The sequence below is a fragment of the Apium graveolens genome, chromosome 2 (genome assembly GCF_009905375.1).
Source record: "Apium graveolens cultivar Ventura chromosome 2, ASM990537v1, whole genome shotgun sequence".
NCBI classification, from domain to species: Eukaryota; Viridiplantae; Streptophyta; class Magnoliopsida; order Apiales; family Apiaceae; genus Apium; species Apium graveolens.
Window position 1 is genome coordinate 3,294,401 of NC_133648.1, and position 140,642 is coordinate 3,435,042.

At 34.3% G+C, this 140,642-nt stretch overlaps 19 protein-coding genes and 1 long non-coding RNA gene across 38 annotated transcripts in view; 9 read left to right on the forward strand and 11 right to left on the reverse strand.

Annotated features, from left to right (window-relative positions):
- The first annotated feature begins 3,807 nt into the window (after positions 1-3,807).
- On the forward strand, positions 3,808-6,226 carry LOC141706715 (methyl-CpG-binding domain-containing protein 2-like). 6 transcript variants are annotated; one of them, XM_074509521.1, is made up of 7 exons: positions 3,808-4,034; positions 4,254-4,307; positions 4,437-5,073; positions 5,176-5,229; positions 5,447-5,604; positions 5,777-5,832; positions 5,902-6,131. In XM_074509521.1, the coding sequence occupies exons 3-7, from the start codon at positions 4,457-4,459 to the stop codon at positions 5,977-5,979; spliced, it is 963 nt and encodes a 320-aa protein (XP_074365622.1). In that variant the 5' UTR covers positions 3,808-4,034; positions 4,254-4,307; positions 4,437-4,456; the 3' UTR covers positions 5,980-6,131. The 6 variants fall into 6 exon arrangements, with proteins under 6 accessions (XP_074365622.1, XP_074365621.1, XP_074365619.1 ...); XM_074509518.1 differs by having other exon boundaries at positions 3,814-4,034; positions 5,777-6,226; XM_074509517.1 differs by having other exon boundaries at positions 3,814-4,034; positions 4,251-4,307; positions 5,777-6,131.
- Positions 6,227-7,281: 1,055 nt separating this feature from the next.
- Positions 7,282-17,302, forward strand: LOC141706714 (uncharacterized). Of its 2 annotated transcripts, XM_074509514.1 has the most exons (8): positions 7,284-7,417; positions 8,059-8,165; positions 9,200-9,328; positions 10,146-10,244; positions 14,589-14,855; positions 15,619-16,199; positions 16,296-16,349; positions 16,818-17,302. In XM_074509514.1, exons 4-8 carry the CDS (start codon positions 10,146-10,148, stop codon positions 17,044-17,046), a joined length of 1,230 nt encoding a protein of 409 aa, XP_074365615.1. In that variant the 5' UTR covers positions 7,284-7,417; positions 8,059-8,165; positions 9,200-9,328; the 3' UTR covers positions 17,047-17,302. The 2 variants fall into 2 exon arrangements, with proteins under 2 accessions (XP_074365616.1, XP_074365615.1); XM_074509515.1 differs by lacking the exon at positions 8,059-8,165 and having other exon boundaries at positions 7,282-7,417.
- Positions 17,303-17,674: 372 nt separating this feature from the next.
- LOC141706713 (glucan endo-1,3-beta-glucosidase-like) lies at positions 17,675-19,370 on the reverse strand. Its single transcript, XM_074509513.1, has one exon. It carries the CDS (start codon positions 19,333-19,335, stop codon positions 17,932-17,934), a length of 1,404 nt encoding a protein of 467 aa, XP_074365614.1. The 5' UTR covers positions 19,336-19,370; the 3' UTR covers positions 17,675-17,931.
- Positions 19,371-26,286: 6,916 nt separating this feature from the next.
- Positions 26,287-29,635, forward strand: LOC141706716 (FT-interacting protein 1). Its single transcript, XM_074509522.1, has one exon. The coding sequence runs from the start codon at positions 27,025-27,027 to the stop codon at positions 29,395-29,397; it is 2,373 nt and encodes a 790-aa protein (XP_074365623.1). The 5' UTR covers positions 26,287-27,024; the 3' UTR covers positions 29,398-29,635.
- A 166-nt stretch (positions 29,636-29,801) lies between these two features.
- Positions 29,802-32,391, reverse strand: LOC141706717 (large ribosomal subunit protein eL6z-like). Its single transcript, XM_074509523.1, has 4 exons — positions 32,084-32,391; positions 31,556-31,662; positions 30,244-30,425; positions 29,802-30,152 (listed from the first exon to the last, which is right to left on the reverse strand). The coding sequence occupies exons 1-4, from the start codon at positions 32,329-32,331 to the stop codon at positions 29,997-29,999; spliced, it is 693 nt and encodes a 230-aa protein (XP_074365624.1). The 5' UTR covers positions 32,332-32,391; the 3' UTR covers positions 29,802-29,996.
- A 2,061-nt stretch (positions 32,392-34,452) lies between these two features.
- On the reverse strand, positions 34,453-36,465 carry LOC141706718 (pentatricopeptide repeat-containing protein At5g61370, mitochondrial). The gene has a single exon (XM_074509524.1). It carries the CDS (start codon positions 36,198-36,200, stop codon positions 34,695-34,697), a length of 1,506 nt encoding a protein of 501 aa, XP_074365625.1. The 5' UTR covers positions 36,201-36,465; the 3' UTR covers positions 34,453-34,694.
- Positions 36,466-38,260: 1,795 nt separating this feature from the next.
- LOC141706719 (bZIP transcription factor TGA10-like) lies at positions 38,261-42,428 on the reverse strand. Of its 4 annotated transcripts, none has more exons than XM_074509528.1 (11): positions 41,942-42,428; positions 41,638-41,750; positions 40,902-40,981; positions 40,573-40,722; positions 40,411-40,479; positions 40,234-40,293; positions 40,054-40,134; positions 39,879-39,954; positions 39,512-39,789; positions 39,051-39,290; positions 38,261-38,516 (listed from the first exon to the last, which is right to left on the reverse strand). In XM_074509528.1, exons 1-11 carry the CDS (start codon positions 42,118-42,120, stop codon positions 38,367-38,369), a joined length of 1,476 nt encoding a protein of 491 aa, XP_074365629.1. In that variant the 5' UTR covers positions 42,121-42,428; the 3' UTR covers positions 38,261-38,366. The 4 variants fall into 4 exon arrangements, with proteins under 4 accessions (XP_074365629.1, XP_074365628.1, XP_074365626.1 ...); XM_074509527.1 differs by having other exon boundaries at positions 39,512-39,777; positions 41,879-42,428; XM_074509525.1 differs by having other exon boundaries at positions 41,879-42,428.
- A 2,560-nt stretch (positions 42,429-44,988) lies between these two features.
- On the reverse strand, positions 44,989-48,436 carry LOC141706720 (FT-interacting protein 3-like). Its single transcript, XM_074509529.1, has 2 exons — positions 48,244-48,436; positions 44,989-47,706 (listed from the first exon to the last, which is right to left on the reverse strand). Exon 2 carries the CDS (start codon positions 47,571-47,573, stop codon positions 45,246-45,248), a length of 2,328 nt encoding a protein of 775 aa, XP_074365630.1. The 5' UTR covers positions 47,574-47,706; positions 48,244-48,436; the 3' UTR covers positions 44,989-45,245.
- Positions 48,437-60,838: 12,402 nt separating this feature from the next.
- On the reverse strand, positions 60,839-63,520 carry LOC141705581 (FT-interacting protein 3-like). The gene has a single exon (XM_074508482.1). It carries the CDS (start codon positions 63,417-63,419, stop codon positions 61,089-61,091), a length of 2,331 nt encoding a protein of 776 aa, XP_074364583.1. The 5' UTR covers positions 63,420-63,520; the 3' UTR covers positions 60,839-61,088.
- Positions 63,521-65,073: 1,553 nt separating this feature from the next.
- LOC141706722 (rhodanese-like domain-containing protein 9, chloroplastic) lies at positions 65,074-67,490 on the reverse strand. The gene is made up of 6 exons (XM_074509531.1): positions 67,309-67,490; positions 66,504-66,751; positions 66,245-66,395; positions 65,628-65,713; positions 65,413-65,517; positions 65,074-65,325 (listed from the first exon to the last, which is right to left on the reverse strand). Exons 1-6 carry the CDS (start codon positions 67,473-67,475, stop codon positions 65,255-65,257), a joined length of 828 nt encoding a protein of 275 aa, XP_074365632.1. The 5' UTR covers positions 67,476-67,490; the 3' UTR covers positions 65,074-65,254.
- Positions 67,491-67,576: 86 nt separating this feature from the next.
- Positions 67,577-71,653, forward strand: LOC141706721 (CDK5RAP3 protein homolog). Its single transcript, XM_074509530.1, has 10 exons — positions 67,577-67,735; positions 67,850-67,984; positions 68,685-68,779; positions 68,870-68,964; positions 69,072-69,207; positions 69,314-69,466; positions 69,587-70,138; positions 70,324-70,532; positions 70,955-71,087; positions 71,339-71,653. The coding sequence occupies exons 1-10, from the start codon at positions 67,663-67,665 to the stop codon at positions 71,468-71,470; spliced, it is 1,713 nt and encodes a 570-aa protein (XP_074365631.1). The 5' UTR covers positions 67,577-67,662; the 3' UTR covers positions 71,471-71,653.
- Positions 71,654-73,383: 1,730 nt separating this feature from the next.
- On the reverse strand, positions 73,384-75,026 carry LOC141706723 (uncharacterized). Its single transcript, XR_012568880.1, has 2 exons — positions 74,685-75,026; positions 73,384-73,976 (listed from the first exon to the last, which is right to left on the reverse strand). It is a non-coding gene; the product is annotated as an uncharacterized LOC141706723 (long non-coding RNA).
- Positions 75,027-77,654: 2,628 nt separating this feature from the next.
- LOC141706724 (pumilio homolog 5-like) lies at positions 77,655-86,333 on the reverse strand. The gene is made up of 10 exons (XM_074509532.1): positions 86,163-86,333; positions 84,274-85,013; positions 82,358-83,709; positions 82,134-82,275; positions 81,929-82,036; positions 81,444-81,656; positions 81,235-81,345; positions 79,557-79,751; positions 78,395-78,566; positions 77,655-78,043 (listed from the first exon to the last, which is right to left on the reverse strand). Exons 2-10 carry the CDS (start codon positions 84,904-84,906, stop codon positions 78,006-78,008), a joined length of 2,964 nt encoding a protein of 987 aa, XP_074365633.1. The 5' UTR covers positions 84,907-85,013; positions 86,163-86,333; the 3' UTR covers positions 77,655-78,005.
- Positions 86,334-93,045: 6,712 nt separating this feature from the next.
- On the forward strand, positions 93,046-100,610 carry LOC141706725 (uncharacterized). The gene is made up of 15 exons (XM_074509533.1): positions 93,046-93,382; positions 93,593-93,720; positions 94,174-94,245; positions 94,319-94,432; positions 94,901-94,969; positions 95,045-95,101; positions 95,669-95,722; positions 95,801-95,863; positions 95,994-96,056; positions 96,332-96,496; positions 96,581-96,736; positions 98,752-98,832; positions 98,966-99,027; positions 99,268-99,389; positions 100,215-100,610. The coding sequence occupies exons 1-14, from the start codon at positions 93,208-93,210 to the stop codon at positions 99,347-99,349; spliced, it is 1,341 nt and encodes a 446-aa protein (XP_074365634.1). The 5' UTR covers positions 93,046-93,207; the 3' UTR covers positions 99,350-99,389; positions 100,215-100,610.
- A 1,318-nt stretch (positions 100,611-101,928) lies between these two features.
- LOC141706726 (glycosyltransferase BC10-like) lies at positions 101,929-109,007 on the forward strand. Its single transcript, XM_074509534.1, has 11 exons — positions 101,929-102,141; positions 102,777-103,305; positions 105,190-105,288; positions 106,164-106,264; positions 106,351-106,422; positions 106,606-106,696; positions 106,979-107,059; positions 108,057-108,119; positions 108,211-108,333; positions 108,448-108,486; positions 108,563-109,007. The coding sequence occupies exons 2-11, from the start codon at positions 102,922-102,924 to the stop codon at positions 108,698-108,700; spliced, it is 1,191 nt and encodes a 396-aa protein (XP_074365635.1). The 5' UTR covers positions 101,929-102,141; positions 102,777-102,921; the 3' UTR covers positions 108,701-109,007.
- Positions 109,008-111,979: 2,972 nt separating this feature from the next.
- LOC141706727 (subtilisin-like protease SBT2.5) lies at positions 111,980-125,641 on the reverse strand. Of its 8 annotated transcripts, none has more exons than XM_074509537.1 (13): positions 125,624-125,641; positions 125,346-125,418; positions 124,866-124,922; positions 124,439-124,618; positions 123,956-124,100; positions 123,309-123,703; positions 123,062-123,157; positions 122,897-122,969; positions 120,943-121,228; positions 119,830-120,155; positions 119,053-119,320; positions 113,369-113,650; positions 111,980-112,624 (listed from the first exon to the last, which is right to left on the reverse strand). In XM_074509537.1, the coding sequence occupies exons 4-13, from the start codon at positions 124,612-124,614 to the stop codon at positions 112,218-112,220; spliced, it is 2,454 nt and encodes an 817-aa protein (XP_074365638.1). In that variant the 5' UTR covers positions 124,615-124,618; positions 124,866-124,922; positions 125,346-125,418; positions 125,624-125,641; the 3' UTR covers positions 111,980-112,217. The 8 variants fall into 8 exon arrangements, with proteins under 8 accessions (XP_074365638.1, XP_074365637.1, XP_074365640.1 ...); XM_074509536.1 differs by having other exon boundaries at positions 125,614-125,632; XM_074509539.1 differs by having other exon boundaries at positions 124,866-125,008; positions 125,614-125,628.
- A 1,668-nt stretch (positions 125,642-127,309) lies between these two features.
- LOC141684263 (uncharacterized) lies at positions 127,310-127,858 on the forward strand. The gene has a single exon (XM_074489149.1). It carries the CDS (start codon positions 127,310-127,312, stop codon positions 127,856-127,858), a length of 549 nt encoding a protein of 182 aa, XP_074345250.1.
- Positions 127,859-130,800: 2,942 nt separating this feature from the next.
- On the forward strand, positions 130,801-131,349 carry LOC141684272 (uncharacterized). Its single transcript, XM_074489181.1, has one exon. It carries the CDS (start codon positions 130,801-130,803, stop codon positions 131,347-131,349), a length of 549 nt encoding a protein of 182 aa, XP_074345282.1.
- A 1,157-nt stretch (positions 131,350-132,506) lies between these two features.
- Positions 132,507-137,797, forward strand: LOC141706728 (uncharacterized). Its single transcript, XM_074509543.1, has 5 exons — positions 132,507-132,912; positions 133,236-133,339; positions 133,959-134,135; positions 134,405-136,365; positions 137,453-137,797. Exons 1-5 carry the CDS (start codon positions 132,767-132,769, stop codon positions 137,600-137,602), a joined length of 2,538 nt encoding a protein of 845 aa, XP_074365644.1. The 5' UTR covers positions 132,507-132,766; the 3' UTR covers positions 137,603-137,797.
- Positions 137,798-138,587: 790 nt separating this feature from the next.
- The window catches only part of LOC141706729 (uncharacterized), a 4,814-nt gene continuing 2,759 nt past the window's right edge, over positions 138,588-140,642 (reverse strand). For 2 of the 3 annotated variants that reach the window (XM_074509546.1, XM_074509544.1), the window contains exons 2-3: positions 139,528-139,657; positions 138,588-138,859 (exon numbers count right to left, since the gene is read on the reverse strand). In XM_074509546.1, the coding sequence (XP_074365647.1) occupies positions 139,560-139,657 (98 nt within the window). In that variant the 3' untranslated portion in view covers positions 138,588-138,859; positions 139,528-139,559. The remainder of the gene's footprint in view (positions 138,860-139,527; positions 139,658-140,642) is intronic. The other variant, XM_074509545.1, reaches the window with a different exon arrangement.

The window sequence follows — 140,642 nt, forward strand, 5'->3', positions numbered from 1 at the left end:
GCCACCTGAACTGCATAATTCTATTGTGCAAAATTTGATTGATGTAAAGACCAACATGTGGGATTATGACATTCCCAATTATGTTTGGAATGAGAGATACATGAAACTTATAAAACAAGTTTCCCTTCCGATTCAGGGAAGAAAAATTCATAATTTTTACTTTTGGATGATCAAGGTAAACTTACGGTTAGAAGTAAGCTTGCAGTTAGAAGTGTGTATTGCTTATTGCAAGAAGATTATGATATGAGTTATAAAGCGTTCGGGAATAAACCGTGGTTGTTAAAAAATTCAGGAAAATTCACTATTTTTTTGTGGCGACTGCGCAGAGATTTGTATCCTTATTCCTTAACAGGTGAATGTAAGTAGTACATGCGTGTGGTGTCATTCATAAGTGGAAAGTGATATGCATGTATTGTTTGAGTGTGAATTTTCAAGAGTTGTGTAAGCAAAAGATGAACTGTAAAATCATGTCATATTACTTTCACACGAGTCTTGCTTTTGATGTTCTTGTTCGTGTTTTTCATACATGTACACTAGATTAATGTGTTATGTTTGGAATGTTGTGATGAAGCCTATGGAATCGAAGGAATAAATATGTATAGGATCGTGTGACAAGGACGATATTTGATGCCAGGGCCGCAACCATAAACATATTACAAGACTGAAGAAAACCTGATTAAATGATACTCGAGTTACGGGACATGCCGAAACGAGTGTTAGGAAATGGAATAAACCACATGTAGGCTAAAAGAAATCCAATGTTTATGCATCTATATTTTCTAATGGTTGTATTGGTTTGGGACTGTTATTCACGACTTTTATGGCACTTTATTGCGATTTAAATGTGGAAGAGTTGAAGGACGATGGTAACCCCGAGAGGCTGAGGCGTTGAGTTTGAAGGAAGCATTATTTTGGGTTGTGAATCTAGCTCTTGATCACTGCATTTTTTAATCTGACTTTAAGGTATTAGTTAAAGCTTGTAAAGGGAGTCAAGTGAAGAGTTATTTCCATAACATTATATTGAATTGTCTTCAGTTGTGTAAATATTTTAATCAAGTGCAAGTTATCTTTGCTGATAAGTCTATGAATAAGGTGACACATATGTTAGCTATTAATTTCATGCCTGGTATTAGGAAATGGGTGCAATATCCACCTGATATCCTTGATCACGTACATAATTCTGATTTGAACTAGTAATGCAAGTACGATTGTTTTAAAAAACAAAATACATTTGTAAGTTAGAAAGGTACTATTTTATGCAACCAGATTATTCATGGCATATTAACCAATTGAAATTCATATAAACATTTCATTCAAAATATAAAAAATACATTTATAAATTAAGTTATAAATAAGCAATTATATTAGTAATATATTGACAAATATTTTTTTAAATATAGTTTTACAGGTTATGCGGGTTGGGTTTCGGTTAAACAGGTTGACTCGTAACCCGTCTTTTTAATTCAGATCAATTTCGGGTCCGCCCTATTTTTGACCCGACCTATATAAAGTCAATTATAACCTTTAAAATTCGTGTCGTGTTCGTGTTGGGTTGTCGGATCATATCCAATCTTGACAAGGCTAGCTCTAAAGTATATTAATTTTTTCAAAAATTACATTTATACCATCATTACCTAAATTTAGAGGTACTCAAATCAATCGAAGATGAATTTGTAACACATTAAATTAAATTTTAACGAACATAATAATATACAGTAACTTGATCAAAAATTATTTGTTATTCGAATTCGAGTTCGATAATATTCAAACAAAATATGAACGATTCACAAGCTCAGTGAACCCATTAAACACATCCGTGAACATTAAGACTCCGTTTGGTATTGCTGTTGCAGACAGTTACATCAGTTTTTTGCTAAAAAGCTGTCAGACAGGTGTTTGGTAAATTCTAAAAGATGTTGTCTGGAAAAGCGCTTTTGGTCTAAAAATTGTTGTTAGCAAAAACATGTCCACCGTGCTTTTGGAAAAAGCTGTTTGCAGCTTTTGCAAGAAGTAGCTATTAGTTTCACCATCAAACTTTCTCAAAAATATTATTCATATATATCATATCTCAAAATATGCATAAATTAAAAAAAAATTACCAAACGTTCATCTAATTTTCCTGACAACACTTTTCCACCAACATTTTTTCTCACAGCACGACACTTTTCAAAAGCACTCCTAAACGGAACCTAAATAAGATCATATGTTAACTCATTGTTGGTTCGGATCATGCAATCTAACATAAACCACTTAAATATAAAGTATGAATAAATGATTTGTATTTTTTATATAAATCTTGCGCTTAGATACCAATATTAAACTAAAAATATGTGATACATTTTTGTAACAATTATGACAAATTAATGAAGTTTTTAAACAACTAATTTCATTAGTATTTATTAAATTAAATTGTTATTGATTAATTAATTTGATTAATAAGAAATAATTCAATTCAACAAAACATCTTTCTTGTGGTTTCGTTATTTAATCGAACAATCTATATATATGTGTGGATCATTTTAATATAGATATAAGTGCACGTTATCTGTTGTTAACAGATACAGATAAGTACGGGTCAAATTCATAAAAAATATGTTTCAAGAATTTTAATCTAACAGTTATATATTGTTTCCGAGAAAAAACCTAATATTGAAGATATTTACTAATTATTAATGTAAATTAAATGTTCATAAAATTAATTAACTAAAAGTACAGGACCATGTAGGTTCATCATGTTTACACCAAAATAATCACAAAATTATAGTCATTTAATAGGTAAAGTAATTAAAATAACAGTTAATCTTTTATGAAAATTAATACTTTCAGAAATTAAAATAACTATATTTTATATGTTACTTAAAATGTATGTCAAACACTTTGTCATAAACAATTGTGAAGGAATGAAATAATAATAATTATACATATATAAATATATCTCCATAATTAAATAAAACTTTGATATAAAATTCACATCTATTTTTTCGCTACTCAGATTATAAACTCTTCTAATTCAGACTTTGATATATTCTAAACTCTTCTAGTTCGGACTTTGATTACCAGATCATTTCAGAATTATAGAAAATCTTACAAAATTCGTGTGGACCATAAAATCTTACAAATCCAACTTCCGGGACTCGAAATTCAACCCAAATAGTTTATGTAGCTTGTATATCCCAATTATACGAATATTTATATTTTTTTTTACTGAAAAATAGGTTTTTTTACTCCAAATTATTCAAATCATATATATTTTTTTATCCAATCGACAAAACAAAAATATATCAAATCAAATAAATATCAATATCAATACAAAATACAATAAATGTGATGATTAAATTATCTCATATATATAAAGTATATTTTATCGATGCATCAGAGAGTATTTATTTAAAAAAAGTTTTTTTATTTTTGAGCAACGCTACATACTCAAAAAATTCTCAAAAACATTTATAAAATAGTACGTGTTATCTTTTTATTTGAGAATTCATATTAATACACAAGGGTCCATTTCATTTACGAGTTAACATCCAATAGCACATTTACAACTCATTATTCCACATCGATTTCAGAAACGGTCTCTAGCATTACTCTTTATTTTTTATTCCTCCGTCCCTAGATGCATGTCCATTTATCTCTTTACCAATCAACCTAGCTAAAATTTGACTGAAATTTATAAATACATATCATTGAAAATAAAAGTAAAAATATCATTAAAAATTATATATAATCTACTGTAAAATATAACTTTCAGATTTTAAAAATAATTAGTCAGTAAAATAATGTAATTAGGGAGGGTGGCCAATTTTGGGAAAGGATGAGCCAAGACTAAAGTCAGTTACTCACATATGTAGGGTAAAATGGTAAAGAAATTGATAAGATTAGACCAAATTTTAGTAACAATCAATTGTTTAACAACACTTAAGATGAACAAAGGACTCCTCTAATTATAGAACTAATCACTTCTCAGTTTATACCAAATATATATTTGCACTTTCTTCTTCACCCACCTTAATTTCCTTGTCTGATCAGATCTTGTAAGTTTTTCTTACTTTCTTGACTCAGATTATGTTTGGTTTTGTCAATTTAATGTTGCATGCTCATGTAATTATATGTAATTTGCGCAAAGGTTGTACCTTTTCATATCTTATGCTATCTTTATTATGTGGGTTGTGTTAAATATGTTGTTTTTTAGATTTGATGCTTTTTTTTGCCTAAAGTAAGTTTTAAGAGTATTAATGTTGTTTGGTTAGTAGTATCTAGCAGGCAGAGCTTCTGGATTAGGTTTTGATTTGAGTGTTTCGAAAAAGGTAACTTTTTTTGTTCTAGAATTTGTGACCACATTTTAGTAGTACCAATTCATGCCTTTTGTTCGATTGTCAGTGGTCAGAGTGTTTTCGAGAGTAAATGCCTAATTTGCTGATTATGTTTTGTTGCAGTTTTGATTAAGTTTCTTGAGATGCAGCAAAGTGTTCCGAAATTTACCATCAAGCTAAAAAGAGACCAAAATGACGTTAAGGCCAAAACGAACCAAGATTGCAAGATAAGGGAACGGATTGACATCAATGCTTCGAGTTTTGAAGGTGAGCGGGAGAGAAATCTTGATAAACCTGCACAAGGTACTTCATATGGAGAAAAAAGGGATAATTGCTCGGATGAAGATCATCAAGATTGCAGTAATGCTCAAAATCAGCTTGTTGTCTATAATCCTACTGATGCTGCTTCTGATGACTTTGGATCTCAATCTTCTCCAACATACTCCTTACACAAGCAGGCTTACAAAATTTTGCCAACCATTGGAGCTTTTACTGCCCAATGTTCAATCTGTTTTAAATGGAGGCTTCTTCCGTCAAAGAAGAAATATGAAGAAATCCGTGAACACATTTTGGAGCAGCCTTTTGTATGTGAAGCAGCTCGTGAGTGGCGTCCTGATATATCATGTGATGATGAGCCTGATATTAGACAAGATGGAAGCAGGCTTTGGGCTATTGACAGGCCTAATATTGCTCAGCCCCCTCTTGGATGGGAGCGACTTTTAAGGATTAGGGGTCTTGGAGGATGCAGATTTGCGGATGTGTATGTGTAACTCTACATTCTCTTTCATTTATGGTTTAGGTCTTGGCACCTGCCTCTTTGTTTAAGTTTCAGTCAGAAGTTGAGCTTTGCCATATTGTTCAGGTATTATGTTACACCATCAGGCAAGAAACTTCGGTCCACAATTGAAATTCAAAGGTACTTCTGTTTGCTACTTTTTAAGCTCAATATCAAGTAATAATATCTTTTATAAGGGGCATGCCATTTTTTTTATATTAGTAGAGTACTGCAAAATTTTGTGAAAAACTTTCAATACCATTACTTGAAGCAAATCAATATTGGTGCTTCCTTGAGTTGTTAAGTCAGTACTGATAAGTCCTATCAACAATAATCCATATGGGGTTTTGATTGACAGGTACTTGCTTGAACATCCCGATGAGGCGGAAGGAGTTGACTTATCTCGATTTTCATTCCAAACCCCAAAGCCTTTACGGAAAAACTTTGTGAAGAAAGGTACTGACCATGTAGCCTCTCCTGATGGGAGTGCTAATGGGACACTCAAATCTTCTCAAGGTGTGTGAGAAACATGTGCAGACAATTTGTCTATTATCCTCGGTATCAGTTAAACATCTAAATGATGGACTTTAGATTGTACAAATATGGTTTTAATTGAAAAAGTAGGTATGCAATAGTAGAAATATACATACTCTTTGATCAAGGACTGAGTTTACACCACTTATTGGAGCAAGTCCTTTGTCATGGACGAGTCCAGAAGCAAATGCAGAGTTGCAGCTCGGAATGGTAAATTACATTGCTCCGTATGATTTTCCTGTTGTTGAACCGACATATTGTCCGGCTGTTTCTTGTCAGGCCCCTTTGTTTAAAGCCATAGATCGACCGACCAAGAGATCAAAGCAACCAAGTGGACAGATGTACAATGGTGGTTGAACATAGGAACTTTCAAAAAGACGAAGGTAGAAGAACCTAGACAGGGATTCAACTGTGTATGTCAACTGTTGACAGGGCAGTATGTTTATACAGTTGCTCTTCTGTCGAAACTTGTACTGCAAGACTTGTTTATGCCAGTTCTTTATATTGCAGTATGTTCTAAATTCTAATACAGTTATTGGCTTATTGTTCTAAACTGAAGATCTTTTGTTTGAACAAATATAAATGTTCGCTTGCTTGCTTATGAGTAAAATTAGCATAATTATGATTTATTCATGAATACAAATTTGTGAACAAACTCATGAGCTATGTTCACAGCTGTTTGTGAACCGTTCGTGAACGACACATATCCTTAACGAACTGAGTTCAAACACATTTTTTTTGGCTAGATTCAAACTTGAGTTCTAGTTCGGTACTTTTTCAGTGAAAGATACATGATCATCCTAGAGTTCGGCTCAACTTGACTCATTTACAGCTCTCAGAGTAATTGCACTCATAGTAGTTTAGGCTTACTGACTAATTTGAAGTTGTTTAATTTAAAAATATTGTTGTTTTATCTGTGTTCAATTAGGATTATATATATATAATGAACACCTTATTGTAAATTTTCAGGGAGACTCCTATCTTAACAAATATGCAAAAGTTTAGGGTATTAGATTTAAAATTTCTTGAAATGATACTTGTTATGTTCTTTAGTTTCTGTGAAGGAATGGCTTTGATTTTTTTTTCATTTCAATATGCAACAAATAATTATATACGAGTAAAATAAGATAAAAGGTGGCCTAGAAACTTTTATTAGCACGTATATTACAAAATTCTTTTTACGGAATTAATCTGTTTTTTTTTTCTGCTTTTGTCCCTAGTCTTTAACTAATTGGTTCTAGCCTGAACTAAGAACTTGATATACAGGATCAATCTTATTACCAGCTATTCAATATTATCCTTCTGTATCTTGGCTTTGTGGGTTTATTTGTTTTAGCCATTGTTTGTAACATATATTTGAATAAGATATCTGCTAAAACGTCATCTGGGTTTCTTTTAGTTTAAAAAACTTATTATACAAATTTTAATAGAATTTATTGGTGGGTTTTATTTTAAATTGGTGAGCATAAATTGGAATGCTCCATTATGTATTGGACCATGTATATGGTGTTTTGTGCATAGGTCAAAGTTAACTCCAACTTTTTCTTAAGAATATGGGGTGGTATGAAGCTTGATTTAGTGAGAGGATGATCAAACAGCTTTTCCTTCTCAGAATTGGCTGCCATTGTTGGTTCTACCCAATTGGAAACCTAAGGCAGCTTGTTCAAGGGAAGGAGTTTACAAAACTCCTTGTAAGTGGCGCTTGTAGGCCATTGCCTCTGGGAAGTTACAGTGCAAGGGTTTCATTTCTTACACCCAGAAACATGCAGCCACATCTATGGCTAGAGTTTTTCAGGTATACTACTAATTCTGGATTTTATATTTGGTTTTTTATGTTGGAGTATAGTTTTAATTACCCTTTTGTTGGTCATAGTAAGTTATCTTGTTCTGGAGGATCAGCACAAGTAATATGTTCCGTCTAACAGTCACAACATCTCATCCCAGTTGCATCATTAAAGCAGGCATCTGTCGAAGTGACAATGCCTCCACCAAGAAAATGTATAACAGGAAACCTCCCCCATTTGCCTAGTCTGAGCTACTACGTCATAAATAAGAATCTTTAAATTTCTTAAAAAATGTGAAAGCTTCTACTTCATCCATAGTAGATAAAACCAATGTTACATGGACTCATGGACGGAATGTACCGAGTGTCTGATGTGACACATGCCTGAGTGCCGGGCTTGGAAAATCTGAATATCGGTGACATTTAAGTATATTAAAAATTGGACACTGGTATGGGGACACCGCAAAAATATATCAATAAACAAGTATATAAAAAATATATCTTAGCATCTTATAACGAAAATGTTGAGTAACCAGCTCATCTAAAACCTTAAGGTGTTAGAGAATTTTCAGATTAGGCATGTTAAGCTTTTCTCCTTTCTTCTCATCTTTTCCTTTTTGCATTCTAAGCTGATCTCATGTGTTGTCTATCAGTTGGTATAAGTGTCCAAATTTCAGTCAAAGGATCCGACATGCAATAAGTGTCCAGTCTGAGTTGCTGTCTCTTACGGCGGCCAAGACCAAATTGTTAAGAGTAACATGTAAATCTTTATCTCTATTACTTTTCTCACATTACTAGCTGTTGTAGAAATGTCTTCTGGTTTATGTCAATCTCCTTGAATCCTAATCATAGCTTCTCCTTCTCTCTCTCTCTCTCTGCTTAAAGCTTCACCAAGAAATTTACCCCTGCAACCAAACAGAACATGATAATCATGCTTATTTATTAAGTGAGCTACATTAGTAAGAGCAAGGTTGACACTATTCTTTTATGCGGTCATCAAACAGAAAACGATAAATGTAGTAAGCCTGATTTTTTTTCCAATCCTAAGTATATTGATTTGTCATACAACTTGTAGTAAAATCATATAACACCTAAACGGCATAATCTAATCATAAAAATAATGATTCCTATCTATAAAAGATACCATTCAAGCCTGCAGTCTGCCGAATTAAGAGAAGTTAATTTTTCGTGTTTAAATGATGGTATTTTTATAATCTGGTAGAAAAAGACTGAAGATATACATTTTACAAATTGATAATCTAGTGCAAGCAATGAAATCTATCACACTTCGATGAATAAACACTTTGATATTAGTATTAGTGTAGCATGTTTAGTTTAGCTTACTGGAAAAAGCAAGCACAGAAAATTACCTAAATGTGTTGTGTGTATGAGCCTTTAATGGTTTTTCTTATTTGGAAAATGTAAGCACTTATTTTCATTTGTGTATAAGTGTGCTGTAAATTAACTAAACCAAACACATATTATACATGTATGTTTGCAGAGTACAAATAAATGTTTCATTGCATCTCATCTGGGCTAAATGTCATTTTGTCCTGAAATCACTGTACTCACTTTTCCACACTTGTTAACATGGTCTCAACTCTCATCTAAACCACTTTATAAATAAATAAATATATAAATAATTATCATTCTGCTAACACCGTCTATTTGGATTCTGGTCGAGCAAACAATGATTTGACGCGTGGCATGTGACATGGCATTTGACTTGGCTAAAAATTAGGCCATATAAGCATTTTTATTAGTCTCATTTAATTCACAGAAGAACTTATGCAGGAGAGTTCCAAAACCCCAGAATTATCAATCAAGAGAGTTTAAAAATCCCAAATCAAGCCCCGATCTGAAAGAATCAACCGGAGCATCAACGATCTGTGAGCGAGGTGACAAATATCAGATCTTACCCAGGTATTACCCATTCTATTCTCTCAGAAATTGATGAAATTGCAGCATCCTTTTATTTTTAAGGATAAAATTGAAAATTGAAAAAAAGATGTCCAGATAGGGGTGTTCACCCCACCACTCAACTCGTCCCCACCTCAACACGATATATGTTTTTATTCTTTTGTGTTAGTGTGGTTGCGGGGTGAATATTTTCCAAACCAAATGGTGCGGTGCGAGTTGCGGTTTTAAATTTCAGTATTGTGGTTCAGACTGCATTGCACCGCAACATTTTATGTATTTTATGTATAAATATTAGTCATCAATATGCTTGTCTAATCCCATGTCAAATTATTGTTTAATCTAACGTTTCAGCCCATTAAAATTTAAAGTCCGGCGCAAAACTTGTAATAAGTGAGTGGCCGCAAACAACACCAACCCTACCTCTCCATCTCGATTCTCAACTTCTTTCCTCTCCATCTTGATTCTCTACTCGTTTCCATAAAGGAATACACCTTCTCATTTACCCATTGTTGTTAGATTGAAAAATTAGTTTTCCCATCTTGTTCTTTAACCAATCAATTGTGCATTTTTTAGTTCAACGTTTTTTTTTCAGGTAATTATTTGTTATCTATGTATGGTATATGAACTTCTTGGATTTATATACTATTATATATGGATTTTGTATACTCAAGTTGTTTAATTTTGCTTACTCTTTTTTCTTAATATAGCTATAATATTCAGTTTTTAGATTTGCCTAATTTGTTATATTCATTATATAGTTCCTGCATCATCTTACGATATTTTTCACTCATTACTTGTTTGTTTCTTGATTTTTTTGAAGATGGAGCAATACTCGGAACGTGTTAACACTCCACCAACCTCCAAGGGCCAAAATCAAGCACAAAATGTGGAGTCCAAATTTTCATCACAAACAACAAAGGTAACTTCTAAAATATTAAGTAGACATTTCTCTAATGTCTGGGACCATTTACAAGAAATGAATCTAATCCAAATAATACCCGTGTTATGTGTAATTATTGTGATAAGGACTATGTTGGTGGTACTTGGTGATATGGAACCTGTGTATCCTTAGGAATTATCTTACTAGGTTTGTGGTACAAAAAGGTTTTAAGCTGCTTTGTAGTATTTCTTAGTTGTGTTATGTATGGACGGACATTGTCTCTGCCCTATCCCACTGTGATCAGATCCCCGCCCTGTTCCCCTAACAGGTCAGAGATTTGTACGAGGTGGGAAAAGTGTAATTTTTTTAAAGGAATTGGTACTTGGTGGAGATTAGCGTCCTCCCCCTAATTCTTGTTCCCCCTTCCCCGATCCCTGTATAATATTACATTTTTATATGTCTTTCAATAAAGTAGTAAAGATAAATATAATTTATACGTGTTCTTATAATTTCTAATTTTCGCATTACAATATATTGTAATTATGATTATTTTGTTTTTGTCTTTCATATATTTCATAAATTAATGTTATTCGATTAAGCTCAAATATGATATTAAATTAAAAACCAATATTTTAAATCATGATTTATTAAATAAATTTTTACCAGAAACTGTGTTTTAGAATCTATTATATATTATTTCTTTGACTAAATTGCACCGTAATGGCCCCTAGTCTAATTTTTTGCATGTTGGTCGCTAAAATAAGAGTCATGCCAATGTAATGCCTAATTATTCAATTTTCATGCATTTTGAGGACATCTGCCGTCTGCTGATAGTTTCTCCATTAAATACTAACGTTGCTAAGGGTATATTGGGTTATTTTAATACTCCATTAATTCAGAACCTCTGCTTCACCATATGTCACAAATACATTTTATCAAAACCCCAATCTCCATTTTGAGTGTAGAAATTTTATTGAATACATTCTATTTATTTAGCCATTCCCTGCATTAAGACCAGATAATGGCCTTTGATTATTATATCCCTGAAGTGAAGAAGGGAATACGAATTCTTAGTTCAACTCATAAACATCAAAATGATACTTGAAATATGAACACAAAAGCAACTCAAAACTGGGGTAACTTGGCTTGATAAATTTGACGCACAAGACTTGATTTAAAATGAAAAAGTATTTACCATAAATATGCACTTATTAAACCTCCAACAGTGCATAAACACAATCCCAAATTACATTAACTAACATGTTTATCTTTCAACTCTAAACACGATCCCAAACCTACTCAAATCACCACAGATTATCGAAATACCAGTCAAAGAAACATAAAATTCAAGGTCATAACAAAACCCCTTATGCTTACCAGAAGAACAAAAGAATCTAAAAGTAATGTCACATTGTCCTTTCAGCTTTTCGGAACATAACACAAACGCGATGCAGCTAGGAGACAATTTAATCTAAGACTTTCAACATGATAGCATTAAGAATTGTGCTTCACGTTTGATGAATTGTCTAAAAGATTGAAAGTTTTGGTGAATTCAACGAGAGTGTTGGATACTGTTAGGTTTATGCGATGAGATCAAGGAGGTTGGTGAAGGGTTTTTATCCATTCTGGCGCTGGGACTTGGAAGTGAAGTAGAAAAAGATCAGGGAGATTCCAGATTAATGGAGGATTTAGATTACTCAATATGCCCTTATGCACGTTAGCATTTGATGGACGAACTAACCGAAAACTTCTGGAGCCCTTAAAGTGCATGAAAATTGAACAATCAGACACCATATTGGCACGATTTAAAGTTTAACCATTAATGTGCCAAAATATTACACTACAGGCCATCACGGTGCAATTTAGTCTATTTGTTTTAAAAAAATAGAAGAATTCTTCGTGGGGATCCTATTTGGTGCGGGATGGGGACCGAGGAAGGAAAAAAACCCCCTCGAGGTTTGGGTTCAGATTCGGGAATCGGGGGCAGGGATTCACACCCAACCCCAGAGTGATCTGATGACCATCTCTGCTTGCCTGCCCTAGGTTTGTTAGTCCTTTACGCATCGCAGTTGATAGAGGCATACTGAAGCTGTATAAAGATGGGATGAAAAAATTGAGAGATTATTTTGTTAAAAATTCATAAACGAGTCCCTTTAACCACCGACACTTGGACCTTCGCAAAATGTTTGCTATATGGTCTTGACATTGCACTTTATTGAGAGTGGATGAGAAATGTCAAAGAATTTAAAATTGCCAAATTTAAAAAGATTAAAAGGTTGGAAATACAATAATTAGGCCACCAAATTCAAAAGATTTGCAAAATTGTTGTATTCCTTTGTAGATTTTAAAGAGTGAAACTGAAGGTACCCAAAAGTTAATTGCATCTTCATTTGTTACTTCAGATTTTTACTTTCATGAAATGTGTGTATTTGAAGTGTGCGCGGTAAACTTATCAAATTGTGTGCAAGTGACAAACCAATGTTGAAAAGGCTTTGCCATAGAAACCTCTATCAAATCTGTGATAATTGGGGTAGTCGTTGCTAGCTATCAAGTCACTAGGTTCTTCCCTTCTTTTAATTGGTGTAGAGTAGCATGTCTACTGTAGAATTTAAAAGCATTGAAATTTATACTTGGCCAATATTCATACGCAGATTTAAAAAAAAATAAAAAATAAAATAATGATTGAAGTAATGCTTGATCAATTGGTATTTGTTGGTCTTTAAGATTTTATAATTTGTGGTTAAACTTTTTCCTTGATCTGTTTATGTTGAAAATAATTTAGTACTGTGTATTCTTTTTACATCTGATTAGTCTGATTAAGGTGAACTATGAAAATTAGGACTGGTCAATATTTTGTGTTTTGATTCAACTCTTATACTTCAAGTTACCGATATATACCAGATTTACTTGATAATTGGACACTGACCAATGTCCATAATTTCATTTCCTCTTGCATCATTTGTATTTTGATGTTGTGTTCCCACTAAATTATTGTATCTTAACTTTCTATTACTAATTGTAGGAATTTGCTAATCTTTTTAAATTAAATATGTAATTGCGGTGTTACTTAAAAGTTATTGATGGATATACTTTAATAATAAATGTTTATAGTATGTGTAAACAGCACAAACTGCACCGAGTTTTTGTGGTATGGTTTGTGTGGTTTTAGCTCTTCCTACTGCGTGTGTGGTTTGAGATTTTTAAAAGCCACATAGGCAGCTTGGTTTATAGTTTTATCCAATAACCACACCGCCTGGACCAGGAATGCCCCCATGTTCAGACACGACAAAAAAATGTTATCTATTAGACCCGATAGACGGTGTTAAATATCTTCACTTAGGTGTTTAAGTAAAACCCCCCCTTACTCAGATCTTGTGCGTTATTAGCATCTCATATAGGCTAGAATTTGTTTTAGATATGATTTAACTGTGTTTTTACTTTTATACAAATTTCGGTGCTTTTTAATAGTTTTATTATTATATTTACCCTCAAAGTGGTGAAGATAGCAGGCAAAGCTTCTGGAACATCTGTTATATTTTAGAACCTTCAAAAGGAACCTTTTCTTTGATCCTGTCACGTGTTTTTTATTGCATCAGATAGCTAAGTGTACGAGGAGAGGAAGCTATTATTGGAAACCGCGAATTTTGTTCATGAGGCTTGCCACTAGGCTATCAACAGACCTTGAAAGTGCAAATTTTCTTATTCTAACAAACCTAATAAAACCAATCATGTTTTTAATTGTTTTATTATTATATTTACCTCAAGATGGTGAAGATATGCATGTTTGCTACTTGCGCAATTTTTTCCAGATTTGGTATTTGATTTCGATGACCTTTTGTCTCTGCAAGGTACAAAGTATTATTAACTGGACATAAATCCAGGTTTAAGCTATCAATTTTCTTTGATTACTTTCTAGCCGGCAGAGCTTCGGGATCAGCATCCGTTATATATTAGTACCTTCAAAAGGAACCTTTTCTTTGGTTCTGTCACATATTTTCTTATTGCATCAGATAACTAAGTGTACGAGGAGGGGAAACTAGTATTGGAACACGACCTTTGTTCATGAGGGCCACTAGGCTATCAACAAACCTTGAATATGCAAATTTTCTTATTTCAACTAACCTAATAAAAACAATCATGTTCTGTGCTGATACCATTACCTTTCTCAACCTTGAATGTGGTGACCGTTGCTTGGTTTTGACTTTGTTTCTTTTATCTAATTGCACTCTGTTACTTTTTGTTCCTTTTATTAATTTATTATTTTACTTAAAATACTGCCCCATTTGCAGAGTTAATCATCACATTATTGTAGATCAATATGCTTTTTGTTTGATTGGCTGTTTTAGGGCAAGTGCATGATTAGCTTGTCATGTCCTGTTACAGGTGATGAAGAATCTTAAGGCGGTTATTGAGACAGTTCTTATGATGAAGGATCTTGAGACGGATCCTCAAAGCATTCCCTTGATAAAAAATTGTATCGTGCTTAAAAAGATAAGTGATCTTGAGATGGATCTGAAATGCATTCCCATAAAGAAGAGATATCTGATCGTGCGTGACAGAATAATTGGTCCTAATGTCAGGGGTTCTGCAACATGTTCTCACCACGATTGCGAGATAGGCGAACAGATAAAGATCAATTACTCAGATCTTGTGAGTAATTTGCATTTCATGTGGTAGATATCGTTTTATATACGATTTTACTGCATCTTTAATTATATACAAATTTTGGTGTTTTATTTGCTTAATAGAACAAGAAATTTCGGTGTTTTTTGATAGTTTTATTTTTATATTTACCTCAAGGTAGTGAAGGTATGCATGTATGCTACTTGCACACCTGATTTGGTATTTGATTTTGATGACCTTTTGTCCCTGCAAGGTACTAGTATTATTACTTGACATAACTCGAGGTTTAAGCTATCTATTTTCTCTGACTACTTTCTAGCAGGCAGAGCTTTTGGATCAACATCTGTTATATTTTAGTACCTTCAGAAGGAACCTTTTCTTTGGCTATGTTACATATTCTTTTATTGCATTTAATAACTAGGTGTACAAGGAGGGGAAGCGATTTTGGAAGCCATGACTTTTATTGATGAGGCTTGCCATTAGGCTGTTAACAAGCTTTGAAAATGCAAAATTTTCCTATTCCAACTAATCTAATAAAACCAATCATGTTAAATGCTGAACCATTACCTCGCTCGACCTTGAATGCGGTGACCACTGCTTGGATTTGACTTTGCTTTTGTTTATCTAATTGCACTTTGTTACTTTTTTTCCATTTAATAATTTATTATTTACTTAAAAATACTGCCCCATTTGCAGAATTATTCATCACATTATCGTATAGCAATATAACTTTTGTTTGATTGGCAGTTTTTGGATAAGTGCATGATTAGCTTGTCACGTCCTGTTACAGGTGATGAAGAACCTTGAGGCGGTTTTTGAGACGATCATTATGATGAAGGATCTTGAAACAGATCCTCAAAGCATGAACTTCATAAAAAGATGTATGATCGTGCTTGAAAGAATTACTGATCTTGAGATGGATCTAAAATTGCTCCCCATAACTAAAAGAGCTATGATCGTGCGTACCAGAATAATTGGTCCGAGTGTCAGTGGTTCCGCAACATGTTCTCACCATGATTGCAGGATAGGGGAACAGATTAATATTAATGCTCCAATTTCTCTTGACCAGCAGAACCGGGCCTGCCCATTTGTGGCAGCTTTTACTGCCCGGTGTTCAATTTGTTCCAAGTGGAGACGTCTTCCTTCAATGGAGAAGTTTGAGGAGATCAATGAACAGATTCTAGAGCTACCTTTTGTATGCGAATATGCTCGTAAATGGGATCCAGAGAAATCTTGTTCAGATGACCCTGATCTTACACAAGATGGCAGCATGTTATGGGCAATTGTAAGGCCCAACATTGCTCGACCCCCTTCTGGTTGGCAGCGCGTTTTGAAGTTTAGGAGTTCTAGAAATACCAGATTGGCAGATGTGTACGTGTTACTCTACGTTTTGTTTAAATTATGGTTTAGGTCTTGCCGTCTGCTTCTTCGTTTTACTTTTAAAGTTAAACTTCTCTGTACTTTCAGGTATTATTTTTCACCATCACACAAGAGATTTCGGTCCAGAGTTGAAGTTCAAAGGTATTTTTTTTATGTTAGTAGAGTAGCGCAAAACTGTTAAAAGTTTAGTTACCATTACTTTAATTATAAGAAATAGATTACTATATTGACAAGATAGATCGAATATTTTTGCAAGTGGAAACTCTGTAATGCACAGTCAGCGTACCATGGTTACCTTTCTCTTTAGTGTTTTCAATATCTTTCCCAAGTTTATGTAGCATCTCTTTGTTTTTTTGAGTCCTCGAGAGTTTTGACATTGTCTGAAGGATTGAGTCTTTATTTCGAAATACTGTGCAAATGAATTACTGATTACATGACCTCCTCGACGCCTCCTATATATCGTGTACTTGTCTCCATTGTAGTTGGTTTGCTTCCCTTTATTTAATTGTAAAATGTGTTGAAACAAATCAGTATTGGTGCTTCCTTGTTTGTTTAGTCCAGGACTGACAAGGCTACCTACAATATTTCATACGGGTTTTTCATTGACAGGTACTTGCTTGAACATCCCAATGAGGCAGAAGGAGTTGACTTATCTCTGTTTTCATTCCAGTCCCCAGAGCCTTTTTGTACACACTTTGTGAAAAAAGGTACTGACCATGTAGCTTCTCCTGATGGGAATGTTGATGGGACGCTCAAATCTTCTCAAGGTGCATGTGAAATATGTGCAGAAAGTTTGTCTGTTATCCTTGCTATCAGTGTAGAACGTATGGGAGAATAGTGCAGTATGTTTAATGTAGTTGCTCCTGTCAAACTTGTACTGCAAGACTTGTTTATGCCAGTTCTTTACATTGCAGTGTGTTCTAATACAGTTGTTTTTATCGTCAAGAACAGAAGATGTGTTGTTTGAACAAAATTTACATGTTCGTTATGATTTGTTCGTGAGCACAAGCTTGTGTAGTTGTGTGAAAGCTTGTGCTATGTTTGGGGACCATTTGTGAACGACACTTATCCTTGCCGAATGGAGTTTAAACATATTTTTTTGGCTCGACTCAAACTCGAGTGATTATTGGCTTTTTTTTCTGCTTTTAGCTCATACTTTACTGAAAAATATAGGTTGGGAAAAACAATATCCAACTGTGTTTGTCAGGTGTTCATAGTGCAGTATGTTTAATGCAGACTGTACTGCAAGACTTGTTTAAGCCTGTTCTTTATATTGCAGTATGTTCTAATACAGTTGTTGGCTTATTGTTATGTACTGAAGATCTGTTGTTTGAACAAATTTGCCATCATAATTTCAGTGAAAAATACATATTTTCATAGTTTGGGCAGTTGAAGCATTGTAGTGTTAATCTTGTACACAAGCTATAAGTTTTGCAAAAGTGGCCTGAATGAGATTGTGAAACTTGAAACATTACATTGTAGAAAAACAAACAAATAGATCTGTGTTAAATTCAAGTAGAAATACAATAAATGGGTGGAGATATATATCTCCTACAAAAGAATGCCTAACAATCTATAAATTCCTAAACATATCAATTGCAACACCTTTTCATCCTCTTGTGGTTGGATACTTGCAGTTACTGAACTCTGCAACACAAAAACAAACAAACAGATCCAGTTAATTGTTATGCAATCATACAATACACTAATGTGCAAGAGGAAGTTATATGCACAGAAGCTTACTAGGAACTTGAGTAACCACATAGGCAGCTCCACCAAAATAACAACTCCCCCCAGCGCGAGACATTCTCTGATAATAGCTGTTGAACGCGTATGAAGCATGGGCCTCGAGAGTATCCGGGTGAAAACATGATTCGCCTGACTGGATTGGCTTACAATCAGCTCCGCCTTCACCACAAGCATAATCAAGCGCTCTTTGTAGTTTCTCCTGCCCTGCATTCGCATTAGCTACACACCAGGTCTGTCCGTTTGTGCTTGGAGCCTTGTTCACTGGCGGTGATGCTACTGGCACCTTTGCTTTACTTCTGTTTGTCGGATTTGATATTGTGACGTTCAATGTATCTACTGACAATGGAATGTCGTAAACTTTCTGCGTGTTTGGGTAAAAGAGGCCATAGTTCCTTTCGGAAACAGGTCCTCCTTTTTGATTTTCGTTGAACAGGGCAAATAGAAAGACGTTGAGTTTATCGTTAGGCCTCAAGGGAGTGCCACCGCCCGTGAGGACTCTGTGCACGAGATTCCCGTTATAAGCTGCTGCATTGTCAGCTCCAGCACCATATTCCGTATCACCACCTGCAGAAGGCCAGCCAGTCTCGGAAACAACAACTTTAACATCACTAAAATTCAAGGCATCAAGAGCTGCAAAAACAGCGTCGAGTTGGGCTTCAAAGAGGCTCATATAAACATTCCCATTACCAGAGTCTTTCACGCCTTCATTGGGACGAAGCAAAGCATAGTCCAAAGAGATCGTGTCAGTATTGGCTTCATAAGCAAAAAACGGGTAGGAATTTACCATAAGATATGACCCTGTTCGTTGCAGGAAAGTAAGCATAGGCTTGATAAAAGGCTCGATCAATTCAGACTTAAACGATCCAGATGATGGCGGGTAAGAACTTTGCAGTGCACTAAGAGCAACAGGAGAGGAGACCTTAATATCACCACTAAAATTAAGTTTTCTAAGAGAACCATACATATTTTTCATCGCAGGCACGAGAAAACGACTGCTCTGAGGGTCTACGAACACTTCATTCCCTATCGCAATAGCTTCAATAATGGTAGCACGATAAAACGGAACAACATTGGACTTGAGCCAAGAATCAGTGAACAACTGATCATTAGCAGCAGAGGAGAGCAGCTGATTAGGCATGCAGACCGTAACACTAATATTGGAACCAGCCAGAGCTGATAAAACAGATGCATCAGCATCGAATATTTTCACACGAGTAATGCCGTTGGATTTGAGAAGCTTCACCACTTGAGAAGGCTCCGGAAGATTATCCGCGATTCGACCGTAATTCACACCGATGGAACCATGATGATCAATGGAACATAATACAGCTCCAAAACACAAGAATAAGCAGAAGAGAAGAGATTTAAGCATCGACATTGTATGAAACTATGAATAATATTTAGAGGCTGTTGAATGAGATGTAGAACAATGTGGGCATGCATGCATGTTTATATAGAGAAGTGGAGCTTCCATTTTCAATTTCAAGTCGAAACTGGATTAGAGTACGTGGAGTGGTTTTACATGGGGATATGGCACTAATGGCCGACTTTTTGCTTCATCTGCTTTTTATTATTTGATTAGGATTAATGTTTCAAAATATTTGCATACTTTTGATTTGTTTTGTAAAATTGACAAAATTCTAATTGAAGTTTGAAAACTGTTTTTTTTAACAAATTTGAAAAACTAAAATATATTTTTAAAGACAATTTTACATATTTTTCAAAAAAACCCTATTTTTTAATAATATAATTTTAATATTTTCTTTTACATGTTAAAAATATATAAATTCCATTTAAAATCGGCCAACTTGGTGGAAAAAAGGAGGACCGGTATTTTGAAATAGTAAAAATCTATATTTATACTATACTATTATATTATAAGTATAACATCTTCTATTTGGTAGTTGTTCGATTGTTCGGTACAATTATTTGGTACGACAAATAACGATCGTCAGAGTCAGATAGATGAAATCGTTGAATGCAATAATAAAATAATATTATATTAATATTTAAACTACATGTATTCAGGATTCGAATCCCGTCAACAGCTTATTATATTTAAACTTTTATATTTTTTATTTTAACAAATTCTAGAGGTTCGGGGGTTGAGTCCCGTGAACAACATATTATATTATGTTATTTATTTTCAGTTAAGTCTCGAATTATCACAAAATATTTATTATTATAAATTATTAGAGTTACGTTCTAACAAGTTTAAAAAATAAACAGAGTTGGAACAAGAAATTTGAGAGCATTTTGGTTATTTGATAATCATGGGTATGCACCTGAAAAAAATAGGGTGTGCTTCCTAGATAATCCATATATTTCTTCTACCTGGCATTCAATACATGTAATTGAAATTATAATTTGAATCGGTTTTTATATTAAACTAGCATAATAACCCGTGCGAGGCACGGATCATAATCTAGATTTTTTTTGTACTCCTATGCAATTTTATATTAACAACATTCTTGATTATTTTCTTATTAGTAAATATTCTGTAACGTATAAGATATATTAAATATATGTTGAGTTTTTATAAATTTGTATGATTTTTATGTAAGACATTAACAACGTAAATAACATTTAGTCAAATTATATATTTATTTTTTTATTTGTGTTGTATAATTTATATATACTGAATGAATACAAATAGGGTAGTCTATTTGTACGTTTAAATGAAAATATTTTAAAATTAATTCATAAAAAAATTTCAGTATGTTCATAAAAATTAAACTAAAAATCAACATATATATTTAATGCAGAGTAGAATAAATTTTTTGAGTTTTGATAAAATAAATCACGAGTAATATGTTTTCGCGACTCTACCACCCAATAAATTATGTTAAGATATTTTATTAATAAAGTTAATACTACCTTACTTAATTTAAAAGAATTAGTAATGTACAACTAAATTCGTCAAGATCTGCAATCGTATATTCAACAAAGTATAATTTAAACACTACCTTTAATATAAGTTGTTTTTTGATGAAAAATGTTTATTTTTTAGATTTAACGTATATGTTGATGTTATGTCATTACTAATGTATTAATTCATTAACTAAAGTTGACACAACCCAGTTTTAAATCTATTGTACAAAGTTAATTTAAAAGATGTCAGATTATTGTTAATGTCATAATTTATCCATTCAAAATAGGCATAATTCACCTAATTTTCAACACATTAAAAAAACTAATATTTAATTGATCATTCTCATTTTCACAACATAAAATACTTTTGTTACTCTCTTCTAGTGTATAAATAAATCTGAATATAACATTAACATTGAATCTTCTAAAATTAGTAAAGATAAAGTATGTTCGTGTGTACATATGCGAAATATTGTTTGTTATATTTTTGAGTAGATTATGTCAGCCTCATTTATTTATATGGTAGATATTTTAGTTATGTATATGTATAATGATAGCCAATAAATTACTCAAATAACATGCATTTATAATTATTCAGAACTTATAATTATCTAATATGTAAATTGCAATTATTTATATATTATAATCATAGTAGCACTGATAATAAATTCATATTTAATTTTACTTAACAGAGCATCAATCATTGATGCTAAAAGTAATTCATATATCATAAAAACTAACTACTAATATTCACATGCTTTTTTTCAAGATTTCAAAAAGAAATTTGTACTAATATTATTACTGAAATTATTTTCAAGTTTTTTTCGTATATGATTCTAATTTTTTTTATAATAACTTGATACCATTGTATATTATTGTTCTAAAATTAAATATTTTTCAACTCCTGATTTTTTTTAAAATATTAGTTGAACTCGTGCAAAAAAGAAAAAATATATTAGTTGAACTTTTTAATCCTTTTAAATTATCGATTAATTTTTTTTAGATAGCATAACATGGATTAAATTAATTGATACAATACATTTTAGTTTTAACCTTTTTTCTAATAAAATATTAAAGTAATTCGAAATAGTTGTATGATATTTTCCAGCATTAAATATTATTTTCTTAAAATTATTATTGCCCGTATGAAATATTTTTTTTCAAAATATTGGATTTTATAATTTTTTATGTTTCTTATATAAATATATATAAGTTAAGTTCTATTTAATCCTTATTTTTGTTGAGTACGGGAGTTCACATATGTTCTGCATTTAGGTAGTACATAAAATATTGTAAAACACATTATAATGCGAATCATGTTCTACAAACATCACTATTTTAATGAAAGTCTTTCAAATCTAATATATTTGACAAACTGAACATTGCAGAAAATATGATTCTATATAGAACATGATTAGTTTGTAGAACATACATCTTCACGTTGTAGAACACGTACATGTTCAACTTGTTTAACATTAATGATACAACACCATAATACACGTTCATATCCTGGAGTTTATTATTTTAGTTTTTAAATTAATAAAAAAAATTAAAGATGAACCATTAGATTAGATTGTAATATTAATTTAGAATTTTGGACTCGAGAACTCTAAAAAAGAAAAAAAAGACTCCATAGATAAGATTACTTATAATAACCATATCAAATTTAACAATTTAAAGTTTATGACCTATTTCACAAATATCTCAATACAAATGTATTTTTAATTAAATAATGCAATAAATAATCTATATTTTTGATGAATAAACATCAAATGTCTTATCATTTTTTAAATAACATGTTAATGGAAAATCTAATTTTTACTATTTAGTTGTGTAATTTTTTTTTTAAAGATAATGAAAAAAGTAGGACTTTGGTAAACTTTTTCTAAATTCACCATACTTGAATAATTTCATATACATAATTCTTTTTTATGTAAAATGTTAAAAAATAATTAGATTTAGTATACGTTGTAATTTTAACGGATACTAAATAATGTACAACTGGTCAGTTAGTAATATATTTAAATGTTAGGTAAAGTCCTAAAACAATAATGTACAACTGGTCAGTTAGTAATTTTGAAACATATTATAAATTGAAGTGATCGTATAAAAACCTCAAAAAATTAATTTTTATTTATATGAGATTTTACAAAATATTTTATATTTACTAAATCTAGACGGTAGCAATGTATTTTCGACCAGTCAGGTCATGTAGTCAAATTTCGAGTATTTTTTTGAAAAAAAGTAAAGTAATTTTGATACATATTATCAATTGATTTTATTCGATAAAAACCACAAAAATATTAATTTTTATTGACATAAGATATCACAAAATTTCCCCTTATTGGTAAGATTTTCTCGTCCAACTCGTAATTAAATTTAAATCTAGATAGTGACATTATATTTTCGATCGGTTCATGTAGTCGTAATGAGTGAAGTTTTAATTTTGATTTCGAAATAAACTGAAATACACTAATTAATTATGACCCTAACTTATCTAAATATGTGATATACATATATATTCTTTATATATAAGTGTATCTATGTTAAAAAAAAATTAAAAAAATAATTATATGTACAATTTATTTATTTTATTAAAAAATATATATTAAAAATGCATGAGACATATTTTTTAAACTAAAAAGTATTTAATAATTAAGGTAACGATTCGTTTATATATTATTCTTAACTTTATATCTTAATTTCAATTCTTTAAAACTAACTCTACAAATATTTTAATAATTATGTATTTTAAATAAAACCTGTAATTATGTTTAAAGTTAAATAAATTATTATTATTTACGACACTCATATATTATGTGTATGATTAAAAACACAAATAACGATGTGGTGTAGTGGTAAAAAAATGTGTATGTGAATAGAAAGACTTAGGTTTGATTTCCACAAATAATAATTTTTTATAAATACTAAGTGAAGGACAAAATCGTCATTTCACTAATATTAAAAGTCTCACTAATTTTATAGGCATGTTGAGCTATTATATATAGAAGAGATTGTCCCCCGAACTCGTTAAAATGTATCAAGTAGCTACTCAATTTCCATGGCGACTCATTTAATCCATTAAAATACTAGTATATATCACTCCGTTAGATTTTTTTAATTTTTTTAACAGAAGTGCTGTATTTTTTTTTATTGTAGGTAACCCGCAGCCGCTACCCTTCGGGTGCGCATTGGGTAAACCCTACGGGTTCACGTAATAGCCTGCAAACCACGTGAACCAAGGTAAACCGCATTTAAGCAACCACGTGAACCAAGGTAAACCGCATTTAAGCAGGCTCTGACTCAGGAGGCATAATCATAAATTCTCCTCCTGTGGGATTCGAACCTGTAACCAAGAGGTTAGTTTTCCTCTCTTTAACCAACTGAGCCAACCCTTAGAAGTGCTGTATTTGCAGTGTATTTCTTTGATTATTATGGTTTATCAGCGAACTTGAGTGTCTCTCTCATATGTATATGTCCTAAAATAATCGTTATCTTCACGAGTAAAAATAAAAGCTAGGTGGTCTGTAATTGCAGTATTAATTTGAGTAAAATTCAACAGAGAGATGAAAAGAATATGTCCTTTCAATTAGGAATCTCGTTGTTTATCTCAATTTCATGTGTCTGACAATTTAACAAAAATATACGACTACAAATTTTTAAAGTTAACGTTTTCTGTTAAAAAATTTTAAAAAATCTAACGGAGTGATATATACTAGTATTTTAGTGGTTTAAATGAGTCGCCGTGGAGATTGAGTAGCTACTTGATATATTTTAACGAGTTCGGCGGATAATTTGATATAAAATCCAATTCGGATCGGGCGAGCTGATCTCATCCCATCTGCTTCAGGGCTCACGAGTTCACATTGCTTGAATTCATTTAACTAGACTTGACTCATTTCGTTTACTTAATTGAGCTGAATTAAGATAAAGGTTTGATTCATTTAATTAAACAAGTCAGTTCGACTCAATTTGTCAAATTTAACGAGTCAAGTTCGGGTTGAGATTTAGATTCGATCAACTCTAAAATTAAATGAATCGGCTCACCGGAATCATTATTAGCTAAGCGAGCCGGCTCGACTCTTGAAAGTAACAAGTCAAATTCGGATAAAGGTCTAGACTCGATTAATTAAACGATTCGTCTTGGCTCAACCCGATTAAACTCGGCTCGAATTACGCTTGGCTCGAAACTCACCTTTCGCTCAGCCCGAATTCCAATTTTTCTTGTAGGGCGCCCAACACTAAAGAGTAAAGAGTTTCCGATCTACACAATTAAGTTGTTTTGAATTGACATTATAAATTTGGGATTTGAAATGGACATGACTCATTAAAATTTGAATAAAAATCTTATTTGCACAACATATTTAGCGAATTTAAATCAGATTTTAAACATATTTTTTTGACTCAATTTAAGCTCGATCTTGGGACTTCTTCAAAAATCGATACATGATCATGCTAAAATCTGCTAGAATTTGGCTCGAGTCGACTTGTAAAAATAGAGACAATTATGATGTTATTAAATTGTCTAGTCACTAGTGTAAGAGTTTCAAATCCGAATGAATTAAGCATCATGCATATACAAGCATGCAATGCAATCCCTGAACTAACACTAGCTCATGCAGAACTTGAAATTTCTGATCTTTCTTGGTTAGATGTAACACATCATGATTTCATCATATTTAGATGAGATAGCCTAACAAGCTAGGAAGAACAAGATAAATGGGAGAATAGCTTTTGGGGATACAGATGTTACCATATTTACAATCTAAAGGAGCAAAGGCTAGAAGAAGAATAAATTAGGTTAAAGAAGATGATGAAGAATAAAGAGGAACAAAAGCATCTTTACAAAAGGGAGTGGTGCTTAAAGAAAAAGCAAAAGATGATCACAGATGCAATCTTTTTTTGTTCAACTCGTTTGCTTGGATTCTCGAATATCATAAACATTACGTGATTCATTTGTCGAATTTTGGCCTTTAAGCAACCTAGTGTAACTGCAGTTGAACACTGAGAAATGTTAGGTTTTCAGAGTTCTTGCTCAAACTTCTGAGTTTGTATTAGCAGCAAGTATAAATCCAGGGCTGGATCGTTGATCCTTGTTCCGATACTGGCTGTCGTGGTGAACGAGGTGTGTGGGTTTCCGAAACCACAGTATGGAGAAAGACTGATCCACAAAGGAGGACATAATATTTTACAGAGAAAGACCGGTAGTACTTGGCAGCCAGAGCCTGTCGCTTAAATGCGGTTTACCTTGGTTCACGTGATTCTAAGGCTATTGCGTGAGCCCGTGAGGTTTACCCAGTGTGTCCCGGAAAGGTAACAGCTGCGAGTTCCCTACGATAAAAAAAAGTACTTGGCAGAGTATGATTTGCATATCTAAAAGAACATCTTTGTCATCTGGATGGGAGCATCAAGCATATTATTCTTGCTAACTGTATAAAGATAATTTTGACTAACAAAGTAGCATTTCTATACCAATGCGTTTAAAGAAAGCAGCTATCTTTAGATTACTCAAGCAGAATACTACTGTATTAAGTTTGTTGTAATCTTAATTCTTTTGCAAAAAAACAAATTCATTTGTTCTTCTCTTCTTCCTTTCTAGCTTTCTATCTGTAAAGCACAGTTTACACTACCACAGCCTCAATCACAGCACGAATTACTGCGGACATATAGTGATATAGAAGCCAACTTTATGAAGATTTCATACTCACCGCAAAAACTATTTATCATAAGCAGGCAAAAGCTTCTATAAACTTCAGGCAATTGCAAGAAAAGTGAGCCAGTGATGCAGATTTACAGCTGACTTTCGTGATAAAAGCAGGCTCTACTCAATGCGTGATATTTAAACTTCTTCTATTCTTCTATTAAATGGTTCTGGGATAAAAGTTTGTCACTAGTCCAGCAAGAAGCAAGCTATCTTCAACCTGCCAAAGAGCAATAATCATATGTTCTGCTAGACTAAGTGCATATCTTCAATTTACTCGCCCCGCGTAGTTTTAAGCCAGTTTTAGCAGCACTCTCTTCATTGGAAATCTTGTTCATACCTGTCTTGCTGAAAACTAAGCATGTTTCTCATGAGTTGCTCTCCAAGTTAAAGCATTAGGACCTGTCGTTAGCAGCACTCTGAAGTTATCCTCTTTAAATCTCAGCTAGTCGACTTCATTGTGTCACCATCATTTCAGTCCCTCCCATTGACAGAATGAGTGCTCCTAACCAAGACGACTATAAGCTCAAGGACACAAAACCTCAGCTAGGGGAACGATGGCCACATGGTGGTGTACGTGGAGGAGGGGGTTGGATAAGCAGCGAAAGAATCACTAGCACTTATGATCTTGTTGAACAAATGTACTATCTGTATGTTCGAGTTGTCAAAGCAAAAGATCTTCCTCCTAATCAAGTAACAGGGAGCTTAGACCCGTATGTCGAGGTGAAACTAGGGAACTACAAAGGAAAAACCCAGCACTTTACGAAGAGATCTAACCCTGAATGGAAACAAGTGTTTGCCTTCTCGAAAGACAAAATTCAGTCTTCAGTTCTTGAAGTATTTGTGAGAGACAAAGATATGGTTGCTAGAGATGATTATTTGGGAAGAGTGGTGTTTGATATGAATGAAGTGCCTACTAGGGTTCCTCCAGACAGCCCTTTGGCACCTCAGTGGTATAGACTTGAGGATCGTCGAGGTGAGAACAAGCTAAGAGGGGAAGTAATGCTAGCAGTTTGGATGGGAACCCAAGCTGATGAAGCCTTCCCGGATGCTTGGCATTCTGATGCTGCAACAGTTCAAGGTGAGGGAGTATATAGCGTTCGCTCCAAGGTATATGTTTCTCCGAAACTTTGGTATCTGAGAGTAAATGTGATTGAAGCTCAAGATGTAGAATCAGCAGACAAGAGCCAACTCCCTCAGGTTTATGTCAAAGCTCAAGTCGGAAATCAGATACTAAAGACAAAGATATGTCCAACAAAAACAACTAATCCCTTCTGGAACGAGGACTTAATCTTCGTGGCTGCAGAGCCTTTTGAAGAACAATTAGTGCTAACAGTAGAGAACAAAACAGCCTCAAGGGATGAAACCGTGGGAAGGATACAATTGCCGCTTAACATCTTTGAGAAGCGGCTAGATCATCGGCCCTTTCACTCTCGTTGGTTCAACTTGGAGAAGTTTGGTTTTGGAGTCTTGGAAGGAGACAGGAGAATGGAGCTCAAGTTTTCAACTAGAATTCACCTCAGAGCATGTCTTGAAGGTGCATATCATGTGCTAGATGAATCAACTATGTACATTAGTGATCAAAGGCCTACTGATCGACAACTATGGAAGCAGCCTATAGGTATTCTTGAGGTGGGTATTTTAAGTGCACAAGGGCTTCTTCCAATGAAAACAAGGGATGGAAGAGGAACCACGGATGCTTACTGCGTAGCAAAATATGGTCAGAAATGGGTAAGGACCAGAACAATAGTCGGTAGCTCTAGTCCAAAATGGAATGAGCAATACACATGGGAGGTTTATGACCCTTGCACTGTGATTACTCTAGGTGCATTTGACAACTGCCACTTGGGAGCGAATGAGAAGCCTGGTGGCGGAGGGACTGGAAAGGACTCCAGGATCGGAAAGGTAAGGATCAGATTATCAACCCTTGAAACTGATCGCATCTACACACATTCTTATCCCCTTTTAGTTCTTCAACCATCAGGGGTCAAGAAAATGGGTGAACTTCAGCTTGCTTTCCGGTTCACTTGCTTGTCATTAGCAAACATGATCTACCTTTATTGGCACCCCTTGTTGCCAAAAATGCATTACCTGCATCCTTTCACTGTAAGCCAGTTGGACTTCTTGAGATTTCAGGCCATGAACATTGTGGCAGTGAGGCTTGCGCGAGCTGAGCCACCACTACGAAAAGAAGTTGTTGAGTACATGCTTGATGTAGATTCTCACATGTGGAGCATGCGAAGAAGCAAAGCAAACTTCTTCAGGATCGTTTCGTTGTTCTCCGGGGCTATCTCTATGAGCAAATGGCTTGGTGAAGTTTGTCAGTGGAAGAACCCCATCACTTCAGTTTTAGTCCATATACTATTCTTCATACTAATCTGCTTCCCAGAGCTAATACTCCCAACAATATTCCTTTACATGTTTCTCATAGGAATATGGAATTTTCGATTCAGGCCACGACATCCCCCACACATGGATACTAAACTTTCTTGGGCAGAAGCAGTTCATCCGGATGAACTAGACGAAGAGTTTGACACTTTCCCTACATCGAAAGCTCAAGATGTCACTAAAATGCGATACGACAGGCTAAGGAGTGTGGCAGGAAGAATTCAGACCGTTGTAGGGGACATGGCGACGCAGGGAGAGAGATTTGAGGCTCTGCTAAGCTGGAGAGATCCAAGAGCAACAAGCCTCTTTGTGATCTTCTGCCTTGTCACTGCTGTTGCTCTTTATGTAACTCCTTTCAGAATAGTGATTTTGGTGGCAGGGCTGTTTGTACTAAGGCACCCCAGATTTAGGAGTAAGCAGCCTTCGGTTCCTAACAATTTCTTCAGGAGACTGCCAGCTCGAGCAGACAGTATGCTATGAAAATATGTTTGAGATGAGAGCAGTTTCTTTGTTAGAGTTTGGTTGTTTCAGACCAAGCAATATCAAATACAGTGTTGCATGTTTATGATTTATGTTTGTGTTTTGTTCTAGTTGTACCTTACTTTTTGATTCAGTTCTACAAGAAACTCTAATGTGAGTTTAACAATCATAGGATTCCAAGCTGTTTTCACAAATCTTTCCCAAATCTCAATCAGCATCAAATTCTATCACAAGTAAGATCTGCCTTTAATTTTGTTCTTTTTTCAGGTAATATAACAAAACACTGGATTAAGTTAAGCTACACTATAGATGCCCAGAAAATCTTTCATTTATCAGTGAAGTTGTGACACCCACAACATTCATAAAGAAATTGAAATGGTGTCGGTAATCGCAGACTACTGAAATAAAATAGAATGATTTCACTTGAAAAAGTATCAGTCATCTTAGTAGCTAACAAGACAAAAAAAAAACAGCCCCTCGATTCTAATTGCAAAATCAAGCATAATAATGTAAGAGCCTCGTACATTGCAAAACTAGAGTATTCACCTCCCTCGTAAAGGAAGAAAACAATACAATCGCACTTGTGTATACTTGACCAATTAGAAAACAAGTTCATGGGGTTTCATTCCCGACATGAGGGAAAACCTAGCACTTAGGTAGGTTTTCAAATCTGGGACACACTCGATGGATTTCAATAAGATAGCATCCACTGCTTGCTGATCTTCCTTCTTCCCTTGTGGGAGGATCTTCTTATCCTACAAATTCCAAAGTAGAAGCAAAGCTTAGTCTAATTGGTAAGCATCATTTTCAGAAGAGATTAGTTTTACATGCACAAACAGTACTTACATCTTTCTCAGCCGCAAAAAATTCTCCCTCTACTTTCTTCTTTTTCTTCTCCACTTCCTTGGCAAAGTATTTGTCATCAAACTTTTCAACATTAACCCCATCTAAGTTGACTTTAGTTGATGTAGCAATTACATAGGCCTGGTTTACACGCCTCAGAGGGACACCATTAACCTTAAATGGACCTTTTACAAAATAAAAAAATGATATGGAAACCGTTAAAATTAAGATGAAATAACAGACCTGAAATCAAATAACAATAAAAATAGCTCCAAAAAAACACCCATTACTTCCTGAAAACAGAAAGCTAAACTATATTTCCAACTAAAAATAACAGATAACAAAGATTCTAGTGGATCAAACTCTCTAAAAAGTACACCTGACACACATGCAAAAGCATGTAATGAAGAGGACCAGAGAACATGGAGATTCTTCTCTATTCGAAGCAGAATAGTAGAAAGTGTATGCCAGTTTCATGTTAGATGGAGACTAAAAAGCTAGATTTTATCAGAAAGTTTATAAAATCTGCATAATACAGGGATGTGGTTGCACTCAAGTCCACTAAAACCGACAAGGTATTTTCAACATTTTGCTTCCTATATAATATAGATCGAAAGACAGTCTTATTGCAACACAAATTTAGATAAAATCCATTAGACATAAAATGTCATAGACTATATTTCAATGGTGCAAAACTTCAATCCTGATTATTTTTGGTTCTGTGTGCCTTGATCAATAAGCTGCTTGAAGTGAATTTCGAATTGTATTGACAATCAAAAATTTAGTTACATTAAATTGCTGATAACTGAGATTGGGAAAAGGAAATTGTCCCGAAACCGTAATGACAAATTTAAATGGAACGGACAGCACAGTCTGCCTAAACTCAACAAAGTCAAATGGGGGACATTTCTAATAAAAATCTCAAACACCGCAATCAGGAACGGTGAAGTTTTAACCACAAACTCACATCTTCTGTAATGTTCAGGGCCAGGAACGTAAAGAATATTGTCTGTCAACTATACAAACAACTCAAACTAAAAATCCAAGAAAAGGATAACTGAAATGAATTTACATACATATTGTGACAATCATATAGTAATTTTTATAAAATTACTGCAGCATTATACAAAAATCAACAATTTATAAATGCATCTCAACCAAAGTAATGACAGAGCCTAGTGTGAAGTGACATTTGATTTATCAACTAAGAGTAGTAAGCAAAAATATCACATTGCAACTTACAAATTCCATAACACACTATCACTAGATATGAATAATAACACAATAGTAACAAACAAACAGATAATGAAATTACCAGTAACGAGAAGTAGGCCAGAAGCAAGCTGCTTAAGGAACACGACCCTCTTTCCCTTGAACCTCCCAGCCAATATAATCAAAACAGTTCCAGGTGTAATACTTGCCCTACAACCCACAACAAACAAATAATAAACTTCCAGTCTTCACAAATATTTTAATACACAATCCAATTAAACTTCAAGCCTCAAAACACAAGCATTTTATCCATTTATCGAGATTATTCATGCATTGTCCATAACATATCGGACCCAAATAAAATTATTCATTTATTGACTAAAAATACAATGTCTTTATTATATCGTTTCCAAATTAATAATTACTTTACAAAACATGAATATGAGGAGGGAGAGAGAGAGAGAGACTGCCTATGCTCGGTCAAATTAATCATCATTTTACAAAACATCAAAAAGAGAGAGAGAGAGAGATTGAGAGAGGAGAGAGAGAGACTGAGCTCGGTCAAATTAATCATCATTTTACAAAACATCAAAATGAAAGAGAGGGAGAGAGAGAGAGAGAGAGGTAGTACCTGAGCTTGGTAGGCCTGAGCTTGCGCTTGTTAAAGCAAGGCTTCTTAACATCATCAGCTGGGTAAAACTTAGGTGGCTTCTCAACAGGAGCTTCAGATTTGGGCTGAGCATCGTGTCTGGGGAAAACGCCGCCGTTTTTGGCCTTAATAGCCCAGAGACCACGCTTGTGATACATTTGCGACCTCGAATACTTTCCTACACCGCGTATCAAATCTGGGTTTCTACTGGTTTTCGCTTTGGGAGCCATTGATGTATGTAAGTATAGGTTTCAAGGCTCTGTATGTATCTTCTTCTCTTCCCCGAAATGTATCAACGGCTGATGTAAGTGTGTTTTATGTACCTTTATATGATGATACCTGTAAAACCCTAATTTCCCAACTTGGGCCGGGCTTTGGTTTTACTTGTTTTTGGACTCTGAATGTTTTTTAGGCCCAGTTTTTATAATAACTCCTTTATAAAGCAAATATTAGATGAAAATATAATTTCTTTTAGGTTAATATTATAAAAAATATAATTTCCAGTAATATTGTAAATCATAAATTTTATTAAAGTGATTTTTTTCTGAGTTTCTGTGATGAAAGCAACTGAAGTATTATAATTGTTTTTTAAGTAATTGATCTTGTTTTTAGAATATAACAAGGTTCCGTTTAGGAGTGCTGTTGAAAACTGCTGTACTGTAAGAAAAAATGTTGGTGGAAAGAAAAAATGTTGTCAAGAAAATTAGATGGTTGTTTGGTAATTTTTTTAATTTATGCATATTTTGAGATATAATATATAAATATAATGTTTTTTTAGAAGGGTTGATGGTGAAACTAATAACTACTTCTTATAAAAGCTAAAGACAACTTTTTTCAAAACTAACAGCAGCTTTTAGATCAAAAACGTTTTTCCAGACAACAGCTTTTAAAATTTACCAAGATTTTAAAATTTACGAAACACATTTTTGACAGCTTTTCAGCAAAAAGCTGTTCTACCCGTTTGCAACAGCAATACCAAACGGGGCCTTAGTTCTGTGTCACAAACATGTTATTGCGTGACCCCGTGGAGGTTTAACCAGTACGAATAGCGGCTGCGGGTTTCATATGATAAAAAAAATTTAAAAAGTTTTATCAAACATATCAAGGTAAAATTTAATACAAAACAAACATATGTGAACTCCAGGAAATTCTTAATTAGTCCATTTTGTTTACCGCCATCTAAACTTATAAAGAGTACATGGTACTTGTCATGAGAATCGTTCTTCATTTCCATTAGTCACTTCTTATTCTGGTGTAAAAACTAGCTGCAAACCGTGTGTTAATGTAGAGACATGAAATTTCTGAGTTCACATGATCTTCTAACTTCTAAGTGCAGTACAAATAGTTTGTATCGTATCGCAAATGGATCGGATTTGGTACTAAAGTAGATCCTTGGTACGAGACCCTCAATCCGGACAATAAACATGACATACTGAATTAGCAGAGCTTTGGTGTTAGGACTACTAGAACCGGATAAAGCTAACCAAGCAAAACCAACCAAAGCCGCGTCTACATTGAATTAGGACTCCAACACGACAACCTTTCAAGAACCTATCAAGTAAAAACATCACATGTATCTATGGTCAATAAACCAAAAAGGCCACTTTGCTTTATATTTAGCTCCACATAATCTTGACACTTCTCCGTACACCCCTAATCAAACCACACGCCACTTATTTCTGAATTATTATGATGCACAAATGTCATAACAATTGCCAATGCCTGGACACTGTAAAGATAATGCAGAATAAAACACGGGACTCTAGTTCTGACCTTGTAACATTAGTAAATTCCCAGCCACACACAAATTAGGAAACAAGTGCAGTATGGCAATTAGCTTAAATTCACAATTTCACATTGCAAAGAAACATCTTCCCCTTCAAGATAGAGCTTCAAGTTAACCACGCTCATGACTGGTAGCAATAGGTATCACATATTGAACTATCTTCTTAGAAATAGCCATAAATCATTGAAATAACATGATAATATACATTACGGTGAATACAAAATTAACTACAAACGAAGCCAGCAGATTAGGGTATCGGATATTGAAACAATTTAATAGTTAAGTATAGAAATCCAGTTAGAAGTTAGAGTTTTAGATCAGAAAGCATTTTGCCAAATTAACCGAGGCTGTGAATCCAGCATTGTCTAAATTCACAAACCAGAACAGTATGTTCCAACAGAAGAAAGAGCTACAGTAACATAGAAGTCCACAGTAAAACGCAATTTCTTTCGATATGAAATGAAGAAGAATATAGAAATAAGTTATGCAGCAAGGAATAATAAAATAAAATAATGAATCTGATATCTATGTATCAAATTTCTTCTTTTTCATTGTAACATTCTACACATAATTTTTTTTCCATTTCTCATTTATATTTTATGATTCTTAGTACACATTACCGATTTACATTCCTCGTGAAATTCACTGTATGATTCTCATGCATATTAGCCTTTTTCCGTTTCGCATATCTTCATCTGGACCAGCTTAATTCCTTTTCGGCTTGGTGCAGTTTAAAAGGCAAATGTGAGAGTAAGAAGAATCATAAAGAAAACTGGCGGCAAGGAAGGATACCTCTATATATTTTAATCATGATGAAACCTTTTTCTTCCTTTTAGATGTATGCTTCTTCTTCTTATAGATCTTTCTCTTTTTTCCCCTTTTCATGTTTTTGACTGGACCTGCTTGATTCCTTTTCGGCTTGGTATTGTGGTTCACAAGGCATATCTTATCTTCCACCTTTCTCGTTGGCTTAAACACCTCAGTAACAGATGGGTCCAACACATCACTGGACACTTGAAGATCAACACCCATAGCTATTGCCTCGTCCCAAAGTTCTCTGGCCTTTATAAAATCTCCTCCTCTACAAAGCTTTGGTATAATTAAATCATAAATTGGTCCATAACCACCTAAAGAGCTTTTCTTCATCAATTCAAACAGCTCAAGAGCATAATTTGGCCTGTCAACTCCGCATAGAACGCCAACTAAATCATAATAAAACTTGCCTTCTGGAACTATTCCAACTTCAACCATCTCATCAACTAATCGCTTACCTATTCCAAATCTACCAGTTAGATACAGCACCCTAGCAACAACGTAGTAGCTAAACCAATCCGGAGAGCAACCAGAATCTTTCATAGTATCAAGAATTTTAATAGATTCTTTGATTCTTCTACATTTACTCAAGCTGGAAAGCAATATATTATAAGTAACTGAAGTTGGCTCCAACTTGCAGGTCCTCATTTCCATTATCACATTCAAAGCAGATGGAACTAGAGCAGAAGGATTAGATTTCAGGTTTCTCTTACAAATGCACCTAAGGAATGTGTTAAAGCAATAAAGATCCGGCATGATTCCCGCAGCTATCATATTTTTGAATATTCTCCGTGCTTCTATAACATTCCCCTTCACAGACCATCCATAAAGCAGGTTTCTATAAATGCAAGGCTTTACAGATGAAATTGCATGTTTATGGTGCGAAATAACCCCTTCTGCTCTCTTTGTATGCCCTTTTGCACATAAAGCACTTACCATAGCAGTGACCGTGGCACTACTATAGGCACACTTAAACTTATTTAGATTCTTGAAAACACCCAACGCTTGATCCTCCATCCCCAATTTAACCAATGTATGAGCTACTTCAGCAAAAGTAGTAGTTTCCATTGCCCTCCCATCCTTACCAAAGTCTGACATCAAAATGTCAATCGCCGTGAAGTCTTTAATCTCAGAAAAATAACGAATTGCAAAATTAAAATCCTTATCCTCCAATTTAGATTCCAAAGTTGTCCGCGACCATAAGAAAAACCTTAGCAGCCTCCTTGTAGCAGCTTGGTGTTTACAAGATTGAAGAACTTGGGTAACAAGGGATGATGTTAAAGGAACATTGAATTTGTTGAGACTCACTTCCAAGTCATCTAAACTGCCAATGCCATTGCAAACAACATTGCATAGGTCTCGAAAACTCGAAGAAGTTGGAATAGCAGAGTAAAATGAGACACATTGTTGCCTCTGTTTCGGAACAATAAAAAGATGCAAAAATGAATTTTTCCATCTGGGGTTTAGTAAAAAAAACATCTTCTTACCTGAAAAGGCCATTGAAGCTCAGACTGTAACAGGCAAATCATCAAACAGTTGTTGTGCAGCATTAAAAGTTGGAGAACGGATACTGAGAGGGGCTATTCATACAATTATGTATGTAACGAATCCACCAACATGACGAGGTGATGAAGGCAACAACGAATTTCACTTGAATTTACAAATTTATATGTAAATTACTAATATAAGTGAGAGAAATTGTTACTATTCTTTCCTAAATCATTATTTGTTTTATTTTGTGTTGGGTTTTGCTCGGCCTACTGGCTAAGCCCATAGTTTTGCGTAAGGCTAGTCCAGCATCTTAGGCCTGTTGATATCCCCCACCCCTACAGACCCAGGGATGGCAGTTTATACTGAACCGATGGATACCCGATTCGTACCGATCTGATTGGGTTTTACCGAACCCGAATATTTCGGGTTTGGATTCGGGTTCGGGTTTGATTTTTAAACCCGAACCAATTTCGGGTCGGGTTTGGGTTTAAGGCATACTGTTCCGACCCGAACCCGAAAACCCGAAACCCGTTCCATTCCGACCCGAACCCGAACCCGATCCGAAACCCGTGTTAATATATAAATAATATTTTATATTTTATAAGTAGTAATATAATATATAATATAATATATTACTAATATTAGTACTAAAAAAATTTAATTTTTATAAACTATTGCATTAAAGTCGTTTAAATATGTTTTTAGCAAGCATGTTCAATACAAGTATACCAAAGGTCAAGATTGTTGCATTATTTTACTAACAGTTTTAATCATAGAGGTATGATCCATTGTCTTATCTGAACCCTCTAATTCAACCCCAAAAATTTCAATATTGTCGTATTTATGAGCATTTTGCTCATATCAGATCATAATAATTTTTCACTAGAGTTTGTGCAAATTAAGGTACAATTTGATAGTGATCTACAAACCCGAACCCGAACCTGAACCCATCAACCGAACCCGATGGGTTCGGGTTCGGGTTTAGTGGTTCGGGTTTTTCCGGGTTCGGGTTCGGGTTCAGGTTTAGTAAAAAATAATCGGGTTCGGGTTTGGTTTTCGCCAAATCCGTTCCGACCGACCCGATTGCCATCCCTATACAGACCTATCGATAACCAGTACTCCCACTCTCCGTCCCTTTCAAATTTGATTTTTATCAAATCGACTAAGATTTGACCAAAGTTTAGTAATATTTTATAATAAATAAAATAAAAAATTACATCACTTAATTTATTTTAATATATAATTTTTAGTTTTTTTGAATAATATAAATGTTTAATTTTTTAGTTTGTTGGGTATATTATTGCTCATATGAAAGCCAATAAAGTCATGTAGCTCATAGTTTGCCATTTTTTATTAACAAATTAAAATGTTGATTTTTTATTCTAGTCATTCTTGTAAAAAAATTCAATTGAATAATTGAAATTAAAGAAATTATTTTAATTTCAAAGTAATAAATACAATTAATTAACTGTCAGTATTTAGTAAAATTCTATGGAGACCACTATTATATTGGAGATCTCGAAAAACACATATATTTTGCAATCAAAACACTATAAAATATATTATTTTATGAATCATGTTCTACGAATATCATTAATTTATTAAAATTGTTAAATATCTTATAAGTTTAATACATAGAATGTGTAATCTCCTCGAAACTAAAATAAAACATCTTCTAATGTTTTACATGCAGTACATAATATTCAAAATTTTGAATAAAACAATAATTTTTGAAGAACATGATTTGCAACATAATAGGTTTTGCATTATTTTTATGCAAGATTTTGCTAGTAGAAGGTCTCAAAGGTTCAAAGGTTTACAATAAAAAAAAGTGGTTTTCATAGAATTTAACTCCTATCTTATTTTTTATTTTTTAAGGGAAGAAGTTCTTTAACATGGTTATACTAAAAAAAATTGGGTCAAAAAATACAGTAAAAAATGTTGAGACTAAAATGAAATAAAGCCAGGAGTCTCAAATCTACTATTACTACAAATTTAGTTGTACATCTGTATATACTACACAGCAGCACAAAGAGAAAAGTTGCAGAACATTATGTATAGAAGATATTACAACAGAACAGAACATAATATGTATATGCTTCAGAAACATGCATATATGAAGCTATGATCGAGATTGAGGGCTAATAAGAGAGGTGGCGGGGGAGGGTTGTGTTGTTAATCGTGACGAGGTCGGGCCAGCCAAAGAGAGCTGAGGGTGCGAAGACGATGGAAGTACTCAGCAATTGCTAACAATCCTTGGGCTGATTGTCGAGTCGTCAGAAGCTGGTGCAATCGATGTATTGTCTGCTGTCTCAAACCATCCGCCTGCAATGCAAGTACATAGCATGTAATGAATGTATATTAAAATTAAATGAGCAAATAAAATATAGATATGATGAGGTAGTAATATAAGTGCCATTTAGATGGTTTAACGAGAATGCGAACGAGGTTTCAGTACAAAAATATGTTAGAACCTTATTCAGTTGGTTGTAATTTCATGATTCAAACGGCTCTTTTAATTTTCTGCCCTATTCTGTTAGGAGGTTAGAAGTGTAACTTCCTGAAATTGGTGCAGTCCCAAGTTCCAACAGAGATGTTTAATAATTAAGTCAAATGAACGGTTACAACAGTGACCTCATCTACTGTATGGGGGCAATGATAAACGTAAACCCTGCGATGCGTACACACACACACGATCCGCAGAAAAGGACTGCTATGCGTTTCTTTATATTTATAAAGGGAGTGACGGAGATACTACTACACCAACAAGTGTTGGGTAATTGTTTATGAAGTAGTTGTTGCTTGCTAGCTAATTTAGGGAATATTGAAAAGTCGAAGAGTGATCATATATGTACATACCTGTCTCACAAAGCCTTCAAGAGTGGAGAGCTTTCCCATGGCCAGAGCCATCTGTCCCATGTAGTTGCCCATGTTTGCAGGACAGGTGAGTAAATCAGAAGCCATGACATCTGATATAGATTGATTTAGAGCATCCAGACCTTGTGACAGCGCCTCCTCCGCCTCCATTGTGGATTGTGTTAATCCATATATACCCATCATCTGTTGTTCCGACAATGCCTCAATCTGGTTTGGGATCATCTACCATGCATAATCCACAACAATCTCAGAGTTACATGTACGTCAACCTCAATAAATGAATAATCTCGATAAATGAGTAAAACTATTCAGTCTCAAGGATATTTATTTATCGAAGTGTAATTAGATGTTAATTTATCTTACTTTCTACTACTAAATCTTAAAGTACTTAGACTATCATTTCTTTTAATGTGATATAGAAAGAAAACAAGCTATTTAGAGACCTTAATGATGTCGGAGGGGCGGAAGCCAGCAATCCACATGAAGCAACGCTCAGCTGGAGTTTTCCAAGTACCAGAAATGAGATGAAAGACATCAGTTTTAGCAATCATGCACTTGAGGTTCATTATCTCATTAAAATGAGACAAACAATTCTCCACGTAAAGCCGCAGCTCATTATCTCCCAAATGCTCTTGGATTGCTGCTCTCAGCTCAAACATCAGCCTCTGATGTTCTTCCAGCCATCTCGCGTACTCCATATCGAATACCACTGCATCTAAAACTATTCTCATTATGAATATTATCTTACACAATATAATTTTAAGTAAATTAAAATGACTAAATAATATATTCAAATTAAGTCGCAGCTACCTGGGCTGAGGTTGCCTATTCCAAGCGGAAGTGACCCTTGTTCTCCTGCAAGTGAACTTCCAGCCGTAGCAAATCCCTGCACTTAATTATCAAACTTAATATTTGCTACCAATAAAGCTAGTACTTGTTATAATTAAAAAGGTTGATATAATTCATTGAACAAAAAAGAACTGACTTGAGCTCTAGCTGATTTTTGAATTTCTTGTTCCAATTGAGTAAGCTTCACCCTGCTGGATTCTAGCTGCTGAATATAAGCCTGTGCCATTTTTTATGTCAAACAATGTTAATGCTAGCTTGTGAGTAGTGAATGATCAAATTTAATGATTCTATCTTAAGCTGAATAAATTTAGCTTACCTTTTTCCTGAGCCTGCTTTTCCTAGCTGCCTCTCGATTCTGAGCAAGTCTCCTCAGTGTCTTCTCACATATGTACATGATCAAACACATAATATTTCATACATCCACCAACTCACACAGATATATATAATATTAATTAAGTTACAAATGAAAATAAAGAAGCAGGCAGGCAGGCACCTTAGCATCTGGTGTTCTAGGTCGGTCATGCTCCAAATTTGTAGCACCCCTACTCGAGTTTCCTTCTTGCTGCAACAATCAGTGAGAACAATTTTATATACCAAGTCTATAATGATTGAGTTTTTGTCTGTTCAAAAAGGTTATAGCTAGCTAGGGCTTAACCTTGACTGCTGTAGGCGGTGGAGGCTCACTGGAAGAAGGTCCGCTTACATTGAAAACGCTAGTTCTTTGGTCGGAGGACACGATGGATGTTTCTGATAATGGTCTCTTAGACCCCACGTTTGATGGGCTAACCAAACCCATATTACTCACCTGCCAAACATATAACAAACCCATTATTTCATTATTATGTCCTCTTCTTCCTAATATAGTTAATTAATTACTCTTACATATAATCAACTTCACTATGTAGAAAGTGATGTAGCATGTATAAAACATCTTTAGCAGTTGGTTACTAATAGATATACATACTTAAAAGTTAATTTAATAACCTTTGTTGATGATGATGGCTCCACATGCATCGGCTGAGATGGGAAAATGTTCAGTGTTGCAGGTCTCATCCCAGCATCACCTGCTAATATATATTTAAGTTAGTTATCACAATCACGAACCTCTAAATATTAATTATTTCTTCTTTAATAAATCTTATGAGAATATATATGATTATCTGTATAATATGAGTTCAAGTGGGATGCAATATTTGTATCTCTTGATGGGAACCAAATGCCAAAATAAAGAAGATGCAGTAATTGCAGTTTTTGTACTAATATGTGTGCGCGTGTGTTTCAGTAATTAATTTGTAAAAGCTGCCCGGAAAGGGCCTGCAGAATATTTTAGTGATCAGAGCATGTTTGTTACATTTCCAACTAGACCCTGAAGATTAATTACCAGACTTCCATGTTACAGTTTTTGAGAAACCCTAAAAGAGTACTCTCTACAGGGAGTGAGCTGGGAGGGAGGGAGGGAGGGGGAGAGAGAGAGGGGGGGGGGGGAGGGGGGGGGAGCGGGAGAGGGAGGGGGGGGGAAGGGAGAGAGAGAGAGAGAGAGAGAGAGAGAGAGAGAGAGAGAGAGAGAGAGAGAGAGAGAGAGAGAGAGAGAGAGAGAGAGAGAGAGAGAGAGAGAGAGAGAGAGAGAGAGAGAGAGAGAGAGAGAGAGAGAGAGAGAGAGAGAGAGAGAGAGAGAGAGAGAGAGAGAGAGAGAGAGAGAGAGAGTACTAAATGAACTGACTTTTGTGTTGTTGAAGTGAAGAGGAAGAATTAGGGCTTTGTCCATCAAGGTACAAAAAGAGTGCTTGATCAAATTCCCCGAGATCATTATAAGCTCCTCCTCCATCTTTGCCTCTGCTCACACACACACAAACACAACAAAAAATAGTTGAAATTAGGTTCAAAAGATTATGACATGGTTAAAATTAATATACCGGACAGATCGCATATATAGTGAATGAGGTGTTAAAAAAGACGAATACATGAAGTTGGATGAAGGTGGATTATTATGAGTTGATGATGAATTATTCATGACATGACCATACGAGATCTGATGATGAAACTCATCATGATGACGATGGTTTTTGTTGGAATCAGACATCAAAGTAGAAGCGCCTTCATTCGCATGATGAGTTGCTGCAGAAAATAATTTGGTTTCTTGCTCAGAAGAAGAAGAAGCTGGTATATTGGACTGAAGAAGGCTCCTTGGCTGCAGACTCCCCATTTCTCTTCAATATTTATATTTCTAAGGAGATAAGCTAGTACTGTATACAAGTACTAGATTATATACTTATGGTCTGTTGTTCTACTTGTGTATATATACTAGTGGTGTTGAAACGGATGCATGCTAAGCTTTATATCTAGCTGTATTTGTATCTATATTATATATGGATCATATCTATCTAAAAATCTACAGAAACTAACAAGCTGAAAAACTCGAGTTTTGAAAGTGTATACCCCCGTGCATTAATTATATAATGGATAAATGAATGCAGACAGAGTCTGTTACACTACTGAACAAACATTTTTGGTGAGAAGATAGACGATAACAAAGAGGAAGAAGAGTCTAAACTTTTTATTTATTGCTAAAGATGCATTAGACTAACAAAGTTTTCTTCCTCCTTTTTTTCAAAAAAAAATCACATTTTTTTCTTATTTTATGTTACGATATATTATATAGTTGTAAGGCAGCAGGTCGGATCGGATCGGGTTTTGTAAGATCCAAATTTGATCCGTTATTTTTCGGTTCGAATCGGATTCGGGTCCGGATATTAAAAACAAAGATCCAAATCCGATTAATCGGGTTTTTTTCGGATTTCGAGTTGATTTCGGGTTTAATTCGGATATTTTAAAAGTAATTAACTAAAAATAAATAAATTTAAATTATTATACAAATGTAAAATGTTAAGAATACAAAAGTAGTACTTTATATATTATCAATAAATGGTTATACCGTGATCGAGGTCTTACTATCCTGAATGTAGGTTAAAAATTCGACTCACGTGTGTGCGTTTGTTTAACTAAAAAAAACTAGTACTATATATTTACATAATTCAATATATTAACGTCAAATATAATAAATTTAACTATAAAAAATTATCCAAAATCCTGGTTATAAACATTAGATTTAAATATTTGATGTATATATATCATGTAATATTGTTATAAAATTATGCAAGATAAGAATATGCTATCGGATTTTTTTTCGGATTTTGGGTTCGGATCGGGTTTGGAACGGATTTGGTATCAGTTCGGTATACCTAAGATCCAAATCCAGATCCAGATCCAAAATCTTTCGGGTCTAAAAATAAGATCCAGATACTGATCCAAATCCAAAAAATCGGGTTCAGATAAATCTAAACGGGTCGGGTAAAATTGTCATCCCTAATTGTAATTCGAGCAAGCACGAGCTCGCCCGGCTCGAATTTGTTTTTTTGCGCCTAAGTGGAGATCAAGGAAGCCTATTCGCGAAACTGAACTCGACTCGGCTTGTTTAATTTTTCTAAGTATTTTAATGTTTGAGAGAGATATATACGTGTAACACGAACAAATACTCTATCTCCGTCCCAATTTACTTATCAAATTTAATTTTCACATAATTTGAGATACAGTGATCACGTAAATTCGTTAATGACCTTTTATTATTTTTTTGTGAATAAAAATTTAAGATTTAAATTTTTATTCACAAATAAAAAAGTTTAAAAAAAATCAACAAAAATATGCAATCAAAATACTATAAAATATGCGTAAAAATTAAAATGAACAAGTTATTTGGCACGGAGAGAGTATTTTATTTCTTCGAAATAACTTTAATTTTCTCAAATGTACATTTTCTTTTTGGTCTTTATCTCTAGACTCTCTCTCTCTCTCATTCTAAAAATAGAATTGTTGTGTTGTTATCCGGAAAAACAACCCAAGACCTGCAAGTCAGTCTAAATCAACTGCACTGCGGCTGCTTGCTTTGCTCTTCCCTTCCTTGTTTTGGTGTGCCAATTACATAAATGCCCCTGACCAATTTCATGTACCTTACTCCTTGCAATTGCCAGATGTTTGACACGTAGCATGTCAAAACAATGACGTGGCTCTTGTAGGAAATTTTAAATTGGACTTTCTTTTCCATTCATGCAACTTCCAACTGTTTGACACGTCTAACCATGACATGGCTCCCTTGGACAACAGCTTTATGTATATTGAATTTTATTTATATCTACTACTACCGGTTACTGAGTATCTAACTTTCTAAATTTACCTCAGTTTTTATTTTATTTTTCATCATCAGCATCCATGTTAAACTTATCAATTTATTAGATTTTATTTTTTTAGGACAGGTATCCGATCCCGTGTCTGCTTTCGCGCGATTCTGAATAATTTTAAAGAGGGCTAGCATAACATTCTACCGTCATGATTTCTGCTTAAATCGGTGCATTCACCTGAAATTGAATCTAGGATGATAAAAAAAATAGGGCTTACATTTTTTAAACCATGATGATGCTTGGCAACTAGAATGTTAAATATATGATCTTATTGGGGCATTTCTCTAATACATTAAGGTTTTAGATGAGATTGTTACTCAACATCAACATGGTATCAGAGTTTAGGCCGGCTCATAGAACTAAGATTCGATTTTCAGCCACCCGCAACATTCTCACAATTTATTATGGACACTAAAGGCAATTTATACCCAAAGATGGGCGCCACTCTTCGACCCATAAATGGACTTCGAGTGAGAAAAAATATTAAATATATGATCCTATTGAGGTCTTCCTCTCATACGTTAGAGTTTTAGATGAACCGGACATTGAAGGTAGAGACTAGAGACAGAGACTGCATTCGTTTGGTTAAAGTTGTAAGCATAAACTTGGCCTGGCACAATGAAGAGGATACTAAAAAACTAGAAATAATGCAGACTAGAAGAAGAAACAATAGTAAGATTTTAAACAGCTGCCATATGATTAAGGAGGCTGCGTCTCAGAATACTACTTATCAGCGCATTAAACTAATGAAACCTGCATTACCAACACATCTAATTACCATATAACTACCATATTGAGAGCGTCAGAGCGTCACGGTAGAGATGCTCAAAACAGAATAATTATAGCACGACAAATCTCCGACATTAAATTAAAAAGATGGTTTTGCTGCAGAATCAGTCTTTTAAACTGGAGTATCAAGGAAGACAAGAAAAAACCCATAAACCAACTAGTTTCACAAGAGTATCTTACACAACATTAAAAGGACCAAGTAGGGCTGATTGTTTCAGAAGCTTCATCCGTTCCTATATATTCTCGGACTGAAATGACAAAACGAGCCAACAACAAACACCGCAAGCTAATAACAATTAGTGCCTGATCATAACATGCAATCAGTTCTTGCTGGCAATCTCCTGAAAAAATTAAGCGGCACAGAAGGAAGCTTGTGACGGAACCTTGGATGTCTTAGCACATACAATCCTGTAAGAAGCGCCACAACTTGGAAAGGAGTGACATAAAGAACGATAGCTGCAACCAGGCAGAAAATTACAAACAGGGCAGTAGCTCTAGGATCTCTCCAGCTTAGCAAAGATTGTAGCCTCTCCCCCTGAGTTGCCAAGTCACCGACCACTGTTTGTATCCTCCCAGCAATACTTCTCAACCGATCATATCTCATCCGAATAGTTTCAGCAGAACGTGAAGTAGGAAATGTATCAAATTCCTCATCCAGTTCATCAGGATGTGCATTATCAGCACAAGAGAGGCGTGTGTCCATATGAGGAGGATGTCTTGGCCTCCATCTATAGTACCAAACTCCAATCAGGAAAAGGTAGAGGAAAATGGTTGGTAGAATAAGTTCTGGATATAGTACCAGTATTAAGAATAAGATGTGTATAAGAACAGTGGTTATGGGGTTCTTCCAGTTACATATCTGATCAAACCATTTGCCAACAGCAATAAGTCCACCAAAAACTCCCACAATCCTAAAGAAATTAGCTTTACTTCTTCTCATACTCCACATGTGAGATCCAACATCTAGCATATACTCCACCACCTCTTTTCTCAGAGGTGGCTCTGCACGACTAAGTCTCATGGAGACAATTTGAGTGGCCTGGTGCCTCAAGCTATCAAGCTGACTAACAGTTAATGGATTGACGTAATGCATCTTTGGCAACAGTGGTTGTGAGTACATATTCATCATATTCAGCAAAGAAGAGCAGGTAAATCTCACAGCCAGATGAATTTCGCCCATCTTCTTTACACCATTTTGATGTAAAACCAGAAGCGGATATGAATGTGTGTAAACTCTATTTGTTTCAAGAGTAGAAAGGCGAATTCTTACTTTTCCAATCCGTGAATCTCTTGCTCCTCCAGCCTTATCCCCGCCATGAAGATGACAGTTATCAAACACTCCAATAGTTATAACAGTGCACGGATCAAAAACCTCCCAGGTATACTGCTCGTTCCACTTGGGAGCAGCACTATCTATGATTGTCCTTGTACGAACCCACTTCTGCCCGTACTTGGCAACACAATAAGCATCAGTTGTTGCTCTGCCATCTTTTGTTTTCATTGGTGATAGTCCCTGCGCATTCAAAATCCCCACCTCAAGAACCCCGATGGTGGACTTCCACAGCTGTTTTGCAGTCGGTCTAAGATCGCTACTGTGGTGCGTAGATTCATCCAGAACATGATAACCACCCTCCAAACAGATTCTCATATGAATCTTACTGGAAAATTTAAACTCCTTCTTCTTGTCCCCCTCGGTAATAACGACATGCTTTTCAAGATTATACCACCTAGTATTTAGGGGTTTATTATCTAACCTCCTGTCCACATACTGTAAAGGAATAGCACAGCGTCCTAAAACTTCTTCCTTGTTGGGCGCAACTCTTTCTTCCACACTCAAAATTAAGGGCTCTTCAAACGGTTCTGCTGCTACAAACATTAGATCCTCATTCCACATAGGATTAATTGATTTGGTCATAGAATTTCTAGTTCTAAGAGCTTGATTTCCAAGAATAGCCCTCACAAAAACATCCGGGAACCTTGTCCTATCAGTGGGCATCAAGTCCTGAGCTTCAATCACATTAACTCTGAGATACCAAATCTTAGGTGAGAGATACACTTTTGAGCGGATGCTGGAAAGACTGTCAGCACCCAAAACAGTTGCAGCATCTGAATGCCATGCTTCAGGAAATGCTTCATCAGCTTGAGTACCCCACCAAACAGCCAACATAAGCTCTCCCTTATGTTTATTCCCATTCCTATCTTCGAGTCTGTACCACTGTGCAGCGAGAGGACTATCAGGAGGAACTCGCTTAGGGACCTCATTGAGGTCGAACAGAACCCGGCCCATGAAATCATCCTTTATAACATCCTTGTCTTTCACAGTGGCTTCCAGCACAGAGGCCTGAATCCGATCCTTGGAAAAGGCAAAAATCTGCATCCATTCCGGATTTGATTTCTTCTCAAAATGCCGTGTCGTGCCCTTGTAGTTTCCTAGCTTAACTTCAACATAAGGGTCACAACTACCGGTAAGATCCTTAGCAGGTAAATCTTTAGCTTTTACAACTCGAACATAGAGGTATTGCATTTGCTCGACAAGGTCATAGGTGCTTGTGAGCTTATCACCGGTGGCCTTTCCACCACCAAGGTGGGGTTTGGTCTCCTTAAGAGAAAAATCTTCATATGGAGGTCTCTGCATTTTAGTTGCTCAAATCACCAAAATTTACGAAACTGAAAATAGTGAGATTCAAGTCTAAGCTATGGCTAGCTCTGCTCCAGATACTAATATTTCCAAATTACTCAAGAGCCTAAAATTTGAGCTGTCCAGCTACCTACACATCCATTTAGGACTAAAAATAAATAAAAAGGAAAATCACAAAGCAAAGAAAGATATAAATCCTAGATGTTAATTACAGCATCATACATAAAATAGCAGGCTGAGGCAAAAAAAATCCCTAAATAAACATATCCTAGTAATGTTTGAGAAATACTGAGCAATTTATATCACAAAAATCACAGAAAAATGAGAGGCAACAATAAGAACATCAAAAAATGTTATTATTTTTTGTTTGGTAAGCCTAATGAACAACAAAATAATGAAAAAGAACAGAAGAGCATATCTAGACTGTAAAATGAGAACCAGAGGGATACAGAATCATATACACAAACTCAAAATTTAATATAAAAATCTTCAGAGAAAATGTAAATTAAAAGCATTAAGATTCATAAAGAAAAAATAATAGAGGGGGAGAGGGCGGGAGGGGGGGAGAGAGGGAGAGAGGGCGGGAGGGGGGGAGAGGGGAGAGAGAGGGCGAGAGAGAGAGAGAGAGAGCGAGAGAGAGAGAGAGAGGAGTATAATGTGTATATACCTGAACTGGAGAATGAATCCTACAGAGGGTGTGAAAGATACAGCAAGAAAGGATTTGAGAGAGAGGGGGTGAGGGGTTTAGAAAGGGAGTAAATAAAATGAATAAATGTGTATGTGTTTGTATAATGCACTACAGAACAGAACACACTGGGATTGCACAAACACAGCAAGCGGAAGTTCAGATTTTGGTTGTGTTTCTACAGATATTCTTTTGCTTTCCTCCCGGACCCACTCACTTCTTTTTTCTTATTTTCTTAACTACTACTCATTTCATCCCTAAAAAACGTTTCTTATCAGGGTTGTACACGTTTGTCAATGCATGCACACTTTTAATTGTTAATATCTTTAATTTTGTATTAGTATTAAATATAAAAACTTCATTGTATTAAAATACTCATAAATACGAATCTAACAAAATCACTAATGACTGTGTTTAATATTATAAATTATACATAAATTAGTAATCAATCATTTACCATAAACAACACAAAAAGTTAAAATGGGAATATCATTTTGGGACGTAGGGAGTACAACTATCCCTATGCAATTAATGCATATTTACACTAAGATAAATCTTGTTTTTAATCACTTATTTACACAGTGGCATGTCAGCGTGAGATGGTTTCGGAAATCTTAAAATAATTAACTTATAACTTAAAATTAATAAATGAACTATAACTCATAAATTAATGAATAATAATAAATCAAATAAGTGTTTGGATAGTTTTACTTATAAGTTAAAATTTTATTTACTTAAATGAACTAAAATAAATTATTTTGAAATATAAATATCATAATTCGTGAATTTTAAATTAAAAAAAATATTTTAAAATAAAAGTTAATAAAAATAAAAAATCAAAATAAGTAGAGAAAAAGTATGTCGTCGCTCATTCAACTTATTAATTTATAAGTTACAAATTCAACTTAGTTGAGCCGACAAACACTCGTAAATAAATATTTACGGGCTTAAAATTGAATAAGTAGCTTAAATCCTATCTACCAAACAGGCCCCTTATTTCTCCGTGGATAGCAAATTAATCCGATCTGACGGATAACCAATTCGAAATACGAAATTTTGGATATATCAAATTCAAATTTTTGGAATGGAATTTGGTTTCCAATAATATCGACCGATATCCAATACGAAATCCGAAACCTAATCCAAACTCAACCCTGATCCGAACCCGAAATCCGATTGAAACCCACACATAAATAATAAATTATATGTTATATTTTAGATCTAAACATGTAATTTAAATATTTTTAATGTATTATTTGAGTGGTGGTAAATTAATGTCAAGATTGTCATGCTTATTTAATGAATTATAACTTTATTTTATTATCAATTTTTTTAAGTTATAATTTTCGAATACTTACAACAAAAAATTATTTGTGATAAAATACTAAATATTATGTATTTTAACAGGTTTGGCTACTTATTAATTAATGTATTTTTATTTTAGCTAATATTTAAATATAATTAAGGGTGTTTGCATGTATAAATAATATTAAATTTGACTATATTGTTCATAATCTTTGATACCCAAAAAATACTCTATCCGCAGAATCCGACGAAATTGGATAAACATAGGGATGACAACGGGTCGGGTTCAGATCGGGTATTGTAAAATTCAAATCCAAATATTTTCGGGTTATCCAAATCCAAATCCGTCGAATTTCGGATCGGATTGGGTATTTTTCGGGTATCCAAAATTATGTATAATATATCAAGTTTTAATATTATTTAAACATACAAATACTGCTAATTATATTTATATGGTATCTAGAATTAAAATACATTAACTAATAAGTAGTTAAACAGATTATATTGCGGGTTGACATGGTGAGTAATATCTAATATATGTTGATAACATAATATTTAGTATTTTATCACAAATTAGTTTTTTATAAATATATCTTAAATACGGTTTAACTTGGTTCACGTGATTTGAGGCTATTACGTGAGCCCGTAGGGTTTACCCAGTGTGCACCCGAATGATAGCGGTTGTGGGTTAACTGCGATTAAAAAAAATACATCTTACATAATAAAAGCTGATTTTGAAATAAAAAGTGATAATTCACTAAATAGTGTTGACAATCTTGATAACAATATACTATTACTCAAATAATACAATAACAATATATAAATTATATGTATTACATCTAAAATATTATATATAATCTATAATACATGTGGCGGATTTTAATCGGATTTCGAGTTTGGATTAGATTTCTGATTTCAGATCAGGTATCGGTTCGATATAGTTGAAATCCAAATCTAATTCCAAATTCAAAACTTCGGGTTCGGTATATTCAAAATTTCGGGTTTCGGATCGGATATCCGTCGGATCGGATTAATTTGTCATCCCTAGATAAACCCGAAGATATTTTGATTTGGATTTCACAATACCCGATCCAAATCCGACCCGTTGTTTTACCTACATTTCTCGTCTATTAAATTCAAATTGGGACATAAATTGCGTTACGCGCGACATGAAATTCTTTTTAGAAATTGTTTATTTGATTATTTTGTCTATTGAGATTAATTACGTGATAATTGATACGAAAAATTTAAAATTACATGTCATATGTCATGTATATTATAATATTATATATCTTGTGTTTGACAAAATCTTTTCTAAAATAACAAAAATTAACATTTACGAATATTTCTGAGGTGATTGAACAAGAGTCGCAAATCAACTAATTTTCTGACTGTTAAGTTGTTCGTAAATTCATCTATATGTTAAAAATAAGTTTCATAAAAATATGTTTCGTACTGAATTTTGTTTCATTCTCTTTGCGTTAAAAAGTTCTTTTTTCCTTCATTTTGTTACTCATTTACTCTCCTAGTGCAATCTTAATAGTTTTTGAAAAAAAATTATTTAAAATAATTTACATATATCATCATAACTTGAAATAATACTCTTATTATATATCTAACATTTTAATTATCTAACTTGTAATATTTAGGTTATTTTTCAAAATATTAGGTTTTTATTTATCGCGTTGTTCTTAGGATGTTTAATTCAGTTGTTTCAATTAAATTCGGCATTTTGTCTTTAATCAGTGCCGATTTGTTCAGGATAATTATTTGATTATTCTTTGGGTTCTATTATAAAAACTGAAGGCTGCCTAAACTACCCACCGAATATATATATAAGAGATGCATATTTAGTTTTTTATATGTTAACAAATAATAGATGTGTATTTAGTTTTTTATATGTTAACAAAGAATGCGCAAGAAGATAATGCGTATGTTTTTATTTTATTTTTCCGCACACGCATTTCAACAATGTATATCCTATTAAAATAATATTAAATACACATATTGTAATACCTCGACTTTTCAGACAATACAATATACTTAAATATTAAACTAAAACCCAAATTTTATTCATGCTTAAAATAAGCCTCAAATAACTTTACATGATTTTTAATCCCAAACATAAATAACATTATATAGATGAAAATAAAGTAAATCCTGGGAGACACATCTCCAAAACAAATATAACATAATCACTAAAACATTATTCCAAAATAAGGTCAAATCAAGTACACCTTTAAGATGTTCCAAAAGCGAAACACCTGAAAATTTGTAAGTAATGAGCCAAGAGTCCAACAAGAAAACAATTCTACACTAGTGAATCAAGTATCATAATTTCATAAAACCAAAATCATTGTCCACAAATCTATATGACATAAAATATAATTTAATTACACAGCTCGCTAAGGCCACAAATACCTGGTGATACAGTATCAAAAATTCATAATTTCTGTCAATAATGCGCCCTTTACTAAGGTATCATAGAGTATGCGCTCCCGAAGGCATCATAAGAAGTAACACTCCCTAGTAAGGTATCAAACGCTAGTTCCAGAATTATACGTAATTACTAATCGGTTCATAAGTCAGAGCTTACTGATAATTTTTATTTCTAAAACAGAGTATTTGATCCATAAATTTTAAAACAAAAGCAGTGCAAAAATATTTAAAAGATTTCAAATAAAAATAAAAATGTGAAAACTTAACTTACCTTAATAGCAATATCTCCCAAATTATGTTGCCAAAATGAACCTAGACATACGCACATGCATACTTAATATAATAATCAGAATGTTAACATGTGTATGACACTAAGCTAATCAAACTTTAACTTATAAAACTTAACCCACAATAATAATTAAATGTCAGTACAAGTAACAAAAAAAAATCCATATTGACATATAAATACGACCATTTTAATATAATAGTTCAAAATAGTATACCGACAAATAAAAAAACTATGACACGTAAATACATTATATATATAATAAATCAAGTCTATGTAAACTATTTAAATTCAGAATAAAATAGATGTACATTCAATATTTACTATATATATAATCCTTAAAATAAAATAACAAAATAAATAAAATATGTAACATATCCTTAAAATAAGCAAGTGAAAATTTTCACAACCTTACATGTGAAAATATCATTATACAAAATACGTATAACCAGTTTAATACATGAGCATATATTTAATAGGTTTACTTATAAAAATGTATATCTAAATCAAACATATATTTAACATATAACACATGAATTATTATGCATGCACAAAACACATAATTAAAACATAAATTCATGCATTAAATATTTACTAAAAACATGGTGATTGTTGACTAAAAAAAAAATAATCAACCGCAAACTAAAATGATTAAATTGTGTAAGTTATAGTTTTATACACATAACCATGAAACTAAATAATAAAATAAACTAATAACAAGTGAATTAGAGTATTCATAAATAAGTTCACAAAAATGTAATTTAATTATATATATATAGAAGTATGCAGTAAATATGTAAAACACATAAGTAAAAAAAATGGGAAATAGGACTTACCTGAAAATAGAAGATGTTATATAAAGATAAATGATATGCTAATAGCCTATTTATACACAAGTCGGTTCAACTAGTACTCCGATTAAATGGGTTAGTGGATACGTGATCACAAATTTAAACAAACATTGGTATTTGTTTGTTAACATGTAGTGTTTAACCGAGTTTTTAAAATACACATAATACGTACTAATATATACACACACAACATAACATAAGTGCACCTAACATAACTACACCTATTTTTAAATTCTAATCATAAAAGAAATATATATTAAATTAAAATTATGCACATATAAATAAAAGAGTTTTTTTAACCTTAAATGATTTAGATAACTAGACATGTTTAAATTTTTAACATACAAATATAAGTTTTCACAACCTGTAACTAATCTATATAATAAAATATTAGTTTCTTATGTAAACAAACAATTAAAATGCCAAAAGTATAAATATCTATAATTACAAAAATCGTGGTTATTACACATGTACCTTTAAAAACACCCTCTAAATGCGTATTTTGTGGGTATTTTGGGCAGTTCCTTCGGTCTCTGCGAATTTTGGGCAGTTGAAACCCAAAAGTGGTGTATTTGTGAACTTATAAACGTGCTTTTAAATTGAAATTTTCGGTTTCGTGTTGGTCATTCTGAATAATAATTTTGGAGCAAAATCACCGACTTTTTCTGAACTCTTCTACGATTTTCTTCCTATAAGAACTCTTGATTTTAAAATAATGTCTAGTAAACTGCATTTCACAGCGGTCTTATAAATCTCACATTTTAGCGTCATACTCCTGACATTCATAAATCTGATTGACCTGCGTATTCATGATCGATCACATTAAATAATAAATACAAGAACAATCTTAACAACAAAACAACAATCTTAATTCACCGAACAAAATAATACTAAAGATGGAAGGGCGTGATTCACCATTGTTACAGCTATTGTCCATAAGTATAAACTCTTCCCTAATAATAAATTCATAAACATGTTTTATATAATTATTTTTTGGCTTGTTATGTAAAATTAACTTTATTTGACTTTAAGAGAAATTTAAAAAGAATATAAGACTTGTTGTGCAAGATTAATTTTATTTGACATGAATAGAAAGTTTAGAAGAATAAAAATGTATTTGTAGTTTTTCATAATATTAATTTTTTGACCGAAAGTTTAGAAGAGTATAGGGTAATTATAATTTTTAGTAATTTAATTCAAAAAATGAGAAAATTAAAAAAAAAGAATGAGTCGATCTAAAGAGCCACATAAACTAGGGCTGTCAATGGATCGGATATCCGATCCATTTGGATATCCGATCTAAAGAGCCACATAAACTAGAGCCAATGGAGCAGATATGGATCACTTAAAAAAACCCGATCCAAAAAAAATCCGTTCCGAAAAAAATCCGATCCAATATGTATAGAATATGAATTTAATAAGATCTAATCTGTAAATAATGTGATCCAAATATATATATTTAGGGGAATGATCAAATACAAACTAAAATTTAAATAGAAACTATAAACCAATCTAAGCTATTAGATCTACATAATCCAATGGTCCACATAAATCACCCCACCCAACTAATTTACACTCTCCCACACCCAATTTCAGTTTTTCCCCTCCGTTTTTAATTTGATTTTACTGTCAAACCGTAAGTTTTTTTAAAAATTCGATTTCAGTATATTTTTCTAAATCTTTCAACGATCGATTTGCATACCATATGTGTTATATTTCGAATTAGTTTAAAAAAAAATTATTTGATTTCTAGTTTTATTCTAAATTGGTTTTTATTATAGTAACCCATATATATGTATAAGAATAAAAAATATAGAATACAAGAAATATAAAAAATTAGTAAGACCATTTAGCAATTGGGCTTGGATTTATTGGGGTGGGGAGACATAATGTAGCTTGACCGTTTTGTTCCTTGTGTAGCATTTTGTGACATTGGTATTGGTTGACTATTACGGATTTATTAATTTCCACTTTACCTAAATTTAGGGGATAGTTAGCTTAGTACTGTCAAAATAATTTACTTAAGAATGCACATTTTTTTGCTAATTAGAATACACATTTGTCCTTTAGTACAAGAATTAAGGCTATGCTTCTGTTAATTTGCATCTTGCTGTACTGGAGCAAATACTAGGCTGTTTTCAATAACAGCTTACTTCTTTCTGCATTTTAATTTTATGAATAGTTATTATTAGTAATTTTAACATATTATAAATGTAACCTTTTTTCTAAATATAACGGAGCGGAGTTCCAATTCGACAATTCTACGGATCAGGATATGGATCATGCTTTAAAAAATTCAACTATGATTTGATCAGAATCCGATAAAAATAAATGGATCAGGATATGTATTAAGGGTGATCCGATCCATTGACAGTACTATGTAAATGTCTTTGTTTTCTCTTTTATGCAAGTATATTGATGATTGATTGATTTATACATATGATTGGAAATTATAATGAAATTCTTGAGTTGATAAATTATAAATTTTCAAAATTAAGGTTTGATCTAAAAGAACAAAATGGTTTTATTAGGGGTCAACTGCGAGTCAATGAGAACTTGGACTGCAAGTCTGCAACTGGCTTCTTGCAGTAGAAAAAGAAAGAGAAGAGGTGACAGACAGACCGAAGAAGATAAGAAGTTAAGAACCCAGTCACATCATGGAAACACCAACTTTCCTCCTTACTTACCACTTACCAGTGCTGTGCATAATAATTCACCATCTTACTCGCACATAAGGTGTTGGAAATTTTTGGTAATCTAATCTTGGTGTCTGAATAAGTTGATCGAGTACAGTTGTGGTATCTAGTTATTTAATAGTTTGATTTGGTCAGCTGGTTGTTAGCATGATTTTAGGATCTTGCTGCTGATTTTTAGCATCCGTCTACGTATGAGTTTCTTCTATATAATCTTATAATCGTTTTAGTTTATTATTAAGGCTGGTGAACATTTTCACAGAGTAAAAAAGCTTTTGGTTTCTCAGTTTACACATACAGTTCATATCTATATTTATAGCAGGTGTTTAACCAATATCTGGTATCAGAGCTTGATATTAACGCTGTATGCCCAAGTATATGCCAAGAATGGCCGAAGAGAAAACAAAGGTGAAGGAGGGTTCACTCGGTTTAAGTTATCCTATGTTAACCAGGGGTAATTATACCGCTTGAGCCATGAAAATGAAGGCCTTTATGAAAGCACATGGTGTGTGGAAAGCTGTAGAAATCAGCGAAGGAGAAAAATCAACATTTGACGAGAAGCAGGATCAGATCGCACTCGCTGCAATTTACCAAAGTATACCTGAGGATATACTTTTGTCTGTGGCAGAAAAGGAGACTGCAAGAGAAACGTGGGAAGCAAAAAAATTATGTGTCAAGGTGCAGATCGCGTAAAGAAAGCCAAGATTCAAACGCTTAAAAGCGAGTTTGAAACTCTGAGAATGAAGGACTCGGATCAATTAGAAGATTTTTGTATGAAACTAAATGGTCTAGTGACCAACATCCGTGCTCTGGGTGAGGGGATATCTGAGAGTTATGTGGTGAAGAGATTGTTTCGTGCAATGCCAAGCAAGTATCTGCAAATTGTGTCTACCATTGAACAATTTGGGGATTTTGACAAGATGACGGCCGAGGAGGCATTTGGTTCGCTTAAGGCACATGAGGAGCGAATTAAAGGACAAAGTGACAATGGAGGAGGACAACTGATGCTTACTGAGGAGGAATGGACAAGGAGAGAGAACTCGAGTGAAAAACTATTGTTGACTAAAGAAGAGTGGATGAGCAAGACAAATAAGAACAGAGGTGAGAATTCAAGAACACAGAAAAATCGATGGGCAAGGAATGGCGGGCGTGGGAACCGCGACAAAAGCACTGTAAGGTGTTATAATTGTGGAGCATACGGTCATTATGCGTATGAATGTAAAAAGCCTCGGAGAGACAGGGAACAAAAGCAAGAGGTAAACACGACTCAGGCTGAAGAGGATGAGCCTGCTTTATTGTTGATGAAGTGCGAAGATAAACATACAGACATGGTGTTATTGAATGAAGAAAATGTGGATCTTATGCTCAGTAAACGCAGTGAAGAGGCCAAGATGTCACAGGTCTGGTATCTTGACAACGGTGTTAGCCAACACATGACAGGAGATCGAGGAAAATTCAAGAAACTAGATCAAACAGTCACGGGACAGGTGAGGTTTGGGGATGGATCCACAGTGGCCATTCGTGGTAAAGGAGTGATTTCATTTCTATGTAAGAATGGAAAGGAATGAAAACTGAAAGATGTGTACTATATACCGACCCTGTGCAATAATATTTTGAGCTTGGGACAATTGGCAGAGGAAGGAAGCAAGGTAGTGTTGGAAGAGGATCAGTTGAGGATCTACAATAAGGAAGGAGCATTACTAATAAGAGTGAGGAGGTCTGCAAACAGACTTTATAAGATAAGCCTTGAGGAGATTCAACCTGAATGTGGATTGTCTAAGGTGGAGGAAGAAACATGGTTGTGGCACAATAGACTTGGACATGTCAACTTCAGAGCAATGAAGCTAATGTCAAAGGAGGAAATGGCCTTGGGAATTCCTAAATTTGTACAACCAACAAGGAAGTGTGAGGGGTGTTTAATGTCAAAACATGCACGCAAACCATTCCCATCTCAGGCAATGTTCATTGCTAAGAAACCATTGGAGTTGATCTATGCTGATATATGCGGACCAATTTCTCCCTCAACTTTGGCAGGTAATCGATACTTTCTTCTGTTTGTAGATGATTGCACCCGAAAGATGTGGGTTTATATGCTTAAACTGAAAAGTAATGCGTTTGAAGTTTTTAAGAAATTCAAAGCATTAGTTGAAAAAGAAACTGGAAGTAAAATTAAAATTCTGCGTACTGACAGAGGAGGAGAGTTTTGTAGTCAAGAGTTTCGAGTTTATTGTGAAGAAGTAGGTATTCAGAGACAATTTACAACTCCATACACTCCACAACAAAATGGAGTTGTGGAGCGAAGAAACCGTACAGTAGTTGCGATGACAAGAAGTCTGCTAAGAGGCTCTAATATGCCATCTTATATGTGGGGTGAGGCAGTGCGACATTCAGTCCATGTGTTAAACCGTTTACCAACTAAAATATTGAAGGGAAGAACTCCATATGAAGCTTGGAGTGGACACAAGCCTGACATGAGCCATATTAAGGTGTTTGGATGCATTGTGTATATGAAGATTCCATCAGTGTATACGAGCAAGTTAGATGATCGTAGTAAGGCTGTGGTGTATTTGGGTAAAGAACCGGGAACTAAGGCTAGTCGGTTGTTTGATCCTAACAGCGGCACTTTGCACATTAGTAGAGATACAGTGTTCAACGAAAGGGAGTTTTGGAATTGGAAGGCGCCAGAAGATACGGAATTAAATTTCCCTGAAACTGTTGGGAGTGGTGGCACTATCACGATTCATAATGTTCACCAAGAAAGTGCTTACCAGGAAAGCTCGCAAACTGGTACTGAAGAACATGAGCCACTTACACCAGTTCAAGCAAGTCACAATCAGAATTCAGAGTTAAATGCAAGTGAAGACAGTGCTGGTTCGATCACAGGTTCAACCACCAACAGTGCACCTCGAAACTTTCGGTTATTGAGTGAGATTTATGACGACACAGAACAAATTGAAATTGCAGATGACTTGTTACTGCTGAGTATTGAGGAGCCCAGCAACTTTGATGAAGCAAACCAAGAAGTTGAGTGGAAGAAGGCTATGATTAATGAACTGGAGTCGATCGAGAAAAATAAAACCTGGGTGTTGACTGAGTTACCACCAGGTCATAAAGCCATCGGACTGAAATGGGTATATAAGATTAAAAGGGACGCAAATGGAGTAATTACAAAGTATAAAGCGAGACTTGTCGCGAAGGGATATGTTCAAAAATAAGGAATTGATTTTGAATAGGCATTTGCTCCGGTCACGAGACTCGAAACAGTACGACTCTTACTAGCTTTGGCTGCACAAAATGGATGGGAGGTACATCACTTGGATGTTAAATCAGCCTTCTTGAATGGTGATATATATGAGGAGGTGTATGTAAAACAACCACAAGGCTATGAAAAGGAAAACGAAGAACACAAGGTTTATAAATTGTTGAAAGCTTTGTATGGGTTGAAACAGGCTCCACGAGCCTGGTATGCACGTTTGAAAAAGTTTCTTGAGAAAGTAGGGTTTTCAAAGTGTCCGTATGAACATGCCGTGTACACTAAAAGGGAAGGAAATGAGTCATTAATCGTAGGGGTGTATGTTGATGATTTATTGGTAACGGGAACAAATGTTGCTAATATATTCGAGTTCAAGAAACAAATGCATGATGAGTTTGAAATGAGTGATATGGGCAAACTGACTTACTACCTCGGTATAGAGGTAGAGCAACGAAGGGATTGCATAGAACTGAAGCAGACTGCGTATGCTAAGAAACTGTTGGAAAAAGCAGGTATGCTAGACTGTAATGAAACGAATTATCCTATGGATCCCAAGGTTGTGTTGCATAAAGATGAAACAGGAAAACCAGTTGACTCGACCACGTTCAGAAGTTTAGTGGGTGGACTACGATATCTGGTGCACACCTGGCCTGACATTGCTTTCGTCGTGGGGTTAATAAGTCGGTTTATGGAGAAACCAACTGTTCTACATTGAAATGCTGCGAAACGAGTTCTACGCTATATAAAAGGCACGTTGGAATACGGACTGAGATACGCAAAGGGGTCGGGAAACCATTTGTTGACAGGGTTTTCTGATAGTGATTATGCGAGCAGTTGTACTGATAGGAGAAGTACCAGTGGAATGGCATTTTACCTAAATGAAAATTTGATAACATGGATTTCGCAAAAGCAGAGATGTGTAGCACTGTCGACGTGTGAGGCGGAATTCATGGCTGCAACTGCAGCAGCGTGTCAAGGCATCTGGTTGCAGAAATTATTAAGTCATATTGTTGATATAAATCCGGGACCAGTGATGCTGTACATTGACAACAAATCAGCCATAGATTTGGCAAAGAATCCTCTTTTTCATGGGCGTAGTAAACACATAGATGTGCGATATCATTTCATCTGTGAATGTGTGGATCGTGGGGAAATTGTGATCAAGCATATCAATTCGAGTAAGCAATGTGCAGATGTTCTCACTAAGGCAATGGCAGCAGCGAAATTTGCAGAAATGAGGAAACTCCTGGGAATCAAGAACCTGGATAAGCAAGCTTAGATTAGGGGGGGAATGTGTTGGAAATTTTTGGTAATCTAATCTTGGTGTCTGAATAAGTTGATCGAGTACAGTTGTGGTATCTAGTTATTTAATAGTTTGATTTGGTCAGCTGGTTGTTAGCATGATTTTAGGATCTTGCTGCTGATTTTTAGCATCCATCTACATATGGGTTTCTTCTATATAATCTTGTAATCGTTTTAGTTTATTATTAAGGCTGGTGAACATTTTCACAGAGTAAAAAAGCTTTTGGTTTCTCAGTTTACACATACAGTTCATATCTATATTTATAGCAGGTGTTTAACCAATATAAGGTTCATCCGCATGCCTAGATTCAAGTGTCGAGTGTTCAAAGCAGGCACTTACTCGAAGTAAATTGAAAAGAGTCGAGTAACATAGATAATTCGTCAACAACAGAGTTACGTCCCAAACACAAGAAAATGCCTACACATCGGTACGACAAATAAAATCAGATGTTCCATCTATATATCGCAGACTAGAAAGCTCAGTAAAATACAGCATGCTCAGACATTTAAACAAAATTTAACATGCAAGGTAAATAAATAATCCACAAGTCAGCAACTACTTGTTATATAAGAGACGTAAACCTGATGATAACAGGAAACGGCTCAACATTTGGTATAAGAAAAACTATATGCTCCATCTCTTTACAGATCTTCTCCAGGGTCGAGGAATTGACGCGAGAAGGCCAGAGAAAAGAGCATTATAACATGCAGTCAGTTCTTGCTGGTAATCTCCTGAAGAAATTGAGGGGCACAGAAGGAAGCTTGTGACGGAACCTTGGATGTCTTAACACATAGAATCCTGTAAAAAGGGCTATGACTTGAAAAGGAGTGACAATAAGAACAATAGCAGCAACTAAACAGAAAATGACAAACACTGCTGTTGCTCTAGGTTCTCTCCAGCTTAGCAAAGATTGCAGCCTTTCCCCCAGAGTTGCCAAGTCACCAACCACTGTCTGAATCCTTCCTGCAATACTTCGCAAACGATCATATCTCATCCTAAGTATGTCTACGGGGCATGAAGTAGGGAACGTATCAAATTCCTCGCCCAGTTCATCAGGATGCGAATCATCAGCACAAGAGAGGAGAGTGTCCATGTGAGGAGGATGCCTTGGCCTGAATCTGTAGTACCAAATTCCAATCAAGAAAAGGTAGATAAAAATGGTTGGCAGAATCAGTCCCGGATAAAATACCAATACCAAGAACAAAATGTGAATCAAAACAGTGTTTACGGGGTTCTTCCAATTGCAAATTTGATCGCACCATTTACCAACAGCAATTAGGCCACCTAAAACTCCCATTATTCTTGTAAAGTTTGCCTTGCTTCTTCTCACACTCCACATATGCGAGCCAACATCCAGCATATACTCCACTGCTTCTTTTCTCAGAGGCGGCTCTGCACGCCCAAGCCTCATGGAGACGATTTGAGTTGCTTGGTGCCTCAAGCTATCTAGCTGAGTTATACTCAATGGATAAACGTAATGCATTTTGGGCAACAGTGGTTGTGAGTACATGCTCATCATATTCAGCAAAGAAGAGCATGTAAATCTCACAGCCAGCTGAATTTCACCCATCTTTTTTACGCCATTGGGATGTAAAACCAGAAGGGGATATGAATGTGTGTACACTCTATCAGATTCGAGGGTAGAGAGACGAATCCTAATCTTTCCAATTCTGGAATCCCTTATTCTTCCAGCCCTGTCCGCCAAATGCAGATGACAATTATCAAATATTCCTATAGTTATCACTGTACATGGATCAAAAACCTCCCATGTATACTGCTCATTCCACTTGGGTGAAAAGCTGTCTATGATGGTCCTTGTTCGCACCCACTTCTGTCCATACTTGGCAACACAGTAAGCATCTGTTGTTGCCATCCCGTCTCTCGTTTTCATGGGTAGTAGACCCTCAGCATTCAGAATTCCCACCTCCAGAACCCCAGTGGGGGACTTCCACAGCTCTTTCGCAGTCGGTCTAAGATCACTACTATAGTGGGTGGATTCATCCAAAACATGGTAACCACCCTCCAAACAGAGTCTCAAATGAATCCTACTCGCAATTCTAACCTCCTTCTTATCTCCCTCAGGGGTAATGATGTGCTTCTCTAGATTGAACCACATGGTTTCTGGTGTTTTATGATCAAACCTCCTCTCCACGTGCTGCAAGGCAATAGCGCACCTTCCTAAAACTTCATCTTTGTTGGGTGCAACTCTATCTTCCACACTCAAAATTAAGGGCTCTTCGAATGGTTCAGCTGCTACAAACATCAAGTCCTCATTCCACATTGGATTTATCGATTTGCTCATACAGCATCGTGTCCTCAAAGCTTTATTTCCAAGGAGAGCCTTTACAAAAACATCTGGAGGCCTTGTCATATCGGAGGGCATCAAGTCCTGAGCTTCAATCACATTAACTCTTAGATACCAAAGCTTGGGTGAGAGATACACCTTGGAGCGGATGTTTGCAAGACCATTAACATCACCAAAAGTTGCAGCATCTGAATGCCATGCTTCAGGAAATGCTTCATCAGCTTGAGTTCCCCACCAAACAGCCAACATTAGTTCTCCCATAAGCTTGTTCCCGTTCCTATCTTCTAGCCTGTACCACTGTGCAGCTAGAGGACCATCAGGAGGAACCCGCTTTGGGACGTCATGAACTTCAAAGAGAACCCGACCAATGAATTCATTCATCATCACATCCTTGTCTTTCACAATGACCTCCAGTTCAGAGCCCTGACTCCGTTCCTTTGAGAAGGCAAAAACTTGAGACCATTCAGGATTGGATATCATCGGAATGTGATGAGTTGTGCCCATATAGTTTCCTAGCTTAACTTGGACATAAGGGTCACAGCCACCAGTAAGATCCTTAGGAGGTAAATTTATTGCTTTTACAACTCGAACATAAAGGTAGTCCATCTCCTCAACAAGATCGTAAGTGCTTGTGAGCTTATCACCGGTGGCCTTCCTCCCACCAAGGTGAGGTCTGGTTTCCCGGGGTAAAAACTCTTCAGGTGGAGGAGGTCTTCGTGTCATCTCTCAGAATTATTTGATCTAAAATTATAACAACAGTGGACCAGAAAGCAGCTTCCTGAGATATACAATCTTGTCAAAAACTTAAGATTATCAAAACTAGCCTACCTAATTAACATACAAAAGAAGTAGAAAAACATCAGAACAGGCAGTAAAAAAATCCAAAACAGAGATCAGTGGCATTATAGCGCGATAACAATGCTTAGACATCGTACCAACAAAAAAAAAGCTAAATTTTTAACCATGTTACAGACCTAATAAAAAGAAAGAGCTGATCATTAATTTGATTGTTAGACAGAGAAGTCTTGAGTAGAGCTGTGATACAAGGCAAAAACTGAAACTCGAAAAGCTTGAAAGCTAAGTAATATAAATTGAGTTAAAATTGAAGGCAAGTGCAATGTATATGTAACAAACCCCTCGATGAATATACATGCAAACAAAACAGAGCACTCACGGCAAATAACATGCAAATACGAGAGAGAGAGAGAGAGAGAGAGAGAGAGAGAGAGAGAGAGAGAGAGAGCAGGGGAATACCAATGTTTTTGGTTTTGAAGGATCAACGCCTGTCTGAATTCCCCAGAAGAAGAGGGTTGCGTATTGAGGGTTTTAAAGACGGAGAATGTTTGTGATTTTAAGGCAAGTCTTAAATAAGTTAGTAATAAATTAGAAAACATAGGGGAATCTGTTGAATATATCTATATAAAAATTATTGAATATCTATATCAGATACTTTGCTAAACGGGGAAACTGGGTCTCGCATGTCGGATTACTGCAGGTGTGTTTCCTTGTTCATTAAACTACTTACCATACTTTTTATATCCCTTTTTTCCTTTAAAATATTGTTTGAATTTTTTTAATTTGTTTTTACATATGCACATAATTTGATATAGTTGGCTGTAATGGATTAGTTAATGATTATTGACTGAAAATCAGCTTCGAAACACACTAAAAAGTTTGTAATGAATCATACTCTCTCCTCCGTACCTATCCCCGTCCCTTTTTAATTATCACATTTTTTCGGTCAAATTGGCCGACTTTTTAATCAAAGATTAAACATTACTCTTAGGTCATGTTTGTTTCATGAGATTATAATACCGGGATAATAATCCGGGGATAACTAATCCCATCAAAATTAATCTTATGGATTAAATAATCATATTCTAAGTTTGTTTGAAAGGATTAAGTGTAGGATTGGAATATAATCCTTTAAAAATTTATTTTGTGGGATAGTACTTGAGATTGTAATATAGTCTTTTAAATTTTCCAATCCCCTACTTAATACCATTAAACAAACATGGCCTTATACTATTAAAAAAAACTAAAAATCATATATCAAAATTGTATTGTCAAATTTCGGTCAATTTCACCACACACAAGTCAAACTTAACTGAAAAGGTACGGAGAGAGTCTTGTGGACGTATGTAGTGTAGAGTGACAAAGAGCGGTTATGTAACAGAAGTAAGAATGTACCTGCAATGTTTTCTTATGTTCATAAGGTAAGCTGATTGTTAATGTTGCAATGGACGCAAATTAAAAGTGCAGCTACCCAATTTCTGGTGTTTCTTTTGTGGTTAAGGGTAACAGCAACTGGAAGGGAAACTTCAAAAGAATTTTTATTCTCGGAATCTAAAGTTCTGCTAAGATTCAAAGTCCCCGATTAAAAAAACAGAATCACCACTCAATTTTATAAATACAAAACCCGTGCCATCTCCAACATTCATGCATTTTCTACTCGTCATTCCTCGGGGAATTACAAACTAGTCTTTCTGATTACAATATTACAAAAATATATTAGCAGCAAACTGCAAAAAATAATGGCTGAACCAAGCGCTGGCTAGCTAGGCTGAAGGGAACAATGCAAGGATCTTCTCTGCTTGATCGGGAAAGAAAGTTATAAAAAGGTAGGCACCTGAGAAGGCAACAAAAGAATCCAATGTTACATGATGGTAAATTAAATTTCACAAGAAAATGCGAGAAATTTGTCAAAGTGCCGTACAAACAAGTACAGTCCCGAGTACTGCTGAGATTTTCCCTTGCACTGTAACCAGACCAGCTTTGCCTGCATTTTGCAGCTCAGTGGAACCAACGGAATCAAATGATCCTGCATTGTTATTTATCTTTGTTATTATCATTTTATGCATTACTGGGAAATGTAAATTGTCAATGGAAGAATAACCTATTTAGTAAAAAGAAAAGGGTAATAATAACAACCTGGCTTTACAGATTGTAGTCCTGATGTCATACAAGCTACATTTTGAAATCCAGATGCATCTAACTTCTGAGCAGCAGCAGCAGACCTTACATCAAGATCACGAGAAAGAAGTAAGGAATAAGTCGTGAAGTTTTGCAGAAATAAGTTACATGGGTGACGATCCTATGTGGATGGTCATTAGCATATCTGAGACCGCTTATGAGAGTACCATTTTATTTTCAAAGAGCATTGCTTTAAATATAAAGTTTTTGATCATTGAAAAGATGAAGTTTTTGATCATTGAAAAGACCTTAATATATCTGTCAACAGTGCATATGACATTATAACTACATCCATAAAATGATCTGATGGCATCAGAACCATATAATTTTTTATGCTGTAAGTCGAGGCTAAACCAAACATGTAAACTTAAAAAAAATTATTATCTGCAACGTGAAAAGGAATTAGATACCCTAAACCTAAAGTGGTGGATTGCAGATTTGCAGTTGTGGGCTTGTTAGCTATCTGAGAATATAAGCTATAAACAGGATAACATTCCATGCAGAAAATCGAAGCTGCTGATGACAATTTTAGAGTGATCATTGGGATAAACAGTAAGTGCTTATAGAGGACTTACCTCAAACCTTCCTGACAGACAACCAACATTTTGCTGTCGGGAGAGAACTGGCTCTTAACAGATTGCACAAACTCAGGATTGGGTTTAGTAAATGGGAGGCCATAAAAAAGACCAGAGAAATTGTTGTGGAGCTGCCTCTTTATAATCGTGCCTACACCAAAAGGCAGATAATCAGATACCTAGTGTAAGCTAATCTCGTATGAAATTAAGAGTGATATGTCGAAAGTCAGACAATTAAATAGGAGGTATGTGTGTTTACCAGGGTCATTGTCCTTGTTCTCGATAAAAAGGGGAACATGTTTACATTCTTTTATATGTGCCCGTTCGTACTGAGTTCTGTCACGCACATCAAGAACTGTGTACCCTTGTTCTACGAGTTTAGTTGCTTCTTCAGCATTTACAAAATCTACTTCTGCTTTGACATTTAAAGTTGTGCGATGAATAGTTTTTCGAAGCAGGGTCCGTCTTTGATGAGTCTCAAGTACCAAAAAAGATGAGCCTAGAATGCTGAAGACAGAATTAACTTGTCAATTTGATCAAACACACAAATTGGAAGATCGAAAGGTGTATAGTAATTACGAAGAGCAATAAAACTAAAACAAGATATTATAATCCTCTGAAATTTTAGGTTAATTAGAGTATATTTAAAAGGGAAAATGCATAATGATATGTTTAAGCAAACATAAGTAGCAAATTATAGGAAAGCCTCCTCCTAAAGCTTAAAGGCAATGTGTATATAAATGAAGTAACTATCGAGGAGGGAGAGAGATTGTAGTAATCATGTGATGCAGAGCAGTGAGCAGGCATGGGGTGTGGAAAAATGAAAGTGTGGATGTGAGAGAGATAGGGAGAGAGAGAGAGAGTGAGAGAGAGAGAGAGGGAGGGAGGAGAGAGGGGGAGAGAGAGAGAGAGGAGAGGGAGGGAGAGAGAGAGAGGGTGGGAGAGAGAGAGGGGGGGTGAGGGAGAGGGAGAGGGAGAGGGAGAGCGAGCGAGAGAGAGAGAGAGAGAGAGAGAGAGAGAGAGAGAGAGAGAAGAGAGGGGGGAGAGAGAGAGAGGGAGATTACCTTCGAGAAGAAGAACAACAGCAGCCAACACCAGCCATTTGTTGTCCTCTGTCGCTGTGTCTGTCAATCCACTGCCGGGTAGTAGAACTGGTGGCGAGGGTGGGGGCCCTGGGAATTCGTAAGGATGAATGGAAGTGCGCCACGTGTGAAATGTAAAGGAAGCGCATCTATCTGTGTTTGGATTGAATTGTTACAATTAATTATCCTGTTTAATTTGTCGTAGTTTGGTATAGGCCCAAATGAAATAGACTGGGCTAGACAGACTACTCTTCTCCGGCCCATCACAGCTCCTAGTAAGAAATATCAGAATTAAGAAGAAATGCTTGCCAAAACTGATCATCTTGAAGAAGAAGGATGCAGCAGCAAAATCAGCAGCAGGACAACATTCGCAATCTTCCAATCGACATCGCTTTCGCTCGTCTCGGCGGTTAGTATCACCAGACTGACTGTTTAGTAGTATTATATTTGTAGTGATTCATCGTTTTGCTTTCATTTTTGTTGTTTATTAATTGAAGCTGGCCTTTTAATTTTGTGATTATAGAATGGCTGGTTGATCGGAAGAGAATTCCATCGGATTGGAGAAAGAGGCTAGCTTCAATCAAATCCAACATTTCCACCGCTTTCTCGTCTCTTCCTAAGCATACTCATCCTTTCTTTCAAACCCTAGACCCTCAAGGTTTTTTCATTTTCCCCCATTTTTATTATCAAGTGTTGACTACATTATGATTCTTACTTTCTTTGTTTTTTCAATTTCACTTTACTTATTGTCACGATACTATGTTACACTCTGCTGCCTCTACTCTACATTTACACCACGCAACAAAACAAAGCGCCTAATTAAAAATTTTAAATTAGTGACTGGATTGTTTGTTCCTCCTTCCACATAGATGTTTTCCGTATAACGGGAGGGGTAATGCTGGCTTTTTTATTATTTACGGTGGTTATATGTGATATATCAAATTATAGTAATAACATAAAAAAATATTATTTTCAAAGGATTCTATTCTTTTTAATTTTAAAAAATGGCATGTGATTTAAGAAATTGGATTTAAGGATAACTGATTCTGGAACACTTCATCAACATATCGCCAACTTAAGTGAATAAATAGAAAAAATTAACACAGGCCTAGAACAATTTTTTCCAGGTACTGGATTATCAAAAGTTAGGGCTTTTTAAATTGGGATAAAATCAGGGGTATCTTGAATTGTTAAAATTGGGTTTAGTTGAATGGGGAATAGTCCATCATTCATTAAACATTTTGGAAATTTTAACATGTTTTTGCTACACAGCGTAAACTACAACCACCATTATGTGATTTACCCTTATTACAATAGTACCATTATTTACTATCTGCCTTTGTTTTGCTTCTTTTCAGGGATTGGATATTTGGAAGCCAAAAAAATTTATGATATTCTCCTCAACACCACTCCCGAAACTCGTAATTTCTTTGGCCGCCTCTCAGGCCACACTGTAAGAACCCAAAAACACCATATTTTTTCTTCCTTTTTCTTACTTCTAATTATTTATCAATATCGCTGTCAACTCTCTTTTTTCCCCTAGGGAACTTGGGAGGCAATCGTTCGTGCTTATGAGAAAGAATATGTTTATCTTGGTGAAGCTGCTCAAATAATGGTCCAGAATGTTAATTATGAAATGTACGTCAATCTTCACCTTCAATTTTCTTTTTTTGTTTATTTTTAAAGAATCATCTACGTTTTATCTTTTCCGATATTTATGTGGACTCATATTTTCACATTTGAAGACCTTATGAGAAGAAGCAGGTTAAAAAGATTCAGCAGCAACTAGCGGAACTAGAGCGCAGGGAAGCTGATATTAAGAGAAGTGCAGCACTTTCTGCAGCTAAATATGCAGAAGCTTGTCAAGATCTTGGACTGCAGGTTTGATATTTTCGTAACTCTGTTGAGAACCTAGATAATATTTTTCCGCAATATATTCTTCTGTGTATAAATGAGTTTTAATTGTTTCCTTTTTCTTTTTTAACAGGGAACAAACGTGAGGTTGGAACTCGTAGAAACTGCAAAGGAATCACTTCCAAACACATTTAGAAAGATACTGGAACTTCTAAATAGTGACTCTGTGTCAAAGTCTATTGAGTATTACTCCAACTTTGTTAGAGATGCTCATACTGATAAAGATGTAAGTTTGCTAACTATATCTCACCATTTTAGTTACGTTTTTAACACTTTTTTCAAAAATTGCAGTATTGATTTTTTATGCATTCCTTCATCTGAATTTTGTCTCTTGCACTGATTGCAGAAAACTTCGACAACGCTGTTAACTAATCTGATTAGCATTCGTGAAAATCCACCATTTCTAAATGTTTCTATGGGATCTGAAGTTCTTGAGTCTGTAACTGCTAAAGCAAGCCTTGATGATCCGCGCAGTGTGACTGGAATTATAGACACTGTGGACGACAGTATTGATTGGGATATTACCCTGGACAGCTCTCAGATTGACTGGGATATTGGCACTGTTGAGGAGGCAGACGATAGTAGTAATGGTTTAGCATCTTATGAAATTATCAATGCCAGTGATATTGAACAGAGCTATTCCCAAAATGATGCTGAAATGACTGATCAGGCCTCATTAAAGAAAGATGATAGCATGGTCCAGGAGTTTCCTGTTTCCGACATCTCCTGGGATATCAGTGTAGAAAATCCTCAAATTGATGTTATCAATGAATCTGATTTGTCGAGTGCAGTCCCGGAACTATCTGCACCTGCGTACAATCCTACAAATGAGTCTCATGAGAGAAGCCAGTTTCTGGAGACAGAGTACAGAAGTAAGGTCCTTGATGATGTATTTGAGGTAAAACTCGTCCCCAATTTTCTCATTTTTCTGGAGAATTATCTTGATGTTTATAGTTTCAGCTCCTATGTAATAATAATAATAATTTCAAAAAATAACTTAATGAATTTTAATATGTTAAGGTTAAAATTTTCATCTGCTGAAATACCTAACCATTTGTTATATGATTGCTATACTGTTTTCAGATTAAGGCATTTCTGCATCAAAGATTGACCGAGTTGACCAATGGAGATACTTTATCTTTGCAACATCAAGTTCAAGCAGTTGCTCCATTTGTTTTGCAGCAATACACTTCTGATGCAATTCATACAATGCTATCTGATATATCCTCGGCAATTTCGTTACTGACGAATAGGAAAACACGAGACCTAATCATGATACTCAACTCCAAGAGGTGCTTGCTACCAGATTGTTTTGTGTACTTGTTAATTTGTGTGTTCTTCTGTTGTAGATTTGTGCACTTTCGGATTTTGTACACATTCGTTTTCTTAGGGAGACTTTATAAGCATGCAATTTCTCTGACTATATGTGTTTGTCTGTGTGTGTATCTGTGTTTTCCCAGCTTAAATCCCAAAATCATTCTTTATGTGCATCAATTTGAGACTATTATGTGTTGCAGATCAAAACTGTGTGTAACTATCTGTTAAGGGTATGTTATATCCTGGAGGGCGGGTGGTTTTGGATGGAGCTTTAGTCAGTTAGATTTGTTTTCTTGTGCTTTTGGCTAGTATAATACTTTTGTTGGTAGTATTAATCTTTTGTATATCTGTATATACTGTTGGTGTATTTTGACTAAATTGGCTTTATGATTTTTAGATTTCTTGATCGACTAGTGAGTACCCTGGAAGAGAAGAAGAACCATGAAGTGAAGATGAAAGAGGCGTTGAAGGACTTGGAAGTGAGACGCATAGAGCTTCAGAATTCCTTATCTTCGTTTTGGCCGAAGCAAGTGAGTCCCATATCCCAGCTTATCTTTTTCCAAAGATATATACTATATATTTGCTTCTAAATATTACAGCTATTAAGAGAACTCCGACTGCATAACAAAAACTAATGAACACTTTAGAGGTAGCGGGGATATTGCAAATTTATGTGAAAGATGTGATTGTTAATTAAAAAAGCACAGAAACTACTCTGCTCCATTATCCTTTCTTCTCATAGGTGGTAAAATTTGGCTGATGAATGTCAACATAATTGCAGGAAGCAGCTCTGACAAAAACAAGGGAGCTCAAGAAGCTTTGCGAGAGTTCGCTTTCATCCATGTTTGATGGACGAACGGTCAATATTATTGGTGAGATTAACACCCTGTTAAACAGTAGCGCTGGGGCCTGAAACTTTTGAGCAACGCGTTCTAACTACAGAAAAGTAATAGTGTTCAATTGGTGTGTTGTTATCAATGTGATGTTTTCGGAAATGTTTATGATGTGATTTGGGAGTTGTGCCCTCCTTTGTATAAGATTTCAGTCCTCATTGTAAGTTATTATTATTGATATATGACTCCAACTTGACTTACCATTGCATCCATCTTTGATGTAACTGTCTCCAGGGATGTCGGTGAGCCTACCTAGTTGTATTTTTTTTGTCAAAAGTTTTAGGTAACAAGAGGACTTTTGGGGCCTTGGGCAACAAGAATTTGTACTTAAGTTGCCTTTTATAAGTGGATATAAACCAAATTACGTAAAAATGTTGGTAAGTTTTGTTGAGAACGACATATCAGTTAATGCAACTCTTTTATAACTAAATTTGGTAAACCCCATTTCTTTATAATTCCACTGGAATTATATCGAGAAAAAGTTAAAAATGTATAGCATTCTAATTATTTATCTTCACATTTACTGAACAATACAGAAATTTTCGAGAAGTACCAAAACGCTACATGATGTAGCGTTTACCTTTACTTTTTCTGTTATAGTATATAGCTTGCTCCTACCAGGTTATATACACAATACTCATTTTCACAACTTGGGGATATAATCTGCACTTGTTAACATTGACTCCCTGTACAGACAAGTGACTGGTAATGAGATTCTTAAGTGAAGGTTACAGAAATGCAGTCAGACACAAGAAGTCATGATCCCTTGGAAATGTTGTCACCTTATCATGAAATGCAGGTGTTTTAAACATAATTTCATCCTCTCCACAAGTTGTGAGCCGAACAAAATTGTAAATGACAACTATTTTCAGAACTCGAGAATTGTATAGTCCACAAATTTGTGAATAATCATAACAAGAGATAAGTCCATATCATTTTTAGAGAGCCGATATTAAGCAGTGCATACAAATATCCAGAGAACTAGTACTGCACAAAACCTGCATAGGGAACTACATATAAAACATTGGATATGATGGTAAGATGTACTCGATCTGGCAGGATCGACCCTTCATGCTGGCCCCGTGTTTCCTACGACTAAAACCTACTATCTCGTTATGAATCATCTCCAGATAATAAAATGTGCATATAGGAAGAGATATGACTTAACTTCATCAACTTGAGGTGATGAATAACAGAACTGTTGATGTTGCAATTCAGGCTCTTGCTTGACCCAAGCATAAACTACTAAACTAGTTTATGTGGAAGGTTACTTGCTCCTTAACTACCAGAATTTCAATGCATTACTATATTGGCAATCGATAGAAATAAATCAAGCCAAGATCCTACTGCTCTATGTCCTGAACAACAAAATGTTAATTACACATATCCAGGGGTTTTTAACAAAAGGTGATCAACTTTTACGCTACTTAGAAGAACTGATACATGAAAACTCCATGCTAAATCATTATAGAAAGGGTAATACCTATATCATACATGTGACATTTCTTAAATCCTTAATTTTGTCATCTATGTAAACTTGGCAGAAGAATATGCAGAGTCCAAGTGCCTAGAATATATTACTACTGAATCATCTTAAACTTAAAAGGACAATGTTGTGTGTGTCCACATGTATCGTTGTGGCAGTCGTGCATTTGAGTAAAACCTTCGACTTGGTAATGATGATTTCCAACACGGGCAACACCTAGTCCATCTTTTCCCAGCTTTTGCTGAATTACTTATATTTCTGCGATCATTGAAGCCTCTACTTGGTTTATACTTTCTAGCTTACCATGTTTTATCTTCTAAAATATTAGTAGTCTTAACCAAAAATACAGAGATGGCCAGATACACAAAGTTCAGCTAATACACATCCAGGAGACATGTATATGCTATTCTAATAGTAGCACTTAAAAGAGTAAAAAATGCTGGAACATTCCACCAAACAAATCATCTCTTTAAAAAAAATTAATAGTAGTTGCATATTACCAACATCAAAAACGAAAATAATAGAAAATAAATGTAACAATTTTTAAAGGACAACTCTTGGCTTTTCAAATGACTAACCCAGACATCATCTGCACTCAACGCCAACTTCAGCAGCCCTATGTGGTTTATTTTTCCGCCTGCTCCCATTGTGCCTGAATCCAACCGGCTTCACAGAATCATTAGTTTTATTTTTAAGATCAGCACCACTTTCTTTAACCATTCCATGATTTTCATTAATGTCTGAAGTCCTCCTTCTCTTTCTGCCACTCTCAATTACAGACGATGCATTGATAAGTTCGTCCGACAAGATAATATCAGTATTCTCCACTTCATCAAAGTCCTCAGCTTCTTTTTGCAGAATGTCATTCTTCACCATCTTTAGTGGCCTTCCTCTTTTCTTAACTGGAATCTTTTCTTCCTCACCACTACCTTGATCTTCACGAGCTGCTATCAAAGTCTGTTTCTTCCCCTTCACTCTGCTTTTGCCCATTGTAGAACAATCCAAAAGAAAAAACAACAAAAACACCTAACAAAGGGGATCTGCAACAAGCAACACACATAAACCTAAAGACCTTAGCTAATATCAGAGCATTCATTTTTGTAAATATGACGAAAAATACCAAGAAATGAAGCAAAAGAAATACTATACAATAGATTAACCACACTCATCAACATCGTAAACACACAAGGATAGAAGCAGAAAATATGAAACAGTTAAACTGCATTACCAAACAAGTATGACCATAAAATAGATAAGAAATCTACTCACATCACTGTTATATAAGAATGAATACGAGATCGAGAAGCTAACAAATTAGTGTATTAAGGTATACAAATTGGCACCAGGAAAATGAGATCATTGTACAGCCAAAATTAAAAATCTTTATGTAACTAATCAGATTCAGAAACATAAAACACTGAGACAATTGACATAGCAAACTGAAACCTAAAGGGAAAATAGAACATCACCATAAAAATGATAAGATAAGGGTTTATTCAATCAAATCTACAGGATCAAGAAAATCAAATCAAGTAGTATCAAATAGTTGAAAGTTAGAATGGAAAAGAAACATAAACTTGAAAGAGTTGTTTAGACAAATTGGATAAAGAAACCATGTAAACAAGATTTGATTTTTTCTTACAAACTATATAAACAATATAATCTAAATCTGTTAAAAAAGAAAGAAAGATAGGATAAAAATGAATAAAGGGTTGCATCATCATAAGAAAGAAAAGAGATTTACATACCAAATGAAGCTGGTTTCACACAGAACAGAACAGACACTATAACACAAGATTTAGCATTAGAATAACAAAGAATCTGTGTGTGAGTGTGAATCAGTAGAGAGATTTAGTATTAGTACAGTATCTGCCAATATGAGAGAGAGAGAGAGAGAGAGGGGTTGAAGAAGAAGTGAAAGACCAAACAGAGCGAAAAGTACCCAGTATACTGTAAAGTGATGATGTACTTACTATACTAGTTGTATAGTATACTGAACTATACATACTACTAGCCTGTACGTATTAGCAAATATTTTCCACGGGGATAACTATAATAATGTGCTTAAATTAAGGTGCATCACAATACCCTATAACTCCTATTATTAGCGCCTGATATAATAATCGAAATGGGCTATAATTTAATTTAATGGGTAATTTCTTTTATTTTGTTTATTTAAAATAAAAAATTAGTATTATACCGGATATATTTTTTAAATTACTAAATTGTTAAATTATTATAGGAGTATATAATTTCTTTATTCCTATAAACTACGATCAAAATTTATTCTACTAAATTACGATCACAACTTCTATTTTAATTATAAATCTATAAGTATTATATTTATATAAATATATTAAAATTAATATATAATTATATAAAAAAAATTAACTATTAGCAGAACCGTGTATCGCACGGAATTTAAGCCAGTAGTCTTAAATTATACTCCCTCTGTTTTTTTTTATTTGTCGCTTTAACTTTTGCACGTATTTTAATGTGGTTTGACCGGTTAGTTAGAAATATGATTTTAAAAATATAAGTTGTCTACTTTTATTTACAAAAAGAAAATTTTATAAATAATAATTTTAACTAACCGATCAAAATATATTAAAATGTGTGCAAAAGTCAAATCTATAAATAAAAAAATAGAGTTATTACTTCATTCCCAAATTTGAACTCGTTTTCATTGGTGTCTCCGAAACGAGTAACCGGCTCGTATGTTTTTTTTAATTAGTAGTCTTATATTATATGTTGTGATCGTATTTGCTTGTCTATCTTGTCGCCCATTTACATTATATTATGTGTTTATATGTATATATACTTATATATTATAATAGACGAAATATTAAAAAATTGATAGTTGGTTGGTCGTTATTTGCTGAAATTATTTAATTACCCTTGTTTAATTGTTCTAATTCTAAATATTGGGTAGTTTAATTCTAATTGTAACTGATATTGAAGTCAATTTTCTTTATTACTTTACCAATTTCAATTCTATTTTATATCGAACTCCATATTCCTATAATTTATATTTAAATTCAACTTCTTCTACCAATTTAAATTTTAATTCATATTGAGTTTTATATCATTCTAATTTGTTACTTCGAGTTAAATTAAATTTAAACAAACTAAATCAATTCTTAAAATTTGGTTGATATATAATATGACTCGGGTTAAGATAAAATAATAATCCTATCAATCCTCCTAAAAAATTATACCAATGAACTTGGATATCCACGATAAAAAAATACACTATACAATTGTTTCAGACTAACACAAAACTAAAATAAAAATACAATTCGACTAAAAAAACAGACATACTAATTATTCAGTCTAAAACAAAATTATCTTATTGGTCCGAAATTTAAAAAAAAATAAACTAAAAATAATTAGTTTGATTTGGTCGGTGTATTGGGCATCAGGCTAAAATAAAATAATTTAAATCACTGGTCCGAGATAAATTAAATTAATATTAGACTAAGTATAATTTATATCCTATTCATGTGAGAAAAAAATCAAATTTTATTTAAAACATAATTTTATTTAAAATACACTTAGAATTATCAATAAACTATATCGTTCACTCGGTAATATTGCTTTTTTCAAATATCTTATATAGAGTTATAGTTAATCGATTAAGTAATCACCATGCTAAAATAATAGTTTTTTAAGATACCAACATAATGGAGACATTATATTTCTACCCTCAATAAAATAATAATTTCATTATAATAATATTCCCCCCTTACCAATGTTATCACTTTAAATAAGTTTAAATGTTATAAAAAGTTATGAACATATACGTTTACTTATATAATTATCATGAAATCATATCATTTAAATTTTTAAATGAACAAAATTAAGAATTAAATTCAAGTATTTTTTTTAAAATTATGTAATATTAAAAAAAATACGTGCACTCCGTGCATCGCACGAGTTTTAGGCTAGTAATTATAAAAGCACATGCATAATTATGCGTTAATGAATTAACACTTATTCGTATATTTACGCTTCTCAATATTATTAGTTTCTCAAATAAATCAAATTAGTTTTTTTTTGTGATAGGACATTTACAGAAGAAAAAAGAAAAATTATCTTTTAGACATAAATGAAATTTAAGGTTTATGTGAAGCGGGCAGCTTCGTATGAATGCCCCTTTTTTTGAAAAAATTATGTCAACTTAGCTGCATTTTACTAGAAAAACAACATTATGTATAAGATTGTGTCAAAATACTAAAAAAAATGAGAGGACGCGTGTGCGCGTCAACAATTACCAAAAAAAAAAAGGTTTTCAGTATTATATTACAAAATTGAGGAATGCGCAAAAATAGAGAAGTTTGTGCTCAATATGACTCATCCATGATCCAACCTAAGTTACCACCAGCAAAAATAGAGAGAGGTAAGTGTCCACTAATCAAACCTAAGTTAAACTTTCTTAGTTACATGCATATGCATATTTTTTTTATCTTACGAAACCTGCGGCCGCTACCCTTTGGGTGCGCACGGGGTAAACTTCATTGCTCACGCAATAGCCTGCAAATCACGTGAACAAGATAAACCGCATTTAAGCGACAGACACTCAGGAATCATAATCATAATCATAAATTCTCCCCTCGCGAAATTCGAACCTGGGACCAAGAGGATAGTTATCCCCTCTAACCAACTGAGCCAATCCTTGCGGGTAATTAGATGGATTGTACATGCACAAGAAACAGGGCTTCTTTTAACAGGAAACAAGCAAACAATTTTTTACTAGAAGGGCATGCATAAATTAGTTCAAGTCATTCTATGCAGAGGGGAGTGCTTTAGGAGTACTACATACCAATCTAAATAATCACAGCATCATTTGAAACAAATTTGACATTTATCCTATACATATGCACATAGTTCAAAACTACATTATTTATTTTCACCAATTCTACACCGGAACTCGTCATCAACTTCGTAACAAGTTTAACACATTGTTCTGTGAAAAACAAGTTCCGGCCAATATCAGTTCCATCCTATCCAATAATTAACAGCACTGCATTTAGAAGCCAAACAGCTGTACAGACGAACGTCCTTTAAAGTTACTTGGTGAAGGCATCAGGATCTTGATCTTTCGATTCTGCAACAGAATCAAACAAGATGTTTTAAAATCTAAACGCCTACCACATTGACACTCCGGTTTGTGCTGTATTTAGAGGCTACGGTTCTATGAATCACACTACTAGATGCTAGATACAGATATGTGATTAATTCTTAAGAATTTAATAATTCAAATTGCCTTTTTCGAACGTTACATTGAATTGTTTAGCAATTATAAAAAGTTATAGTACCAGACATATAAATCTTTCCATCAACCAATTAACAAATCCAAATGTAATCTCTCAAAGATAAAGTAATACTACGAAGTAAAGAAGACTATAAACAACATAAATCAAAGTAAACAAAACTGCCAAAGGAAAAGAATACTGACCTTCACCATAGAGCTGTTCAAATCGAGCCACGATGTGTTTCCCATAGGTGTATTTCTTCAATGAATTGAGATGAGTCCTAATACGGCCGAGCAACATTTCCCTTTGATCACCGCTACATGTTTGAATAATCCTCTGAATCACATAATTTGCATACTGGTCCTTCACCATTGTCTTTATCACGAAACATATAACAAGACTTAATACTCAAACAACGATATAGGAGTGTCATGAGAACACTCTCAATTAGAATTATTAGATGTATAATTTATAACTGTCAAAAAAAATCCTATAATAGTGCTTGCAATAAAACTTTAGCTACACAGAATGTGGAATACATACTTGGTGATTTTTAAAAGGATAAATGGCAGAAGTAGAGAACTCGGAGATTATTCACAGCTCAACATCGAATATAGGTATCAACTGAACCTTATACTAGTCCACTTACGACATGTGGGTTACATTGCTATTAATATCAGATTTTCAATGACCTTTTCTAGGGGGATGCAGTGGGCTGAATTGGCATTGACTAATTTACGATTGGGCGAGTTCCTGGATTGTTATAAATCAGATGAAGGCCAACAATCAGAAGATTGGATTAAGACTTCCAATAGGGTGTAAAACAAAGATATATCAGATATATGCAGCCAATTATAGGGGACACAATTCACATGAAAAATAAAAGGGATAACTTGTGTACCGCTAAGATCTGTGTAATATGCTGCAACTCTACCACTAAGAACGGCAAACATGCAGTAACCATTTATGTGTGATAATGTGGGTCAAGATAGTTCCATCATTGTCTATTGTCAAAAAGGAGTAGCGAGCCTTGATTAGGAACCTCCTCGATTTAAAAACTGAAAGTTACCTCTCCTTTTTTTACTTTTTCAAGTGATGGATTGAGCTTGATTAGGACTCTCCTGGACAGTACAAAGGGAAACAGACAAATCTACTACGGGAAGTGTTTTTTAACATTGGCACAAGAAAGAGGAAGTCCGTATAAACACAAAAAAAAAAAATACTTGGCAACAGAAGTTACAGAACTGCATGGTACATGACCATTATCAAGGAACTGGCAGTTTAAGATGATAACAATAAGCTAACAGATTCACATGGGTTTTACTATAATTAAAGGATTCATATTAAGCTATTCATTTGGCTTACCAATAAATTATCAATTCCATCTCCCTGTCCAATAATCTCTCTGATTATAATGTCCAATGTATTAGAATCACCATATTCCAAACATTTCTCAACAACATTTGATGCAAACTTGTGCTGGCTTAATTGTACAATATTTCCTGACAGCTTGGTGATAATTAGATGTCTTTCTGGAGGTTTTCCCCTCTCCAATACATGCTATTAGTTGCAAGAAACAGATATTAGATATTAGTAACGGAAACATGACTAAAAGATCGTAAAGAATTAAAGAAAACTCATCAGGAAAATACTATAACTACTGAACTTTTGTAAAACGAGCATTTCAGTGATGCCCTATTTGAAGCTGCATTTGTTGAGAGATACAGAGAAGCAGACAGAGAGAGGAAAAATAATAAATATTGCTCGCAAGTGAGAAAGAAAAGGGTAATATTGTCGGGCACTTGACAAACAGAAAGAAGACATTCATGAACATGCAATATAGTTGGCAAAATATTTTCCACTGCACAAACCAATTTCAGGTACGTGAAGAGAAAAGGACTAAATAAGTTTGTAAGTTGCAAATAACTGCACCACCAAGTCAAACCTCAAGAAAAAACAATAGAAAAACTACTTGGGCGAATAAATATATAAAAGCAATTATATAAAGTACTTAGGTATCAAATAATAAATGAAACAATAGACTATATAAAGCTATCCCTAACTGGCAAAAAAGTAAATCAAATAAAATTAGTTTCATGCCAGGATTAGATCTCATTTCATCGTCTGGAATTATCTACAGATACAAGAATTAATCCGTTGTTAATGTACTATTATATGTTCACTTTAACTTTAGCTGATAAACACTTGTATTGTGGATAAGTTCTTTATGCAGAGGGCAAAAAAATCTAAGTATTTATTTTCTCAATCATCTTTTTCAGACTGGATATTCTACCTTCTCTAGTAAGTCGTTTTTCAAAGCCATACGCATACTTAGCCACCAAGGCAGCCGAGGAAGCTCCTACAAAACCTATAGTTTTCTCTTCTTCCCCTAAGCAAGTGTCATTTCATATTTTATTTTATTTTTAGTAGCAATACTGAAATTAATATACAAAACCAAGCCAAATTGTTAAGGTTAACGTCTGAACTATGAATTTGAATGTCATTTCAATATAAATTCATCTCCCCTTGAATTAGTGTAATTAGATTGCGTCTTCTATTATTCAGTGTGGATGTGTCTGTAGGTAACTCAAATTTGTACTGGTAAATATCCACCAGTTGAGCAATTTCATCCAACTCAATCTTTGGTGAGATGAGGCAAGTCTGAGTCATGTAATTCAAGTTTAAGTGGCCATTTTTCTGTGAAATACCGGCCTGGAGAGGGGACTTAGAGAAAATCTATACAATAATCCTAAACAGGCAGCAGCAACTAAATGTACTGTGGATCACTTACCAAAAAGGAAAACTATGAAAGTATATATTAAAACATGTGTTTTTGTGATTTACATGAGCGGGTTATATTGATTAGCATTACATGCTTGTACACTGCCTATAAAGTTGCAAACATATCTTTAACAAACAAAATTGCTTCTGGACATATCATGTTTAATCTGGAAAGAATATAATTAACGTGAACTAAAAAGTGAGGAGTTCAACCACTAAACATAAAAAACTAAATGTTAACTCTTGAACAAATAGGACGAACCTGGGTGACATAATTGCCGTATTGATCCTGTGCTAGAGAACATACAGATTCCAAAATCTCATCCACAATAAATTGGCTTTGCAAGTCATCAGTGCAGTGTTCTAGAACTCTCTACAGCAAGTACAAAGCATAAAGCTTTCAACGAATATATTAAAAACAGACGATATAGGTATGCATAGGACTGGAGTTACGGAAAGTTGTCTTATTACCTGTATGACACGGCAACCATAGGGATGTGTTGAAAGTTTTGCAACTTGACCACGAAAAGAAGAAATTATAAAATCAATCTGATGGGCGGGCATAGTCTCGATGCACTTTTGTATGACATGATTCCCATTTTGATCGCGTACGCATCTAATAACATGTCCATCTAACTCGTGAACAAGCTTTATTTTCTGTTCTTGCTCAATAACGTCTAGAGCCTACCCAAAGATAATGCTTTATAAGTGACAAGACTTTATTGAATATCAAAGACCTCTACTTAAATAAAATAAATATGTCTCGAATTTCAATATTTTCACCTCGTACCACCCCCACCTAGAGTTCGTATACCTACCCAAATTTTCGAAAAAAAAATATGTAGAGCCTGCTCAATATGTATTCGAGATGCAAGGAAAGCAGAAAATCAATAATGAAAGAGTAACAGTACTTTATTTAAGAATCTAACTGTAATAAAATGGGTTTTGAAATGTACCTTTTGAATTACACGACATCCGTACATCTGCAGACTTAAATTCAATATTTGCCCTGCAAGTTGCCCAGCGAGTTGCTTCCTTTGCTCCAAGCTTCCATATTCAAAAAACTGCAATTATAAAAAGACAAGTCATGAAGAAATATTATTATGTGGATTAGTATTGCGATCATGCATTTGTTTTACACACTCTCATTTTTCAACCCACCTTTTGAATGACATAATTACCAAAAACATCAGTCATCAGTTTGGAAGTATATGGTAGGACTTCCTTAAAAACAGATTCCTTCTCCTCGAAACTACAATTTTCCAATTTCTGTTGAATGAATCGACTCCCATGTTGATCGCCACTGAAGTCAAAAGTTTACAATAAATTTGTTTCATGAAAAAAATAGTATAATGATTACAGATCATTGCCAAGGTAGAACTTGCCTGAATTCAATTATATGTCCAGCAATATCAGGCAACTCCAACTTTCGACCTTTACCGGATTTGAATTCTTCAAGAAATGACATTGATTTGATACCATCAGGTCCTCGATGACCTGGCCATCCAGAAGTCATGCCTGAACTTCTACCCAGATGCGGTGAAAACCGCAATTGATTTGTCCCACTAAAAAAACTAGTTCCATTGACTGGGGATCCTGGAAAAACTGGACTAGCAACAGCTGTAGCCGGAAATTGCAGGTGACCAGTGTCTCTTGGACTACCAACATAGTAAGGAATAACTGTTCTTCCCGGGTTCATATAGGCATGTCCCGTGCTTTCTTGATTCCAAAAGTTTTGATCAGCTGAGAAAGCAGAAAGCTCCGACCCTTTCGATGAGTCAATTGCACTTAATAGGTTTCCAATAGCAGCAGGTCTAGGTGACAGATGATCGAACTGACCAGGACCATAGGCATCTCCAAAAGGACGTTGAAAGTACTGGATGTGAAGTGAATCAGTTAAAGAAGGTTGTGCGGGATACCCAAAGTGTCCATAGTAACTATTAAAATGTTGCAAGTTAATTCCATGTGAGGTTATTCCACCAAACGACAAAGTTTGAGGACTAAAATGTGGGCGAGCGCCGGCATCAAAAGCAACTGGAACAACTGCTGGGGGAACATATCCAGCTACGTATGGTGAAAGACCTTCTGATTGAAAAGCATACGTACCTAAAGTATATTGAGGAGATAAATAACCAGATGGATGAAGATTCTGATAAAGTAAGGTTGATGAATTCATTTGCTCTGCTGCTGCTGTTGCATACAGAGGCGGACCAATTCCTGATGACTGTACTAATGGGTGTACCTCATTACCAGAGTAGTTAGAGGGACCATGAAAAAATTGATCAGTACCAATATATGGGGGGTTAAATCCTTGAGGCGATATTTCTGGATGAGAATTTTGAGCTTCAAACCTAAATCTTTGTTCAGAGGATACTTGTTTTTGCACCATATTATGTTGACGAATATGTTGTGGGTTTGGATTTGGACTGCTGCTACTAGTAGAACTCATATTAGAATCAATGCTGGCAGGGACTGTATGAGTAACGCTACTACTTGAACTGTGATCTCCTAAATGAGAGTCCATTGCATTAGATAGTCGTCTGTGAACATCTAGCTTAGATGATGTACTCCTCGTACTAGGAAGAGACGAAGAGCTTGAGACTGAGGAAGCTGGGTCAGGGTAAGATGATTTCTGCAAATCATCTGCCGCATCCTGAGTGTCTACTTCTTCTGCAGATTCAAGGCTTAAAGGTGGGTCCTGACTATGTACAGGTGACTTGCCATGAGTGACCTCCTCCTGCAAAATTGAAAACTTTTATTTATAAAATGTTATACACATGCATGATGCACCTAATATAAAGATGCAGAAAGGAGCCATTGTTACATCATCACAGTTTTACTATGCAACATCATGAGTGATCAAAAAAGAGTGGGAAACATGAGAAAGGCACATTTTTGAACCAACCGCAGTCCATGGATAAGATGAATTTTGAAAAAACTTGGTTACTCAACATCCCGCATGAACATACATAGGTAGAAAGTAAGTGTGCATATATGTGTGTAGGCATGTGCTCTGTTAAGTCACATTTCATCAATTTTATTCAACAGCTTATGTATATCTCGCAATTTATCGGTTTTATGGAGCAATATATATGTCGCGAAAACACCCACTACACGTGTGCTACTTGGCACATACTTACAGATGATTATGTTATGTGACTAACGCCACCGTAAAAACAGAGGTGGTCAAGAAAGATTCTGGATCAATTAAATATAATTTAACTTATTACTGAATAAAGTTGAACCCAGAGGATGTGCATACTAAGTACGCTGAAAATCTAATTATCAATTTTTGACATACCTGTGTCATTTCTGCTACACAGTCAAGTTGGCTTCGAACTTCTAATGTGCATGACAAACTGGTGCTCCTCTCTGGCCAGTTACTGGGAGTAAGCTGGGCTGATCTATCATCCTCAGTCTCCTCCCTGTGAGTGGGAAGTTTAATGCGAGGCATTGACAAGGAGCCGCGGCTGGAGTCATCAGAAGATGTCAGTATTCTATCATATCCAGCTGTACCAATTTGGCGTACCATCCGCTTATTGTTACTTGGTATCTGAGTTGTAGTAAGTCTGGGGTTCATTTTGGCACTGGACAAATATGCAATGTAAGCTGGCCCAGCATCTACGCTCTCTCCTGATACATGACTATCAATGAAACTGTTTATACTTGCCAAGCTAGCATTTGAATCAACATGTTTGTTGGCTATGATATTTTTGGCAGCAGCAATAGAGCCTTCCATGCTAGGGGGAGCACTCCCACTCCGGCTGGGTACCAGTGCCCTTCCATTGCCTTGAAATGTTTGGCTGTTTAGGAGCAAACCCAGTTCGTCAATTCCTCCTATATTGGCAGATGATGATCCATATCCAGATGTGCCCTTCAGAGAAGCCCATGTTCTACTACTTTCCGAAATTCTAATGGGACTTTCAGTTGCCATTATACTATAAAAACAAGTCTATGGAATTAACAGTGAAGGTCATGCAGATTCCTGGACGAAGCTGGTCCAATTTTTAAGACTGTCGCTACTTTTATGCCAGATGACAACTATTTTCACAAAAAGCAATAGGGTAAACAATATTTGATAAATAAGAACAGAAGGAAAGGAGCAATTTTTATAGTACTATCTTACACCAAATTGCATATAATTATCCAAATGACTAAAAGATACTCCGTTATAAATGTAAACCAAATAACACAAGTGTCTCAAAACTGTCTCTTCTAGAGGGGCGTATTGTTCTGATCACTAATAAATAGACCAGAAAAAAATGTAAGTGATAAATTATGCTGATGAGTTTTCAATTACTTATACTTGTGACATGATAATATTTCATTATCAAACATGTAGAGTATCAAGAGTATAAACAAGTTGCCACACACAGTCAGTGTGATATGTAATAAAACAAAGATTGAAGCGAACAGGTTAAAAAGTACAAAACATTCGCAATAGATTAAAGCCCCGTATTATTATTATCAAACCTATACCCGAACTACATCTGATCAAGAGTCAAAATTACAGAGAGTGGTAGACATAAACTATAATTCTTTCACAACATCCAAGGAAAAAACTGGGACATGCCGAAAATGCTTCCCTCATCTTATCCCGGCATGAAAGAATCAAATATCTTCTTTACTCGAGTATGTCAAGGAAGTAAATGTCAAATTAAAAGAAAATGATAACACGGATAACAACAAAGGTACAATGGTAGAAAACAATCAAAGCAGCATACTAACACGCTTGGAAAGAAAAAGGGGAATTTAGATGTGAAGTCTGAAATGTTAGGAAGATCGTACTTATGAAAATTAAGTCCAGCTCTAGCATACAAACAGAAAGTCTCCGTTTTTCGACAAAATTACAAATTCTTTTACTAGAGTTTCCCACACATGGTGGGTAGCATGATCTCTTATGAGAAAATTAAGAGATTAACATACGAAAAAGCAAATAATTATAGACTAGTACGGAATAAGCATAAAAATCAAGAAGTTAACTAGCTTAGTTGAATTGTGTGTTAGGGCAGCAATCAAAATGAAAAAAGCAGCCTAATTTGAGCAAAGATAGAATGAAAAACAAGCTCAATTATAGTACAGAGTCCATGATACAAGAAATTAAGTAAGTTAAAAACATGCAACAAAAGTCAGCAGCAAATTGAAACCCTAAATAGCAGTTGATGAAGCAAGAAGAGAGAGGGATCTTACCGCAGTTACTGTAGAAATTCAAAAGATGGAAACCCTGGAGAGAGAGAGAGAGAGAGAGAGGGAGAGAGAGAGAGAGATGAAATGGATGATTGAGAAGTGAGTTTTAGTCAGAGGAGCTCTGCTTGCTTATTCCAGACTACTACTACTGTTGTTTGTGTAATTGTGTGCGTCTACACTGCTCACACTTTCTTGTCTTGTTTTGTCCAATTGTACAACATTTTCTTTTAAATATCCATATAATAAACAATACTAATTTTTAAATTAAATAATTGTCATCAATTATATAATGGATTTTCTTATGAGTTAACCAAGTCCAAAAAAAATTGCAAAAAAATAAAAATATATTTTTAACTACAAAAATACTATTTTTTTTTAAAAAATGTAAAAATACAATTTTTCTGCAAGAGATATGAAAGAGTTTTTGTAACTATATTCAAACTCAAATATAACAAAAATACTTGATATAAAATTTATATATCTAGTTGATTTTGATTAAATAATATTTTTACAAATATGTTTAGATGGTAATATAATTATAAAAAAATAAGAAAATTAAGTTTAGCAATTATTTTGGTACATGAAATGAAAGGTAAGAGTGGTGAATGTAATAAAGAATTGGGGGTGTCCAAAGAGTTGGGTGTATTTTTCTCACCTAAATTGAAAAATAGAATAATATAAACACTGACAAGTTGAGGAAAGTGATGTAGGCTAGCTAGCCAGTGACAGAGTTACAATTTCTATCCAATCAAAACAATTTCATTTGCAACTGATTACTCTACATTTTACCGGAAAAGATTCATTGTACATGTAATTTACACACTACCCCTGTATCCCCTGGACTCGTGCACCTGGCAGAGTAGGATATATGATTGGTGACCATTACCAATTATATCCCCTTTTAGCTTACGTCATGGGTCCAAGGGTAAATATCTTGGCGTCTGTCGAGTCATCCTAAACGAGAAATTTTACTTAATATTTACTGATTTATTATATTATTTTAATATAAATATTGAATTTATATAACAATAAGGATTAATTATGCATTATCCGTTGATGCACTAAACTTAGTATACGACTATACGTTGATGGGCAGTATTCATTATCCGTTGATAGACACTGTACCTTATCCGTTGATGCTCAGATTGATCCTGACACTAGTGGATCAAGATTTGCTGAGTGCAAATTCTGATGGGCTGGTTGTTACGTTTCTGGAAATATTCATTAAATGCAATTTAAGTCTAAATATTTATTTTAATTAATGTAATATATTCAGTTACGTTTTGGGTTATATGTTTATATATACATACTAAACAAAACGTATTAAATAGAGAGACTAATACTGTAAACACAAAATCGTGAAACTCTAACTGCTACATATCTCTATTTCTCTCTTCCATAATATACAGAATATAACATAGGTTTTCTGGGCGAATTGAGGTACATGTCGATGTTGAGTGCTACATATATGTGGACGAAATACTCTGAGCTGTTGTATCCTGAAATTGATAGTGTTGCAACCCAACACAGCATAAGTGGGGTAATAATCTCTTCAAGAACAGACTAAAATTCTCGAAGGCTAGGCGCCTCAGTTGTTCATAATTCTTTCGGACTTGATAAAACTTATGTGAGAACTAAGTGTTCTATTCGATCTTTGTCAATTCAATTACTAATTTACCTTGTTGTTTTGCCTTCATGTTTTATTTTGTTATTTTGTTTAATTGCATGTTCTTGCTATACGTGATTATATAACTGTTACATTATTGCGCGTAGTGTAGAATAATACCCAATATATTATTCAATGTTCAGTGTTTACATGTATGAAACAAACTTTCTAGATGTAAATTAATACACTTTATTATTACTTACTTAGATAAAAATGAATCTATCTATGTATATTATAATAGCATGGGATAAGATAAATTTTAAAATATTTTTTGCTCTTTTTCTTGAATTATCATATTTTGAAATTTTTTATAAAAATATTTTTCTTTTTAATATAAAAATTAATTATTACTTGAAATAATATATTCTTGGTAATATGATGACATAAAATTATTTTAATTATATAATTTTTTACTATTTATTCAATATGAATGAATTGGACGATCTTAATTTTAAAAAAAATATTTTATCAATGTTTATTAACGAAATGCGATAATTTGTGAAAATAAATAGATTTATCAACTTATGTCGAGAATGTGTATACAAGTAAAATCGTCTATTTAACTATTACATGTAAATAGAGCTGGCAATTTGGTATACGACACGATATAAATGGATATGTATTCAGCTTTTTGGTACACGAACACGAAAGTACATGAAATCTAAACGGGTATGGATATGTGTTTACCCTTGGATACACGACACGACACGAAAGTACGCGAAATAATAATTTTGTTAATAATTTTTTATATTTATATATTCATTTATATAAATATATAATTACTTTAATATTATATGTATATATATTAAAAATTCATATATATTTATAAAAATATATCCAAAAATATACCATTATATGTATATATATATTTTTTAATATGTATATAAAATTATATCCAACTATATAATATTTTATATATTTATTACTTAATTAATTTATTTATTTTATACACGAAATGTACACGAAACGATGAGTTACGGATATGTGTTTACCTTTTAAGTACACGCTATTGGGTTTCGAGCACATAAACGCAACGGAAACAGTAATTAAAAAACGTGAAAAAACAGAATTTTCGAAACACACCGCATGATCCATGCGAAAAATATATTTTTAATTCGTAAATCAGATTGTTTACCTCAAGAAACTTTACCAATTGGTTGACTAATGAAGATCAAAAGTTTTTTCAATCACACGAACGCTTCCCGCTCTCGCGATCTACGCTCTATCGGTATCCACACGAACGCTTGAACTCAAGGATTGGATGTGTACTAACACAAACTCGTTTCTTCTTTCTCTCTCCATCTTCTCTCTTGGTGGCTAGGGTTTTAGTAAAAGTCTTTCACACAAAATCAGTCACACAAGAGATATTATATAGAGAGAAAAATAACAATTACAACTCTTAACTAATTAGGAATTATTATTAAATCGAAATTCTATTTGTATAATAATTAAGCCACACTTAATTATTTAACAAATGAATTTCATAATTAATATTAATAAATTCGAATGTCAATATTTATCTAATTAATTAAGTCATACTTAATTAATATTATAAATAATTCAAATTACTTTAGTATAATTTAAATCCAATTTAAATTAAATCCTTCAAGCATTCTTTGTGTGTGACCCTATAGGTTATTATTACGTTGGCAACGAATTTTAAATCTAATTTCAAATCGTAAACAATGAGCGGCATCCAGTAATACATCATTACTACCCAAGTAATAATAATTGAATCGGTGATCGATGAAACTTTTCGTGAATAATGTACAATGTAATATAATCCCTTTAACTAAATATTATAGATTAAACTAAAGGCATGTAAGGTGTCATCCTCATCATAGTTTAATCCAAGTTTTTTTGATCAATGAGTAGACTATCATATCAAATCAACATTTGAGCGTGACCACGCATTTCATAGTCTAGCTCACACAAGAGGCCAATAATATCACTCCTAAAATATGAGAGTTAAATCTCATATCATTACCCGGTCAAGGATAACTTTTAATGAAATCAATGTATATTATAATTCTCGTATATAAATATAATGACTTCAGGTCAAAGGACCATTACATCATTATCACTGTGAGAATTACTTATGACACAAAAGACAAGTAAAATCTCTCATTGGGTCTATCCAACACCATGTACATATACATCTGCCTGTGTTTTTTACTTTAGTATCACTATACCTGTGATCAATGAGATGTGATCATCAATCAACAAACACATCAGTCTTAATGCATTATTATTGTCACTTAATAATAATACTCGATTAGGGACCTTTAGGAATATTGATATTATTCTCATAATCTCATTTATAAGTCACATACTTAGAGATATAAAATTACATATCATATTCCAATGACATTTATTAATCTAACATTTATATCGCAGTAAATTAAGAATTAATAAATTATAAATAGAATAATCGATAGAACATAAACATTAACAATCCTAATGTCTTAAACTGAAGCATCATAGTGTTGTCTACAGGGCACAAACACTAACACTCGAATGCTAAACGGGTCGGATATGTGTTTGCCCTTCAATACACGAAACACGAAAGTACACGACACGAAAGTATACGAATAACACGAATTGCCAGCTCTACATGTAAAGACATTTGACGAACCTGTAACCAACCCCGCCATTTTTTATGAACGGTTAAATCATTAAAATTTTATACATGTAAATTGTTTTGAATCAATTTTTTTAAAAGACTCTTAAATATATAGTAATTTTTTAATAATAAAAAATTATTAAATGCTATAATATTTAAAAATAAAAATTATAAAACCGCGAGAAATGGGAGTATAGGGATAAATTATTTGTTTTATTTGAAATTATAAAAGAGATGTTGTACTGTGGACTTCTAACACATGACACATGACAACCATTGAACGATATATCCCCACCTCGCGCGATTTATTTTACCCATAAAGGAAAAAAGTTCAAATTATTATATCAAACAAATGAAATTATGGATGTTAAAAAAGACATGTATCTCGCTAAATGGTGTGAACTACATTATTCAAATCGCTTAATGAATTGTACGTTTTGATTTTATAACCCTACTAGAAGTTTTATATATTCATCTATATCCTCCCAGAAAGAGTAATACATGATCTACGAATCCATAAAACAATTGTCAGGCAGTCCATTTCAACAACCATATTTTACTATTTTTCATTCCTTACTTAGTTAAGGGCCTCACTAATTACCATCCCCTCTCTGAAATTTGTAGTTACTAAACCGATAACACTTAGATATGGCTTCTACTAGATTGCCGACATAATTTCGAATATATTTATTTGGATTATCAAATAGTGTGGCATCGATATTAACCTTAATTTCATTCAATATTCGAGTTTGCCATTTTTTACCATTTTTTTGAGTCATAAAACCCAAAGAATGATCAAGTAATTTATCTTGAATAAATTATCACTAGTTAAGAACATAAACACCTAATTTAGCTGAAACAATTAAAATCCAAGTCCATCTGGAATAAAGCACAAACCCATTAATACTTGGCCGGCTCTCGAATACATCGAATTATTGACATTGGCCTCACCATTAAACTCATTGTGCTACTATTTTCGATCGATTTCATCTATTTTTTTTATTTTTTTCACGAGTTTGACTATGAAGCCTAATACACAATTATATATATATATATATATATATATATGCACAATAGATAGATACAAGTCGCGTGAATGATTTGTGCCCGTTGTTTGCCATGTAACTATTATTATTATTATTATTATTATTATTTGTTTATGTAATATATTTCGTGTCGAAAAAACTTGTCACATCAGTAATAATTTATCGTTCGTTATAATTTATTTAACAAAATATTTCAATCAGAAAATTTGAAAGTTAAATTATCCGAAATATAGATTTTTAGTTTAGAAATCCCGATAATATACTGATAATAGTTTAAAAACGATTTAACTTTTTTTCTCCGAATATCAAACTTTATAGTTAGTATATTTGAAACTTTAGGAAAAAATGTTAAAAATAACATTTTTTTGGTGCAAAATGCTGAAAATATCAATTTTGGAAGTATTGTGCTTAAAATACCCGTTTGGATACCCATTTCTCATTTGGATATCCTATTTTGTACTAGATACCCATTTGTTAAATGGGTATCCAATTTTATTTTTTCTATTTTTTTGTGATATGCATTTGCCAAAATACGTATACCAATGGTAATATCCAAATCAGAAACGCGTATCTTTAGTAATTTTTTTACATACTCAATTCTCAAATGCGTATTATACTTACCCAATTTCAAAATACGTAACCAAAACGGTATTTTCAGAATTTTTTTTGAAAATGGGTATTTGAGCAAATTGAACCCAAAAATTGGTATTTTTAACCATTGTCCAAACTTTAGCCTTCCATTATCTAGCATTATATATGATTGGATATTTTAAGGCTATTCTACCAAAATATTCATTTTTGGGGTTCGATTGTCGAAAATACTTAAAGGAGAAATGTACTACCCAAATAATTACGGAATACGTATATGAGAAATAAGCATTTAATTTTTCAAAAATTAACGAAAAATACACGTTACTGAAATGTATGCTCCACTTTGTCATATACTTTATACGCTTTATTTGAATACACATTCTTTTCAAAGGTGAAATGGAACCCGCATGTTCAATGAAATTTTGAAAAAAGTAAATACGCATTTCCATCATGACACAAAAAATGAGGTCATTTTTTCTCATTTTAATGCAACTTAATTTCATTGTAGACCTTTTATAATTATAAGTATTACAGTTGCTCATATAATATAATGTAGAGATTTCTGAAATATATGTTTTTTTGAAAAAGACGTTTTTTCAAATTTTTTTATAAAAATATGATTTTGCAACAGGATATAATTCAAATAAAAAAACATTGAGTGATTTTTCAAAAAAGTAAAATAAATTGTAAATGCGGTTAATTTTAGTAGTGAACAATAATTTTACAAAAAAAAAATTAAAAGAAAATAAAATCATAAATAAACTTAAAAATTCGTATTTTTGATAATTTCTCAACGATATAACCGAAAGGATCGTTTGTTACTCCTGACTTTTATATATTTAATTAATTTATCAATCAATCTTTTATTCCTATGTTTTCCATCCATATATCTTTTTATACTTTTTTGATCGGTATTTTTTTTAACGCACTAGTATAATTTTGGAAAAAATTAACACGACCGATACACACGCAAAACATAAATTTCGATTAACACCCAAAAACATTTTGACACAGATTACAGAAACAAAAAGGGGGGCAAGAGAAGAGAAGATTGGTGCTTGTTCCGATCCCAACTGCTGCGCCTGCGCCCTAACAGCAATTACGACCATTTACAGGGCTTGAATGGCGTCGCCAAACAACGTAGTAGCTGTGTCGGGGAGTGTACTACTACTAGTTTTGTGTTTAGTCATTACAACAACTGCAACTCAACAACAAGTAGATTCAAACACATTTTCCCATGATGATGATCATCTCAAGGACCAACTTCGCCTCCTTAATTCTGAAATTGTTCTCTTAGGTTCAATGTTTATTACTCCTATTTTCATTTCTTATCATTTGTTTCTTACTGCACCTTAATTACTTTTATATATGTTTGTTTCCCCTTTTAATTATCCATTTAATCAATTGAATTGCCTCAAACACTTGTGCCTCTTTTTATCAGTTTCACGCACCCTGTTTGCTTCAATCATTTTGTCTTACATTTGTTGTTTTTTCGAGATTATTTTAGAATCAAGGGTTGATGAAAGAGTTCATGAATTGAAGCTTAAGGATGACGATATTGACCAGCTGGACAGTATCATTCAAGACAAATCTACCAGTATCGATTCTTTGAGAACTGAAGTCAAATTACTTCAGGTCATCAACTCATTTCCTTCTTGCTAATTATGCCCTTAGTTTACGAATGTCCTTGCATTGCCTCAACCTATTCACTTTATAATCCCACCACCCCCCATTTTATGATTTTGAATTATCTTATTACTTTACATGTCCCATACTGCATATCCTCTAATTTGCTTGATCAAACTTGCATAGTTGCCTACGCACTGCCTCCCCCTTTAAACGCTTTTCATAAGCATCTCTCCAAATGCATGCTACTTAAAACTTTGTACTCCTTGCTGCTATTTCACTGCTCAACATGCTTACGTCTGTGCTATCCCTTAGTCCCTTGTGTATTTAATAATTATATTGTACCTGGAATTTTAAAAATGGGAACAAGCCCGACGTGGTTGAGACATTCTGCACACACTGTAATATCAACTGTTGCAACCCTACTTGACAAGTTTTACTAACGAGAATCTCCTACTTTAGGAAAGAGGGTCTTTGGATGCAAAATACAAGCTTGTAGAGGCCACTGTACGAGCTGGCGACCTTGAGAAGCAGGTAATTAGAATTTCAGTAGCTTAATTCATTCATATATTTGCTTCGTCACACTGAAGTTTCTGTTATCTAACAGGTTGACAGTCTGAAGAAGGAACTAGAAACACAAACAAAAAGAAAAGCAGTGTTGGAATCCCGTGCAAACCTGGCAGAGAAGAAGATCCAGGATCTAAACCACAAACTTGAGAATGTAAGTATTATGAATTATTTATATGTATGTTATTGATCAGTTTATATATGTTTAGCGCAAAGGGAATAAATGAATTTAGTTATATGTTTGATTGTGGGGTTAGTAGTTTATTAGATAAGTAGGTTATTTATAATAAACCCACTTGTTTACGAGCCTTAGTTCATTAGTTTATTTAGTTAGGCATTCTATTATCTCTATAATGATGAAATCCCCACATATCATAGATGACTTGTTTAATAAACAGTAATTGTTATATCAATATTGACCGAGTCGTTTTTAAGGGTTGCGACCCATAGTTATTCCACACAGCCTTATCTTTATTATTGTGTTTGTTTCATAAATTATCATTATTACAACGTGTCCTGCATCATCATGTGTACTATTGACTTGCTTTAGAGGCATTTCACCTAATGTTGTTTTTTATTTTGCATTCCACCTAATGTTGTAAGTTATTTTCTGTATTTGCAGCTCCAAAGAATAAATGATGAACAGAAGAACAGGATTCTCAAAACTGAGCGTGCGATTCAAGTGGCAGAGGTTCATAGTTTATTTCTTTTTTTCTAATGTATATTGATCATACATTATATATGTTAATTCGACAACTGTGATCAGGAAGAAATGGTGAAAGCTAAGTTGGAGGTTGCTGACTTCTCTAAGGAAGTGAGGGAGGTGAGCTTTGCTCCTATATTTTATTCTATCATTCGGGTGTTCTCACTGTACTCAGTGCTTATAAGGATGGATCAAATGCATATTTGTTAAAGCCATATTTGAGTGTCATAGTCTCGTAGGATAGATTTCTTTATAATAATGCATATTACCCAGCTTATGTTTTTGATCCTATAGATTCTAATAGACCAGAATGATTTAGACTTTGTATACTACATATTGTCTTACTTAGCAGTTATCATTCAACCATAGTGAGCCAACTATCGAAGGAAAAATATTATGATCCTTCATAGTCTATAGTTTATACAGAATATAATAATTCTTTTGCTTACGGGAATGCTGGCTTTAAATACAATAGCTGAATCTAAGTTCGAGCTTCCATTTTAGTTGTACATGAACATTATCAGTAATTTGAATTGACCCTATTGATGTGTGGATTTAGTTTTTGATTGAACTATATTTTTTGCTTGAGATTCAAAGTATGTTGTGGCTCTAGCTTGCTGCAACATGACATATTCTGTGATTGTTTTTGTTTTTAAATTTCTAATACCAACTGGTGGTAAATTCCAGGTTCATGAATCATGGATTCCACCATGGCTTGCAGTTCGTCTTGCTAACTCTCAGGTGAGTTTCGCGCGTGTTGGTAATATATCTGCTGTTTTTTTAAAATTGATTCTGACTTTAATGCTGGAAAAATTTCAGACATTTATAATTGCTCTGTGGAATGAGCATGGAAGGCCAGCTCTTGAAAAGACGAGTCAGAAAGTCAGTTTCTTATATCTTCTGTAGCTGATTTATAAAAAGTCTTAATTTCGAGGGCTTGTGGTAATGCATGGAATCCTGGTTGTATGTTCTAATGAAATTTTTGGTATTTTGAATTTTCTTTTTTGCTCAGGTACTTGATAAGAAGGTTGAATTTGAGTATTGGCTGGCACCCCACATTGAAATTGTCAAGACAGTGAGTTACCTATATAACAACAATATGATCCTATCTCATTTGATGTCCTTCGTGTGTCTACTATTATAAAATATTGATTTTATAGTCTTTCCACGTCCCTGATATATTATATTTATTTAATATATTCTCTCTGCAGATGGCAAATATTGTTTTGTATTTCATAAAATTTATTTTCATCTGAGTTTTTGTTTACCGTATTCTATTTGTAAAAACATCTCTTTATATACAATTTCTTCTTGACATCATAATTTGATTGTAAATTATCTGTGTTCAAGCATTGGGTTCCTACTGTCAAGGAATGGTGGGTTGCGTTTGTAACTAACATTGGACCTAATGTGCAATTACTTGCTGCGAAAACTGTCGAGATATATGATTCATCCAAGAAAGCTATTGGACCTCATATTGCCATAGTACAAAAGGCTGTAGATCCCTACCTTAAGGTATGTCGATAAGCCAATCAGGTGATGTTTTAAAATCATGTATATATGAAATCTCTTTTGTGACTGTAAATCCTGATTTTTTAGGAAGCAGAGCAGTTTTCAAGGCCATATATTAATCTAGTTTCAACAACAATGAAACCTCATGTCGATAAAGCACATGTTATCTTCAAGCCCTACTCAAAAAAGGTTCTCCGAGGATACAGAAAGTTTGTGAAGGCTGTTGCTGTATATCACCGTCAGGTCAATTACTTTTCATAACATCATATAATAAGCAATATTCTAATATAATTTTTCTCTGATCTTTTATGTACTATACTTATTTGTGATGATCCGGGTCCCCCACCTTGTTGCTTTCACTTGCTAAAAAGATTGAGAACTTGTTATAAACTGAAATAGTTCGGCAAGTTTTTGCCAATGTCCGCTAAGTATGGTTTTTACTACAATCTACATTACTACTCACTAAATACCATTAGTTGATATTATTTAAAGGAATGTGTTTCAGAAGCAAAATAATCTACAAAAAGGTTACAGAGTCAGATGTATCATTTGATACTATTTAGAGCATCTCCAACAGTCTATTAAGCCACTCTTCAAATATATTATAAAATATTGACTCTTAACAACTTAATGTGCATTCACCTCCAACAACATTCTTTATATCCACTCTTTAAATAATATTTTAATATTAAAATATCTTTATTTAATAGGAGTACAATACAAAGTGGAGAGAGAAAATGGGTGGTTGAATTACTTTATAATAAAATATATAAGTTAAGAGCAAGTGCTTGGCTCTTAAAAGAGAGGAGAGAGAGGAGACTCTTAAGGTTTTAAAGAGACTCTAAGAGTCTCTTGGAGCTCCAATTTTGACAATGCTCTTTATTTTTACACTTAAGATCTTGTTTAAAGAGTTTGTTGGAGATCTCTTAGTCTCTTAATGCAAATATATATCACCTCACAATTTTCTTTCTTCTAAAGTTCTAAGTTTTGATTGATATTCATATCTTCAGTTTTTAACTTCATGCAATTGATGTTGCATGGAGAACCTAAATATAGGTGTATTATATCAGTCAAAACAGATGGAAGCTATTAATTACCAAGGGGTAGGGGTCGTGCACCCTTAATCTTTTTAAAAATACATGTGTGTGTTGCTTAAATTTTAAAATATCTAATAATAATAATAATAATAATAATAATAATAAATTCGGTAAGGTACAATTAGGATGAAGATTAGACTTTCTGACGTATTTTGATTTTCAAGGTAATAAAAGTTCGCTCAATTAGCTAACATTTGTATTTATGTTCATGTAGTTGATGAATTATACCTTAAAAATAAATACTTAGACATTATTGTATTGATAATAATAATAGTGATAATGATAATAATATAATAATAATAGTAATAATAATACAAAAACACTTCCTACCATTTCTAATAGATAAACACTTTAACTATTAAATATTTGCACTGTTAAGGTTTAATCGAGTTTTTCATCATCCAGTTGCTGTCTATACATGTAAATAACATTTAGAGAAAACTGATATTGTTCAAATGCATTCAGTTTTTTCTTAACTGTATTGTTGAGCAGAGTTGTTCAAATGCATGATTTTATTGAATTACCTCTTGTTCAGGTTAGTGGTCCTCTTTGAAAACCCATAAGGTGTTGAATAATAAAACCACTATATGGATCTTAAATCTTGGACTCTTCCTCTCGCTTGAAAGCCCATTAAGATTAAAGATTGGATCACTATAACAAACCATCAAGTGGCACACTCGCTGAGGAGTTATAAGAAAAGTTTCCATATAGGATTGTTCACATTTTGGGGGGAACCGGGTAGGAGATGTTGAACTTGAGTCCCCTTCTAAAAATATCTCCGTTACCATCAGTGACCAACTCTCCCAAAACGTGAAGGTGTTAGGAAAGCCACTGAATGGATCATTATGTGTTCGACTATTCCACTTAAAAAAGGAATGGCATGCATTCATAGATTAGATTGTAAATAAAAGGATTGTAAGTATTATAACCTTGCACAGAAATTTCTTTTTCCATATAACGTGAAGAAGTTTCTCGTTACATGTTTGATAATTTTTTGAGTCGACTGCGATTTGTGACTCACATTCTGACCTGATGTTCTACGTTTTTTGGTATACGGATTTGAAAAACTATTAATAGACGATGAGGTTTCTCTTTCACTCACATCTTGATTATTTTTATATTGAATAAGGCTTGATATTTTATGTTGCTTCAATTTTGAAGGTTCGAGCTATAATTCAGGAATTCTTACAAAGCCATGAAATTACAAAGGCGATTGCTACTAAAGAGATCGTCTGGTATATGGTACGGGAGCTACTTATTGTCTTGTGCATACATTTTTTTTCTCCTCAGTAATGGAACTGTTATTTTAAACAGAAATAATTGATATTTGTTCTGAAGGTTACATCTTTTTATCTTTGTAATGATTCTGGTTCAGGCCTCTGCTTTAATGACTCTTCCAGTTATCATCATTTTCAACTATATATCAGCGATTTTCAGGTTAGTATAATTAACATTTAACAATACTACGTTAGCCTGATCTTAAAAATACTTGCTGATAATTGTCAAAAAATAATAAGAACAGGAAAACTGTCATGGCCCCAGGGCTAGGGAATGATGTTCAATTTCGTCACTTTGATTGTTTAGACTATTTACTACTTTCTTAGTGTGACTTGTATAAATTTTACACTTCGAGATTATAATATATAATATTGTACTTCTCTATATTTTCTTCCGCAGTAAAAAGCCCAAGAAGCGTACTCGTCACTCCCACTCTAACCACACACGAAGAAGGGCTAAACGCGTACATTCCGTTAAGTGAGATTGAAAAAGATTATAATGTACGATATGTCAAGTTCAAGGTATGCCATTTGAAGTATCATGTATGTGCTTGTTAATATAGGTTTATTGTACATAAGGTGTACCTTATTAGGAAAGTATGTCCGTTAACGTGCAGGTATATCATTAACCGATTTTTAGAGGCTGATCAAATTTATTAATATATAAAATGGACAGTAGCCTAAATTGACTTGTAAGTTCATTCATTGACTATCTGTTTTGAGACTTCTCAGAACAATGAAGTGATATGGCGCCTTCGCTTTGAACTATCAGCAATTTTAATAATATCTGTTACATTATGTCGCGTACCCTTCAAACTTAATCAGGTCCTATTTGCAGACAGAATATCAAGCCCTGAATTGCAAGTTATTTATCATATAACCTTATTTTTTGGCTTTCAGCTTTTTCCAGAATACCTCTAAATAGCACTATGAGAATTAGCCTTTAAATAGGGCTGGAACTTGGATATGTTGGATTTGCGATTTATATGTTCAGTTCATTCAAAGAGAACGCCAACATCTTGCTTTTATTGTCATTGGCACTATTAATGAGTTGTCAAAATTTAGCTTAAATTGTGGGCAGAAAGTTGCATTGTACTAGAAACTAGATTATCCTTATTTGTTGAAACATAGGAACAGAATGATTGAATGCTTCCAGACGTGGTAAACTGGAAAATGCAACTACTATTGTTGTGCATGTGCATTCGCTGCATATTGTGTGTGTGTGTGCGCACAACTTCACAGATGAGATGCCAACATCATTACACGTCTACTTCCACTTCTATGCTGCTATTAGGACTTTTACCTAATTATACTGAAGTATATATATACCCTTCATCTATGTTGTAGGTATCTCTGCAGAAAGAGTTGCTCCATGTTCATGGTGATCAAGCTTGTTTTTTTTTTACTTCTTTTCATCAACAACAAAAAGCAGATCTCCTGTCTCATTTGCAATCAAATTTCTCAATGTACATTTCAAGAAAGGAAGAAGGCATACAAAAGGTTCATTTTTCTTCCCAGGAAAGAAAGGAAGGAGATTATGTAGTAGAATGAAATCTGACATTAGCTACAATTTTGACTTGAATATGATTAAGTTCCATTCTATCAACATCTCCGTATGTATGCTTTTCTTTTTTCGCATCATCTCATCCTCTACAGACTAATCATGGAGTTTATGATTACATGTATGAGACTATGAGTTTATCCTTAAACTTTTTTGATCTAGCAGGTGAAATGTTAATCCGATGTAGTAGCATGATTTCAGAGCTCAATAATTGTTATGTTTTCTGTACCATAGATTAGATGTTTATTTTAGGGGTTATTAGCAGAGGGGACAGTTGGGGCATGTCACAAAACAAAGGCAGTTTATATAACATAACATACTACTATATAAACAGATAGATAGATCATAGATGTGTATGTGTGTGTGTGGTGGTGTGTTGTGGACGCCTGCAGGTGCACATGGGGTTAACATGCAGGCACTGAGAAGTGAGAAGAGATTCACGTTGCAGTGGTAGTATCTCCACAAGTGGCAAATGGTGGTGTATTCTGTAATCTTCTTAACACATGCCTGCCCTCATATTATTGAATAAGACATACTAAGCTTAATTATGAATCATAAATATTTTAACCGTTAACGAGGTTCTAATATATTTTTGTATTTAAATCTCATTCTTGTTGTTTTGCACGTTGGATTAAGTCTAAATTTGTGTTGTTGGTCAATGAAATCAAACGTATTTGGAAGTAGTAGTTGCATGCATTGGAGTATTTGTCTTTCATTGCAAAGTTAATTACAAGAGGGCCTCTATTATATTATCCGGCCATTGAACCAATGCTTAGTATTTGCTTGGTCAAACTTTGAAACATGATGGTATTACATTATAAATTTATTTATAATTTTGTTGATTATCTTTTTTTTTTCCAAACTAAAGAATATGGATAAGTGTGGGGAAACCGAAGGATTATTCAAGTTTGAAAAAGTCATTTTGAAAGTCAATTCAAATTTAGATAAAACTAGGGCTATTTGGTGAGTATGCAAATAAATAAATAGAAAAAGAAATTGTCGTGAAATAATAAAATAGGCCGGCGAGAGGGGCTGGGCTTGAAATAGAGAAGAAGCAGACATTGAAATGGGGGGTAGGGCCGCAGGGGGAGTAGGGACAGGTAGGTAGTTAAGTAGATGTATTATGTATAGCAGGGGATAAAAAAAAATTCGAAAAACCCGTCCGGTCCGAAAAAACTGATATGGCTCACGAGCCTCAATAGATCATATTTTTCGTAAAAATCCGACCTAGCCAGATCCGGTAAAAACCCGAAATAAATTATATCTTATTCAAATTTATTATATAATTAAATATAATTTTAAATAAAATTCCTATACTCCATCCAATTCTATATATCAGATTTTAAAAATTAAATCAATCAAATAATTTATAGAAAATTAATCGATTAAATCGAGAATTTTTAAAATACTATTTAGACACCCCGAATACATACATAATAATTTTAATTTGACCGGGATTGATTCTATTTAGAAAAACATAAATTTTGTATACACTCAACAACACACCTGTACAACAAGCCCATCTCTCTCTCTCTCTCTCTCTCTCTGGGCTGGCTGTCTGTCTGTCTGTCTGTGTTTGCTTAATACGTACATAAATCTTGTTTGGCTGGTGCCCTAAATCTGAAGCCCTACTGCTACCGGAAAACTAACTAATATATATAATATTAGACAAAGTTTGATTCTTCTGTATATCATCAAGCCTTGCGGGCGGGGGTAAGTAATGTCTTGTATCTATTCAATTCAATTCAATTATTCACACCACTGCTACTGCTACTGCTATTGCTACCCTCATATTCTTAAAGTTTACTTGAATCTGCCTTTTATATTGTTGCGGATAATGATCTCAATCCCTTGCTTCAATGCTTCACCAACTTACTATCTTCCGTATTACTCTCCTACAATTTACTATACATGTAATAGGGGTAGTAATCACCCGTATCCCATTCTCTGTTAACCACATTCGAGTTAATCTACAATTTACGATTCCAATGTTATCTAATTTACAATTACTGCTTTTCCGAATTTCATAGTTAATTTATCAATTCCTATTCACTAATACAACATTTATATATGATTGTCCGACTCCGACTATATACACTCACACACACATTGTGTGGCTGCTCCTCAATTTGTTGTTCTTTTATTTTAAAATTATGCTTAAAGCTTTGAATCCATTGGTTTCCCCTCCGTTAATGCAATGCCAATTAAATCCAAAGGTTGCTTCTGTATTATAACTTGAGCTTAACATGAGTTAGTAGGAATTCTTACACTAAATATTCTTCACAAGTATGTGATTCTTATATTGCCTTGCTGCAATGCTCTAACTACAAAATTCTCTATGTATCTAGAAATTCAAGCTCCTGGACCAGTTACTGAAGCTTGGTATTCTTCTGCTAACCAATCACTGTGCTTGATTCTTGCATTAAGTCCGACTCACTACTGCCTTGGGGAAGTAGAAAATAATTTCCGCATGGTTATGCATAAAAATCTTCGATGAAGACAGCTCAGGCGTGGCGTTTAGGCATGAAGGACCTGGAGATGCTGTCTGCGCCTCGCCACCGTGCTCATCTGAAGAAGCCAACTTGGATTATTGTCTTAATATCGTTGGTCAGTTTGTTCTTAGTTTGTGCCTATGTCTTCCCTCCCCGAAATACTTCTGCCTGCTACGTATTCTCATCTAGCAGTTGCAAGGTCTTTGCGGACTGGCTTCCACCTGCTCCTGCAAGAGAACTTACTGATGAAGAGGTTGCTTCTCGTGTTGTAATTAGAGATATTCTGAACACACCGCAGGCTATATCAAAATCCCCTAAAATTGCTTTTATGTTCTTAATACCTGCTGCTTTGCCTTTCGAGAAGTTGTGGGACAAGTTTTTCCAGGTAATTGCTTTTAATGGAAACTGTTCTTTCCCGTCTGTTAATGAAAATTTCATTCACACATTAGTTTTATATGATATTACTTCTCGATTCACCATTTTAAAAATATGCTTAGAAATGAGTTAAACTTTCTTTTTTCCTAATAGGTTCGTGTAGTATTTTAAAAAATAAGGGTCCTACGTTCACTGGCAAGGTTTGCTGTAGCCTTAAAGTTGGATTTAATTACATAACTATAGAAAATTTAGGCTGAAATAATGATATTCTTGTAACTATAACGTTAAGATGAAAGAGGATCTTCCAATTGGGTAAAGAGAATACAAATGCAAGTGGTAAGTGTAAGTCCTCCGCCTAAAAAGTTAAAAAGAACGTAGATGCTTTAATATAAAGTAGCATATCAAAATGAAGGCACAAAGTTGTACAGCTGAAATGTGAATCACTAATTTACTAAGCATAACTAATTTACTAATCACTAATTTATCACATCATATGTTTATGAATCATCAACCTAATTATGAAGGAATACTATTTCTTTAATTTAGATATGTATATCAGAAAATTACATATGTATCTAAGTAAACAGTACTAACTAAAAATTTGGTGATTTGTGATTACTTTGGTGATATGCTTTGGTTCTTACAATCTTCATTTAAACTTGGTTATTGTTGGAGTATGGCGTATATATGTAAATATATTGTAATCAGATCGATTGTGAATATTATGACTTATTAGATTTAGTATAAGATTCTTTATCTGTGATTATATTATTATAATTTATATGTATACTGTATATACTAGAAAATTTACTTTTATTTGGTTAGTATTTGTACATCAGTACATGTATATGTATGTGTATAATATATGAACTTAGTGTGGTAAAGAAGTAAAGCAAGTCATTGTTCTGGAAGCCTAGACCAGTATGAAGGGACTGCTGCTGCAATAGAACTTAATTCTACACCGACACCATACCCGTTGAGTGTGCATGTCAGCCATATTCTCAGATAGTATAGCTATGACTTGGTAACTACGATACAACTGTTAAAGTTGTAATCCTGGTTAAAAATATTTGATGTATGAAGTGAGAATTTAAAGTGGAAGGAAATTGTATCGAGTGTTGTGTACTCATGCACCGAATTCCATACCAGGACATCGCGGCTTAACTTAAAAAAAATTAACTAAAGACTTGCTGGCACATAACTTGGTTCTACTTCTAAACTGGTAAACATTCATTGCGTGCCCACGATGAGACGGTGATATGATTGATTCTTAGCAAGATATTTCTGGGAAATTTGCATGAGATTGCTTTTAATTTTGATTTGATCCACCATTTCAGATTCGGCCATATGCTAAAGTTTTTCTTTTTATTGAAATGCTTTTATTCTAATCATGCTTCGCTCTGCGATTTATGTTGAAGCTGTCACAATATAGTATTACACTGTGCTTTCAGTATTATTCTTAAGTTTTACTTTTGCTGTTCCAGTATTTTTATTGTTGAAGTTATCTGCTTTCGATTCTTATATAAGTTGTCTTTGAGCTATGTACTTGCGCAAACATGCCAAGTTGTATGTCGATAGCTTCCATATTATGAGGCTATGTTCATATATTTTTTTAATAGAATTTTTTATTTCATATCTGTGGTAATCTGCTTATTTTCAGGTTTAGTTCCTCATAACTACATAAAATTTTGTTTAAAGAAAGTTGTATTAAATAAGATAGACTAATCTTGAAAGAGGAGGGTGAGCAGTGTGTTTATTTCTGTTGTGCACGGGTGTAGTAAATTATCTTTAAAGCCTATGTTTACGAATTTACGTTATAGACATAGGACAATTTTATCTAGTTTTGGTATTATAACTTGGTCGGTATTCATATATGTTCTTAAAAATTTCGCAGGGGAATGAAGATAGATTTTCGGTCTATGTTCATGCATCTAAGGGAAAACCAGTACATACTAGCCGATTCTTTCTTGATCGAGAGATACGCAGTGAAAAGGTCTGTACTCTCTTTATATATCCATTCATTTATACACTTCATACTTTTAGATTAGTTTCTTCTCAATATCACATTCCCAGTTGGCTAACAAGTCTTAAAAAATGATTTATGACTCATCACTCATCACTCACCATTTATACTGATTTTCAAATGATTTGACTCCATGTCACCTATATTCTATTTTTCTGAACTGAGTGTTATGTTTGCATGTTTGCGTTCCAAGCTCTATTAACTTGTTAAATTCTTTAAAGACCAAAACGGGAACAATTTTTTTCCTATTGTTGGTAGATCTTTTACTTTTATAAAAGTTGGCTAGCCTCTAACTTTAAATTGAAAGCTTATCTGACTTGATTAATGAAAGACTCATTACTGTTGATCTTTACTTATTGAGGCATGTTATCTTTTTAGTTGCATGTAAAGTCTTTAATTAGCCATCTTATAAGGTACTTATAAGGCACGTATCTTACAGTGAAATCGAAGAACAGTTTTTGCTTTATATCTTTTCGCAACTTATCCTCACTAATATACTATTTCGCTGGAATGTCATCGAAGAGGCAAAGGCTTATATAGACCTTCATGAAACTCCCTATCTATTTCCCTCGAAGAAGATAAAATCAAATCATTTAGAATGAGCCCAAGAGTGACACACAGTGCATATCGACTGGCAGACAATCCTGTGATTAAACTTAAGAGCAAAAATTATGAATTAATATGTTTGATGTAATGTTATAGTTGTTATAAACTTTTTGGCCAGCATTATTGTAGTCCTGTTGACTAATTGTGTTGTTTTGTTTCTTTCATACAAGAAGATGAGATGCTCATTCATATTATATTTAATGTAACAAAATTAATTACAATACTAATTTTTTCTGCAGGTAGTTTGGGGTAGAATTTCAATGATCGATGCAGAACGACGACTTTTAGCAAATGCACTTAAAGACCCGGATAACCAGCATTTTGTGTTACTTTCTGACAGGTCTGGATAAAATAACTGTTAATTTTATTATTAGTACTTAAGTATTACTATTTGTGTTATGTCTGTTGAATCCTCTTATTCTGCAGTTGTGTGCCATTACGTGATTTCGACTATGTCTACAACTATCTGATGTATACAAATGTCAGCTACATTGACAAGTAAGACAAGGAATATTAGATTTGTTTTCTTTTTATTGTTTGTCCAATGACTAATTGGATTAAAGTATTAGTGCATTGCTAACTTGTACTGTTTTATGTAGTTGTTTGAGTGATTTTTAATATCAGTCGTAGGACGAAAAGTATTCTGCCATCATAATGTATGCATCTTCATGTATTTTCCAGATTCAGGGATCCTGGTCCACATGGGAGTGGCAGGTATTCCGAACACATGTTACCTGAAGTCGAAAAGAAAGACTTTCACAAAGGTTCCCAGGTATATGTTGTGATTGTTTTTAGACGCTAGCCTGTATGTGTCCTTATGCAATAGCAATGGACTGGAGTTATGCCCAAATTTCTGTTCTAGGATTTTGTTTATCTATTTTGTTATCTAAACCATATTCCCCCTTTTTACAAAAAAAATGATGGGTTTCTTCTGTTATTTTCTTAGTGTGAAAGCTGAATGATATAGTGGATCTTGTAAATGAATGTCAGATGTTCCATTTTTCTTAAATTGACCTTTTTAAAGATTTACATGCCTTCCCATTAATTTGTGCAGTGGTTCACAATGAAGCGGCAACATGCTCTCATCGTTACTGCCGATAGTCTATATTATAAATTGTTCAAAGAATTTTGCAAGGTGGTTCTCTCACTTGGAATCTCTATATTTTTTATCTTATGAATGATGTTCTAAATACATTAAGCAGTTTGTGCATCTCCACAATGCCTTGGTAGTTGGTATTTCTGGGTTTAAGGGAAGGGGCGATGATATATCTAGCTTGTATGAATAATTGAAAATCATGGTATTTGTTCCATATATATGTGTTTTCTACAAGTACAACAGTGCATCAACTATCAACTTATCCTTGACATTCACAATCTTTATTTTGTCAATTTAGTTGAATATTCTATAATGTTCCTGTGTAATTTATATATGTTTTAAATTATGCTATTATACCTCCACTTCAATCTGGATTTGGGAAGGGCGAATAAGAATCATAATATTGCTTTATATTTTTCCTGAAGTTGTGAAGGAATCACAGCTATTTAATAATTAATCCACTGCATTATTATAATATACAGATTTATAACAAAGACTTCAGAATATAATATCCTGGTTTAATGCCAAGGAATATAAAGCACCATTTGAACAAGGCGTTTATAGTCATTATTTTGCAGAGGGTAGATTAGGAAAAACTCAACCAGGGTAGTCATACTGCTTGTCCCAAGCCTAATTGACAGAGGGCGTAAGAGATCAACGAGTAATAGACCCATAACTTACTACATTATGTTTATATAGAACTATTTTTTCTTTATTGTATTTTGCTTTCTTCGGTCTTAAATTTTTGGGGTACTTCGTACAAAATTCACGTTTTTTAACTAATTTATATTCCACAAAACTTGAAGTGCATAGTTGTATGTGTTCATTTTAAATTCCAATTTGATAATATTATGTAGTGGACCTGCAGTAGATTTCATTTTAGTATTGAGAAAATGCCCGATTTCTTAGGTTGTATTCGGCAGTCGGCATGATTTCTTAGTTTAGTCCTGTTAAATTTGTAATATAATGGTCTTGTGTTCAGTGTTCTGAAGTGGACTTGGCTATAAATGCCTGATGTATGGTTTTTGTTTGACAGCCGGGTATGGAAGGGGACAAGAATTGCTATTCTGATGAACACTATCTGCCTACTTTCTTCCATGTGAGCCTAAATTATATATTCTTCTATTATAAGCTTCTTCCATGCTCTTGATACCATTGAATGTTGAATGAGTTCTCTATTTTCTTTTTAGATGCTTGATCCACTTGGCATAGCGAACTGGTCAGTCACACATGTTGATTGGTCTGAAGGAAAGTGGCATCCAAAGTCGTACAGAGCTGAGGATATCAGCATGGAACTTGTACAAAATATTACAGTAGGGGGTCTTGTTTATACATTATTTAATCCACACAATCAAATTCGCACACACTTCTGGCTTTTGGGGAAGTTAGTTTCTTAATTTTCACCGACACTTGTGTGATTTGTGCAGTCTATTACAGAAAATGTCCATTCGACAAGTGATGGAAGGGTATGCAAATTTGCTTTCTAGCTCAAATAAATTTTTATAAGTAACTATTCTGAATTGCTAAACTTCAATTTTTCAGAAGGAGATCCAGATCCATCCTTGCTTGTGGAACGGAGAGAGACGGCCATGTTACTTGTTTGCGAGAAAGTTCTTGCCAGAAACCTTAGACAAAATGATGATTCTTTTCTCCAACCACACAGCAAATTCATTGGGATGATGATATTCTTGACCCTGATTTTTTGGTTAGGATCAATGATTGATTCGGCCCTATTCATCTCTAATTACCGAGTAGTGTAAATTGCCTGTGCGTACAGGATTATATATTTCCTGGGCTAGAAGCATATTTTCTTTTATCTTTTTGTTCCCGAAGGACATTAGCAGAGGACAGTCAGAGGTATAATTTGTCAGCACAAGAGATTTGCTGTCGCGTTTTTTGTCAGAGAGCATGGAAATTGTTCTAGTCTTTTGTACTTGTCCTCTCCCCTTTTGGGGAGATTTATATATCTTTAGTGTTGGTTACAGAATTATTGGGGACTTAATACAGCAGTTAGTTCTAGAGCTATATAAATTGGTAAAGTTTAGTTGCAGAATTGTCTAGACAGTAACAATTTTTTTTTTTGTGAAAAGTGTTTGTTTGCGGGCTATTAAATTCGAGTTTGGAAGTTTGTTGGACTACTTTACTGGAATCGAAAATGAGAAATTAAACAATTTTATATAGAAATTTGTTTTTTTTGCCGATCGGAGTCGAGATGATGAATATGTGTCGAGCTGACTAAATTCGACTCGGCTCGGTTAATGTTACAGTCCATCCAAACCCAACAGAACAGGTAACACTATCTAGGAAATGTTTGGAGTTTGGTGAAGAAAAGAAGGGAAGTAGCATACAATAGTAACCCTGGGTGAGGGTTTTTCTAAAACATTGTGCTAGCTCGTCAATAATTGAACTGGACCCATACGTTTGATCGCACCCCTTGTATTATTGTTGCTTGTTTACATGTAACATTATAATTATATTATTTACTGCCTCCGTCCCTCTCAAATGTTTACATTTGGGTTGAGCACGGAGTTTAAGAAAAATAATAAAATAATGGAGGAAAGTTAAAAAAGTGAGTAAAGTAGTGTGACCGATTAATATTATATGTATAAAGTGAGTATAGTGGAGAAAAGTAGTGGATGTAGTTCTTTTAAAAATTATAAAATTTTTACTAATTTTAAAAAAATTTGAAATGTAAACAATTGAAAGGGATATCCCAAAAAGAAAAGTGTAAACAAATGAAAGGGACGGAGGAAGAAATATCACAGAGGAATAGACTCAATCCTAATGTAGAGAATTTGATACCGCATAAATCACGTGGAACCCTTGTGAAATTAGTGCAAATATTGAGCCAAGGTTTCAGAATGCAGCAGTATACAAGTTGGCTTGTTAGTGCCAATTTTTTACATCCGTTTGTTTTTCGTAACTTATCAAAAGTTAGCCCATGAAAGGTGTATGATAATTCGCAGTTACTATTAAAGGTTAACATTTTAAATAATTATTTTTATTACAAAGAGAGACTTTTGTTTGGTTCTTTTTAAATAGTAAAGATATAGCATATCCATCGATGGAATCAAGAGGATAATTGTGTTATGTTGGCATATGTTATTAGTTGGGACTAAAAGAGACGGAGAGTAGGTTGGTTAGTAGGCCCAGCTTAGACAATGTTTATCAAGTGATGATAGATAATTTCAATGTTAATCTGGACCCCGTCAACTTACGTTTTCTACTGCTAATCATAAAAATTCACGTTTGCATTAGTTGGAATATAATATATAAAAAAAAGAATGTTACTTTCATGGTCGAGGAATCCAATTAAAATTCAGGAATGACCCATGTATTTTTATCAGAAGCATAAATAAAATTCATACAATCATATCAATCATTAGTCATGACACATCATTTTATAATAATTTTTTGTATCATTTTTTATAACTCTAACGTTACGGATGTCCAAATACTCCAAAACAAAACCGAGAGCCTAAAATTTCAGTATGTTATAAACAAATGAGGTTGAAAATGAGCTGTTGATCTATAAAATCATTGCAAGATAAAGAAAAAGAAAATAGTAGTACTAAAATAGTGTATAGAGTCGTTGTCCATCAACATATATAGTTTAAATGTAAGTACAAGTTGGTGATCTGATATAAAAAAACTGACACTACACTCCACCTTTTTTCCATGCTTAAAATAACAAAATTGTGCGTGTCCCTTGTTCAAGTCTTGCTAGCTATTTCTAACCTTTTATCTTGATTTCATCATAAACCATAAACATCATCATCATCATCATCCATCTTTGTTTTAGATGGGCAGTTGTCTGTCAAGCAATCTAGGATCATCATCATCTTCGTCGAAAACGAAAACAAATATAAGGTCATCATCGAATTCCTTCAAGTATGGAAACATAGTAAGAGTGGTGCATTTGAATGGTTGGTTGGAGGAGTTTGAAGATCCAGTTACAGTTAAACAAGTTACTGGAAACCAGCCAAAGCATTTTGTGTTCCCGCAGGCCCAGCTTCTGAGTCTTGACTCCAAGCCTATGGACTCTGCTGCTCAACTCCAGTTAGGAAACATTTACTTCTTGTTGCCCCACTCTATTTTCCAGGCCGAGATGTCGCCCATGGACTTGGCTACTATCTACAAACGCCTCACTAGCGCTGCCCAAAAGCCGGCCAAGCCTCCAAATCGCACCGCAGATAATATTAGTACTAGTACTGATAATGTTGTGGCTGGAGCAGGGCAGCAGCCGCAGCAGCAGCAGCAGGGCAAATTGAAACCAAATCGTTACGCGGACAGGTACGTGCCACCAAAGATCAACAGCAGACCGTCTGAGCACATGTTTAATAACTATGATCAGGCTAGCTGTGATGATTTGATTACGAAGCAACAGCAACAGCAGGTATGTGAGCAATGGCCTCGCAGTTGGAAACCCATATTGGAATCTATTGTAGAAAGATCATTCACTTTAAGAAGTACTGAATCAGACTCCTCACACCAAGATACTCACCGTTAGTTTCATATGTGGTAGCATCATTACATTAAATCTGTATTAATGGATCGTATGTTTGCAGTCCTTGCTATATAGAATGTATTTAATTTCTGTGTGTAAGCAACCCGTGTATGGGATTTCTTACATTGATTTCCAGATTTATATTGTAGTATCCATCATCACTAGACTATATTGATTTCCAAAAACTCGGCATAAACTCAACTCAAAAAATGCAAATTTTAGGTGTCTAAGGATTTGGAAATATTGGAAAAAATAAATGATGAAGCGCAGTAAAAGAATTGCGAAGAAAACGAATATTGACAAGTACGATGTATATAGGTTTGGAGTGCTTTTAGAATTTATCCCAGCTTTTCTTTATGATGCACTATTTCATATGTTTGCAAGGTATAACAAGTTTTAAATTAAAATACAATAGCCGCTGTTAACAAAATAAAAACCACCAATTCAGAGGCTAGAATGGAACCAAGAGGCTACTACTTTTAAAAATTGTGTAACGAGGAATTATACAATGGAATACACCATAGAACAGAACTTACAGGATTAAGCTACAAGTTCTTCCCTCATAACTAGGACTTTTTACATATTCGCATATATTTATTATCGTTTCCATAAATACATCTACAGTAACATACCTTATTGCCACATATTACAAAGAATATCACAAGCACAAGTGAGACAACCACCTCAAAATTACCTGTTATAACCCATGGCTACTACAGGGATCCTGACCATATGCCCCCTGCTTCCTTTTAACACCACCTCTCCAAAGCTGTAGGCACCTGTGACCGATCTAACTGTGAGAGTGACAGAAAATTTCCCAGATGCACCAGGCCTAAGAGTCATAGCAGAGGGGTTAGTATGAATAGCAATTGCCGGTGCCATTCTAGCGGTTATCACATAGGTTTCTTTCTCCGCAACATTTGTGACCGTACGTGTGACTGTACGAGTTTTCACGAGATGAGAAATCGCGATAGAGGGAGAGTTTAGGTTAGACGGATGCCCAAGCGTGTAGTTGCATGCCGAGTTTGTGTAGTTTCGTATCTCATGGGAATCAATTCCAGGCGTAGTGCACAAGAACCCCAGATAATCTTGGTAACCTACAAAACAGATTGGAATTAGCCAGCTCTGACAATTTAAAAAAACTTGAAAGTCACAGTCCTCAAATGATCGAGCAAAAAAATATCAGTATTGAAAACTCAATCATCACAGTCCTACTATGTCTACTGGAACTTCTACAAGGAGCTCTTTGATTGGCTTGTCTCTAGATTTGTTAAATACAAGCCTAGCTTAGGATTCTCCACAGGTTCCCAAGTTATCCCAAGGGTGGCTGCCTTCGGCAAGCTTCAGTCATATAAATGGTATTGAATAGAACCTGAAAGCAGATTTCACGATCTTGCATGATTCAGGTTTCAAAGATCAAATTTTGTCTGGGATAGGCTTTATTTCCAGCTAAATTGGCCCGGTATACTTAAAATCGGTACTTGTGTCCCTCTTTACCTCGGGAATGTGCATATAAAGAAATTGATTTTATAACATTAGTACTGGTAGTTCATTGGTTGCTGATGGAGTTGTAAAGTTACGGTCAATCGTCTTTTTTACACTTATGCAGCTTAAAATAGTTGGAAAAAACAAACTGCTATGGCAAATTTTGCTCTAACCAAATTACTCTGAGAGACCAGTAAACCAGATCGGGCTTTGTTTCTTATGCTCATACACACTTTCTTAGAGCATATGCACTGTACGCAATGTAAATAGGTGTGGCTCTTGCCAAGAAAGAATGTCAGCATCTTAATTGGGACCCTCATTAATGAGTTAAGAGATAATTAAGAAAGGAAAATTACCAGCATCAAATATGAGCCCGGGATCTAAAGCAGCTCTCGGATTTACATGGCCACTTCCATAATCAAAAGGTGTAGCTGGGACTAGTGACACGGTTTCAGATCCAGAATATTGCTGGGCTTGAAGAGGCCTCATCGCCCGGTCAAGTGTAGTTGATGTTGTCATCAAGGCTGATTTGATTGCGGCTGGACTCCAGTGAAAGTGCTTCTGCTTTACGAGAGCTGCAATCCCTGCTATATGTGGTGCAGCCATACTAGTCCCAGATATCATTGCAAATCCTGCACCTGCTCCAGTAAACACAGTTCTATAAGTTCGCTCATATAACCTGCATCAGTTCAATAATTGATCGATATACTTCCTTGTATCATGATGGCATTGCCATATAACTGTGGCGGGTTTTTTTTCAACCAAGAAGACATTGGTACTTTCAATATTTTAATTTGCAGCCAAGGTAGGGTGATTCAATTAAGGAGACATTTAGTATTTTGTTCTGCATAAACATATAATGTTACTATTTTGTGCATGCTACAGAAAACCAGCAACTTATTGAGGATATCTTATTGTTATGTTAATCAATTAAAATTTAGTTATTTGGACCACAAGAAACATCTATAGATTAGTTTCCAATTCATTGTTTCTACTTTCCCGAAATGTTGTCCGATTTTAATATTGTTAAGGGATGTAAAATGGTAATTTGAAATTAACAATGAAAAAGGGTAAGAAACTTCAACATCGAACATAGTAGAGAACAATGATGTATTCTTCGCCTACAATTCTGTATAAAAACACCCAAAAACATTGTTTTCGATGCTTTCCTATGAAGGAATATAACAGCACATTATATTTTGCAATGATGTGTGAATATTTTAATACTTTATACTTGGTGTAATTTATCTATATGTATTAAAAAGCATGTTTAACTATAAAGAATTTGCAGTCTTAAGCAAAATTTAATAATAGGCCCACGTTATATAATAAATTATATTATTATAATTCAATTGTCAAGGGAGGAACTAGGGAGGGGAGGAACTCGGGGGGGGGGGGGGGGATGTGAGCCCCAGTACCTGCCAACTGTCAAATTTCACAGAAATTTTGGTGTGAAATTTTGAAAAAATAGAAAATAATTTAGTTTGGTCCCCCCGAACATAATTTGGTCCCCCTAAACTATATTCCTGGTTTTGCCCGTCATAGTAATATAATAATAAAATATAGGATAACATGAAAGATAAACTATGGTAATACGTACATTTTAAACAAATTTTGAATTTAAACTATTTTTTAAGTCACATTTAACTAAGAAGGAATAAAACTTCAATAGAAAGCTTGAATTTTAGAGTTCAAACAAAAAGACTTAATTACTTTTGAGAATTAATAATTAGGAATATTAATTGCATAAAATAATATCAAAAATCATAAAAATAAATAAGACTTGTAAAGAACAATTAACAACTATTTCATGTAATTTTTATTTTAAATTTTAATCGTTTATTATATTAAAATAAATTTATATCAAAAAAAAACTTACAATTCGGGGACCTAAAATTTTGGATCATGCCCGGTCGCCGTAATTGCACTTACTAGTTGCTACTACCCGACCCTGACCTCGACATTCACTAATATCGACATGGGAAGCACCAAAAATGCAAGTAGAATTCACCGAATATTCTAAATATAAAAAATTATAAATATATTGTGGACCGTTGTTACTTCTTCGGGAAATTCATGTGTGGGTCATACCTTACATACAATTTATCAAGTGTATAAATACCAATCACAGGCATGTCTACTGTATATAAACTACCAAAGCATAAATGGAAGTCGCTACACTTGGCTCATGAACGAGTCAAGATGATTGGGTTATTAAATGATTCAACTTCTAAAAGTAGGATCATCTAAAATTAGATTCCAAAAAGATGTAAATTTAAAGATATTTATATATATTTAAATACTATCTAGGAATTAAAATGTGCGGAGCAAATGAAATTTGGTTTTGAAAAAGAATACGGCCTTTTACATGGATCCTAGATGGTACATTATATATTTTATATTATAAACATAAAAAAGACCCTATGTAATATATATTTAACACCAGGGCTATGTTTGTTTAATGGTATTAAGTAGGGGATAGGTTTATAATCTTTTAAATTTTCCAATCCCATGTTTGTTTTGTAAAAAAATAGTGAAGAGTTATTCAAGGATTATAATCCTTCAAATTTATCCTATCCCATGTTTGTTTTGTCGGAACAAAGGATAAGACTATAATCCCCTCTAATGCTTGGTGGGAGAAGTTATTATTTTATCCCCTCCTACAAGTCATTTTTTAAAGGATTATAATCCCCTCGTTATCCCATGTGAAACAAACATAGGATTGGAAAATTTAAAGGACTATATTCCAATCCCAAGTAATATCCCTAAAAACAAACATATGATAAAATTTTAAGAGATTATATTCCAATCCTGGACTTCATCCTTCCAAACAAACTTATGATGAGATTATTTAATCCATAGGACTAATTTTGATGGGATTAATTATCCCCGGATTATTACAAACATGGCCCTGGGGTTTAAACATATGTTTGATTAAAAAAGATATGAGTTTTAAAGTGTAAAGTAATACATAGTACACCAAATACATATTAATTCTTATATACAAAATGAAGAATTGTTAATCTTATGCCTCTTTCAACCTCCACACAGTTTTCTTTACTATACTATACAAATAATGCATAATAACATCCTTACCTGATAGCAAGAGGGATACCAAAATCTATCCTCCCGATTGAAGTAATAAGGGTGCTCAAACCTCAAAGGATGCTTCGAGCCTCTAAATGAGAAAACAAAATTCTTGTACTAGAAGTATATTTTACTCAAACCTATTATCTTATATTTATATCTACTTTTTCTGTATTTATATGTGAACCGTCTAGCACTTTATATATAAAGCTAATTGTAGGACTTAGAAGGTGTCAATTGTCAAATATGACATGCATAGTTGACAAAATAAAAAATTATTATTTACGGTGTGTTGGACATGTTTGGCATCCCTCTACAGCTTAACTTATTGTTCGTTTTTTGAGTTTATAATTATTATGTTATTTTATTACTAGTTAAAGTCACAATTGTGTTAGGTCTATCCGAGGACATGTTACATTTGGTTTATAGTTGTTCACTGGTTTTTGGTTTAGTTTCATATTTAGGAATTATTTTCAATCCTAATATAAATGTTAATTCTATACATGTTAATACATATTTAATTTTTCTATATACAATATTATAATATTAACCTCTGCATACGAATCTCTATATAGTAATAACCTCCTTATTGTAATAAAAAATTACGGTCCAAGTTGGGCTAGTTATAATTAAAAATAACCTCTACATTATAATATTCTATACTTTTTAAAGTACATCCTTTATTAACTTTGCTCTATATAAGAATAAAAATGCTTAAATTATATATACATAGATGTATGTATGTGTGTATATATATACATATATACATATGTGTGCGATACATATATATTAAATAATATACGATCTTCCTACATAAATAAACATGAAAAGTGACTTAAAATCTTTTTCAAATGTTATATCGTTTTGATTAGCAGTCGCCACCTTCTTGTCAATTTGTTTTAAAAATTTCACGTATTTGATATTAGGTTACATAATTTGTCTTAAAAAGTTATGAAATATTTTTTAAGTACATGTATTCAAGATATATAATAATATTTTTTAATTAATATTTTGAAATTTACATGTCAACCTCTACTAATAAAATAAACTCTCTATAATAATATTTTTTGTCGGTCCCAATGATATTATTAATGTATAGAGGTTTTACTGTTTGTTGATTTTTTTTAAGAATTATTTTATCCTGTCATACTTTAATTGTTGAACCTATACAAGTCAACTATAGCTATTATAGCTCATATTTATATATTATAATATCTATTTAAATTCATTTTCAATCCTTATACTGTTTTTCAGTATTTATATGAATATACTTATTTAAGAATGTTTCTCAGTTTATATATTTACACTTAATTTCATGAAAAATAGACATATTTAAAAGTTTATTATATTATATTATTCTTATATGTTAATTATTATTAAGATTTGTTTTTTGTCCTATTACAACATAATTTTTAAACCCATATAGGTTATCATATTTATATTATATTCTTTCTAAGATTTACTTTCAGTCCTCCTATTATTTTAAAAACAATTCTATACATGTTAATTTATATCCAAGATTAAACTAGCTATCTGTCTAGTTATATATACTATACTATGCTACAGTATTAAAGACAGAACTTAGGATTTGTGCATAATTTTAAGCCAAGTAATAAAAATAAATAATTTGGAGATTAAATTTTAATTCTTTCATTACATTGTTAAACTTACAAGTCCAAATCATGATATTGAAGCCACATGAAAGATCTTTTCTACTAAGTTGAATATTCTAACTCTACCCTTAATTTTCGAAAATTGGATTTAACAATATTATATTATATGATAAAAATCAAACTTTTAAATATTTACGAACCAGCCTTTGTACGAGTTATATTATTATTATTATTATCCTCCTTATTAGGGTTTTCTTATAAGTAAAACGTAGGTGCATTAGTGCACAACACACACCTAAACACCTCTTTCTCCTCCTCAATATAGTTATTGTTCATGAGTATTTAAACTTCCATATTAAAAAGTTCAGTGGGATAGAGTACGATTAAAGAGAGAAAAGGCCCCTAATATCACTATTTTGACAAACATAGGTGCATTGGTCCACTTAATGTTTTGTTTTCAACAATCATTTTTAAAATTAATATTTTTAAATTTAATGATGTACCCTAATTTAATAATTTTTAATTTTTTTAAGTTCAATAATCTGTATTTGGGATTTAAATTATTAAAAAAATGAACAAAAGACACATCTAATTTAACAATTTTTAACATTTTAGGATTCACCAATCTGCTTTTGACTTTTAGAAATATTAAAAAGAAAAAGAAATTAATAAAAGTTACACCGATATAGGGTTTAAAGTTTAGGGCCCCTAGAGCCTAAACCCTAATTTAATCCTTAAACCTTAGAAAACAAAGATGTAAACTTTAAATTAAACGAATTTAAAATTATGGGTGTAACTTAATTTAATAATTTTTAACATTTTAGGGTTCACCAATCCCCTTTTGGGTTTTAGAAATAATTTAAAATATTTATTATTAATTTAGGTTTTAACAATTTTTTACTTGGGTTTAAAAATATTTTTTTAAAAAAAATCATGTGTAAAACGCAAGATTGAAGTAGTATTTTGGGGCCAAATACACTACATGATGTAAATGATGTAGTGTTGGTACCAAAACACTACATCATGTAGTGTTTTGCACATTAATTTAAAAAAAAAAGAATGAGCACACAACGTTACATGATGTAGCGTGTGTCATTGATTTTTTTAAAGATAAAATACAAAACTCTACATCGTGTAGCGTTTTGGGTTATTTTCCAAACGCTACCTGATGTAGCGTCTTGACATTTTGGGCCATAATTTTCATAAGTGACATTTTGGACCATTTTTAACCCCAAAGTGACATTTAATGCCAACACACGATTAAAGACATCTCAAAAACATTAAAATTTAAAATTTAATTGGACTATGAATTGACAATAATAGTAAGATCAATTACTTACCAATATAATTGGCTTCGTCTGTCCCATTTGGTGACCAAGCAGCCCAAATTAAAGAACCCGGAGCTAGAATATCCGGCTTGAGAAGATCTGCTTCTTGAAAGCTATAATCTTTTATATTGGGTCCTCGACCTGAGAATAGTGCTACTTGTGGTGCTGATTTGTGGAGTATGGGCCTCAAGCCGTCTCCTATGCTTCCTACTGCTTTAAAACTCCTCACTCGTCCGGTCCAATCTCTTGCAGTAGAGATATTATAGTATTCTATAAGCTCCTAACAATTCCAAAGCAACCAAGTTTAGAAATAAAGATTCCAAAGCTTAGAGAAACTTATGTATAGAGGTTAGGAAACTTGTGAATTACAGAAGATCAGATGAATAGAAATGGATCAAGTTACCATTCTTAGAAAAATCCAAATTACATTGTTGTGACAATTATCAGGCAGGCATTTTGCAACTTGAAAACTTATTATTTAACAAAAATTCCAGATTTACCACGAAAGTAAAATATTGCCATTAAATTTATCCTAATTGCTATATCGCCTATCCTGTCTCTAACCACATGATATACCCTCATAAAATTGTAATGAGAATCTTAAAATCCATAAACTATCAATTTCAATCAAATAAAAATAGGTTGCGGCAGACAGATACAACAATAATTGAACCAAATGACCCAACAAGATGAGTCAATCTTGAAACTTTGGCTCTAGGCTTTATCCTTGACAGATTTCAGCTTTCAGTTATCATGTAACCAAGGGAGAAAAGGGATCGCGATATATACCATTGACTTGCTAACATCTGTGATGAGTATCCCTGGAAGACCAACAGGAACTGGTTCATACTTTGTTCCTGGGGAAGCATTTTCTACAGCAAGAACAAATCCAATTGCACCGAGACTCTTGGCCGTTTCCGAGACCTTCTTAATTGACGCGGTACCAACAACAAAATTGAAGGAATAACCGCAGAGAAGAATATTTCCCTCCACCATGTTCTTGTTTAACACCTCCGGCTTCTGACAATCTGAAGGGCTATACTTGACTACTGAAGAATCCAAGAGGACATCATTAGCTGCAACCAAGGTGAATGTTCTACCAGCATGAGTAGCAGCTGCACAACGTCATAACTCATGAGACATGTTCAGCAGAATAGGCCAGATAGTTCGAAAAAAACATGCACAACAAAATCCGGTAAAGAATGAAAAATGAAGAAGTGCATGGAGCAGATAAGAAGTAAATACAAGTTACTTCCCGGAAACTGGTTACAGAACTCTAAAAACTAACACAACCTTATCACCGTTGTTGATAAAGATAAAAGGTGCAATGAGGCGCAAGGGACCCGCCAGAGCTTGCACACAAAGCAAGCAGCGCTTAGTTGAAGAGAAGCACGCTAATTGTTAAGATAATTAACACGCATAAAACCAGATGGCAAATTGGACCTTATTCTAAACATTTATAATGCTTAGTCATACATGACTTGTAGCCATATAATTTGATTTAAGTTCTTAGTTGGACTTGGAATCAAAGGGTAAGCTTGTACTTGTTTTAGGTGTTGGTTAGGTCCAAACTTGGGTCAGTTCAACAACGATGTTTGATCGTGGACAAGAAACTAAAAGCGTGTATTTAAGTAGACGTGTAACTAAGCGTTCAGAGGAAAATGGAGCTTACAAATAAGAGTTCCGAAGGCAATGAAGCTTACAACAAGTACATTCCTTAAATAATTGTAATAGCTCTCGCAGTAAAATTAATAATCCAGAGCTAAAAGGTCAGGTACTGACTATTTTAATATGAAATACAGGACATCCTTGTAAAGATATTATAGTCATGTGAACAGCTAAACATGCGTGCTTTACCGAATTAGATGAGGTGTAGATACAATAAATTTATATTACACTTACGTGACAAGCATATTCCAGGAATCATCTTCTTGTTTCCCAGCGTCAGATGATTTTTATACCTACGATCATCTACTGCAGCAGCTACAGATGTTATCCATGGACTATAAGACAACACTGTTTTGGAAAAAGGGCCTCCATTCCCAGCTGCCTGAGCAACAAAAACTCCAGCCTTCACAGCTGAAAGAAGTACAGCATCAAAAGGGTTTAAGAAGGTGGTCTTTGTGGTAGCTGGAGGACCATTTGGGCCCACAGAGAGATTGAGTATGTCAACACCATCATGGACAGCCTATCAAAAGGTTTGAAGTAAGTATAGTATTAATCACTATAATAGGTTTAATACCACAAGGTATATAATAGACATTATCAATACACATATATGTGGCATACTTCCAAATCACTAACAAGCAACGGAAGGAAAAGTCTAATTGTTCTTCTTTTTCCATTGCCTTGATTAATGAGGTAATCAGATTGAGAAGGAACCTAGTAGAATAGTGCATGTAATCTCTGATGTCAAAAACTACAGGATATTATGATACCCACGAAATTCAATCATATTACAAGACCCTATTTTGACACTCTCAAAGCAACTCGATCAATCTTGGACCTTAAGTAACTAAAATATTTAACTATCATGCCCATGTATCAGGAAAGGGTGGAAAAACTGCAATTGTGCAGGTATCAGGTGCAAGCTTAAAAAAGTTCCTTAACAGAACCAGGGGCATATCTATAGTGGGGAGAAATTTGGGAATTTGCCCCAGCGGAATGTTATATACTGTATACATTTTTAATAGTTTATGGACAAACATTAGTCTTTGCCTTCAAGATTAGGCCTTAGGGTGTATGGGTTTCAACTCCCGGGTGTGAGTTCGAATCCAACCAGGAGTGTTTTTTTGGTGTATTCTCAGTAAAAATATGTATATTCAACCTTAAACTGCTACTAAAAATCGTTTGTAGCTTAATAGACAAGGCATTTGACATAATCTGATAAGTGCTCATCGAGTTCGACTCCCCATATGTTTCCCCCGCTAGTTATAATGCCCAATACAATCCCTAAATGGAACTAGAGTTGTACTGTGAAACATAGTAGGAAGCACTTGTTTCCTAAATGTATACATCCTGAAGCACAAATATTTTCCTCCATTTCACTCTTTTATGCTTCATCTGAAAGATTAGAGGATAGCCTCGTGGTATTCCCCTGAGAAACCATTGGTTCGAATCCTGAAGCGGTCACATACATTCCTTTCCTTTCTTATGATTCATTTACAAATATTCCAAACCATGCAAATGTGAAATTCAATACAGTTCTCTTGTGCAATTGATTTGCTTATATATATGCCACATGTGGAAACACATTTTTTCAATATACAATTAACCTGTTTTCATGCTAACTGGAACCAAAATTTGTTAAAAAGTCTCATCTATCAAAATTATTACAACATATTAGCATAGATAATTCGTGGCAACTAGATCTCATTCTCAAGTCCAAATATTAAGCAGAATGAAAATATGTAGTTTTATATTTTAACAGTAGAATAGCATAAAAGTAAATTATATATTCTCATTCTAAAGATACATACATGGATGGGAATATATGATGAACGAATTACCAACTTAACCATTAGGGTGATTAAATGTAACCAGCTACAGAGAGATGAACTGGAATATCATAGCAGGTTGATATTTTCCCTAGAACATCTACCAACTTTAATGAATGTAGGGACTGATAAGGAACAGACAGAGTGAAAATTGTAGTTGAGTGGTTATGATGATACGATGAAGAAAGGACGGATTTAATAAATGTTATATTTATAGAAACAACTTATGAAGTGAGCAAAGTTGGCTTCACACGTAATGACTCAAGAAAGTGATGTCATATTTAAAGGATAAACCAGCAAGTGAATTCAAAGTCAAGCGTCACACATATTTCGACCATCAGGGTAGCATATTGGCATACCTGGTCAATGGCAGCTACTACATCTGAAACAAACCCTCCAAAAAGCCGGTAAAGTGCCTTGTACACAGCAATCCTGCATAGAGACAAAGAAATTATTCAGTGTTGTGATGCTCAACAATCAAAAAGATAACACATGTCAATAGGGTAAAGGCGTTCAAAACTAACCTGGCACGAGGAGCCATCCCACTTGCTTTGCCAACTTCATAGCCATGCAATCTTACTGGAATCCCGTTATTTCCGGCAGCAATAGCAGCAGTGTGACTTTTATGCATAAATTCACGTATTAGAAAACAGAGAAGAGGGGCAAAGACAAATTTGATTTGCAATAGGCTCACATCATTGAAACAAACTAAAAAATACTAAGCACTTTCTCTGTGGTTGCTTCAGGTAATGTAAGAATACGATCACTAACCTTCCATGTCCATCTCCGTCCAATGGAGAAGCAAAATCAACTGTTGGATTGAATACGCCAGCTGCTATTGCAGCTTTTGCAAAATGTTGGGCTCCAATGATTTTCCCATTACAGAACTCCTTTTTTGTATTTGGATCAACTTCACATTTTCCTCTGTACTTTGGTAGAGGGCCGAAGGGCTCAGTATTGTGACTTCCAAAACTTGGATGGCGCTGGAAGATTCCGGAATCCACAAATCCTATCACAATGTCCTCTCCCGCCTTATCAAAACCACCCCCAGTAGGCCATACTCCAGTTGGAAGCCCCAAAAATTGAGGGGTGTGTGTGGTTAGTCTTCTGACCTTCCAATCTTGGTGAACAGACTTCACACCAGGGGCATGTCTAAGGGCTTCTGCCTACTATGCAAGAGGGAAAATGATTTCTTAGGTTATCGGTCGTAAACAGGTATTACTCACTACTTTCCTATATAAGAGTCACTACTTAAAAAATTAAAGTATCTGATTAATAACTCATTTTTAATTAAAAATTAGAATCAACATATAAAAAATTATTTGTCTAGTTATGCTTATACATCCCTATAGGTGCAAGTCAAAGAGGCACTTTTCTTGGAATAGGAAATAGTAAGAAATAAGTACAGCCTGTGTCACCTGTTCAGGAGAAATATTCACTGAAAACCCATTAATCAGGTGTTGATAACTGTAGAGCTTTTGGTAAGTCCCGTGGTCAAACAGTGTTCCAAGAAGCATATCATGTTTCTGCTCAAGGTGGTGCCGGTAGGAAGTAACTAAGTCGCTGAAAGAAAACAAAATAAGTATATAGGAAAAGAGGGATCAAGAAAGTTCTAAATCATGCAGTTGATTTTGTCGTAGAGGAGCACATGATTAAGTTTTAAAAGGGTAAAAGGGTCTAACTTATCCAGTTAACTTTTTCTTCATTAGTGTGTTGAATTATATAATAGAATTCAACATAGTGACCATATTATCGAAAAGGAACCCAAGTAACCTGTAGGTAGGACAGATAGATGGTGCAGAGTATTTAAGTGTAGAATTAATAAAGAGTAAATTTGGCACAAAATATGAAGTTAAGCTTTATTCGAGAAAAAATAATCAAGTAAAAGAAGCATTATTTACCTAGTCACATCAAGCTCCTCATCTGATTCAACAGCTGTGGCTGCAAAACCTTCAACCCCGCCCGCATAACTTACTACAGGTTCTCCTTCCACAGTTACTATGTATATCTCTCCCTTTGCTACAATTAGAAGAGCAGATACCATATAAACCACCAAAGTGATCTGTGCCTCCCCCATTTAACTGCAAATTTATATGAAGCTTCTTTATCAGTCAAGTTTAGGATAAAAAACATCTAAACAATATAACTGACAGAGACTGAGAGAGTAATTGCAGATTTAATTACTCCATCCCACAGTTAGGCACTAATAGAGAGAGAGGGGGGGAGGGAGGAGAGAGAGAGAGAGAGAGAGGGAGGGAGAGAGAGAGGGGGGGAGAGAGGGAGAGAGAGAGAGGGAGAGAGAGAGAGAGAGAGAGAGAGAGAGCTAACCCTAAAAATGCACAAATCCAGCAGCTGAGGAGAGAGAAAAATAGAAATTGTATGTATCTGTAAATGTGTGAGTCCACACATCAAAGGGGATGAGAAGAGGTGAGTGCAGAAACTTCAAAGGGAGGTTGGGTTCATGCTAGCATCTACAAATATAGTTCACATCAAAGGGGAGGAGGAGAGGTGAGTGCAGAAACTTTAAAGGGGGGTTGGGTTCATGCTAGCATCTACAAATATAGTTTTATCTGATCTTAGCTGAAATCTTCTTACTCGGGGAGAGAGAGAGAGAGAGAGAATTAAATAAAAAACAAGTTAAGGAGATAGAATTCAGTTAATTACAAGTATCCAAAGTAATGTAATTGAAACACATACCACATACATAAAGCAAGCAAGCAAGGAATATATAAAATCCTGGGACAAGTGTGTATGTGTGTGTAGCTATAGAAGAAGAGGGGCGGAGGAATATAATGATCGATTACTCACATTGATGGATCTAGTAACAAGGAAAGGAATCCAAGGGGACGAAATCAAGGAGTGAAATGAATCCTGAGCACACCTACATTATATGTAAATCCAGTTTATATTATATATATTTGAATGAATGAATACTACTATAGTTTTGCACCTGTAAAGCAAAGGAGTAAAGAGGCAGGTTGAGAGTGTTGAGTGAGATATAAGTGTTAATGGAGAGAGAGAGAGTGATGTAGAATATCACAGTACAATGGTTAGTAGTTAAATATAAAAATATTACATATAAATACAATGCAATGAATTATGGCGCCAGCGGATGGAGAGAGGAAAGGCCTTCGACAGCAGCTGGGGGCTGTAAATATTTTTGTGCAAAATTGTGTATTTTAGTATACTCGCTGCTGCTTTAAAATTATATCAAATTCGATTGGATCACAAAGTTTATAAACAGTTGTAAGTTACACAAAAACATAAATCAATCCAGCAGACACTAAACTGAGTGGCGAGAAGAAGAGAAGAAACTGATACTTGGATAGTCATGTCATGTGAGGGTCGGACCCAGCCAAGTCTTTTTTTGTCCTCAACTCCCCCAACTTTTACTTAACACCGCATGTGACCTACTTTTTGAGCTTTGTCTATCCCCCCCCCCCTAATTCTCAGGGCTCATGCACACTAATTACAATCCCATTCCCTCTACCAATTACTTATCGCATAGCTATCCAGATATCACATTATTTTTTCATGATCCACTCTAATATTTGTGTTTTTTTCAAATTTTGTAGGTTAATTAATAAGGATTATTAAGATCAATTCATACGATATAATTTAACTAATAAGTGCGGAAAGATAGATGACACAAATGATTGGTGACGAGAAATAATCATGAATCCACTATAATTTGATATTGATCACAAGAAAATATCGAAGTGATTCAAGTTACAGTCTATATTCTTAATACAAAATTTGATGTCTTGTTCTTGTGTGTGTACTGGTGATGTGTGTGTCAGTTGTTTTGCCTTGTAAATGCTCATTGATTCTCTCCCCTTTGTGTTGAGTTGTTTGTGTCTCGATGCTATTCAAGAGAAACATATATTAATAATTGATGTTGAAATTGTGAAGCACTCATATGATCTCAAGAAATTCAGCAACTGTATGATTGGTTTCACAAACAAGGATATTAAGGACCCCTTAATTCTTAACAACCACATGGTCAGTGACCGAAATTGGAAAAAAGACTATATTTTTGCCGAAAAGAAGACACTTTGTGAGGATGTCAATTATCTCTTGAAACGCTGGAATAACACGGGTATCATTATTGACATGTAACCCCCTTTTTGTTTATTTTTCTCTTTATGTCTTGACATTTTTTACCGTATTCCTCACGTATTGTACAATTTACCGATATTATATGCCTCTTTGCCAATATGTCTTTTATCCCCCGACCATTTCTCTAAATGACATCCTGTTGTTTCCCTCTTATTTTTATATGGTAAGTCATTATTTCATCCCCTTTTGTATATATACTTCGACCTGTCTTATTTTTAATTTATAGTATATCTTTATCAAATGTAGACTGTGATTTCGAGTTTGATAAGAGTAACAATCTACTGAGACGATGGTTGGTAAGATCCATTCACTGCCAGTTTCTGAAAGGTTGTGGCCTAATGGCCTAGATAGGCCTATAGGTTAATGTTGAAGAAGTTGTTAATACGAAAAAATCACGGTCAAAGAGTGAGGCTGATATTTTAAGAAAATTTGAATTTTAGATCATCGCGTCAGAGACAAGTTGGAAAATATATCAGGCTATAATATATAAAATTTCAAATTTTACAAGTTATCTATTTCAAAAATTAAATATGTCAAATTTATACAATTTAAATGACGATAATCATGCTAGTTTAAATATAATCTTGGTACAACGAGTGGGCAACGAAGCAAAACATTAAGTGTATTATCTTTTAAGCTGGAACTGCAGGGGTATGGGGAGCCCTCGTGCAGTTCGTGTGTTTGGAGTTTTATTAAAATCTCGTAACCCTGACTTGGTATTTTTGTCTGAAACTCTAGTTGATTCTAAAGTAATGAAAGACTTAGCTGTTAAATTTGGTTTTGCAAATTCGTTTGAAGTAGATCGAGTAGGTAGAGGTGGAGGTCTTGCTTTAATGTGGAAGAAATCGGTTGCTTGCCAAGTGATGGATTCGTCAAGCAACCACATTAATGTTCACGTTATGGATGATATTAGTATTTCTTGGAAGCTAACGTGTTTCTATGGCTTTCCGAAAAGAACTCATAGACAAGCTTCATGGGATTTTCTTAGATCTCTTTCGAATAACGTTAATATTCCCTGGTGCATTTTCGGGGATTTTAACGACATGCTTTATGCAGAGGATAAGAAAGGCAGACATTTACATCCGCAAGCTCTTTTAGATGGGTTTAGAAGTGCAATAGAGGATTGTAACCTTTCTGAGATACCTCTAACTGGTGGTAATTACACTTGGGAGAAGAGCAAGGGTAAAGAGGACTGGGTTTAAGAGAGACTTGACTGAGCTTTCGTCAATGAGCAATGGTGGAGGAAATTTCCGTTATGTAGTTTAACAGTGTCTCATACGATCAAATCAGATCACGACCCTATTATTCTTGAGCCAATGCAGGTAACGTGGACAAGGAAACAATTTCGTTTTAAATTCGAAAATTCTTGGCTTAATGAGCCTAGTTTCAAGAAGAAGGTTTTAGAGTTTTGGAAAACTCTCCCTCCGATTCACATGCTTCCGAAATTACTTTCAGTGTCTTCCTTTATGGCTAAGTGGGGCCGGAATTTCTTTCATAAATTTCGTGATAAAGTAAAGAAGTTGAAGGAGACTATCAGTGGCTTGAAAGACATGAACGATGATCAGGGTATCAAGCAATACTTTGAAGAGAAGAACAAACTTGATGAGCTGCTTTACCATGAGGAACTGTATTGGAAACAGCGAGCGAAAGCATTCTGGCTGACAGAAGTAGACACAAATTCCAAGTTCTTCCATGATGTAGCTTCGAGAAGGAGAAAACAAAACCATATCTCACATTTAGTGAACGAGGATGGTGAAGTGGTTAGTAAGCATTATGATATGTGTGATATGGCAGTCAGTTATTATAGGGGTATATTTGCAGTCGATGTGGAAGAGAATGAAGGGGAGGGGGTCAGTACAGATGGTTTTATTTCAGATGAACAGAACGAAAAGCTGGTTTCAGACCTGAGATTTGAGGAATTCTCTACAGCTGTAGGTCAAATGCACCCAGACAAGTCTGCAGGGCCAGATGGATTTAGCCCTGCATTCTTTCAACATTTCTGGGAGTTATTAGGTCGGGATATATTCAAATGTTGTAGTGAATGGTTAGCTGAATATTCTTTCCCGGCGAATTTGAATGATACGACTTTGGTGTTAATACCAAAGAAGGATAATGTGGAGAGAATGGTTGATTTACGTCCGATTGCCTTGTGCAATGTTCTTTATAAGATTTTGGCCAAGGTTCTGGCCAACAGGTTGAAACTTATTCTGCCTAATCTAATCTCTGAGAATCAATCAGCATTTATCCCAGGTAGAAATATCTCAGACAATGTGTTGGTAGCGTTTGGGTTATTGCACTTTATGAAGAGAAAAAAAAAGAGGGCATGAGGGAGAAGTAGCTTTAAAACTGGATATCTCTAAAGCATATGACAAAGTGAAATGGTCGTACCTCAGAAAAAGAATGAGAGACATGGGTTTTTCAGAAAAGTGGATACGTTGGATGATGCTATGTGTTACTACAGTGAGTTACATGGTACTACTAAATGGGAGTAGAGTTGGGCCTATCATTCCTAGTCGGGGACTTAGGCAAGGAGATCCCCTATCTCCTTACCTATTTATGTTCTGTGTTGAAGGCATGTCTCAAAAAATCTCAGAAGCTGTTACTCTAGGAAGTATTAATGGTTGTCAAGTAACAGTGAATGCTCCCAAGGTTACACACCTTTTATTTGCCGATGACAGCTTCCTGTTCTTTAAAGCAACGGAGAATGAGGCACACACGGTCAAAACTCTTCTGAATGATTATGGAAACGATTCAGGGCAAGCGATAAATTATCAAAAATCAGGTATTTTCTTCTCTGCTAATGTAAGACGGGATAAACAGCTTGAGATCAAAAACATTCTGGAAGTGCAAAATGAATTGAAAGATAGTAAGTACTTGGGTCTCCCATCTCTCATTGGGAGATCAAAGAAGTCTGTCTTTAATTTCCTTAAAGATAGAGTAGGCCATAAGATTCAAGACTGGAACAATAAACTGTTATCTAAAGCAGGCAAGACGGTAATGGTTAAGAACGTGGCACAATCTATACCATCATATGCTATGTCCCATTTCCTCATTTCGAAATCGCTGTGTACTGAAATAGAAAGATTACTTAATGGTTACTGGTGGAAATCTAGTGGGAGTAACAATAGAAGTGTCAGATGGTTGGGATGGGATAAAATGGCTATGGCTAAGAATAAAGGTGGTCTGGGTTTCCGTAATCTGTACGGATTTAATATAGCTCTTTTGGGAAAGCACATTTGGAATTTCAGTCGCAATCTCTCTTCTCTGGTGGCTAGACTGTACAAGGTCAGGTACTTTCCGGATGGTCATATTCTTCAAGCAAGTAAAGGAACTGAATCTAGTTTTATTTGGACAGGGCTATGGGAGGCCAAAGAGAAACTTCGAGCTGGGTTTAGGTGGATTTTAGGAGATGGAAAAGATATAAGAATCTTTAAAGATCCATGGTTGAAGGGAAATAGTGATTTTTGTGTCGAAGATAGTCATTTGAATGTCACAAGGGATGAGTATGTCTGTAGCTACTTCCGTTCTAATAGCAAAGTCTGGGACGTGAATAAAGTTTTGCAAGATTTTCACCATGTCGATGCTCACAGGAATTCCTCAGGAAGGTGGGAAAGATCGTATTGCTTGGGTCAGTACTACTACAGGTGGTTACACAGTCAAGTCAGGATATCAGTTTTGGGTTAATAGTACCTTGGGTTCAAACAACGTTCCTGAAGAGAAAGGGTGGAATAAACTTTGGAATCTCAGATTGCCCCATAAAGTTAGAAGGTTTTTATGGAGATTTTGTCAGAATAACGTTCCAGTTCGCAAGCTCCTTAGAAGCAGAGGTGTTGATCTTCCTATTATATGTTCGATGTGCGAGAGAGACATAGAACATATTTTACATATCTTCTTTGATTGTGATTTTGCTGCAGAGTGTTGGCAAAGAATGGGGTTAGTCTATAATATGGAAAGTGTTGAGTTTGCGCTTAGTTGGCTCCTGGATAGAATAAACAATGAAAATCCATAGATAGTAGAGAGGATTGCTACGGTTTTGTGGGGAATCTGGTTCGCTAGAAATCAAAAAGTCTGGGAAGGCAAAGTTATTACGGCAGCAACGGCGATGGATATTAGCAGGAATCAGATTGTAGACTGACAAACAGCCATGAGCAGGAAAACATATCAAAATTCCAGGGTTGTAGAGAAGACAAAGGCAGTAAGAATCATAAGGCGGAAACCTCCAGAGATGGGACAGCTAAAGTTAAACGTAGATGCTTCGTTATTCGTTGGTGAAAACTCATTCTCGGTGGGCATGCTTATTAGAAATGAAGTTGGTGGTTTTGTGAGAGGTAAGAGTATGAAGATTCAAGGGGAGGTGTTAGTCTTAGAAGCAGAGGCTCGGGGTATTCAGGAAGCATTGAGATGGGTGGACGAGTTGGGTTTGCAAGGTGTGGTCATTGAAAGTGACTCAGAACTGGCGGTCAAGGCTATGAAGAATGAGACGTGTTATTACTTGGAGTTAGGGCATTGTTTGGATTCCTGTAGGCGACAGCTAAAACATAGGGTAGATTTATCCCTTTGTCATGTTAAAAAGCAAGCAAACATGGGTGCTCATTTGATGGCTAGAGTCCCTGTTTCGCTTAATTGCTTCAATATTTTTGAGTCTCCTCCAAGCTTGTTGTTGGAGACATTATCAACTGATTTTTCTTCTTAATGAAATCCTTAATTTTCAAAAAAAAAAAACATACAACTAAGAGTTGTAGCATCCTAGATTGGGCTTTTTCTCCTCAAATACATAAATATTCTAAGCCCATAAGTAGAGAGGTATAGAGGCGGGGAGGTGAGTTTGGGCTTACTTGCTTTACATATTAAATCACAGACAATTTAATTGATATATTAGTTATTATCAATAATAAACTTACACGTAAAGAAAAAACAATCGTGGGCGGTAGACATTGATGGTGACGGTAGGACAACAATTAACTTCATTCTAAGCTGGCCGTTGTTAAAAATTAAAAATAGGATGGCATATCAAATCACAACTACGGGTTTATTATACAAATTATGTAGTATCTTTATCATTTTATTTTAATTGTAACAATTTATATTTTATCATTCTTATAATTCTTTAAACTTTTATACAATATTATCATCTAAAAAATAATAGTTTCCATGCACTTAGAAATCCGTGATGATGTGATTTTAAATATATAAAAATGATTAATTTTCCATGAGAAACTAATTTATTATAAATAATAAATAACACTTGTGAATAACAAGAATAATTGTGAATTGTTGGTAAAAAAAAGTTACTCCCTCTCCATGTCCAAATTCTTTACATTGGGGACGGGAGATCACGCATTTTAATACTCCGTAAGTATGGTTTTAAAATAATATATATTTTTTTTATTTTTAAATAATAAAATAATATTTAAATTTTTGTATAAAAAATTAAAAAATAAATTATAAAATTATATTTTATAATAATTTTAAAATGCGTATCAGTGGAATAAAGGAAGTATAAAATTGAGTTGATTAGAAAGTTGAAGTGGGTAAAGAAAAAAAAAAATAACAAAAATGAATATAATAATGATAAAAGGGGAGGAAGACAAAGGAAAGAGGAGAGACGGAGACAAAAAAGGGGCAGATAAATCTGAAATATGATTCCAAAACCCACCCAACCAATGAACCAATGATAGCAAAAGCCACGCACATATTATTTATTTATTTAATATTATTATTATTACTACCACCGGTCAAGCACGCCTCCCTTATCACCATCTTCACCACAATAACATTCTTTTATTCCATTATAATAATAATAATAATTATTATTATTATTATTATTATTATTTTAGGGGGTAAAAATAGGGGGATGAAATAAATTGGGCGAGCGAGTCTGCTAAGGTGGCCAAGTCATTATTCTCCTCTCCGTTCTCATCCGAATATCCGATCCGACTCAAATATACTCAATTTTCTTACCACCCCCTCTCTCTTTCTCTCTGGCACCAATCTCTCTATCTCTCTGGCACTAATCTCTCTCTGCACTAATTTATTGGCTCTAAATTTGTCTCTCTCGTGGTATTAAATAAAGCTACTACATCTTTAGTTGGGCGGTGAACAACTCAATTATGTCATCATCGGAGATAGAAATACAAGCACGACATCGTTTCAGGGATCTAAGGGGACTTCAATGGCGCATCGATTTGGGGATTTTGCCATCTTCTTTCACTTCTCTCGATCATCTTCGTCAGGTCACCGCCAATTCTCGCAGATGGTAATTCTATTCAGTATTTCATTCTCTTGCTTTTTTAGCTTTCGATTCACCTCTTAACTGTGCCCTTTCATACCTCTTCAATTATCGATTTTCATTATCTTATCATATTACCAATTTAAGCCCAGCTAGATTCCTATAATAACCGGAAGCTCAATTATACTACCTGTCATGCTTCCTCTTACTAATTCTTGCCTTGCATTGCACCCTTTTTCTCGTTTTGTTTACCCCCCCAAACTCTAGTACCTGCTTAATTACAGTTTTTTTCTTTTTCGGTTTAGATTTTATTGTCACCTGTAAATGAAATTAACTACTTCCTTCCCCAGGTATGCTGCTTTACGGAGGTGCCTCTTAATTGATCCTCTCATTCCCAAGGATGGAACTAATTCTCCGGATCTTGTCATAGACAATCCCTTATCGCAAAACCCAGGTATCATTCTAGTACCTCTCATGTGCCACGCTTTATTCTTATTGTATATATCGACTGCATGTTGTCAAATACAATCCACTAGGTTGGTTGTAGTATCTCCTTATGTTATGTTTTGTTTTACAGTTTATATTACAAGCACATGTTATCATGGGAAAATACTTTCGTAGAGCTATACCCTTTTTAATGCTCTCTGCTTCAATTTTGTTTCTTCATAATTTTGGGGTCAGATGTTTGTCATTTTAATTCTTTCTTGATTGTAAATGTGGTTAATATTGTATATGTCTGCACGTATACAAGTGATGATCTACATGTATGTATTTGAGGTTCAAACAAGAAAAAGAAAAGAGTAATTCTAGAGGCCCCAAAAAAATGCCCAAAATTTCCCCAAAATATGAAGTGTTGGTTTTTGATTGGTTATTTTCTAATAAATGTAAAGGACCCCACGTGTGTTAATATGAGTCCCAGTAATTACAACATGCCATGTGTCTTTTGGGAACTATATTGGGAGTTTTTTTTTTTTGGCACATGTAGCACTAATCAAAAGAAAAACCTAGAGCATTTGTGCTCAAATCGACTTGGGCACCTAGCCTGTTATCTCATTGGTGTACCATGTTTGCAGATAGTACATGGGGTCGCTTCTTTAGGAATGCTGAGCTGGAAAGAATGCTTGACCAGGACCTATCACGTCTGTATCCAGAGCATGGAAGCTACTTTCAGACACCCGGGTGTCAGGGCATGTTAAGAAGAATTTTGTTGCTCTGGTGCCTCAGGCATCCTGAATATGGTTACAGACAAGGTAAGCTGTTTTGTGTTGCTTTAAGTTCAAAATGTCATTAGTTTAGTTTGAACCTATACTTTATGTTTTTATTGAGTACGATACCAATGTTGTTATATGTAACTCTGTACATTTGCAAAATCAATGTATAATGTACACATAAGTTCGAATATATTCTTCAATTGGATGTACTCTAGTAACACCACCTAACCTTCTTTAATTGGAACAAATGTTCCTGTTATTAAACACTTTGGCGGTGCAATAACAGCTCATCCTTGGTTCTGTTCTAGGAATGCACGAACTCTTAGCTCCATTCTTGTATGTGCTACACATTGATGTAGAGCATCTTTCTGAAGTGCGGAAGACATATGAAGACCAATTTACTGACAAATTTGATGGCTTCTCGTTTCATGAAAGTGATTTAACTTATAGATTTGGTTTCAAGGCGTTTTCTAATTCCTTGGAAGATGATTTCGGGCCTCAAAAAAGTCCTGCAAGGATTAGTAGTCTTACTGAACTTGATCCCAAAATTCAAGACATTGTTTCGCTCAGTGATGCTTATGGGGCAGAAGGTGAACTTGGTATTGTTTTGTCTGAAAAATTTATGGAACATGATGCTTATTGCATGTTTGATGCTTTGATGAATGGAAGTGGTGCAGTTACCATGTCAAAGTTCTTTGCCCATTCTCCTTCTGGTATTCCACATAATGGGATTCCCCCTGTGATTGAAGCTTCTTCTGCATTGTACCATTTACTTGCTATAGTAGATGCATCTCTGCACAGTCATCTGGTTGAGCTAGGAGTTGAACCTCAGTATTTTGCACTTCGCTGGCTGCGGGTTTTATTCGGGCGTGAATTTGCACTGGAAGACCTATTGATTATCTGGGATGAAATTTTTGCAGCTGACAATAGTAAATTATATACTTTTGCTGAAAATGATGTTGGATTCGGCTCTGGGATCCTTGATTCATTGAGGGGAGCATTTATTTCAGCATTTGCAGTGTCAATGATACTTCATTTGAGATCTTCGCTTCTCGCCACTGAAACTGCTACTTCATGTCTTCAAAGATTGCTGAATTTCCCAGAGGATGTAAAGTTGGAGAAATTGATAGCCAAGAGCAAGTCCTTACAGGGTCTTGCAATAGATGCCAACAAGTCAAGCTCACTGCCAGCATATAATGGTGGTTATAGCCGGAACACAACTACAGTTGTCAGAGGTCATAGCTTTTCATCGGACTCTACCTGCCCAAGAACTGCCATTCCTTTGGTACCTGAGAGCTACTGGGAAGAGAAATGGAGAGTTTTGCATAAGGATGAAGAAAGCAGGGAAGGAAGTGCTGGGAAGAAGATACCTAATCGTATCAAGGGTTGGTCAGAAAAAGTGAAGTTGCGTCTGTCTAGGACTGAATCTGATCCATCGCCATCCAACTTCAGTGGTGGAAGGAGGGCCCCTAAATCAGCTGTTAGGAGAGGTTTGCTGAAAGATTTGGCCCGCCAGCTTGGATCAGAGGAAGATGCTGAAAAATTGGCATCCACGGAAGATGTTTGTCGTGATGTAGCTGAGGAGATAGATCACAACGGTAGTAGTAAAAACCCTGCTTGCATGGGTGACGACATATGTATGAATGGAAATGCTGGAAGCGAAGAGAACTCTTCAATATTTTCTGATCCACCGAGCCCTATTGGTAGAGCTAATGATCAAGGAAATGAATCAGAGAGTAGTGTTGCTTCAAATTTATCTGTTGTTGAAATTGTCAATGATCGGGATAAAGCAGACTCCTCCGGGGCTGATCCAGATGAAGATGATAGTGATCATAATAATGCAAACTCCTCTAGGACTGATACAAATGAAAATGATAGTGATCATAATAATGTGGATTCTAGGACTAATGAAGAACCTTTGCCTATATCAGTCCCAAACTCCCAAGACAGCTTGAACATAAGGTCTGCACAGAAAGAAGATACTTTAGGGAAGTCCAACATAAGTTTGAAGGAGAAAAAGCTTCCATCTGGGAAGTTCCATTGGTTTTGGAAGTTTGGTAGGAACGCTGGTGATGGGACTTCCGAAAGAGGATGTCTGTCAGATACTGCTACACCTTCTGATGATGGATGTCTCAAGCAAAGTGAAGTTGGTTCTTCCGCAACTGGTAGCTCTGATAGCCCTTCGGTGGCTATCAAAGGCGATGCAGTGGACCAGAATCTTCTGGTTACATTCAGAAATCTTGGTCAGTCAATGCTTGAGAACATTCAGGTAACTAGCAAAAAACAATTATTGTGCTTCTTTTCCATCTCTATGTAAAGTTATAAGAGTTAAACTACAGTTCCCAGTTCGTATTAAGAATGAGATCCCAAATGCATATATGTTTAAGCACTTTGCATATATCTACGTGTGTTTGCCTCATCATAAATGCATTTGGGATCTTATTCGGGATTCAAAATTCATTTTAGGACCTATACTCGAGTATATATAAACTGTTCCGCATGAAATTGCCGACAGTTCAGTAGTGGTCTAGGGGATCATGGTAGTTCTTTTACAGAAAAAACAATACAAAGTAAATGTGTGACGGACCTGGGATTTGTGTTATGGCCGGGATTGGGAAAACAGATACAAAAATCGGATATAAACTTCATTTCATTATATTAGTTTCTTCAAAATTTTAATTATTGATTTAGCTGAAAAGGTAAGGGCTCCAATCATCGCACTGAGTTTAGTATATTCCGTGATGTTTATTGCATGGATGATTATTTCCAATACATTGAAAAGAGATAGACATTGCACTGAACAATTGTTCTTAACATTGGTTTTCACTGGTATAATGGAAACAGGCAGAACAACTTTTGGAAAATGTCAGGACAGGGTAGTTAGTATAGCTATGAGGAGTATTATAGTAGTAGTTAGTAAGGGTATCATAGTCTTTTACTTTTACTTTTACTATTCTATCAAGTGTAGTAGTATAAATAGGAGATGAGTACTGTTATGCAGGTATGTATGAACAATTATTTAGAAATTGGAAATCAGTTTTCCACCAATCTCTTTCCCTCTCTAGAATTTTGTTGTTCTTTATCCATCTATAATTGATTCTCTCCCCAAGTCATTTCCCTCTCTAAAAATCTATCAGTCTGTGCTGTTCTCTGCTATTATAGTCTCTAATTCTCTGCATTCTTACTTGTTTTGCTGTTATCTTACTCATAAACCCTAGAAAAACATAAAAACATAAAAAAAACTAGAAAATTACTTGTCAAGGCATGACAGGAAAGCTACCACCTTGTTAAATTAATTATTTTTGCAATTGTTTTTTCATGTCGAAGTCGGTTTTAAGCAACCATCTGATTTACAGGTAATTGAATCAGCTATCCAGCATGATAGGGGTCAAATAGGTGCCCAAGAGAAGAACTCGAGGAATGGATTTGTAGGCAGAGGCCAAGTTACAGCAGTGGCAGCTCTAAAAGAGCTTAGGAAAATAAGCAATATTTTATCTGAAATGTGATGTAGAGAAACTGTATATGATATGATATTAAGGTGTGTGTATATACCATTATTTGTAACACTACAATTTACCAGTGCTACAATAAATGAGAGTGTCTTTGGTCCGGCATGCTCTTTAACAGCCTCTATCAATAATTTTGAATTTTGTAATATATGAGGAACATGTATATATGAATGATAGTATCTTTTATCTCTAGCTCTTTTTTTATGCTATAATTTTTGTATCCAGCAACGGTTATATCTGTTGCTGATGCATAAAATCCTGATACTACAATTGTTAAACAATCTGGACGTACATTTGAGAACTTGTGCCACAAATAACCTAGTCCAGTCATCCTGGTAGTTCCTTTTGTGCCTCCACTCTGCTTAGTGCTTATGTTGTTACATTATTATCTATTTTGGGGATCAAATATTAACATACATATATAACCAGGCATTTTCTTCCAAGAACATATGTTTTTTCTTCCAAGAATAAGCAAGCTAATGGATCCAAACCACTATAAAATGTGTATGGAAAACTCAAATGACAAATACCGTGAGTGGGTTTGGGACTTGGACACCTATTATGGTATTTAAATTTTAAAAAAAATGGTGTTTCTTTTCTTTTCTATTTGAAACCTTAGCACCTCCCGTTTGAGGCCTTTTAATATCCAAAAGACGGAGAAACAAGATCAGCAAAACTGCAAACTGGAAAATGGCCATGGCTTGCCCATAATCAGAATCTGTTATATTCTCACAAAGATAGATACCAGAACCTTTACTAGCACAAAAATTTACTTGAGCAGAGATTTAGAAATTTGCGGGGATTTTACAAATGCCATATGACAAAGTAACCTAAAGCCATTATTTAATATTAAATCTTATACTTTCTCCTGCCAAGGACCGTATTTAGGAACAAACTCCCGATTTGCACAAGCGAATAGCATACTAGATATTCAACACATGTGAATCCCCGGACCTTTGTGGATCATAAGAATATTCAAATATAATATGCAAGAAAATTGGTATGAATTATGCATGCCACATGGACTACGCCATTTATTGGGAACCTACAAAATACAACATATTTTTTTCCTCTTCGATTCACTACTGTTATTTTTAAAAAGGGGGTACATAATTTGATGATAAACGAGCAAAACAAGTTCTTGGAGCATCAACCAAGGTACAGCTGTACAACAATTCCATAGATGCTTCCTTTCTCTAATCCACCTCCTATACCATTTTGCAAGTTTCAGAATATCTACAAAGGTGAGACGGCCTGTAAATATTAGCCATCGAACAATTAAAAAAGTGTTTAACTGCATTAAAAGAAAATAGATCTGTAAAAATTTACAACTCACTTCAGTCAAACTGAATAATTAGTTTGATAATCCTGGTAATAGAAATATATTACTATATTCCATAATCCATAATACAACAAAACATGCATATAATTGGGCTTGTATGCTACCTGATTTACTAGTGCATATAATAACAGCTTATAAATTGAAACAGACTTCTAGGTTAAATTTCAGAAAGTAAAAAGAAAAAACGCATTTAAAGTTTGTAAAATACATTGATATAGATTAAATAAACCTTCAGTGTGTCTGCATGTAACTTACAATATTTTCTGTCATTTTTTTTTTACATTTTCGATAGTGTGCAAAAAAATGTTCAGATAATAATTCTTGGTAACATAATATTTTGAAGGGTTAGCCAAACAGGCACTAATTTTGGTGTGGAAGTACACTTTTTGCACTGCCGTAAATTCCTTCAAAAATATCAGTACCTAGATTGTATATATTTCTGATGCTCCTACATGTGCCATAACTAAATTTTAAAGCAACGAAGCACGATTTATTAGGGATGGCCTGAAGCTACCACATATACCGTAACAAAATTTATGATGTAACAAAATCACAATAAATGGCAAGGCAGCTAACTCACCCCATTACCAGCTCCATCAGAACATTCTTTCATCATTCCTCGTCCTCAGATTGAGGTTCATCATCTGAATCCTTTTCGATTGTCACCTCTACTTTCATCTCAACTGGAACTGGACGTGTCGAGGAATTTTCTGCAAAAGATGTCAATTTTGTGACTACATTAACCTAAAATTTCGAAATATAAGACAAAATGCAGTATCAAAATTCTTAGGCTATCTCAAATATTGAATATGTATGAAGACCCATAATTGACGTGGTTGTAAGGTAAATAGGCTTATTGAATGAGTAAAAAAACATCTCAATAAACTAAATACACCTTGTCCAGTCAACATGCTGGATTTTTCAAATACAATTTAAAATCACATAAAATTGTTCTGATCATCTTCAAAAGTCGTACATACAAGGTGATGCGCAGAAAGCAGTTGAAAAATTAGTCCGTATCAAATTGATTTTAGTATCCAGAAATAAGAATTGTTTTTAGTTTTCAATTAAAAATAGATTACAGAAAATATCTAGGTAACTAATAAAAAGAACCCGTTTCCTTCATTTTCTAGTTTCCTTAGAAATTTACTTGTTGCTTGATTAAATTATAGGGTTTTACTCCTACACAAAAAATGGTCAATTTATAATATGTGAAGACTTGGATTATTATATAGATATCTGTTTTCTTCCTTGTGCGTGAGAAATCCAGGTGAAAGCCTACATGAGGTGCTTCCGCAAGGGAGTCACCTCACCTCAGGTCTAGTGATTGTTTTACACACAATTGATAATATATCTTTTCATTTTTTATTCAATATATCCATCCTTCTTCCAGTTCTTGTCCTGACGAGTGACATAAATTTCATATGCAACAAAGTTTATTTTTTTAACAATCGATCTTTTTAATTTACATTTTAATATCTTCAAGCGGTGTCCTCACTAAAGTGGATAAGAGTATAAGACTGTTCTTCGGAAGAGTGGTGCTATTATCTTAGGTTTGGCTTGTCCTATATTGGCTTTCCGCCCCAAAATTACCAATTACGTATTGAAATAGGACCTTTAGCCACTATCCTTAAGAAACTAACGTGAAGCTTTATTTCATTCTGTTATTTAGACATATAATTTATTATAATCTAA

What these genes read in the sequence shown, in the direction of transcription:
- LOC141706713 (XM_074509513.1), bottom strand. Translation starts at nt 19,335, where the DNA reads ATGTCGATGCTTAAATCTCTTCTCTTCTGCTTATTCTTGTGTTTTGGA.
- LOC141706721 (XM_074509530.1), top strand. Translation starts at nt 67,663, where the DNA reads ATGCAGCAGCAAAATCAGCAGCAGGACAACATTCGCAATCTTCCAATC. An exon ending in GTCAAGATCTTGGACTGCAG is followed by an intron (nt 69,208 to 69,313) that starts GTTTGATATTTT and finishes CTTTTTTAACAG; the next exon opens with GGAACAAACGTGAGGTTGGA. An exon ending in ATGCTCATACTGATAAAGAT is followed by an intron (nt 69,467 to 69,586) that starts GTAAGTTTGCTA and finishes CACTGATTGCAG; the next exon opens with AAAACTTCGACAACGCTGTT.
- LOC141706714 (XM_074509515.1), top strand. Translation starts at nt 10,146, where the DNA reads ATGGAGCAATACTCGGAACGTGTTAACACTCCACCAACCTCCAAGGGC. An exon ending in AATACCAGATTGGCAGATGT is followed by an intron (nt 16,200 to 16,295) that starts GTACGTGTTACT and finishes CTGTACTTTCAG; the next exon opens with GTATTATTTTTCACCATCAC. An exon ending in TCCAGAGTTGAAGTTCAAAG is followed by an intron (nt 16,350 to 16,817) that starts GTATTTTTTTTA and finishes TTTCATTGACAG; the next exon opens with GTACTTGCTTGAACATCCCA.
- LOC141705581 (XM_074508482.1), bottom strand. Translation starts at nt 63,419, where the DNA reads ATGACACGAAGACCTCCTCCACCTGAAGAGTTTTTACCCCGGGAAACC.
- LOC141706716 (XM_074509522.1), top strand. Translation starts at nt 27,025, where the DNA reads ATGAGTGCTCCTAACCAAGACGACTATAAGCTCAAGGACACAAAACCT.
- LOC141684272 (XM_074489181.1), top strand. Translation starts at nt 130,801, where the DNA reads ATGAGCAGGAAAACATATCAAAATTCCAGGGTTGTAGAGAAGACAAAG.
- LOC141706720 (XM_074509529.1), bottom strand. Translation starts at nt 47,573, where the DNA reads ATGCAGAGACCTCCATATGAAGATTTTTCTCTTAAGGAGACCAAACCC.
- LOC141706728 (XM_074509543.1), top strand. Translation starts at nt 132,767, where the DNA reads ATGTCATCATCGGAGATAGAAATACAAGCACGACATCGTTTCAGGGAT. An exon ending in TCCCTTATCGCAAAACCCAG is followed by an intron (nt 133,340 to 133,958) that starts GTATCATTCTAG and finishes CCATGTTTGCAG; the next exon opens with ATAGTACATGGGGTCGCTTC. An exon ending in CAATGCTTGAGAACATTCAG is followed by an intron (nt 136,366 to 137,452) that starts GTAACTAGCAAA and finishes TCTGATTTACAG; the next exon opens with GTAATTGAATCAGCTATCCA.
- LOC141706717 (XM_074509523.1), bottom strand. Translation starts at nt 32,331, where the DNA reads ATGGCTCCCAAAGCGAAAACCAGTAGAAACCCAGATTTGATACGCGGT. An exon ending in CTCAGGCCTACCAAGCTCAG is followed by an intron (nt 31,663 to 32,083) that starts GTACTACCTCTC and finishes TGTGGGTTGTAG; the next exon opens with GGCAAGTATTACACCTGGAA. An exon ending in TGGCCTACTTCTCGTTACTG is followed by an intron (nt 30,426 to 31,555) that starts GTAATTTCATTA and finishes ATTTTGTAAAAG; the next exon opens with GTCCATTTAAGGTTAATGGT.
- LOC141706726 (XM_074509534.1), top strand. Translation starts at nt 102,922, where the DNA reads ATGAAGACAGCTCAGGCGTGGCGTTTAGGCATGAAGGACCTGGAGATG. An exon ending in ATCTGCCTACTTTCTTCCAT is followed by an intron (nt 108,120 to 108,210) that starts GTGAGCCTAAAT and finishes TTTTCTTTTTAG; the next exon opens with ATGCTTGATCCACTTGGCAT. An exon ending in ATTCGACAAGTGATGGAAGG is followed by an intron (nt 108,487 to 108,562) that starts GTATGCAAATTT and finishes TCAATTTTTCAG; the next exon opens with AAGGAGATCCAGATCCATCC.
- LOC141706715 (XM_074509520.1), top strand. Translation starts at nt 4,457, where the DNA reads ATGCAGCAAAGTGTTCCGAAATTTACCATCAAGCTAAAAAGAGACCAA. An exon ending in GGATGCAGATTTGCGGATGT is followed by an intron (nt 5,074 to 5,175) that starts GTATGTGTAACT and finishes CATATTGTTCAG; the next exon opens with GTATTATGTTACACCATCAG. An exon ending in TCCACAATTGAAATTCAAAG is followed by an intron (nt 5,230 to 5,446) that starts GTACTTCTGTTT and finishes TTTGATTGACAG; the next exon opens with GTACTTGCTTGAACATCCCG.
- LOC141706722 (XM_074509531.1), bottom strand. Translation starts at nt 67,475, where the DNA reads ATGCGCTTCCTTTACATTTCACACGTGGCGCACTTCCATTCATCCTTA. An exon ending in TGTTGTTCTTCTTCTCGAAG is followed by an intron (nt 66,752 to 67,308) that starts GTAATCTCCCTC and finishes TTCTGTCTTCAG; the next exon opens with CATTCTAGGCTCATCTTTTT. An exon ending in ACTCGGGACTGTACTTGTTT is followed by an intron (nt 65,326 to 65,412) that starts GTACGGCACTTT and finishes TTGCCTTCTCAG; the next exon opens with GTGCCTACCTTTTTATAACT.
- LOC141706718 (XM_074509524.1), bottom strand. Translation starts at nt 36,200, where the DNA reads ATGGCCTTTTCAGGTAAGAAGATGTTTTTTTTACTAAACCCCAGATGG.
- LOC141706719 (XM_074509525.1), bottom strand. Translation starts at nt 42,120, where the DNA reads ATGGGGAGTCTGCAGCCAAGGAGCCTTCTTCAGTCCAATATACCAGCT. An exon ending in TTCACTTCAACAACACAAAA is followed by an intron (nt 40,982 to 41,637) that starts GTCAGTTCATTT and finishes ATATATTAGCAG; the next exon opens with GTGATGCTGGGATGAGACCT. An exon ending in CACCGCCTACAGCAGTCAAG is followed by an intron (nt 40,480 to 40,572) that starts GTTAAGCCCTAG and finishes TGATTGTTGCAG; the next exon opens with CAAGAAGGAAACTCGAGTAG.
- LOC141706727 (XM_074509537.1), bottom strand. Translation starts at nt 124,614, where the DNA reads ATGGGGGAGGCACAGATCACTTTGGTGGTTTATATGGTATCTGCTCTT. An exon ending in GGGATGGCTCCTCGTGCCAG is followed by an intron (nt 122,970 to 123,061) that starts GTTAGTTTTGAA and finishes GTCTCTATGCAG; the next exon opens with GATTGCTGTGTACAAGGCAC. An exon ending in AGACGAAGCCAATTATATTG is followed by an intron (nt 113,651 to 119,052) that starts GTAAGTAATTGA and finishes TTACTGGAGCAG; the next exon opens with GTGCAGGATTTGCAATGATA.
- LOC141706724 (XM_074509532.1), bottom strand. Translation starts at nt 84,906, where the DNA reads ATGGCAACTGAAAGTCCCATTAGAATTTCGGAAAGTAGTAGAACATGG. An exon ending in GGACATATAATTGAATTCAG is followed by an intron (nt 82,276 to 82,357) that starts GCAAGTTCTACC and finishes TTTTGACTTCAG; the next exon opens with TGGCGATCAACATGGGAGTC. An exon ending in ATGGTTGCCGTGTCATACAG is followed by an intron (nt 81,346 to 81,443) that starts GTAATAAGACAA and finishes TACTTGCTGTAG; the next exon opens with AGAGTTCTAGAACACTGCAC.
- LOC141706725 (XM_074509533.1), top strand. Translation starts at nt 93,208, where the DNA reads ATGGCGTCGCCAAACAACGTAGTAGCTGTGTCGGGGAGTGTACTACTA. An exon ending in TTCGTCTTGCTAACTCTCAG is followed by an intron (nt 95,723 to 95,800) that starts GTGAGTTTCGCG and finishes GAAAAATTTCAG; the next exon opens with ACATTTATAATTGCTCTGTG. An exon ending in CTGTAGATCCCTACCTTAAG is followed by an intron (nt 96,497 to 96,580) that starts GTATGTCGATAA and finishes CTGATTTTTTAG; the next exon opens with GAAGCAGAGCAGTTTTCAAG.
- LOC141684263 (XM_074489149.1), top strand. Translation starts at nt 127,310, where the DNA reads ATGGGGAGCCCTCGTGCAGTTCGTGTGTTTGGAGTTTTATTAAAATCT.